The sequence below is a fragment of the Chrysemys picta genome, chromosome 5 (genome assembly GCF_011386835.1).
Source record: "Chrysemys picta bellii isolate R12L10 chromosome 5, ASM1138683v2, whole genome shotgun sequence".
Classification (NCBI taxonomy): Eukaryota; Metazoa; Chordata; order Testudines; family Emydidae; genus Chrysemys; species Chrysemys picta.
In genome coordinates, this window is record NC_088795.1 from 35,949,833 (window position 1) to 36,061,006 (window position 111,174).

The 111,174-nt window shown below is 42.8% G+C and overlaps 1 protein-coding gene and 1 long non-coding RNA gene across 7 annotated transcripts; one reads left to right on the forward strand and one right to left on the reverse strand.

The window, feature by feature from the left end:
* Positions 1 to 14,590: 14,590 nt before the first annotated feature.
* Positions 14,591 to 28,802, reverse strand: LOC122174661 (uncharacterized). The gene is made up of 3 exons (XR_006176761.2): positions 28,617 to 28,802; positions 22,272 to 22,364; positions 14,591 to 21,791 (listed from the first exon to the last, which is right to left on the reverse strand). It is a non-coding gene; the product is annotated as an uncharacterized LOC122174661 (long non-coding RNA).
* Positions 28,803 to 37,811: 9,009 nt separating this feature from the next.
* FAM241A (family with sequence similarity 241 member A) lies at positions 37,812 to 86,457 on the forward strand. 6 transcript variants are annotated; one of them, XM_065596224.1, is made up of 6 exons: positions 37,812 to 38,259; positions 51,512 to 51,693; positions 67,055 to 67,306; positions 71,351 to 71,408; positions 74,035 to 74,214; positions 76,041 to 81,915. In XM_065596224.1, exons 2-3 carry the CDS (start codon positions 51,628 to 51,630, stop codon positions 67,298 to 67,300), a joined length of 312 nt encoding a protein of 103 aa, XP_065452296.1. In that variant the 5' UTR covers positions 37,812 to 38,259; positions 51,512 to 51,627; the 3' UTR covers positions 67,301 to 67,306; positions 71,351 to 71,408; positions 74,035 to 74,214; positions 76,041 to 81,915. The 6 variants fall into 6 exon arrangements, 5 of the variants coding, with proteins under 5 accessions (XP_065452296.1, XP_065452293.1, XP_005287991.1 ...); XM_065596220.1 differs by lacking the exon at positions 51,512 to 51,693 and having other exon boundaries at positions 37,823 to 38,259; XM_065596221.1 differs by lacking the exons at positions 51,512 to 51,693; positions 71,351 to 71,408 and having other exon boundaries at positions 37,822 to 38,259.
* Positions 86,458 to 111,174: the final 24,717 nt, after the last annotated feature.

A 111,174-nucleotide genomic window follows, 5' to 3' on the forward strand; every position in this document is an offset into this window, starting at 1 on the left:
TGCTGAGATGCTCCAGGGTTCTTTCCTAGTCAACTGAGGGAGAACTTACCTCTGTCTTGGGGAGAATTGTAAGAGGGCTATCAGCACTCAAGTGATTTTTGCCTACATCCACCCTGCAAAGTGGGCAGGTTCCTGCCTGAATTAAACTGAAGCCTGGGTTCTAATCCACACACCCAACTGGATAAGCTAACCTAGGTTTAAAGTACCTCCAATGCCAAGGCAGAGGTTTTTTTCTGTATGACTAATACAGTGACTTGGCTAAAACATAGCTAAAAGCCTGGGTTGATTCTGCAGTGAAGCTTTGCCCTAAGTGTTTTAGAGAGAAAGGGAGTCTCCATTTTCTGCTGCTATGACCTCCTTGGTGTATAGGCATGCAGAAATCCCTTGCCCCCTAATAAACATTATCTATCTTCTATATATAGCTTTTATGCTTTCAAAGTACTGTGCAAGCATCAACTTTCAGAAAAGCACAAAGCATATAGGTCTGCTAGATTTACCCAATTGCTACAATTTAAGTTATCTTCTGAGGTAAAGAACAAATAGAACAATTTGTGGTGTTGCCACCTTGGGTTTTACAAGCCAGAGTCATGCTAAGGAAGGTCACTCTGAGTAAAAATTGACACTATGTATAAGGTGAAATAGTTCAATATGGTCTGTATCAAATGCATTTCTCCAAGCAGAACATTCTTCTATAATATACTGTATTCTTCCTTCTATTTTAAAATAGAGATCTCTATTAGAGTAGCTTTTCTTGCTAAGCTAAGGTTGCTTCTGATAAATTGAAAACAGTGGAAAAATGGTGGTAGGAAAAGTTGAGGTCCCCGCCCCCATGAAAAAAAGTTAGGATTTCATTTAAAACAATGGAAGAGCTTCTCTTGTATCGAATAAACATTCCCAATTATTTATGCTGAAGAATTCCAGAGATGATTCTTCTGCTTTTTAAGATGTTGCCCTTAAAACATGTGTTGTATATTCTGTCTGAATTTTTAAGTGCAGATCCTATTGATAGCCATCACTGCCATGGATTTTAAAAAGCTGTGTAGACATACCCTTAGAAAGTACCTGTCACTAGTGTGGCATATGCTCTAGCAATGTTAGTTTAGAGATAGAAGGGCTAACGCCCTTCATTTAGCACAGGCGTGTGAACTTTCTATGCATTCCCAAGCACTACCCTGTAACAGAGGTGATGCAGAGCTGCACCACTCCAGGGAATGTTCAGAGATTGATTCTGCCTCTAGCCTTGCAGTCTCTCCCCAAGTTCCCTGATTCCCCCAGTGTGGCTGACCTGCTGTATGGGCCCACGCAGGTGGTCTCTATAAAGAAGCAGGAACAGAAAGGTGCAGAGATGGAGCAGTCCCTATGCTCCCCTAAGTCCTGGGGCTCCAGAAGTGGTTAGTCCTTAAGCAGATAGTGGGCAGGGGGGGTCAGGGAAGACTCCCTGTGCATTCACATAAGGGCCAAATACAATCTGGTCCTATGTCACTTAATGTTCTCACAGGAGTAAGGATTAGGATTAAACCCAATAAATCCTGGTTTCCATCTTGAATGTAAATCTTCTAGGGCTGGTTTCTGCTGCCCTTATGTGTCCTGAGTAGTGCCTTCCTCCCTGGCTATGAAGACTTTTGGGGAGTAAAATTCCGCTTAACACAAGAAAGGGGCTTAGTCTAATTCTGCTGGAATTTGCCATTGTCATTTTTGTCATTGACATCAGTGGGAGCAGGATTGGATCCTTAGGATGAAGTTGGATTTCTACATCTCTGGCATAGAAGCCACTGAGCCCAAAGAGTTTTTCAGATTCCTGCCACTCCCACAAGCAGTACGGATGTGGAGTGTACCTCCTGCTTTCTGTCATGTCAAACCTCATCACGAGCAAAGCAGCATGTCAGATATACGCAGATGGAGCAACCAACAATTCCCATCATTGTGGCGGGATGATGATCAGGTAAGAGTCAACTGACTTTTTCCCCTTGCTGATTTAACCCTGAAATATCTGAAATTCAAAAAATATCAGTCTGCTATTTTCCATGGGGATCACCATCATCCTTCTCTTGCATTGGATTAAAATGTGCCTGAATCCAATTTTTTAAAAAAATCAATCCTACAAAATACCATCCTTAATAATATCTCAGATGGAATAGTGAGCCTGAAAGGTGACTGTAGCGGTGCAGTCAACAAGGCCACTCAAGCTGGATCCACTTCTTATAAGAGACAGGACAGCTGGCAGTAGTTTCTAGGACAGCTTCAGGACTCTGGAACTTACTTTCCCCTTGGTCAGACATAGTCCAGATTGGATGACCTTCCAGATGTGTTCCAAAAGACAGCTGTTTGAGAGTGCCTTTGGAGAGGATTGAAGGTATATTCCCACAATGATGAAGGGGTGGAAAAGAGTCTCTGTAGGTAGCTGGCTGTGTTACTGTTGAATTGATCATTTTAATGCTGCTGGAATTTTACTGTATTATCAATGATGTTTTAGGGCCTTGGATTGGCATTTATATTTTTGAATCTAAATAACTAACACGAGGGCTGCATCCTGTGAGGTTGTGAGAGCCCTCTGCAAACGGAGTACCCAAACTCCAAATCAAATCCATGGGCACTGATTGAGCTTGACACCTTGCAGGATCAGACCCTAATTCTTTAAAGATGTCCAGGGCTCTCTAAATGAAACTACATGTGCTGTAATGATAATACACATGCCTATTTGTTTCCTTAGCTGGTCACAGTGACAAGAGCTTGGTGCTTAGCACTTCTTTGGCGATAATGAGCAACTGGCAAGAGTTGGTGGTCAAAGCCACAGCTTTTGGGCCACTAACCTTCAACTCTCAATAAGTCCCAGGAAATGTGTTGCACTTATGTAATTCACAATGAGCCAACAGGAAGATGTGAACCTGCTTCCTCATAATTGTTACTTAATCAATACAATTTTCAAAAACTTCCATGTTTTCTTTAATCTTTCATCATCCCATTCATCTTCCTGCTGCCATGCAACAGATGGACTTGACTCTGGCATGAATGATGTCAAGTATCCATCTAGCAGTAGCTCCAGCCAATATCCCTCCTCTTGCCTCTGGTATGTGAATATTGGGTTTCATATAGAAATGAGAAAAATGCCTTTATCCTCATTAATGTGTGAAATACAATATATTTGCAAGATAAGCCAGACCTTGGTATTAATCATAAATCAGTTATGTTTATCCTTAACCTAGAAAGCACTAAAACTCTCTTTCCTCATTTTGAAATCCAATATGATATTCACAGTAATTATACTGCTTTGAATATGAATCACGAGCTCATATTGTAATCATTAGTACTATGGCTGATTTGTTTTCTGCCTTGCAGTATTTGAAATGTCCATTTCACTTGCAGTAGAGGGTTGGGGGGTTTTTTTAGTTACTGAAGTAAATCCTTTTATTAACCAGATTTCCTCTTTTTATCTCCACTATAGGCTTTTTAGTTTATTCAGAATTTGCTCCAGAGAATTCTCATGTTTGAGGCAAGTAGAAAGAGAGAACGAGGGGGATCAAGCCTGTAAAGTGCTCTCAGCAGCCTCTCCTCCTGGGGACTACACTGGCAGTTGAGCACCTTGCAGGATTGTGCCTTATGTAAATATGCTGCCCTAGCTCTTCCAGTTTGCTATTATTAACTATTGTATCACAGCAGCAGTTAAAATCCCCAAATGAGACATTGGATCCCACTGTGCTAACATGTACAGACTCATCAGAGACAGTCCCTGTCCCAAGGAACTGACAATCTAAATAGGCAGGACAAAAAAAAAAAAAGTGGGCTGAAGAAAACAGTATCTCTATATTGCAGATGGAGAACTGGGCTACAGAAAAATTAAGGGCTTGACTTTTTCCTTTGCATCCGAGCTCTCGTTTTTATGGTATTTTGGTTTTTCTGTTCATATTCATTTCTGAAAATAGACCCAGGTTTGGCAGGGCTCTTAATTTATTTCTAAACCAGTTCACCCCATCACAGTACTGGGGCTCCATTTCTGATTCCCAATATGACTAGCAGTGCTAGATAAATAAATGCACTGCACCTCACCTCAGTTTCTTGGTCAAAATAGGAACCAAGCACCGTGATTTCTCTGCGAAACCATATTTAACTGTCAATGTCTAGAACTCAGGCCCCTGAAATATCACATTGTTCCATGTGCATTATGAAATAGGTGTCATGGAATCATCTCCTCTGTTCGGCTCAGACTCTCAGGAATGTAGAGCATGATCTTACGATCATGCCCTGCTGCCCTTTTCACATTAAATCCGGAACTGTCAGAATGAGTGGAAACAGGTGTATGCCGCAAAAAGGATGGCTATATCTTAAATGATTTGATTCTGAGTGCTGAAACCTGGATGAAATTAAATCTGGCTGTGAAAGGCAACCAAACTTGTTCAGGCTTAATTGCAAGCCACAATGGATATAAAGAAGTTTTCCAGTTAAGTGTTACTAAAAGGCCACCCCAGTTTGAGATACCTATCTCATGCCAGTCCCATTTATAAGCAAATAATTTCATTTCAAAATATCACTTTGTGAAATCCTTCTGTATCATTCTCAGTTTAGGGTTTTATTCTCTCCAATTTGAGAGCTGCTTGTCCTTAATGTGTACTTCTCCCACCTATCAAAGCCCCCTTTTTAGCTGGAAAACACTTGGATTAGGCCTTGGGAATCTTATTTTTCACACTAGTGAAAGGATGAAGTAGGAATAACATCCTTTATTATGTTTTATGTTCATGTAACAAATATGAAACCATGTCTGTGCGAAGACAAATGACACAACTGGAAATAAAAACATTAGGTACAAATGCTTCAGAAATTCAGAGCATCTAATTCTGCTGCTGAGTTTTAATTATTCTTCATTTAACTTGACTTTTAACATTTACATTTTCATATTTAAATGGTTTTATTCAACTTCTCTTCTTGAGGGTCTGCAACATTATTCACTAAGACATAGCAAAAAAACACTGAAATTTTAAGATTAATAGAGTATCATGCTGGCCCAAAGAGTTGTATGAACTTTGATGGCTAGAATTTTCTTTTCTTATTCAGCTCTGTCAGTTAGACAGAATTAAATGTGTAACTAGCTAAAACCATTCTAGTTAATATGGGGTGCAGTTGTACTTCTTGGGGTGATGTGAACATTGCCACATAGCTTATAAAATCAATTGATGTGTATGTGAAAGAGTAAGTACAGTAGCTCACTTTACAAGATTTGCAGTGATATGAACCCATATGTAAAGGAGAGCTGAAGTACTGTATTGCTAAGGAGCTTGAACTGCCAGTCAAATGGTCCACCATCATCATTTTTGTGGAGTAAGGTTGACATCTGGTGGCCATTTATATCAATTTCAGGACATTATTTCTTGCATTTAACCAAAATAACGTGCCATTGTGGAATTAGAGTTCCAGCTGTCCATTAAGTTTCTTCTTTATTTTTCTGACCATTGTTCATAAATTTAACTGTACCAGAATCACAAGACTTATTTTGAAATATAGTGCTGCAGAATTTTAACGGTCTTGCTACTTTGGTTCCACTCCTATAACTTTCACAGCAAAATGCAGGCTATGAAACACAATCAGATGTACATGCAATTGTACATCTTAAACAATCCCAGATCAATGTCATTTACATAAATGATCTCCTGATAGAGAGATCTTTGAAAAGGGCTGGAAGATGGGGGGGTGAGGAGAGGGATTGAGCAAGAAACAGCAGTGTCTTTTAGTGCAGGATAGAGCAATGGTACAATTAAAGACCTTAAAAACAAATAAAAAACTAGGTGTTACATTATTTATTTAAACCTAAAGTGAGCATGTTCTCAAGAATCAAATCCCCTTCATCAGACCATAGAAATTCAATGAGGCAGGGCAAAAGGCAAAGTAACAATTTGGACACAACACTTAAAGGAGACTATCCAAAAATATCACATGGGGCATAAGCACCTTAGTGTTAGAAGGGTGTTTAGAAATAGAAAGCAATAATAAAATTAGTTGTGGGTTTCTTTCACTTCCTGTTTAATTCTTAAACTTTGCCAGCCTCCCTCTCCAAACTTTTTCAGCAACAGCAAAACTGGGACATGCCACTCTGGTCTTTTGCTGCCATTTATATATCCTTCCCTCCCTTTCTGATGCTGATGCACCCTAGAATATATTGCACCTATAAGGAACCCTCTGGACACAACAGTCCCAGAATGAGAAAATGGGTCTCTAAGTGGCAGCAGGCTTAAGAAGGAAATACTTCCACATCCAAGTGTTGCTGAATATGGGTTTTGGGGGGAGCAGACCACCTACTAGAGCTGTGGAGCGTCATGCTTCTTGTATGATACTCATATATTTGGCATCCCTCACCCTGTCATATATTCCTGCATCTCAATTGGATTTTCACACATCCAGCTGAGCTGCAAGTAAGACCTGGACTACACTTAAATTGAGAGAGCTACAACAGTCAGGTGTGAAAAATCCACACCTCTCATCCCCGTAACCATGCCAACTTAACCCCTGGTGTAGATGCAGCTAGGTCAACTGATGAATGCTTCCATCGACCTAGCTACCATCACTCAGGGAATTGGCATTCCTACAGCGATGGAAAAGCCCCTTCCATCACTGTAGTCTGTATCTCCGCTACAAAGCTACAGCAACATAGAGGTGGTGCTGTAGCTATGCTACTAAAGCTGTGTAGACGTTACCTAACTACAGGCAGTGGCAGCTTGGGCTACATGGGCCACTGTAGTGCATGCTGAGCATTCCCCACCCCCACACACAGCCTCCACAACGCTTGCAGGATCAAAGCCAGGGAGGTGGCAGCAATGGCACCAAATGAGGAGCCAGATATTGGTCCTATTCAGCTGCCTCAACGTCCCCCACCCGAGCCTCCCAGCAGCCCTAGAACATTAGTGGGAAGTAAGCAATGAAATTTTTTTTCCAAGTACTTGAAGAGATTAGTTAAGTAGACAGTAAAATTCTCAGGAGCTTTCCAAGAGATGGGGAAGCTCATTTAATGGACAAGCAGAGGGAAATCCTCCCCCCTCCCAATAAATAAATAAATAAATTTTGGCTTTGCTCTTTTGGACCAGACACGGGCCATAAGAATATTTATTTTCGGGTGGAAGAAATAAAAACTTGTAGAGAAAATCAGAATCGCACTAGAACAAGTGATAACAGTGGAATGTTTACAGCTTGACAAAGCTCCAAGGAGGATGGAATCCAGCTTGAGATTCTGCAGGAAGCATTTTTGTTTTTTGTTTTTTTTAAGGTATTAAAGAATTTTTTGGAAGGAACAGTGCCAAGCAACTGGAAAGAAACACTGAGGGTAACTATCTGAGAAGTAATTTCTGGAAACTATGTCCTGTAAGCTTTCACATATCGGGGGAGAGGGAGAAGACCTAAAAATAATTTAAAACTGATTTATCATTTAATGAAAATTGGTTTCCATTGATCCACAAAAATGGCACTCATTCCTCACATGTCGGACACCAAATTAGGGCCAGAGCTAGCAACATCACATGAGCAGTTGAGTAGGTCAATATTTACTTGGACTTTTGAAAGTAGATGTGGCTAAAATCTAATCTGCAAGGTCAGTAGACTAAAATGACTGAGTTTCCTCAATCAAAAAAAAAAAAAAAGAAGGACACTAAGGGTATTTTCATCTCACTGCAGAAGGAGTTACTTCTTTTTTTTTTAAATCTCCCATTATTCAGAATAGCAATATTGCCTTCCCATTAGAAGGAATCTTGCTGTATGATGGACTCTGAATGGAACAGTGTTGATAAATGCTCTTTGAGCTGGTGCACAGAGAGGGAGGGGTCCCATGTAAATGCCTATATATAAAGAGGTCACTCACCCTTAATTTAGATTAAACAAATGCTAATCCCAAAGGCTGGTAAAACAGTAATGTTTGTGCTTTCATGATGCCTTTCATATAATTCAATAATGTTGATGAGGCATTTTATGTCTCAACAGTCCTTTAAGAGAGGTTAGTAAAAGAGCTAGGGGAAAAAATTTGGATGAGTAGTGTCTTGACCAAAAAATGCAGTTTCAGGTCAACTACTGAAACTATCTGACATGAATTCACTGAATTCGCTGCCAGTCCTGGGTCTGGTACTACTCAGTATTTCATCATGATTGGATAATGGAGTGGAGAGGTTGCTTATATTCATAGATTCTAGGACTGGAAGGGACCTCAAGAGGTCATCAAGTCCAGTCCCCTGCACTCATGGCAGGACCAAATACTGTCTAGACCATCCCTGATAGACATTTATCTAACCTACTCTTGAATATCTCCAGAGATGGAGATTCCACAACCTCCCTAGGCAATTTATTCCAGTGGTTTAACCACCCTGACAGTTAGGAACTTTTTCCTAATGTCCAACCTAAACCTCCCTTGCTGTAGTTTAAGCCCATTGCTTCTTGTTCTATCTTAGAGGCTAAGGTGAACAAGTTTTCTCCCTCCTCCTTATGACACCCTTTTAGATACCTGAAAACTGCTATCATGTCCCCTCTGTCTTCTCTTTTCCAAACTAAAGAAGCCCAATTATTTCAGCCTTCCTTCATAGGTCGTGTTCTCTAGACCTTTAATCATTCTTGTTGCTCTTCTCTGGACCCTCTCCAATTTCTCCTCATCTTTCTTGAGATGCGGTGCCCAGAACTGGACACAATACTCCAGTTGAGGCCTAACCAGCGCAGAGTAGAGCGGAAGAATGACTTCTCGTGTCTTGCTCACAACACAGCTGTTAATGCATCCCAGACTCATGTTTGCTTTTTTTTGCAACAGCAACACACTGTTGACTCCTATAACTTGTGGATGACTCCAAACTGGGAGGGATTGCTAGTTCTTCGGAGGACAGAACTAGAATTCAAAATTGCCTTGCCAAACTGGACAACAGGTCTGAAATCAACAAGATGAAATTCAATAAAGACAAGTGCAAAGTACTACACTTACGGAAAAAATCAAAAATGCAACTAAAAGATAGAGAGTAGGTCATAGTACTGCTAAAAAAAAATCTGGGGATTATAGTGGATCACAGACTGACTGAGCCAATAATGTGATACAGTTGTAAGAAAGGCTAATCCCTTTCTGGGATGTATTAACAGGATTGTTTTATGTAAGACATGGGAGGTAATTGTCCCACTCTACTTGGCACTGGTGAGGCCTCATCTGGAGTACTGCATCCAATTCTGAGTGCCATGCTTTAAGAAAGATGTGGATAAATTGGAGAGGGTCCAGAGGAGATCAACAAAAATTATAAAAGATTTAGAAAACCTGACCAGTGAAGAAAGGTTCAAATAAAGGGCTTATTTAGTCTTGAAAAAAGAAGACTAAGGGAGACCCGATATGTCTTCTACTGTTATAAAGAGGACTGTGATCATTTGTTCTCCATGACCAGTGAATGTTAGACAAGAAGTAATGGGGTTAATGTGCAGCGAAAGAGATTTTGGTTAGATACTAGGAAAAGTTTTCTAACCACAAGGGTCGTTAAGCTCTGGAATAGGTTTCTAAGGGAGGTAATGGAATCCCCATCGCTGGAAGTTTTTAAGAACAGGTTGGGCAAACCCGTGTCAGGGATGGGCTAGGTTTACTTGGTCCTGCCTCAGCAGAGGGGACTGGACTAGATGACTTCTTGAAGTCCCTTCCAGCCCTAATTTTTAAGATTCTATTATGTATTTCTATCCCATCATGAGTACAACTGTAACATGATTTTTATAGAAATTCTCAGTCTTACTAAAACATTGTCTCTGAACACATTCCAGATTTATCTCTAATCTTTAACAGTAAAATAATATTGGAGGCAGATAATTTAAATGTAATTGCAAAGGTAAGCTATCATTAGCATGGATTCTTAAATCATTGGTTTGCTTTTGCAAACCTAAAGCAGAACTTCTTAAGATAAACCATAGCACTACAATTCAAGAAATTATTTCCATATAAAGTCTGTTTATTATATGTGCAGAACTGTTATATGGTTCCTTAAAATTTATTAAAGGCAAAGAAACTGCCTGGCAGGAATACCTGAAATACATAATAAAAGCCTTTCCTACTATATAAAGTAGAGCATGCACAAATAACTGGAAAAAATTCAACATATTCACTTAGGTAGTGAGTATAACATAAGCCAAGTTGACCTCATTTATGTGAGACCATCCTAAAGTCAAATATATTCCTAAGCTTAGTTTTATCTGTTATGCTATCACTTTTGGCCAAATCTAAAGTGAGACCATTCAGACTTCTGAGCTGTCTGATAGTGAGGAATTTAACGATGGAACAAGGTTCAGAACCCACTGTTTCGATGGCTACATAATTTAAAACTTATGCTTGTAAATTAGTGGATACAAGTAAGGTTTAATGTTCCTCTCCTATTTGGAATATAAACTTTAGTTGTCTGAACCTTTACTGCTAGCACAGTTGCAACTCACTCTTAAAAGGTGAATGATCTCAGAGTTGTTAATTTTGGCAATTGCTGTCTGGTTAGTTTAATTCTATAACATGTTACAACTAGTGTTAGGCCATTAAGAATGGTATAAGAGCCAAATGGCCTGTGACTGTCAAACAATGAAGAATAAAATTTCTTCCACTAAATTATCGACTCCCATTGGTTCCTTAAAATAGGTTGTATATTAATAGTCAAAGCCTTTCTCTAAAGCTAACTCTCATAGCCAGGGCCGGCTCCAGGCACCAGGCAACCAAGCACGTCCTTGGGGCGGCCACCTTTAACTTTATTACAGGCCAAACCAAAGACCTAGATCCAAATACCCTCATGCTTCGAACTGTCCAAAATCCAGTTCTGAATTTTGTTGCTTGAACCTACCCCTACTTTTATTATTGTTTGTGCAGAAGTGCAGTGCTGTGATAGTCGTTCTCTTCATTCTACTATCTCTTCCATAGGTGATAGAGCATCTGGTGTAATCAGTCCGTGAAATTCATTTCCACAAGAGATCATAGATTAAGTGGTGTGGTTAAATTTAAGACAGGAGTAACTGGTTTAGTGACCAGTAACACAGGCATACTGAGTTGGGTAATCAAGGCCTTGTCTACGCTGGCAAGTTTCTGTGCAGTAAAGCAGCTTTCTGCGGTGTAACGCCCAAGGTGTACAGACTGCCAAGCCACTTAGTGCACAGAAAATGCGCAGTTGCAGTGCTGGGGAAAAAAAAAAAAAAAAAACCACACACCCACACAACACACCCCGACAAGAGGTGGACAGCTTTCTGCACCAGGGCTACAGTGCTACGGTGCCAGTGTAGACACCCTGATCGATTACAGCACTGCGATGTGTCTCACAATGCCTGTTCTTGCTTCTCTGGTCATCAGTTTGAACTCTACTGCCCTGCCCTCAGGTGACCAACAGTCATCTCCACCCCATAAATTCCTTGGGAATTTTGAAAGACCCTTTCCTGTTTGATCGCATGCAGTGGTCTCAGCGCATCTGCCCTGGTGGTCATGCCTGCTCCACGATCCCCTGCTTGGAGTAAAGCTAAGCTGCTAGACCTCATCAGCATTTGGGGAGAGGAGACTGTCCAGTCCTAGCTGCTCCAGCCATAGGAATTAGGATATCTACAGACAGATTTCACGATGCATGACAGAAAGGGGCCATAACTGGGACACACTGCAGTACAGGGTCAAAGTGAAGGAGCTGTGGAATGCCTACCACAAGGCACAGGAGGCAAACCGCCGCTACAGCGCTGTGCCCACGAGCTGCCGGTTCTACAAACAGCTGGACATGATACTCGGTGGCGACCCCACCTCCACTGTGGATACTTCAGTGGCTCATGTGCCAGTCGAGAGTGGACCAAGCCAAGAGGAGGAAATCTTGAATGAGGATGTGTAGGGGGAGGGGGACCCAGAGGCAGAGGACAACTCAGAGGCCAGAGATGCATGCAGCCAGGAGCGCTTTTCTACCCTGGAGGAGGCTAGTCAGTCACAGCTGTCGGATCTTGGAGAAGCACAAACAGGAGAGGAGGCCCCTGGTAAATGGCTTTGATTTTGGGATTCACTAAAGCGAGTTGTTGGGGGCAGGAGGGTTGCAGAAAGCAGGCTTTTGTATGTATGATGCGCATACCACCACATGCCTAGTCTGAGCGGCGGAACAGGCTGTTGGTAGACTCCCTTGCTTCACGGGAATCTGCCTCAGAGATCTCCAGGAAACTCAAGCTCATCACACGGTCCCATGAAAGTGGCTTTCCTCATCCGAAAGTTCTGCAGCCACTGCTTGTTATCCCAGACACGCATGACTATGTGATCCCACCACTCAGTGCTTGTTTCCCGAGCCCAAAAGCGGCATTCCACTGTGGTCAGCTCCTCCGTGAATGCCACAAGCAATCTCATGTCATAGCTACTACGTGTGGCGAGATCAATGTCGCACTCCTCTTGCCTTTGTATTTTAAGGAATAACTCCACTGCCACTCGTGACATGTTAGTGAGAGGGAGCAGCATACTGGTCAACAGTGTTGGATCCATTCCTGCAGATTGAAGAGGCAGAGTGCGCAGTACACAAACCGTTGAAAGATGGTGCTAAATGTGGACAGAAGCACAGAGATTGCTGGGATGCGAAGCAATGCATCACAGGGCATTGGGACAGGCCCTGCGACCCCCTCTGCCTTCCCACAACTCTAAGCAGCAGAAGAGGAAGAGATGCTCTGTGGAATAGCTACCCAGAGTGCACTGCTCCGAATACTGATGAAAGTGCCACAAGTGTGAACACGCTATTGCGCAGGCAGCTGACAACATGAAGACACAACAGTGGTTTCCCTTCAGTGCTCTCTGAGCGGCGATGTAACTCTGCCAGTGTAGACATACCCCAAATCTCATGCTACAGCCTGATTTCACTCTCACACCCTTCAGTGTATAGCACTGCACAGTTGTCACATTATGGCTGCTTTTATAGTAGGGTCAGCTCTCTGACATCCCAGCCCCAGGCAACACAAGCACTTCCACCTTAGCCTGCACAGCTTCCAGTGTCCCTCATACAGGTTAGTGATCTGCAGACTTCAAGCCCTAAGTCCTCAGAGCATCCTCCTGCGCTGTCCAGCCCCTGTTCCACTGGACATGCAGAATTCACAAATCTGCTATTCCCAAAGAATAGTGCACACCAGCGTATCAGTTTCACCTATGTAATGCTACTCTGCTTAACACACAGCACTTAGATATGTTTATGCTGAAAACAAGGATTAGTTTATTTAACAAAGAGTAAGTCTTCGATAAGAAGTAAGTACAATTAGGATTACATATAAAATAAAATCATAACATATTCTAACGTTTTAACTTAACTAACAAGACCCCTCTTGTCTAACAAGAAATGCTTACCCAAAGTCCTTTTTACAGCATATTCATCCAGGATGGCTGAGCCCTTCCCTTCATGAGACCAAGCCCTCTGGCAGCATATCTCCCCAGATGGATGGTAGGGGGTCTTTCTGCACCCCTAGGTATATTAGATCACTCTCTTGTTCTTTACCTGTAAACAGGTTTCCCTCTTCTGCTGTTCAACTCTTCCTGTTAATTTCCTCACTTGAAGTTCCAGCAATCTCTTCATTAGCATTTGACTTGGTATGCAAATAGAATCCCATTGTAAAACACATAGTATACAATGGCCAACCAGAGAGATAAATGTCTCCCACCTTTTCTCTGGTGGAACCTCTCTTAAGGCATATTACTGCTGGGTGACCCACCTTTAACTTCAAGGCTTTAAAAACATAATTTCCAGTATATGTTGTGACAGACCCAGACCAGTGGGGTACAGGAGTCTGGTATAGGGCAAATATACTGGTCACTGGATGAGTAGTTTTCTGTTCCCTGAGTGACCAGAGCAGGGGCTGCACTAGAGTAATCAAGAACCTGCTAGAACCAGTTAAGGCAGGCAGGCTAATTAGGACACCGGGAGCCAATTAAGAAGAAGCTTCTAGAAGCAATTAAGGCAGGCTAATCAGGGCACCTGGGTTTTAAAAAGGAGCTCACTTCAGTTTGTGGTGCAAGTGTGAGGAGTTGGGAGCAAGAGTTACAGGGAGCTGAGAGGGTGTGCTGTTGGAGGACTGAGGAACACAAGTGTTATCAGACACCAGGAGGAAGGTCCTGTGGTGAGAATAAGGAAGGTGTTTGGAGGAGGCCATGGGGAAGTAGCCCAGGGAGTTGTAGCTGTCATGCAGCTGTTACAGGAGGCACTATAGACAACTGCAGTCCACAGGGCCCTGGGCTGGAACCTGGAGTAGAGAGTGGGTCTGGATTCCTCCCAATTGACCTGGACTGTGGGTTCTTCCAGAGGGGAAGGTCTCTGGGCTGTTCCCCAACTCACATGGTGAATCTCTGAGGCAAGAAAATCTGCCAATAAGCTCAGGACCTGTCAAGATAGAGGAGGAACTTTGTCACAATGTGCATAACTCCTTACATATTAACTGCACATACACTTTGCAAAGATTATGATGGCCTGTGTGACACAGGCAGCATTCAGCAGAAACCTTACATGACACTCTGTGGTGAATTAGAATGTAAATACCAGGCGCAGGGGACCCTTACGCACCCTTGTGCCCTCTGCCAGTTGGCAGTCAGAGGTCATTGGGTCACAGACACTTGTCTAGATCTCCAACACAAATTTAAAATAGTTAGATGCTTGTTTATAATAGAGATCATTGACATAAACTAAAAGATTTCTATGCAATCCCCTCACCACTGAAGGGGAGAGGGAGATAAAGAATGGGTATCTTTAAAAACGGTTTTAATTTGTGTCAGCAAATACAATATAGAATCAGATGAATTTTCCATGGCTTCAAGTTCCTTGTGAACATTTCACACAATTGATGATGTACAGTGGGCTAGATTAGCCAGGGAGGGGGCTGGTATAAATCACTATAGCTCCTTGTAAGACCGTTAACACCAGCTTGAGGATCTGGCACAATAGGTGTGTCTATAGGTATATAACATACATAGTCACAGATATACTGTTTACTGCGAACTCTGCAAGAAAATATTTTAAGGGTTCTATGTTCCTGGCAGATTAACACTTTTTTTTTTTCTGGCTCAGGAGAGGAAGAAAACCCTGTGGGAGAAGCTCTGAAAAGCCAGCATTCTCTTAAATTGAACAGACAGGAAAAGACATGACATTTATAGTGCAGCAGTTTATTTCGAAGGGATTAGTGGATGAGATTTTAGGAATAAATACAATGTACATTAGGTTTAGAAAAAGCTTTTCCCCAGAGTACTGGAAGCGCCATTGATTTCTGACACTAGGTCAGAAACTTAAAATGTAATGCTGAGTCAATAAGAATAGACTATGCCTCATGTGCACCAATTGCTTCAGCTACAAGTGTTTTTACTGCAGTAGCAAGAGGCCTAGCCATGAGTTCAGCTTTGATGTCTAATTATGCCCATAACATCAGTGGGCCAAATTAATCCCTGATGCAATTCCTTTGCAATTAATTAAGTGAATTAGTTCAATTATCGATTTAAAGTTTGGTGTTTCCTTTTATTATTTTCTGTGACCACTGAGTTTTAGCTAAATAGCTGCCAAATTCACAAGGCTAAAACAATGGGATTGTGCTCTATGGGCCTCTATCCAAAGCCCACTGAAGTCAATGAGAGTATTTCCAATTATTTCAGCGGGTTTTGGTCAGGCCTTAAATTGGCTGTTCAGTTTTAAGTGTGTGCTGTTTGTATCCAGAGCGCCTTATTATTGTCCCAATCCAGCTGAGCAATTAAGCATGTACTTAACTTTCAGCTTGCAAGTAATTTCACTGAAGTCAGTGGTAGTTCCTGTGATTGCTAACACTGTAAAACAAACCGTATTATAACTTCTTGGGTTTATATAATTGTAGAGGGAATTGGGCAAATTACTTGTAGCAAATGTATTTGAATTTTCTCTTTTCAAATTATCAAACAGACTTTAATTTTTATGAATTTGTTCAGTATTCAGAATTTTTCAAAAACCTTACACAACTGTGGTCCAAGGATTGTTTGCAAACTATTTGTTCTGTCTGTGGTTTTAACTCTTCATTGTTCAGTCTGTGCAATTCTCCTAAATAGAGCTGGGTGACTTTTTTTTTCTATAACTTTTTTGGATGAAAATTGCAGGTTTGGTGACACCAAAATATTTCTCAAATTTTTGACTGTATTATTTAATTTTTAAAAATAAACAAAACTAAAAATTCCAATGAACCAAAATGGCTTGTTTGGACACTTGAAATAAAATGTTTCCATTTTTATTTGACATGGCTTTTTGTTTCAAATTTTCCTTTCATTTTATTTTAAAAAATTAATTTATAAATGCTCAAAATTTAAATATTCCATTTTGGGTTGAACAAAATTATTTGTTTGACCCATTACTAAAGTGGTGATTACTATTCAGTTAACAGGAAACCTTAAAAATTGTTTCACTTTGACTCAAAATTGCCAGCAAACAAAAAAAATGTTCTTTCCACATCTGTGTCGCATGCTCTTGTTTCTCCTGAATAAGATGACAGCAACTTTTATAGACAAGAGGGGGGGAAATCAAAGACACTTCCAGAGATGCCTAAAGAGATGCCTAAAGAACATCTTCAGAGTGACCTATTGTATGGGGGGAGGGATAGCTCAGTGGTTTGAGCATTGGCTTACTAAATCTGGGGTTGTGAGCTTAATCCTTGAGGGAGCCATTTGGGGCAAAAATCTGTCTGGGGATTGGTCCGGTATTGAGCAGTGGGTTGGACTAGATGACCTCCTGATGTCCCTTCCAACCCTGATATTCTATGAACACATTTGCAGTTTGGCAAACGTCAGATGTTATCCATCACTAATATGGTCATTGTCATTCATACTATTGTTCATTATTAGCCTGTTTCAGAAGTCAGCCTTAGGGAAACTACATCCAAACTCATAAAACAAATGCCCCTCTAAATGACTTCTCACACTATAAGAGCAGTTGTAAAAAGGAAAAGGGAGAGAAAAGGGAAAACATTTGGAACCATTGTATTTTATGTCAAGTATCGGGGGTAGCCATGTTAGTCTGTATTCACAAAAACAACGAGGCACCTTAAAGACTAACAGATTTATTTGGTATTAATTGTAAGGTAGCTCCCTTCTCTTCATGTGTCAGTATAATAATGCCTGCATCTGTGATTTTCACTCCATGCAATTGAAGAAGTGGGTTTTTTACCCACGAAAGCTTATGCCCAAATAAATCTGTTAGTCTTTAAGGTGCCACCGGACTCCTCGTTGTTATTGTATTTTATGTAATTTATAAAATCCTGTAAATTACATATTAGTAGGATGGACTTTTTTTTTCTCATAAAGAAGATCCCTTCATGCCTTGTGATTTCCAGAGAGGGCAGGGGCTCTTGTTTCCATAACTGGCTCTACCATATGTTTTTTTTGTGAGACTTTGGGCAAGTCACTGGGGACTTGATTCTCCCTTTCATTACATCAGGACAAATGGGGGAATATGCTGAAATTAAGGAAGCTCTACTGGTGTAAAACTGCTGGAAGGAATAGGAAAATCAGGCTTTTACTCTCTATACATCAGTTCCCCACCCCAACTTTGAAATGGATATGGGAATTTTTCCCTTTCTCACTGGGGTGTTTAGAATTAATTCATTAGCATGTGAGATGTTCAGCGGTTACAAAGATGAGGGCCTTATAAATACCTAAAAAGGGGAAATACCTGGATTTTCAAAAGCACTCAACATTGGCCTAATCCTGCCTCCAGTGAAGTCAATGGGAGTTATGCTCTAGATTTCACAGAAGCATGGTTAAATCAATGCTATGAGCTTTTGCAAAATCCCACTCTACATCTCCAGGATGCTCAAAGTACAATGTGATTTGCCCGTTACTCTGAGTACCAGCAATAGTTTTTGTAAAACAGTGGAGAAAAGGTAAGGGCTAGCACTCAGCTCCTATCTTATGCTGCCTCAGAGCTCTAGCTAATACATAGCTGCTTTTTATTTTTATGGTATGTACATCTAGCCCATAAATAGCCAGACAGCATTTAATTTTTCCCATTTTGGATCATTTGAACTCCTCTTGGAATGGAGAGCTTCAGTAGTATGAAAATGAAAGATTGATGTAGCACAGGAACTACTAAATGATGTGGAAAGATTACATTCTGCACTTATTTCACATAATTTTTCAAAATTATTATGATGTAGTAGTTTTCTCATGTAGGGGACTTTTGACAAGTACTCGCCCACTGAGCACATCCTAACATTTAAGCTTACCCCCATATGCATTTCTTTCTGTTGTCAGAAAAAACGTTTACTGGGAGCAGGTATGCAGACGGAAGAAAGCATGTCTGATCGCTCCATCTGCTACTCTTTTGAGCTCAGCCCTGTGGTCTTTACTCAGCTAACACTCCCAGTTGCCACTGCTGTAGATCATTCAGCTAAGCCATTTGGTATCTTCTAAACACTGAGCTCTTGATTCCATTATCACTTACACTGGTATTAATTCCACCCAAGTCAATGAAGTTACACTGGAACACAACTGGTGAGAGTCCAGAATCAGGCCTCAAAGTTAGTGGAGTTTCAATATTTTTTAAGTCATGGCAACTAAATTAAAGAAATTGTAACAAACAACTATGGGCAGACATTACTATGTTAAGAGAATAACAGTAGAAAGTAAAGATGACTTTGTTCAGTTGTGTCTATGGCTCTGATCCTGCAAACACTTATACACATGCTTAACTTTAGTCACAAATAGTCCCATTGACTTCAGGAGAATGACTCACATGCTTAAAGATAAGAATGTGTATAAATATTTCCAGGACTGGGACCTATATTGTCTCTGCCTAAAGAAGCTTCAAAAATGAAATGTGATGAATATTGACTACAAAAGCACTGTACACTCACAGGCATGCACACAAGTCCACCCACTTGCAGAACTCCAGACAGAAGGTTTATGTTGAATTAGCAGTGGAAATATTTCAGGCCCTTCCAGAAGCACCATCTGTTTCTGTGGCTGGTCTCTGTTTTGGTTATTTATGAACTTGTAGATTTATCAGGTTCACCTTTGGATAGCCTCCTACAACAACTATTGACAATTTAGCTTTTAGAGATGCAAGGGATTCGTGTTACCATTGTACTGAAAGTACCTCAAGCCTTGTCACATTATATATAAATGCAGGCACAAATAGGAAAACAGCTATATTTTCACATGGCAAAGGGAATTCCAGCCTCTCACATCTGTAATCTATGTGATGACACTATGCTAATTAGTTTCTTTAAGAGACTAACAGAAAAGCAAATTTCAAAAAGACTATTATTGGAAAAGAATTTCCCCATTGCAGTTATCACACACAATCTGTCTTTTCTGTATGTCATAATGCAGCAGAGGGGGAGGAGAAAGAGGGGACAGATTTACAAAAAGGAAAAACAGGGGAGGAGGGGGAGAGAACAGTCAGCTGGCTCTTCATGTGGCTTCACTTTTGTGTCAGGCTGTCAAAGGCCCTTATTTTGCAAACTAAGCATATAGTGTCTCATTCTGTACCATTGAAGTGAATGGCAAAACTCCCATTCACTTCAATAGGCCAGGATCAGGTCTATAACTAGCAAGACTACAATAAAATCAAATTGTACTAAACTTTGGTTTTGTCAACTTTTGTCAGGTCCCAAATCAAGGCTAGCTCAGTTCTAGGTCACAAGTAAAATTCATTACAACATTGTGAATGAATAGGGGGCAAAGAGTGTGTCAGGCCTGATGTGAGTTAAAGCATGGGGGACCCTCTGCCAGTTGGCATTGAGGGGCTTCTGGGGTCATAAAAACAAAGCAAAATTCAGTGTTGGATACATAAATATTTTTACAAATATAGTACTGTAGGAAATAAGTCCTGAACCAATAAAATTGATATTCTATACAAACACAAGGTTACTATGTAACTCCATTGTTTTTGTCTTAGGGCTGATGAACAATATTGCCTATTTCATCTCCCATAGGCAGAGGGAGGCCCCCAAATGCCCTCTCCCATATAGATATTAATCCAGCCCCAGAAGAAGGGAGGAGCCAAAAAGGAATAGGGGGTCAATTAATCACTAGGCACAGGAAAATAATTCAAGAATGAAAGTGAGGTCAGAGTTTCAATATGAGTGTGTCCAAGGGAGACAGTCTTCTCTGCAGAGTGGGTACAAACTGGTGGAAACATGTGTAAGCTTCTGAATACTGAGACACACAAAGGAGTTTCAGTGGAAATCTCTGCCAGGATTCCTTCAGGGACATCCCCCTACAGTATCCCATTAGTAAAGGCTAAATCCAGGTGGGCTGCTCTGGCAGAGCACATTGCTACTTCAGAAGGACAGCCATGCATTTTTAAAGGACCCCTTGTACACCCCTAATGACTTGTGAGCAAAGTTATCTTTGCCCAGTGGTGTACAAACTATCAGAAGACTGTACAGTCAGCTCTCCCTAATGGTTGAATTTATTCCATAGCCCTCCAGGCTTTTTGGAATGCTTTCATTAGAAGGTGTACATATAAATCATTCCACTGTGCTATTAGAATGCTGTATAAGAGACAGCTTACATTAAGGTACACATTTATCTGCTTCAAAACATTTTTATGTAAATTAATTAAAATATTTTGAAATGTTTTCAAGTTGAACTAACAGTCTGATACTTATGGTGCCTGGCTCCCCTCTGAAAGATGCTAATAGTAAGTGGGACTATACATCACATGGAGAAAGATCTATAACTCTGTACAGAAATGAAAAAAGGAGCAAAACAAAATACTTTGGGATTTGCCTGTCATTCTTTTTATGCTACCTAGATTTCCATCGCTAGTAACCTTCCTTACAATTCAGCTGAGGGGCTTGTGGTGTAAAATATAATAGAAGTTTCAATTGCATCTAATAAAGTCTTATCAGTAAGCTCGTACATGTATTTTGGTGCAGTACTAGGAATACATTGCTGCAAAGTGATCTGATCTGCTCAATCTCAGGGGCCAAAAGAAAGATGTAAAATCATGTTGGCCTCATTCTTATCTTTTTTACTCTGAGACTTTCACTGGTATAACTGCTTTGACTTCAGTGGAGAAACTCATGGTTTTTGTTTTTTTAGCAGTGTAAATGAAAACTACCAACCCTGTATCCCTTCCCATTAGCATAACTTCAGCTAGAATGCAGAAGATGTGTGGGAAGTGGAACAAAGCTGACTTTACTTTCTTAGTTTCACTAAGATAGATAGGCAGGGAGCTATACAAAATTCACCCAGAACTATACATGATCTGATATTAAAACGTGTGCTTTAAACTTCTTCCTTTTTAGGCTTCTAACTCCGTAAAAATGATTAGGCATATTAGACCAAAATCTGAGATTCTTGCATTCAAGCTAAATTCCTGCTAGCAGGACTGAGAGTTTTCCTGAACAAGGGCCTCAGGATATAACCTTTTATTTAACAGTTGGAACTTTCCTCCATCCAAACCAAATATATATCACATAAGTCTGTTTCATTATGTATGTTAAATATCTTTTCTTCATTTTAAAGGACAAACTTAAATTATCCACAACACGCACACATCAATTTGGCTCTGGATGATGCAGGGAATTGATAATGGGATATAGAATCATCCACTTCCTCGGTTGCTAGTTCAAATCCAGCCCTGGTCTGCAACATGATTGAAAGTTGATGTTATCTGATGGTCTATGTTAAACTAGCTTGGTGATCTCAGTCCTACTGGAAAAATGTCCACACGGCTCCCATTTGCCACTTACTGGTATCCTTACTGGCAGTCTCTGAAAAAACTGAAAGACAGTGGAAATAGAACTGCTCATCCTAGAAATGTTTCCTCCAGGTCAGGCCTGAAATAAGGTTGGTTCAGCAGTGTGGAGAAGTTGATACTGCCGCAGCATATACTGTAGCTGCCCTGTGGATAAATTGAGCGGGGTTTTAAGATGGCACCCATTAAAAGCACATTAGTCACAAGAAAACCTTTCATTTGCATTTCTTAATGTTATAAAAATGCACAAAAGTTTTTCACAAGGCTGTTTAAAGCAAGGCTATTAATTTTATGATAGACATGAAACCTGCTACACCACTAGAGAATAACACACTACTGATTATTTTCAAATGACCCATTCCAACACCAGTCCTTAGTGGCAGAAAACTAAAATGCAGTTATGTAGCTGCACCTGCATTTTTCAGGAGTATATTTCCTATCCGAATTTGCATGTTATGAATTATTGTCATTACTTTTTAGAAATAGTGTGTAGGTTGCATGCAGAATACAATTCTGAAGGTAAGAGCATTCTCCTCCCAGGTGACTCCATGACTGTGACGGTTAGGAACTAATAGGCATGGGCTGGGATCCAGTCTAAAAATAATGTAAAAAAGTAAAATTAATTACTTGAGTCTCATCTCCTGAAAGAGGCCTCCTCAGCCGCAGCCCTGTTTCCAGCTGGAGTGGGAAGCCGCTCCAAATCCCCACTCAGAGAGGCCACTAAGAAAATGCAAGTTAAAAATATTATTAAGAAAATGCAAGTTAAAGTGCAAGTATTAAAATCCTGTTGGGAAACCTGATTAAAGAAGTAATAGATCAGAAACAAGTGTGGAAGGGGGTTACCAAACAAACAAAGCAATGATTTGACCACTAGAGGGCACTTTGGCATCGGGTTTGATTATCGAACTTGCTCAATTAGATGCTTTCCTTACGAAGTAATTATTAGGCAGTTATCTGTCTAATTCAGAAGACACTAGCTGTCACTGTCTGAAAAACTAAACTCCACTTTTGTTATACAGATTTTATAGTATTAATAGGATTGTGGGTATTACAGCATTATTAGGATGGGGTATAGAACATTAACTCTGTAGGTTGAGGATAAGCAGGATGCTTGTAAATCATGATCTAAAGCAGTGGTTCTCAACCAGAGGACCGGGGCCCCCTGGAGGGCTGCGAGCTGGTTTGAGGGGGACTGCCAAGCATAGCTGGCATTAGACTCACTAGGGCCCAGGGCAGAAAGCTGAAGCCCCACCATGGAGGACTGCAGTCCGGGGCCCTGAGCTCCAGCACCTGGGGCTGAAGCTGAAGCCTGAGCAACTTAATTTCCCAGTGCTCCTTCCTTCTGGCATGGGCCACCAGGCAATTGCCCTCCTTCCTGTCCCTTAATGCCAGCTGTAGATTTTATATGGAGAAAAGCTAGTGTCATTCATTGAGGTGAATGGGATTTTTGTCATAGACTTCAAAAGGACCAGGATTTGGCCCTAAATGAGTGAGTGATTTTTAATCCCTTTATTTGGAAGAGCTGAGTTCCTATTTCGCATTATTTTTATATGTAAATTGATAGATGCAACCTAACTGTGGTGGGTGAAATGGGACACTACTTTGTTGTATAATTTGTTAAAGGACTTCCCTGCTTTTTGTGGTGATACACTGTAACTACCTGTAAATATACCTATGAAACAAACAGTTAAAAGAAGTTTCACTGAATTTTCAGAGGCTAGAGAAAATGTGTGTGGTTTTCCCAGCCTGTGAGATCTTGAGATTTCAAATCCCCCTCCTCCCCTCCCTTCCGCCCCAACCCCACATCAGGATGAAAAGTAGAGATCTTGAACATTTGTGAAAGTAGAAAATTTTGAAAAAAACATCAGATTGGGTCGAGCAAAGTGTTTTTGTTTTGATAAAGCCTCATTTTGATTTTGAACTTATTTTACATCAAAAACAGCCCTATCCCAGGAACGCTTTCAGTTTGATGAATCTGCATTTTCTGATGAAAAAATATTTTAATTAAAAAATTCCTACCAGACCTCAGACAAATTTGAAAAGATTGGGTCCAATTTTCTAGACATCTTTGATTAATTCTTACTGGATGGAAACCAAGATGTCGCTCTCCTTTCTCCTCCCTTCCCCTCTTCTCTCCTTTCCTTTCCCTACCTTCCCATTCCTCTCCTTTTTTGTTCTTTTGTCCTTTATTTTTTCTCTCCCCTTATTTTTTGGGAGGAAATCTTCAGTAATTGTGTGTGTGTGTGTGTATGTGTATATATATATATATATATATATATATATATATATATATATATATATATATATATATATATATATATATTTATATCCTGATCTGCTCTATATAGAGGCACTACCCACTAAGGAGTCCTATTCCAGAGATGTGCTGCACGGGAGCCCCTGCATAAAGCCTGAAAAAAAGAGTTTATATCTTGGATATCAGAAGACTCTATAAACACACTACAGAATATTTCACTTATTGGCAAAGACATGTACACTTTTCTGGTAGTACCTTGCTCTTAGCAACTATATACCACTTTCATTACAGAGAGTCCAGAGCCACAAAATTCAGAGCTGGATCTGAATTTTTAACACTTCAAAGTTTGAAGCTGACAGGGTTTTGGTTTAACTCATGATACAGGCACAAAACTCAGATCCAGGTTCATATTTTGGGGATGTTTGGCTCTGAGGTTTTGATTTAGGCCCATTTATTAACAAGCTCTAAAAACTAAAAACCCATTAAAACCTACAAATTGTCTGTGTGGCTTTTGTATTAATCTAGGTAAATTGAAATGTGAAACAAACAATGGATCTTATCAATACGTTCATGTCCTATTCCAGTGTGAGAAAAAATATACTCTAACATTTTTATCTCATCATTGGCCCCTGATCATTTATTTTCCCTTCTTTTTGCTAATGAGGCTATTGGGGTGTATTGCAGAGAGTTGAATTTTGACCATATGAGCAAGAATCCCTGAAATTTAGCCAAGCATGTTTCCTTACAAGTTGAAAACTCAGACCAGGTTTAAACAAACTGTAATAGAGTTTTGAGTGTCTGAAAGCCATTTATAGTCTCCAGTGGGAAGAATGAGCCTGATCTTCCTAACCACTTATGTGTGGGAGTACCTTGGCTCACATGAGTTGTCCCACTAAAGTCAATAGGACTATTCATGTGCAAATGGCTGCAGGTCCTGGTGTCATGTGATAGTAGTTTTGCATGTCTTGAAACCTGAAGCCAGGAAAAAGTTGATATTTTGTTGAGTTTTGTTTTGAAACTGAGTGCTTTTGAACCCGGAACTTTAAGAGAAACGTAGATTGCCCAAACCCTGCAAGGTTTTAAGGAAAGATCTGAAGGAGGATAATATAGTGACTTTGCAGTTTTTTTACTTGGCGCTCTTCCCAGACATAAAGGGGTGAGATGGGAGAAAACACAAAGGATTTTGAGGGAACGTTGAACTAATGGACAATAAAGGCTGGCATCACTGTGAGAGTGGAGGCAGGTGTCAACAGCCGAGTAATGTTTAAGATAAGAGCAGTAAGGTGGGGTTAGGGAAAAAGAACATTAAAAGCTAAAGCAATTGAAATATTTGCATTGGAAGAAGGGGAAGTAAAACTTATTTACAAATTCTTAGATGATGCATGAGCCAGAAAGGAATACCACTCACTCTCCCAGAGCTTGTGGTTCTGTGGAGCTAAGCAGACCAGCATAAAAATAGTAAATATTTGTTTGTTCTCGAAGTGGCCTAGGTGACACTAGATATGCACATGGTTTACCTTCCTCTGCCTTAGAACAGTTTAAATTGGGAGATTGACATCAGCGGAGTGTAAAGCTGAAGTAAGTGAGCAGAGAAATAGGCCTGGTGGGAGCTGGTCTGTTTGAGTTAAGAAGCTGCCATTTTAACAGTCACTTTTCCTGTGTAGAACTGGGATTTTAAACTACTTTTAAAATGCTTAATTTTACATATTATGCAAAGTTTTTTCTCATGTTAAAGTGAATTTTAATGCTTGTTAGAGGCTGACATGTCTTGTGCTGCTGGAAACTAAAGGTCTGTTTCACCATTGAACAGGTCCAGCACAGGCAACAGCAGAAAGAACTACCCTGACCATATGCCTCAGACCTATTCAGAAGCATTCTCCAAAGTTGAGGAAGAAGTTTAACTCCATGTTCGGTGCCTTTTTTGCTGTTACCTCCAGCAGGGGTGTCAATGGTAGCGATTTGTAGATGGGAATGCCTGTCCATACAAAACTGCACTGAGATCACCCAGCACATTTCACACAGCCCATCACACAGCCGTCATGTAATTCTGTGCTGGATTGGTTCTTATACCGTACTTAACATCACAGCAGCTGAGCACCTTTTAGTAATTACCTCCTACCTGGGACTGATTTACATTGGTGAAAAAAAGGTTCTAGGTTTCATTTCAGAGCCATCCTGTCCACATTTTTGCCTTATTTCTGTTGACTTGCATCAGTGATATGGCACCAAACAGCAGTGAAAGGGTTGATATAGCACAGAACAGCCCATTTAAACTCCCAACACTTGACTTTCTGAAATTGCTGAAAAGGTCATGGTTTTCATTCTTCCTTTTTAAGAACACCAAAACTGTCATTTCCTAGATGCAATACATTTAGCAGTAGAGCACTTACTGAACCCAGGCAAACGTTTTTTGCTGAAAATTGCAGTGTTAACTGCCAATAACTTGTTAGTGGCATGAATCAAAAGGCCCACATTTGCACAAGGGAATATTGATTTTGAGTCTTGTAGGAGGACTCTGCATACAAGAAAAGAAAGTCTAAGAAACGTAATTCTCTTTCTATAGAATGGATGAATGTGCACTGTGAAGTTAAGTCTTTAAATGTGTATAACTGGCATAAAAAGCCCCATTACACCACTCAATTTTTTACTATTAAGAACTATTTCTGAGTCTCTTTTAATTCAAATTAGGTACCCTTTAGTTCGAGTCAGCAGTATCCCCATGGGCCAGTTAGAGCACAACATTTCGGTGCTCTCTGCCGTTCACACCCTGATAGTCCTCATTGTGGTGAAATGTAGACATAGCCTCAGTTTGTGGCAGAAAATGTAATCAAATCAGCCTTTCTACACAAGAGTACAACTGTGTGGTAATCTGCACTAAGCACTAGAATCTACCAGTCTACGTATTGGAAACAGAGACACTGGGTTGGAGATGATTAATCCGGCTGGTCAGACTGGGTAATTTCTAACAATATGACAGCATATTGTTAACCGAGCCATTCACCTTTCTGTTATGAAGGTTCTGTGATTGCCTTATGGATTTTTACTGGGTAGTAAAATTTTGTTTTGAGTACATAGGGCAAAGAGAGACAATTAGGAAGCACTGCTTCTAAAAGAGCTAATCCCAGCTGAATAACTAAGGACTGAATAACTTGGAAAAATATAAAAATGAAGGAAAAACAGGAAAGGAACTGAAGTGTGCATATAATACTACATTTAAGGGCCTGTCTACACTTAAAATGGTGCAACTGTGCCACTGCAGCACTTCAGTGAAGACGCTAGGTAATCCACCTTCCCGAGAGACAGTAGCTAGGTTGATGGGCTCATTCTCCTGTTGACCTAGTGCTGTCTACACCAGGGTTTAGGTTGGTTTAACTGCATCACTCAGAAGTGTAGACTTTTCACATCCCTGAGCAATGTAGTTATACTGACCTAATTTCCTAGTGTACACCAGCCCTTAAATGGGCTTCAGCTTCAGTATGTCTGCACTAGCTTTTCCAAATGTAAAGAACATCTGGACCCTACTCCAAAATATATTTAGAAACGATTCTGCATAGCAATGGCTTAGATATTATGAATTTTTCTTCCATTAAGAAAAAACTGATTTTTGTTTTACAGCTTGTCTGGTTTTGCTCCTGTTTGCCTAAGGTAGGTGCTAGTCCTCTATTTGTAACATCAGCCCCAATATAGCCAAGGGCCTGCTTCTGCACCACTAGAGTCATTCAGAGCAGCATCAGGACCCAAATGCAATGTCACACTTTGGAATAAATAGTAGAAGATGAATTTAAGACGCACTATTTTTTCATGCTAGGATCCTACTGGATATTGTCATCCCCAAGTTTCAGAAATCATTAGTTAGGCACCAAAAATCATGAGACTTTAAAAAATAAGTGTTCCTTTTATCTGCCTTCTGGTTTCTGAACCATTTGGGTGCAGTCCAGTCATGTTTTCAAGCTTTTCTCCATAGCCCAGATGACTAGAAACTTTTCTGTTTTTTTTGACAGGTTTCAGAGTAGCAGCCGTGTTAGTCTGTATCCGCAAAAAGAAGAACAGGAGTACTTGTGGCACCTTAGAGACTAACAAATTTATTAGAGCATAAGCTTTCGTGGACTACAGCCCACTTCTTCTTATGCATCTTGATATGCATCCGAAGAAGTGGGCTGTAGTCCACGAAAGCTTATGCTCTAATAAATTTGTTAGTCTCTAAGGTGCCACAAGTACTCTTGTTCTTCTTTTTTCTGTTTTTGTTTGTTTGTTTTACGCAAGATCTCAGCTTTCATTTAATGACTGGATTCTATGTACTGAGGATGTGAGAAATATATCAAATGTCACCAGACTCTCAATTAAAAAAAATCACAAGAATTGACAACACAGAGACCAGAAATGGCCCTGAGTCATAAAGTTTGGATACAGACCCAGATTTTCCCAAAGTTTGGAAGTATTCAGGGATGGTGCTTTGATTTGAACTTATCTGTAATGAAGAACAGGAAAAGTAAAAGAGAGAAAATTCAACACCAGACAATGTAAGGGCAGAACTGGTTCACTGTAGCAGTGGAGCTCAAATTTTCCAGGTTCTGTACCTAAATCAAATGGGAACATGTGCTGTATTCCAAAAAGAATAAGGCAAAACAGACTCAGTTATCCACCATTTATCCTTCTCCCCCCAGTCAGACTTCTACCCTTCAGCAGTACAATCATCCACCCAGTTCCCCTCTTACCTTCCTTCTCTGAAGTCCCAAAACATACTGCAATTTAGTTCCTCTTCTCCCAGTCATAGCTCTCTACATGGCAGATCTTGGCAGCAGCTCCAGCTCTAGGAGCAAACATAAAGCCAGATAAGCACTGTGACCTGAAGGGGAATGGAAAGGTTATTGTGCTACATGAGGACTTTTTGCCCCCACTGAATTCTTCAGGCTATTTGGTGAAGCATCTGGGGGTCTGGCAGAGAAATAGATTTGCAAGCCTGCCTCCTTCTGGTGCAGTTTTGCAAAGCTACTCTATGAGCTTGTGTACATGAAGAAATTGACAGGAGGAGGTATTGCAGATTAAGCTACCCAGCATAGCTATTCTGGAATAGCTCTCTCTGTGCACACTACTCCGGAATAAAAGTGATTTTATTTCAGAATAATTACTCTGCTTTGGAAGAGCACTAATTCTTCTTATTTTTATTCTAGAATAGGGTGTCCACGCAGGAAGCTATTCTGAAATAGTTTATTCCACAAAAGCTATTTTGATAATTTCCCCATGTAGACCAGCCCTAATCTAGTGCAACCAGGCCAGGTTTTGAGAAAGGAGGATGTGCCCCACATACCATACATTATTTATTTGAAGAGGAAGTATGGTCTATTGGTTAGAAAACATAACAGTCTCTCAAATATCCTGGCTTCTAGTCTTGGCTCTTGTATTTATTTGCTGTGTGTAGCCTAATCTCTGTTTGAAATAAATGTAATATTTACCTGACAGTGGTGTTTTGAGGCTTAATTACTGCTGATAAAATACTTTGCAATTCTCAGATAAAAGCACTAATATTTAAGGTTTGGAAAAGAGGGGTATGGAATAGGAATATAAAGCTTAGTTATTGGTGACTTCAATTTTCTCTTGCTTACATTTCCCTCTAGAGCTGTTAGACAAAGTGAAAAGGAAGAAGACTCTTGCTCTCCTTTTAATTTTAATAACGAAACAGGTTTGTGGACCTAGAGTCTTTATAAAATTCTTTCATGGTTGTAGATTTGAGACATTCTACCAGGATGTCTCTCCTGAACTTGAACTAAGATGCTAGGTAAACCAACAAATCCCAGAGCATTTTATTAGCTAAAAGAGCTCTACTTGTGTTATATGAACTACAAGGACTCTACGTAATCAGATTATAAATAATTTGGGGCAGGGGCAGTGTTTTCATTGTGTATCTATACAGCGCCTACCACAATGGGGTCATGATCTCTGATTGAAGCCTCTAGATACTACCGTAAATATAAATACTTAATCAAAGGAAAAAAAGGAACATCAAAGCAGACTTCACCCAGTTCCCTCAATACTGTGGCATTGTGTCACAGCATCTGTGATAGATGCATCTAAATCAGTTTGCTGAGGTGTGGAGTGGAAAGGTTGACAACTAGAAACAAATTATTTAAAGCTTTTTCTTTCATATTCCTGTGTTTTTATTTTCCTGTTTTCTTATGTTTTGTCTCTCTTTGCCCCAAGGATTATGGTGGTAGCAATGGTAACTTGTTTTAAACCATTTTAATTAAATTCTGAAAAGATTATATACTTGTCTTTTCAATCTCCCTTTCCCTATCCAAAAAACAGAGGAGCTAATCATACAGTGGGCTTTAGTTTACTCTGAACCCAAGCTGTTACAGTGGTCATTAAGTCTTGCTATTTAGTTAAAATACAGCCTGTCATCAAAACAGGTTTCTGTTTTGTATTTGCCTTTCAATCCAATAGAGAGCTCTGTGATTTTAGAATTCTCTTCTGTTTCTATTATTATAGATTCACTCTTTATTAAACTCTTCACATAGGTGAAGGAAAAGAATTTGGCAGCATTAGAATTTGGCCTCGAGGAAGCATCTGGTTCCGTCCTCAGGAAATACAAGTATCTAGATCTTGAGAGTGAGGGAACTTTGCATAATAACTTTTTATAAATATGAAATGCCACTCAGGTTCTGTTCGATGTTAACCTGCCTGACTGCCAGGAGTTAAATCAAAGGAGGCTGCTAAGGGAGAAACCAACAGGAAAGGAAAAAAATAACAAAGAGAATACTCCTTGGAGAAGCTAATTGGGGATATCCCATGTCTGGTTCCAGCTAGCCTGGCAGGGTGCATTCCTCCCAGACCAAAATCTAAGGATCTAAGGATCCTTAAAGATGATGGCCTCTGGAAGGAGGGTTGGGGGGGCTGACTGAGTTGCCAGCCAACTCTGTTGTATTAACCTATTTTCCTAAATGATATGTTCCTTCTGGCAATTCAATGCTACTTTAAGATGCCAAAAAGCCTGGAGGGCCGGACAGAAATGTGAGACGGGCTGGATTCTTCCTACCCCTGACCTCGAGTGATGTGCCAGAAGCCAGGCATGGCATCGGAGGCCGACATACTCAAGAGGGACTAAAAAGGGTCTAATGCATGGCTTACTCAGAATCCGTGACACTAGGGGTAGGTCTACACTACAAGCACTGCAGCTGCATCACTGTAGTTTAGGCACTTACTACAGCAATGGAAGGTTTTTTCCATTGCTGTAGTAACTCCACCTTCTCGAGAGGTGGTAGTGGAATTCTTCCATTGTCCTTGCTGCATCTACCACGGGGATTATATTGAGCATTACTATGTCGCACAGGGCATGAAATTTTTAACAGACCTCAGCAACATAGCTAGGTCAATCTAAGTTTAGTTGAAGCCCAGGCTTAGGAGGTGAACACAGCAATAAGATTTAACTATATATTTATTTATTTCCCATGAACTGTGTGCCTTTTGTATTTGCTTTCCACAGATATTCTAGCAGATGTTTACTGAAAGGAATGCCTGTGAAAATAGCACATTTTAAGTAGATACTGAATATTCACAGAAAATAAATATACACAAAGTAAATTTTGAATTTGCAACTGTGAGTATTCACATCAGAAACCTGATTCCTAGAGTAACTCAGGAAGTAAGGGATCAGAAACATACCATAAGACCAACCAACCTCTCAGCTAACCCTCTTTTCTCCTACACTGTCTGCTTATTCCCCTTTCCTTCAACGTCCCTTCCCTTTTCTTTCCATTTAGCTTATCCCTCTTAAGTAACTCTGACCCCACCTACTACCCCCCCCCCAAAATTGTGGAACTAACATGTTTGCCGCCATTACATTGTTCATTCTGCTTGTGTGATTTATCCTTCCCCCATCTTCTGTCTGTCTTTTCTCTAGATTGCAAGCTCTTACTTCTATATTTGGCACTGGTATGACTGTTGCCGGAATATTGTGAAGAAGAAGTGAGAGACAAAAAGGCATCCTTTAAAAAGTGGAAGTTAAATCCTAGTGAGAAATTAGAAAAAAGCATAAACTTTGGCAAATGAAGTGTAGAAATATAATAAAGAAGGCCAAAAAATAATTTGAAGAACAGCTAGCCAAAGACTCAAAAAGTAATAGCAATTTTTTTTAAGTTGAAAAAAGTCAGAAACAGGAAGCCTGCTAAATAACCAGTGAGCCCACTGGACGATCGAGATGCTAAAGGAGCACTCAAGGACGAGAAGGCCATCATGGAGAAACTAAACAAATTCTTTGCATCGGTCTTCATGGCTGAGGATGTGAAGGAAATTCCCAAACCTGAACCATTCTTTTTAGGTGACAAATCTGAGGAACTGTCCCAGATTGAGGTGTCATTAGTGGAGGTTTTGGAACAAATTAACAAACTAAACAGTAATAAGTCACCAGGACCAGATGGTATTCACCCAAGAGTTCTGAAGGAACTCAAATGTGAAATTGCAGAATTACCAGCTGTAATTTGTAACCTATCATTTAAATCATTTTCTGTACCAAATGACTGGAGGATAGCTAATGTGAGGCCAATTTTTAAAAAGGACTCTAGAAGTGATACCAGCAATTACAGACCGATAAGCCTGACTTCAGTACCAGGCAAATTGGTTGAAACTACAGTAAAGAACAAACTGTCAGACACAAAGATGAACATAATTTATTGGGAAAGAGTCAAAATGTTTTTTGCAAAGGGAAATCATGCTCACCAATCTACTAGAATTCTTTGAGGTGGGTCAACAAACATGTGGACAAGGGGGATAGGGTGAATAGTGTACTTAGATTTTCAGAAAGTCTTTGACAAAGTCCCTCACCACAGGCTCTTAAGCAAAATAAGCTGTCATGGGAGAAGAGGGAAGGTCCTCTCATAGATTGATAACTGGTTAAAAGTTAGGAAACAAAGGGTAGGAATAAATGGACAGTTTTCAGAATGGAGAGAGGTAAATAGTGGTGTCCCCCAAGGGTCTGTATTGAGACCAGTCCTATTCAGCATATCCATAAATGATCTGGGAAAAGGGGTAAACAGTGAGGTGGCAAAATTTGCAGATGATTCAAAACTATTCAAGATAGTTAAGTCCCAAGCAGACTGTGAAGAGCTACAAAAAGGATCTCACAAAACTGGGTGACTGGGCAACAAAATGGCAGATGAAATACAATGTTGATAAATGCAAAGTAATCATAGATTATTAGGATTGGAAGGGACCTCAGAAGGTCATCTAGTCCAACCCCCTGCTCAAAGCAGGGCCAATCCCCAAATTGCTCCCTCAAGGATTGAGCTCACAACCCTGGGTTTAGTAGGCCAAAGCTCAAACCACTGAGCTATCCCTCCCCCCACATTGGAAAACATAATCTCAACTATACATATAAAATGATGGGGTCTAAATTAGTGGTACCACTCAAGAAAGATCTTGAAGTCAATGTGAATAGTTCTCTGAAAATATCTACTGAATGTGCAGCAGCAGTCAAAAAAGCAAACAGAATGTTGGGAATCATTAAGAAAGGGATAGATAAGAAGACAGAAAATATCATTTTGCCTTTATATATATATATCCATGGTACGCCCTCATCTTGAATACTGCGTGCAGATGTGGTCATTCCATCTCAAAAAAGATATATTGGAACTGGAAAAAGTTCAAAAAAGGGAAACAAAAATTATTAGGGTACGGAGCGGCTGCCGTATGAGGAGAGATTAATAAGACTGGGACTTTTCAGCTTGGAAAAGAGACAACTAAGGGGGACATGATAGAGGCCTATAAAAGCATGACTGGTGTGGAGAAAATAAATAAGGAAGTGTTATTAACTCCTTCTCATAACACAAGAAAAAGGGGTCACCAAATGAAATTAATAGGCAGCAGGTTAAAAACAAACAAAAGGATATATTTTTTCATACAATGCACAGTCAATCTGTGGAACTCCTTGCCAGAGGATGTTGTGAAGGCCAAGACTATAACAGGCTTCAAAAAAGAACTAGATAAGTTTATGGGGGATAGGTCCATCAATGGCTATTAGCCAGGATGGGCAGAGATGGTGTCCCTAGCCTCTGTTTGCCTGAAGCTGGGAGTGGGCAACAGGGGGTGGAGCTCTTGATGATTACCCGTTCTGTTCATTCCCCTGGGGCACCTGGCATTGGCTACTATCAGAAGACATGATACTGGGCTTAGATGTATCTTTGGCCTGACCCAGTATGGACTGGATACTTTTCTAAAAGATTTGCTCTAGCAATTACTTTGGGGAAATTTTATGGCCTGTGTTATACAGGAGGTGAGACTAGATTTTAGTTGTTTAGTCTGACAAAGCGAAGGCTGAGAGGGGATATGATTGCTATCTTTAAATATATTAGAGGGATTAATACAAGGGAGGGAGAAGAATTATTCCAGCTTAGTACTAACGTGGATACCAGAACAAATGGATACAAACTGGCCGTGGGGAAGTTCAGACTTGAAATTAGACGAAGGTTTCTGACCGTCAGAGGGGTGAAATATTGGAACGGCCTACCGAGGGAAACGGTGGGGGCGACGGACCTGTCTGGTTTTAAGATAAAGTTAGATAAGTTTATGGAGGGAATGGTTTAATGGTAAAACATAGTAGTCAAGGAAAGCCAAGCAATGGTGGGTAAATAGTATAATGGCTAACGGGGTCGGGCTGGAGACTCTTGCCTATATGCTCGGGGTCTTACTGATCGCCACATTTGGGGTCGGGAAGGAATTTTCCTCCAGGGCAGATTGGCTGAGCCTCTGGAGGTTTTTCGCCTTCCTCCGCAGCATGGGGCAGGGATCTCTAGCAGGAGGGTCTCTGCCGATTGCAGTCACTAAAAACAGGATTGGGGACTTCAACAGCAGAGTCCAGGGAAGGGGTAGGGATGGTTTTATGGCCTGCAGCATGCAGGGGGTCAGACCAGATGATCATAATGGTCCCTTCTGACCTTAAAGTCTATGAGTCTATGAGTCTATTATCATAATGGTCCCCTCTGGCCTTGGAAACTATAAATCTATGAACAAAATTTATTTTTAAAATGATTATGATTTGACAAATACAACTCTTCCATGTAAACAAGACCTCAATTTAGGTCTAAGGTGTTAAAACCATATGCAGTAATACCTGCTATTTATAAATACAACACAATATGCTACACACAGTATGTACCTGTTCTATGTTATCTATAAATTTATGTGCAACAAAAGTCATGCACTAATAAATTTCTATTACCGTCACATACACGATCCATACTGTGTGAACTGTGGCCAACTATGGTTCCATTTGGAACTATGACCTCGTATTTCTCCCTGAGTTTTATAATCTATTGTGTTTGAAGTTAAACTTTCTTTGTATTGATTGTATTAAAACAAATAACATAATTCACTTTGTATCAATTACAAAAAAAGTTATGTTTATGGCACTCATGTAGTACAAAGTAAAATTGTGTGGGAAAATAAATCAACAATGAACAGTCGTGGCATATGACTAATAACTCTACTTGCTGCTCAGTTGAGTTCCTTGCAATAGAGCACAGACTACATTTTAACTCAGAAATTGTTTCATGAATCACCTATTCTCCTGTTCAAAACTGTACAGATCTATTGTGCAGAGGCCTGTAACCCTAAATGGGTCCCAGCTAACAGACGTCCAACTCAGCCTGTTATATAAAATTGTTCATAAAAGTCAGCAAAAGTCGGAACCAAATAGACTGGCACAAACTGGATTTATTACATGATTAAAAGAACTGGGAAAGTCATGGGTTGGCATGAAAATGAGCTGAAAGACTGTAGAAATTGGAGGAAGAGGACTGGTGGACTGGAGGAAGCTAGATTCACCATAATAGCTGGCAGCCACACTGTCTGCTGGGATCGTCAATTACACTGTTGGGCCTTCATCATACTGATCCTGAAAGATGTCCTGAACAGACAGGGACAGAAAGAAGGAACCAGATGACATCACCACTTTCATTTGTTTCTCCTTTTTCTTGTCACTCTCCTTTTACCTTCTGTCTAAGGGTATGTCCACATTTTGAGCTGGAGGTGTAATTCCCATCTTGAGGAGACATACTTGTGCTAGCTCTGGGAGGGGCTAGCCACCCCAAGTATAATCCCATCCAAAATGCTGAAAACATCCCTGGGTGCACCCTCTGCTGCTATGCTATATTTTTACAAAAAGAAGAACAGGAGGACTTGTGGCACCTTAGAGACTAACAAATTTATTAGAGCATAAGCTTTCGTGGACTACAGCCCACTTCTTCGGATGCATATAGCATATATGCATATAGCTATATGCATCCGAAGAAGTGGGCTGTAGTCCACGAAAGCTTATGCTCTAATAAATTTGTTAGTCTCTAAGGTGCCACAAGTCCTCCTGTTCTTCTTTTTGCGGATACAGACTAACACGGCTGCTACTCTGAAACCTTATATTTTTACAGTGCTAGTTCCATCAGAGCTAGTACAGATATGACTCCTCAGACAGGAAATTACATCCCCAACTCCACGTGTAGATGTACCTTAAGAGTCTGGCTTAGCCATCAAAACAACTCCACCTTTTCAAACAATGCTGTGAGCCACTGACCAGAAAGACAGCTAAAAGCAGAAGCTGCATTTTCTCTTGGGGGGAGAAGTGTGAGAGAAAAAGAGAGAGAAAACAGGACCGAACTCCAACAATAACAGTTTCAGACCATCTAAATTAACATTAAAAAAGCATCCAATAGGTAATACCATTCAAAAGACTGTCAGAGTTTTCTCTGTATAAAAGACTATATGCATCTAAAAGGAAAGGGAACAAGGGACATTGTTAAAAATAACAGGAGTACTTGTGGCACCTTAGAGACTAACAAATTTATTAGAGCATAAGCTTTCGTGGGCTACAACCCACTTCTTCGGATGCTTGGGTTGTAGCCCACGAAAGCTTATGCTCTAATAAATTTGTTAGTCTCTAAGGTGCCACAAGTACTCCTGTTCTTTTTGAGGATACAGACTAACACGGCTGCTACCCTGAAACCTGTCATTGTTAAAAATGAAAACTTTATTTAATACTTTACATTTCAAACGCTTTAACTGATTTTTCTTCTTTTTCTAGCTCTAATAAAAAGTTTAAAATATTAATGGTGCTTGTTACAATGGAAGTGGCCATCAGTACCTTGACACAAAAGCCTGGATCATACATAACTGCTTAATGTTGTAACAGTGAGGAAGGGTTTCATTAAAATGTTATACTTTGCTGGTCCCTAGACACCGACACCCCCTTGTCAAAACAACAGACCATCTCCCTTCTCATTCACGATCATGCAAGATCACTGTTGCAGCTCCCTACAGCCAAGGCCAGATTTCCAATTAGGCACATGCCTGGAGCACCGGCATCCTATGGGCACCTAAAAGTTAAAAGTGGGTTAGAAGTTTCATTTTTTACTGAATACAGGAAGGTCAATTGTGGACAGGGGGGTGCTGAAGATGCTGTGCCTAGGACGCGTAAACTGTAAATCCGGCCCTGCCTACAGCCATTGCTTATTTTATAGAAGGTGACAGGAACATTTTTAATATGGTTTTGGCTTTTATTGGAATTTAGAAGCTAGAAATAAGGAGTAGCAAGTTGCATCATAAAACCATTCAGCTCTCCAGCATATGATCTGGTGGCCGCCACCACCAGCAGTGTGTGGACTAAGTTTCGGAAATCTAGGGAAGAGTATTAAAACTGTGACAAGAAAAATAAAATAGTCCCAGGGTCCGGTGGGGCCTTTAGATTACAATATATTAAATACTGACTGTCAGGGCCACATTCTCCCCTACAGCAGGATGTGAATAGCTTCCCCTGAACTCAGTAGGAGTTAGCTCGATCCTGCAGGGAAGGGCTCTGGGGCTTTGTCTTTAATTCTGTGTTCCTACGGGCAGTGCTGGAATATAAAAATTCAGCCTCCCTCCACTCGCACTCACGCCGCCGCTCAGCCTCACGTACACAGCCCCAGCCACCTCCCTCTCCTCAGCCAGACGCACGCCCAGGCTGGGTCCTCCCGCCCGCAGACACGTGCTGCCTCCGCTCTGCCTCACGCAGCCAGCCAGCCCCACGGGTCCCAGCCCCACGCCCTTCCCCACCCCGTGCTAGCGCTCGCCGCCTCCCCCAGACCCCGTGACCGCACAGACCCGCCCTGCCAGGCGGCCGCGGCGGGCATTGTGCGGCAGAGCGGCGCGCTGGGGCTCGCCCCCCGCCCGGGCAGAAGCGGCGGCGCTGTGGGCCAGGCTGCCCCCGGGAGCAGGGGGCGCTGGTGTCGGAGGGGAATGGGCTCCATGGCGGGGCTGCTGCTGCCCGGAGACTGCGGGTGCGATGGGGACGCGGAAGCTGCGGGAGCCCGGCACAGACACCGGCAGCCAGAGGAGCGGGTCAGTTTCACCTTCCCCGCCTCGGGGACAGGGCAGCCGCGCCCAAAAGCAACAGGCACAAGCTGCTAACAAAGACAGCAGCCGCTGGTCTTTTCCCCCAGCCCCATGGCTGTGCCCGGGGCGGGGGGGCGGCAGCGTCATGGGGGCTGTCCCCGGGGGAGCTGCGTCATGGGGGAGCAGCGCCGTGGGGGGGGGGCTGTACCTGGGGGGAGCAGCGCCGTGGGGGGGGGGGCTGTACCTGGGGGGAGCAGCGCCGTGGGGGGGGGGCTGTACCTGGGGCCGGGGGAGCGGGCAGTGCCATGGGGGGGGCAACGCCATGGGGGGGGGTCCTGTACCCTGGGCTAACCCTGGTGCAGGTTGGTGTTTCTCTACTCTCCCCCCAGCAACAAGTGCAGCACCAGGCACAGGCAGACCCAGCAGGGTCACCCCGTGCATGGCTGTAGCAGGTAGGGGGCGCGGTCCCGCCCAGGAGCATGGGGCAATGCAGCTCAGGTGCCTGGCCACTGGGGTATATGGCCTCCGCCCCACAGTGAAGAGGGTGGGTACAGCAGGTAGCACCTAGAGGCAGAGCGGTGGGCTCTGGGGCGAAGCGGGGAGCAGCTGTGCCTCGAGACCTTTCGATAGGGGCAGCTGCGTGGTGCAGGGCCGGCAAACTGGTGGGTGTGTTGGGTGCTACGGTCTCCGGACTGCACGCCGGAGGAATGGCCTGCCACGAGAACCAGCTCAGGCCAGAGTCGCAGTACTGTCCGTGGCAGGAGCAGGCAGGTTGCGATGTCCAACCCCAAGAAGATATCCGCTGTCCGGGTTTTCAAGTGTCCAGGTTTCAGTGCAAAGGAGCCAGGCAGCCAGGGAAGCGTAATGCTTAGAGCAATGGTGGTTGAGGTACTGGTGTGTGTGCTGGACCTCAGTGTGCAAGTCACCTGGCAGCCTGGTGCTTTGGTCACCAGGTCTGGAAAAGGGAGAGGATGTGGGACCTTTCTGATGAGCTGGGATTAGCTATTTAAGGGGTGTCAAGATTTTGGTATCTCCCCTGCAGATTTATAAATTATATCACATTCATCACTTTTTATTTCCCTTTCTCAATAAGATCTTCAGTCACTCCATCTTAAGCAGGAAAACTGCAAACGAGATTTAATAGTATCCAGCTTTAGAGTATGGATCATTAAAAAATAGTACAGTTTTTGTATTGTGTAAGCCATCAAAATAAATTTTCTGCGGTTCCTGCAGCCTTGCACACAACTTCCTCAGTTAGCAATTTCAGTTCGGGATTGGTCTAAACTGCAAGAGAAAATTGAGGAGCAACCAAATACATTATAGACTCAAAGACATTACAATAATACAAAGTGTATGAGAGGCAATAAGTGTATATTGATTAAACTACTATTAAAAAAAATTAGGTGATCTACTTGAAATTCATTCTTGAGGTAAAAGATGATTATGCAACCACTTATTATAACAAACATATAACAAACAATTCAAATTGTATTTTATAGGACTGCAGATTTTTAACCTGCAGTTAATCGTGGTCAACAACATCCCTCCATAAAATGCAGTTAAATAGTACAGTAATATTTATTATGCCCTCTAATAGTCAGAATCACTTATGTGGTGAGGTGGCATTGTTTCCCCTACTCCTTTAATAAGAGAAATCCGATTTGCTGAGGAGGAATGTTTAGAATAATTATTGATATCTTCACAATGGTTTCAGTCCTGCATCAGGCTCTACTAGTGCATACCCACCTGAATGCAGAGTTCTGTGCTAATGGAATGGAGGCTTTAGACTTAGATCTGCTGCTGACTTTAAATGTAGGTCCTGACAACAAAAACCTTTAAAACAAAGTGTTGCACTTCAGAAAACAGTCTCACATCAATATTTGGTTGAGTTGCCCCAATTAATTAAAAGGACTTTTTAAAATGTCCTTTCATCTGTTAATAGCAATGTAGTATGCAGTATTGTAGCCATGTTGTCTCAGGATATTAGAGAGACAAGGTGGGTGAGGTAATATCTTTTATCAGACCTGTCATTTTATCAGACCGGCTTCTGTTGGTAAGAGAGAGACACTTTCAATCTTACACAGAACTCTGCAGGTCTGGGAAACCTATTTAGAGCGTCACTGCTAACACAAGGTGGAACAGATTGTTTATCGTAAATGGTAACTACTCACCCACCTTGTCTCTAATAACAATGGGGTTTATGAAAACTGAATAATTATAAGAATTTCACTAGTTAGTTTGTTTACGCAGGTTATGCATTTAGAATCACTTAGGAAAATTATGTATTTCGCTCAACTAGCCAATGAAAACAGACTGACTAATTTCATTTTTGTTTAAAGTTACTTTCACAGTGGGTAATCACTAGTGCCCTACCAAATTCAAGTTCCATTTTGTTCAGTTTCATGACCTGGAGGATTTAAAATCAGTTTCACGTTTTCAGATGTTTACATCTGACATTTCACAGTATTGGTAACTGGTGGTCCTGACCCAAAAGGTGGTCGGGGGAGGGTCACAAGGTTATTGTAAGGGGGTCATGGGATTGCCACCCTTACTTCTGCGCTGCTGGCAGAGGTGCTGCCTTCAGAGCTGGGCAGTCGGAGAGGAAGGCTGCTGGCCGGGTGCCCAGCTCTAAAGCCAGTGCCACCATTAGCAGCAGCGCAGAAGTGAGGGTCACAGAGGATGGGGGGTGGATTACCATATGTCTGGTTTTCCCAACAGTCTCCTGCCCAAAGGGGTCGGGGGGGGGGGAGGGGCGGCTGACAGCTGGAGTTGCCGAGCTTCCTGCAGCCAGAGGTGGGTCTGACTTGCCCTGGAAGCAGTCCCTACTGGAGACGAGGAAGTCTTGTCTCTCCCCATCCCCGCCAGGACTAGCAGCTGGAACTCTGCGCAGGGAAGGAGCCCCCGGCTGGGCACCAGATGTCACAGGAGAGATCAGATTTCACTGTCCGTGATGCGTTTTTCACGGCTTTGAATTTGGTAGTGCCCTAATAATCACATTTTACGTAGTGGCAAAACGTTTGGGTTGCAGGCTCTGTAGATGATTCAAGCAAAGAACAGTGTTCATTACACATTTACAATATTATGAATATATTTGTATTTACATAAGAACGGCCGTACTGGACGAAAGGTCCATCTAGCCCAGTATCCTGTCTTCCGACAGTGGCCAGTGCCAGATGCCCCAGAGGGAATGAACAGAACAAGTAATCATCAAGTGATTCATCCTGTCTCTCATTCCAAGCTTCTGGCAAACAGAGGTTACGGTCACCATTCCTGCCCATCCTGGCTAATAGCCATTGATGGATCTATCCTCCATGAATTTATCTAGTTCTTTTTTGAACCCTGTTATGGTCTTTGTCTTCACAGCATCCTCTGGCAAGGAGTTCCAGAGGTTGACTGTGCATCGTGTGAAGAAATACTTCCTTTTATTTGTTTTAAACCTGCTGCCTATTAATTTCATTTGGTGACCCCTAGTTCTTGAATTATGAGAAGTAGTAAACAACACTTCCTTATCTACTTTCTCTACACCAGTCATGATTTTATAGACCTCAATCTTAGCCGACTCTTTTCCAAGCTGAAAGTCCCAGTCTTATTAATCTCTCCTCATACGGAAGCCGTCCCTTACCCCTAATCATTTTTGTTGCCGTTTTCTGAAACTTTTCCAATTCCAATATATCTTTTTTGAGATGGGGTGACCACATCTGCACACAGTATTCAAGATGTGGGTGTACCATGGATTTATATAAAGGCAACATGATATTTTCTGTCCTATTATCTATCCCTTTCTTAATTATTCCCAGCATTCTGTTCGCTTTTTTGACTGCCGCTGCACATTGAGTGGATGTTTTGAGAGAGCTATCCACAATGACTTCAAGATCTCTTTCTTGAGTGGTAACAGCTAATTTAGACCCCATCATTTTATATGTGTAGTTGGGATTATGCTTTCCAATGTGCATTACTTTGCATTTATCAACATTAAATTTCATCTGCCATTTTGTTGCCCAGTCACCCAGTTTTTAGAGATCCTTTTGTAGCTCTTCACAGTCTGCCTGGGTCTTAACTATCTTGAGTTGTTTTGTATCATCTGCAAATTTTGCCACCTCACTGTTTACCCCTTTTTCCAAATCATTTATGAATATGTTGAAGAGGACTGGTCCCAGAACAGACCCTTGGGGGACACCACTATTTACCTCTCTCCATTCTGAAAACTGACCATTTATTTCTATCCTTTGTTTCCTAACTTTTAACCAGTTACCAATCCATGAGAGGACCTTCCCTCTTCTCCTATGACAGCTTATTTTGCTTAAGAGCCTTTGGTGAGGGACCTTGTCAAAGGCTTTCTGTACACTAAGTACAGAAATCTAAGTACACTATATCCAGTGAATCCCCTTGGTCCACATGCTTGTTGACCCCCTCAAAGAATTCTAGTAGATTGGCGAGGCATGATTTCCCTTTACTAAAACCATATTGACTCTTCCTCAACAAATTATGTTCCTCTACATGTCTGACAATATTGTTCTTTATTATTTCAACCGGCTTGCTGGGTACTGAAGTTGGGTTTACAGGCCTGTAATTGCCGGGATCACCTCTGGAACCCTTTTTAAAATTTGGTGTCACATTAGCTATCCTCCAGTCATCTGCTACAGAAGCTGATTTAAACGATAGGTCACAGACTACCATTAGTAGTTCTGCAATTTCACATTTGAGTTCCTTCAGAACTCTTGGGTGAATACTATCTAGTCCTGGTGACTTATTACTGTTTAATTTATCAATTTGTTCCAAGACCTCCTCTGATATCTCAATTTGGGACAGTTCCTCAGATCTGTCACCTAAGACGAATGGCTCAGGTTTGGGAATCTCCCTCACATCCTCAGCCATGAAGACCTATGCAAAGAATTCATTTAAGTTTCTCCGCAATGCCCTTTTCGTCCTTGAGTGCTCCTTTAGCATCTCGATCGTCCAGTGGCCCCACCGGTTGTTTAGCAGGCTTCCTGCTTCTGATGTCCTTAAAAAAAATTGCAATTACTTTTTGAGTCTTTGGCTAACTGTTCCTCAAATTATTTTTTGGCCTTCCTAATTGTATTTTTATACTTCATTTGCCAGTGTTTATGCTCCTTTCTATTTTCCTCACAAGGATTTAACTTCCACTTTTTAAAGGATGCCTTTTTGCCTCTCATTGCTTTTTATTTTGTTGTTTAGCCACGGCGGCTCTTTTTTTTTTGTTCTCTTACTATGTTTTTTAATTTGGGGTATACATTTGAGTGTCTATTATGGTGTCTTTAAAAAGTTTCACACAGCTTCCAGAGATTTCACTTTTGGTGCTGTACTCTTTAATTTCTGTTTAACTAACCACCTCATTTTTGTGTAGTTCCCCTTTCTGAAATTGGTGGTCCCTGGCCGCTGGGAGCTGTGGGGCGGTGTGCGGAGCGGAGCCTGGCTGCCCATACGCGTAGGAGCCGGAGGGGGGACATGCCGCCGCTTCTGGGAGCCACGTGGAGTGGACTCCGACCCTACTCCCCAGCTGGAGTGCCGGAGTGGGGCAAGCCCCAGACCCCGCTACCCAGCAAGAGTTCAAGGACTGGATTAAAACGGCCCGCGGGTCGTACTTTGCCCACCCCTGATCTAAAGAGATCAAGCTGAAGCATCGATAGCAGCCTAATTATGTTGTCCTGTTTATTCTCACAGCCTAGTTCATTAAATGACTATGAAGTCCTGTGTAGTTCAGGAACAAGCTGTTGACATAATGTGTTTTCCTATGTTCCATTTTCCTGTCTTAAAAGCAAATCTTGCTGTGCTATTTAAAGAAGAGGGGAGGCTCCATGGTGCAAAAGGAGAAATAAGGGGCCAGATTCTGCTCATTGATACTGGTGTAAATCCACTGACTTCAGTAGAGTTACACTGGACTAATACCAGTTGTATATGAGAGCAAATTTTGGCCCAAGGCCTTCATGAAAGCTATTAGTTGGCCCAGGCTCTGAATCTCATGACCTCACCATGTTTTTCCATATCCACTTGGAACAGACCCAACCTGTGTAGGATCAGACCTAATGGATTTGTGCTGAAAAAATACACTTTCTCCTTAGTAATTATTATTACTAAAACCTCTTCTAATTGTTTCAGTCATAAGCTCCTTTAATATTTATTTTCCTATTGAGTAATAGTACTCTTTTCATTGGGATAACAGTCTGTTTAAGAAATCCCAAACCCTTAGACTTTAAAATTCTATTTAAGCCTGTTAATAAGATGATACCAGTAAGAGCTCACTTAGTGAAATTAATGACAGGTAAACTTAAAAAGAATAAAACAAAATGCCATTCTCTGTAATTTATAGTCACTGCGAAATTCATTTTTCCAGGAGATCATAGATAATTACTGCTGTGACTGGATTTAAAAAAGGATGGGATAATTTTATTACTAATATCCTTTGTAATTATGTATGGTAAGATAAGGGTAATCTACTCTCATGCTCTAGGGAGTAAAATAAGCACTGCAGGGTTCCAGAAAGCACTCTTTCCCATCCACATATTGTATTTCATAATTGGCATATGCATTACGTGTATGGGGGTGATGGAGGATTTACATCCTTCAGAAATATTGGATATAGGTCATTTTCTATACTTGAGAACCAATGATCTTACACGTTAATTTCCTTGTGTACTAAATACTGTGTGATTAAACAGAAAAATGCATTGTCCATAGTATTAATGGACCCATAGCACCTAACAAAACTGAAACTGGTTTTAGTTCCCTATCCCATTCCATAAAATAGGTTAGCCTTTATCAGATTATTACTAGGGATGTCAAGCAATTAAAAAAATTGTGAATAATCGTGCGATTAAAAAAATTAATCTCGATTAATAGATCATTTATTTAAATGTTTTTGGATGTTCTCTACATTTTCAAATATATTGATATCTATTACAGCACAATACAAAGTGTACCGTACTCACTTTATAATTATTTTTTATTGCAAGTATTTGCACTGTAAAAAAAAAAACCCAAAAGAAATAGTATTTTTCAGTTCACCTAATACAAGTACACCTCTACCCCGATATAACGCTGTCCTTGGGAGCCAAAAAATCTTACCGTGTTATAGGTGAAACCACGTTATATTGAACTTGCTTTGATCTGCGCAATCTCGCCTCCCCCTCCCCCCCGAATGCTGCTTTACCACGTTATATCCAAATTCGTGTTATATCTGGGTAGAGGTGTACTATAGTACAATCTTTGTCATGAAAGTTGAACTGACAAATGTAGAATTATGTACAAAAAATGCATTCAAAAATAAAACAATGTAAAATTTTAGATCCTTCAAGTCCACTCAGTCCTACTTCTTGTTCAGCCAAACACTCAAAAAAGTTTGTTTACATTTGCAGGAGTTGATAATGCCTGCTTCTTGTTTACAATGTCACCTGAAAGTGAGAACAGGCGTCCTCATGGCACAGTTGTAGCCGGTGTCACAAGATATTTACGTGCCAGATGCGCTAAAGAGTCGTATGTCCCTTCATGCTTCAACCACCATTCCAGGGGACATGTGTCCAGCTGATGATGGGTTCTGCTCGATAACAATACAAAGCAGTGCAGACCAACACATGTTCATTTTCATTATCTGGGTCAGATGCCACCAGCAAAAGGTTGATTTTCTTTTTTGGTCGATCATGTTCTGTAGTTTCCGCATCGCAGTGTTGCTCTTTTAAGAATTCTGAAAGCATCCTCCACACCTCATCCCTCTCAGATTTTGGAAGGCACTTGAGATTCTTAAACCTTGGGTCGAGTGCTGTAGCTATCTTTAGAAATCTCACATTGGTACCTTCTTTGCGTTTTGTCAAATCTGCCTCAAAAGTGTTCCTAAAATGAATAACGTGCTGGGTCATCATCCGAGACTGCTAGAACATGAAATATATGGCAGAATGCGGGTAAAACAGAGCAGGGATCATACAATTCTCCCCCCGAGGAGTTCAGTCACAAGTTTAATTAAAGCATTATTTTTTTAATGAGCATCATCAGCATGGACGCGTGTCCTCTGAAATGGTGGCCAAAGCATGAAGGGACATACGAATGTTTAGCATATCTGGCAGCTACAAAAGTGCCATGCAAATGCCTGTTCTCACTTTCTGGGGACGTAAATAAGAAGAGGGCAGCGTTATCTCCTATAAATGTAAAAAAACTTGTTTCTCTTAGCGATTGGCTGAACAAGAAGTAGGACTTGTGGCACTTAGCAGTGTTCCTGTTGCTGCCTGATAGCAGTTCAAAAATGGTGCTGGGTCACAAAAAACAGATGAATTATGAGGTGCTGCAGGGAGGAATTATGTTGTTCTAGGAGAGGAATCGTGGTTTGAGAGCAAGTGCAAAATTCAAGTAGGTTTTGGTAGACACTCCACAATTTTAGAAAGACCAGAGTGTGTAGCTACTAGCGCCTAGTGGTGGAACGTTGCATCAGGGGATATCTGCCCAGTATGCTTCGTTATTCTGAAAAAGCACAGAGCTGTGTGGACACAATAACTCAAGGGAAGTAGCTTAACCTAGAATAAACAAGGCAAGGTGAACCCACTCTTTTACTATAGCTGTTCTGCTTGTTATTGTAGAGAAATGTATGAAAAATCTTTCCCATGTAGACAAGGGCTAAATGTCATATGTTCTGTGTGCATTGTATAAGAGAAAAGATGAGGATAGCAAACCAACTTAACATTTCTAACTAGCATAGAACTATAAATGCCTGTTACTGCTAAAAGTGTTACAGATTGGCCGGCATCATGTTGGCTTACCAAAACTAAAACTAAAACCTACATTAAGAACTGTAGATTCTACAAGTCTTTTATCATCAAACCAGAAAAATACTGCATTGTAAAAGGGGGGGGGGGGGAAGTATGTCATGCAGATTGTACCAAAAACTCTTTGTCTCTGCTCAGGGTAGTCCAGGTTTAAAGTCTTCCCTCACTAACATACCTGGAAGGAAATTCTGGTCCCATTGAAATCAATGGCAAAATTCCCATTGACCTCATTGAGACCAGGATTTTCACCCTTGGTTAGGTGTAATGAGGTATAGGTGGTTTCTCCTTTAGCTCAGCCACACGATCACAAGCCTGAGTTTCCTCAGCCATCCAGACAGTTAAGCCAAAAATCTGACTTCCTCCCAAACATGGTATGTGGTATAGATGCAAGAATTAATGTGTGGCATTTATGCACATAAAGTAGTTAACTGGTCCAGGCACACAGTTGTACCAAATTTAGCATGTCATTTTTTTAACAGTATTTTATTTCCGAAAGCATGTTTCTTCTTGATGTTTTCCTTGGAGAATTTTTTTTAGAGGCAGAGATATTTCAGGTTATAAACGCAGCTATTATTTGGTCAGCCTGTTTAGGTTTTGAAGCTCTGAAATTTGTAAAGAAGATTTCAACAAGCATTTTTCAAGTATGGAAAGAACAGAAGCTAAGTCAAAGAAGATAATTTCAGTGACTACAGATATGGCTTCTACATTTTGCTTTTGCATGATAGCAGCACTGGCAACTTCTGCCTTCCAGGCTATTTTATAGGTCTCTGATGTTTTAAGTTCACTCTTATCTTGCTGTCTCCAACTCATGTCAACTTGACAGAGGCCGGTGTTGTGTCAGCCCACTCTTAGACATTTCATCATTTACAAAACTGCAGGATCAATGGACACTGATCGTTTTCCTCTCTCTACCAGAGGCAATGACCACATCATTTAAATCATAAACTACCAGAGGATCAGCGTGTTTTCAAAAGCAAACTTCTACCCTTAACAATAGAAATTGTGGTGCCTCAAGTACTATTTCTGGTTTATTCCAGACCCAGTTAAATATAAAACCTAACAGTCTCTCTCTTTCTCGTCTGCAGTATATGGGTTTATCTCTCTGCCAATTAATACTATATCTAGACAGACATCTTTTAAAAGTTTTGACTGGAACATTTCCAATACACATTTTAAAGTTGTTTTTGGTTAAAGGGGTCTTTCAGTTAACAGAGGACCTTGATTTCTTGGCAGTTATGCACGTAGACAGAATTATGGCACTGGAAAATTGGTTAAAATATGTTCTCATTGCATATTTTCTGCTAATTGAATGCTACTTAATTTTACAGAATTCCTACCAAAATTCTAGTGTCCTGATTACTTATTCTTAAGATGGGATTCAGCAGTGGCAGGGAAAAGGGGGAATTCACCTCACCCATTCACTAGAACTTATACAGCATTACATATTGGAAACTACAGACAGTAGGTTATAGCCCAGTTTCGCTCTAAATTACATCAGTGTAACTGTAATAGTAGACAATTGTACTTCAAGTATATCTGAGGGCAGAACTGTGCCTTTATATATTAAACAGTTTTCCAGACAGTAGTCCAGTATAGTTTCTCCCTTCTCCGAAAATTTTTTTTTCTTTTTTTGTCTCAAGTGCTTAAAGGGTGTTTAAATCTGGAGTGTTGTTTTGGACATATTTCAATTTACTACAGAAAAAAATGGGTAGCAGTAATTTATTATACAAATATATTAACACCTACGTGTGGGATGATATGTACATTTCAGTAGATTCCTAAGCATACAGAGGGACAGCTGCAAACGGAGTGAAGGCTTCATCTGTGACTGTAATGGTCTCAAATAAGCTTGCTGTATCGCTATGAATGTCTTGGCTCCCTACTGAACAGGCTGCCATGTATATTGTAATGCCGTGCTCTGTACCTTCCTCAACAAGGTTCAGTGATTGTAGCCACACGTTGTTTACTGCAGTGAGATTTTTTCCCTCACAACATAGCGTGCTAAGTATTAACATGTTCTGTTCACTTTTGTAGTAAACTTCTGCAGATTATAGCTTTTTCCATATACTTAAGGAGAAGTTGTCCATTGTTCCTTTATAATTTGAATTTGAGAATAGATCAGTGCCAGGATACGTATGTGCTAAATTGTAATTCTTTCCTTTAGCTTAGAGTGCTGCTGTGTAAAGTTGACTTGATTTTTAGAAGGGGACATAGCTAATAGAAAAAGAAAATCCTGAGGTCATTAAATGCCTCAAGCATATTTGGAGATGTTTAAATACAAGAAAAGGTTTCATAAAGAAAGGACAGGCACAAAAGGGACTGAAGTCAAATATATACAAAATAATATGGATGGGATAAATTTCTAATAGCAATAGAGGCATCTTAGTATAGTTTGAAAGAGAAGGAAGATGCATCTAAAAGAGAAACATGGAGCGCAACTTCTAAAATGGTTTTCCTTCTTGCTGTCTTAAAATTTCCTGTGTTTTGTTTTTGCCTTATTTTAATGTTTTATGTGATGCAACATGATGATAAATCATAGGATAAGCTGGGTAGGTCTAGCTTTGTGTTTTCATAAAATATTATTTTGATCTAAGTTCATTATAGTATACTATTTCACAAAGATCTGGATGCGCAGGAAATAAAACTTGTGGATAGTGTTCATTTGGTTGCTGTGCTGAGATTTCAGTTGCCATAACAACTTGAGACAGTACTCTTAGATTTCTTTTTTCCTGTGGTTTGCATCATCGTATTTGAACTTTTAGTTGCCATAACAGCTGAATACAACTGTTTTTGTTGCTTTTTGTTTCATTGTTTGCTAGTTTATTCCTTATCTCTTTGGTCAGCCTTACAAGCTTATTCTTGTTTGCTCTTGTTTCTCCTTCTATAAAAACAAGTCACTTATTTCTACTCAGATTTTATTTCTGGTTGTTCAGGCCTTTGTATCTTATTTCTTTTGAATTATATGTAAATTAAAAGCCCAAATACTAAACTCCTAGTTCTTGTAACAAATTTTAAAGCAAAATCTATACAAAAATAATCAGCAAACTTTGCAGCTAATCCAGCATAGCAAAACAAGGCTAACAAAAAGGATATTTTAAAACATAAAATAGCTCACACCGAAATATTACCAGCCTAGATTCACCTCCCCTTGGCTAAAACGCAGAGGAAACTGATGAAATTTGCAGCATTCTCTAACATGAGCAAATTCTGGTTATTTCATACCAAGGGAAGTGAATTCCAAAGCTGAGAGTCAATAGAGTTAAGAGACCATGATCGCAGAGGCAAATTATTATATATTTGAGGACAAATTAGGTCTCTGTCCTGAAAGCAGATCCACACATAGAGAAGCCAAGAATTTGAATCAACATGGAAAATGAACTACATTCTTGCTCTTAAAGTGTTCTTTCCAGGTTAGGGCTGAAGCACATTTGTGGATGATGTATGGAAGGTTACACTACTCTCGTCAGGGTTGTACCTGTTATATGGATAGAGAACTTCAGTATCCAAGGCAGGAAACACATTAATACAAAATTTATTTAAAACTTCTGCTGCATTTTGAAGCTTATTGCTGCTGATGGTGATCTTGTTGGCATTTGTTATTAAATGTGGCATCAACAGGGAGGTAGTATGACTAAGATATGATGGTTTTCATAGTGAGCTCAAGTAAGTCTCTCATTTTTTTAAAAAACATATTCATTTTCAAAATATGAAAGACGTTTATATATTTTTGCTGTGATGATATCTGGGTCCAGTATTCATTCTGTGCTAATACCACATGTGCTTTGTTGAAATTCCCTGTTTAAATTTAGAAAAGAAATCTTTAATGGATACTATTTCCAGAAATACTGGTGGTCTTGGCAGTTTTCCTATACAGGAAAAAATTTTTCTCATATTTCTCATTGTTCTATCATCTGCAAGCACTGTTTAATTTCCTCATTTGCTTTCCATCTATTAGCCTTTTAATTTATATGCAGAAGAATAAACATTGTTCTAGGAAGTGAACCGGTCATTTTGCCCAAAGCAGTTTAGATGTTTACTGTTTTTCTGTCCAGTATTCTATTGTCTGAATATCAAAATCTATATTGTCACTTAGAACTGCAAGGTCAAAGGCACTAATCATCAGTTTTTGAGGCTGCGGGCTGCATTCTGCCATCAATCTGCATGTTAAATAAACTTCAGTGAAAGTCATTGGGAGTTGTGCATGTGAATTCATTATAGGGTATGTTCCTGTGGTTGGTGAACAGCAAGATTGGTTTTTAAAGTATTTTGGGTAAATATGATGCCACACTTTCATAAAACCCAACATTTGATGAAAGGTTACCACATTTCCTGTGTGATGCTCCGTTCTAACTTAATGATAGAAGAGGGAAGGAAATAAGAAAAGCAAAAATATCCTTGCTGGTTAACTCTGAGCCAAATCCTGTTGTGTTTAACCAAGTAAAATAATAATAATAAGTAATAATATTCTATTATTTTGTTATTATTCAAAGTTATGTTTGGAAACACGTTGAAATCCTGACCCTCCCCACAGCAGTGGAAAGCTTAAGAAACAGCAGAACTGCTCTGGTTTGAGAACATACAGCATTAGGAAGCAGAGTGCCCAAGCATGGCAACTTGGTATGCCGCAGAGCTCGGTGGAGGTAGTCTGCAGGAATGCAGACAGAGGCTATATGTAAGTAGCCCAAGCGATTGTCAGAGGGGTATCTGTGGCAAATGGGATCACAATCTAGCCAAACCACCATCTTGATCTATCTAGCAGATTACTCTTGAGTGCGTGGAGAGTTGAGTATTCTACTCCTCCATGTGTTGTATTAGCAGCTGTATATCCAGCAAACATCCGTTACATGTTTGTGCTCAGGATTCTGTTTCCCAGCCTTGATTGTTGTGTTACTCTGAATACGTAGCCTGGTTACATACTTCGGAGCCTTCCATGAGAGGTGAAGGTGCTCATGATTGATTCCTTCATGAATATCTCTGACATCTGCTTTCGTAATCAGTTTTTTGGTATTTTTGGTCAGATTTAGACTGAAGAACTTCATTTTACCTTATTTCTAGAGACCCTGCTTTGTCACATCTTTAGAGCTTCCTGTGTTTAATGTTGAGTATTTTTCAGCAAATAAATATAAAGCTAAAAGGTCAAGTTTCATAGGCATTTTTTGACATTTAAGTATGCGTGCCATCAGCCATACACACTGCTTCTTGATGTGAAAATAACCCTTAGTGAGATAAAATTAGTAGCTGGATTATGTGAATGCTAGAAACTGCAGGAAACAATTGTGGTCTTGCTTGGTGGTTTTCATTTTTATTTTGCCATTTAATGGTACCAACGTTTTTTTTCTTGTCTATTAGACATTTATTATTAAATATCAATTCAGATTTAAATCCAAAGCTTTCCCTCCTTCCCCCCACATTTAAGGTGAATGTGGTGATAATCTTAAGTATGCTGCTATTTCCATTTTTTCTTTCTTTTGGTAACTTTGTGCATGTGACTTGTCCTTATTTATGGCTTATGCCATGTCTTGATACTTGTATCAGTTATTCTGGAGATAGTGCTTCTTGTCTGTAACCTGGCAAGAGCTGTTGTTTCTGATGGAAATAATTTTTTCCCCATTACTCAGTGGCAGCCCCCCCCCACCCCTTCTTTTTTTAAACTCCCTCTCTCCCCTCCTCCACAACCTCTAGGTCTACGTTTTGCATTTCCTCCCTAACCTTAAAAATACAATCGTTTTAAATTGGCAAAAGTTTATGGGCATCTCACATTTTCTCACACCACTATATGTTTTTAGACATTCCTCCACTAAGGGAATTCACACTTCTACTGCTCCTTCAGACGGTGCTGATGTTGTACTAACAAGAAGAGAAGAGTCTAGTCAGTTCAACTCTTCTGCTCTTGTGGAACAATCACTCTGTGATGAGATTTTTTAAAAATAACCCATCTGTCTGAAATCTGAGCACACAAAAATGCAGTTAAAATCTCTTAAAGCATGAAAAATCTTGGGGTATTTTTGTTTTGAAATACTCTGATAACTTAAAAATGGCTGAATTGAGTTTTATTTCATAGACTTTAAGCCATAGACTTTAAGGCCATAAAGGGCTATTATTATCACCTAGTCTGACTTGCAAAACACAAGCCATTGAATTTCACCCAGTAATTCTTGCACCAAGCTCAATAACTTACCATTTTTCTACATACAAAAAGTCATTTTTAAACTAAGAACAGATGTGGTAGAGGTTGGACCAGATTGTGTTTCTTCAGAAACTTAAATGTCTGTAAACAGGGACTTATACTAAAACTGTAATACCAACCATAATCATTGCTGCAATGCTCTAATGACGTTAGTTATCTTAATTCATCTGCTTTCTCTTCTGTTCATTGTTGACGCCCTTTAGCCAACTTGTTTTGTAGATAACAGAAAGTGAAAAATGAAAGCCCCTCTATATTAACATACTCCACCCTGCAATGTGCAATAGAAAGAACTAACTTCCTGAGCTTGAAAAGTTATATATTTCCTATATGTCCAATTCTGCCATCCTTACTTATGAGTAGTGCGTTACTCTGCAAGTAGTATCACTGGAACTCCCTGTGACTTAACCTTGCACCCATAATAACTTCAGTAGGAACAGAGGTCATGCAGCACCTTACAGAATTGGGCCTTGGAAAAGAGATATTTGCAACTAACGTTGTTAGCCTTAGATTTATACAGTAATCTGTTTTAAATTATTTAGAAGTAAAAATTCAAAGCTAAGTTTCCTCGATCTTGTTTTAATGTTGCTTGAATAATACTATTTCACTGTGCGATTTTTATACATAAATTTTATTTGGGAGTTTATCATGTTTTAATGTACTATAATGGGATCTAATGTATAATATTGACTTTTTAAGTGACTAAAATGATTATCATCATTGGGTCCCTATTCAGGATGAGATGGTGGGGAGAGAGACCATTTTAGTTAGAAACAGTGTGTTGCCTACTAACTGTATGTAAACCACAACGTTGTCATGTGCTTTCTTGAAAATAGACCACAGGCAGTCTTGCAAGTCTGTGAATGGCATGTCAAACTTGCCACAAGTAAAATGTAGAGAGACTTCAAATTATATTTTGTACTGAGCAGATACAAAGATGTATGGACATTCTAGCTTGAAAAGCAAGCACATTTGTGACACCAAGGTTAAGTGTTCTGATTTAATCATTGCTTTACATAAAGACAAATACAGGTAGGTGAAGATTGTACAATTTCAGAATAGCTAATTAGATAAGGGGGAGATTTTCAAAAGTGCCATAGTGATTTAGCAGCATGCGACCTATTGTAAGTCAGTGGGATTTGTGCTAAACCCCTCCTCCTTCAAAGCAGGTTACATCAAAGCACACTAGGGAACTGTTAGTATTTGGTAGCAGGGTCTACATGGACACTTAGTGCATGGCAAGCTCATGTGGGGTAGATTTACACCTCAGCCTGCCATGAACTAATTGTTCATTTAGACAAGCCCATAGCCTCTTAAGTGCCTAAATCACTTTTGAAAGTGGGACTTAAGCTTCTAAACCATATAGGTGCTTTTGAACATTTTACACAGGCTGTTTTAATACAGTTGATCACTGCCACCAGGTTAGATTAGTAGCTGTAGAGAGCACAAAGCAAAAGGTTATACTAATTCTTCAAAAGTGTTTGACAGATCTTACCTGGATTACTGGGTGTGCCAATATAAGAAAATTTCCTAAAATATTTTAACAGCATGTTTTTATAGTGTTCTTCTGTTCCCTAGAGATAAGCAACTGCAAAAATAAATCATAGACTGAGCTGATAGTGATGTCTATGGTTAAGATCCTGTTTTAAAACTTGACACAGAAATATACAGGTTTTAGGAAAGATAGTGTTATTAGTGGTGAAAATGTAATTATGAAGCTCAGTTACTAGCAATAAACAGGTTTTTTAGGTGGTTAAATGCTGAAGCAAGATGAGATGTTGGATAACCACAGCAGCCTTTGTGAGTATATTCTACCACTGTGAATATTGTTTCTACAATAAAAGACAAAAGATGGTTCAATAAACTGCAATGTACAAATTGGTTTTTTTTAGGAGGTTTGGCCATTCTTTGTTGGTGCTTTCTCTGACTTTCCACTGACATTACTTTGGGGATTGGATTCAAGTCAGTAAAGCTCTAATCCTCAAAAGATTCACGCATATTCTTAACTTTATGTACTCTGAATAGTTCCACTGAAGTTAAGCACATGCTTAAATCTTTCAGGATTGGGGCCTATATGCTCAAAAGGATAGTGCTGTATAGTGAATAGTTATTCAGTGGAGTGGATTAATATTTAGGAATTTGGCAACAGTTCTTACATTTAAAATGGAGAATGATCGCTATAAAGTCATAAGGAAAACAGCAATGGAATTATTTGTCATGGCAGAGAATGGTGGAAGCGGTTAAAATAATAATGCCAGTTAATAGATTAATATTGCTGCCCTTTCCTATTCCTGGAAGATTTTCCTTTTTTAACGTTGAATAAAATTATTGGCATTCTTTGGGCAAATAAAAGTCTGTGTTTTAAAAATAAATAAATCCAGTGTCCTAAGGAATAAGGAAGCAAGAGTATTGAAGATCCTAGAATTTTATTTGTTTTTAAAATATCATGTCATCTCTGCACTGTGCTGAACATGGATGTATATTTACAAGTGACCTTCCTAGGTAGAAACCGAGAATTGTTTTTTGGGAAATGGTCAGTCAGATACTGGTAATTCCTTTACTTTTGCTCCATAGCCAGTAACGTTTAAATGTTTTGAGGATGAGCTCTTAAATTGCTTTAAGCTAGGTCTACACTACCCGCCTGAATCGGCGTGTAGAAATCGACCTCTCGGGGATCGATTTATCGCGTCCCGTTGGGACGCGACAATCGATCCCCGAATCGACGCTCTTACTCCACCAGCGGAGGTGGGAGTAAGCGCCGTCGACAGAAAGCCGCAGAAGTCGATTTTGCCGCCGTCCTCACAGCGGGGTAAGTCGGCTGCGATACGTCGAATTCAGCTACGCTATTCACGTAGCTGAATTTGCGTATCTTAAATCGACTCCCCCCTGTAGTGTAGATGTACCCTTAGTTTAGGATTTTGAAATATAAAATATACATACACACACACTTGCCACTGGTTAATAGAAATAACTACATTAGTTTTAATTTGTTGTTTTGGTGCAAAACTGTGTGTGTTGGCACTTGCATTTTGGAATCAAAGTGGGTTTTTTCAATTAAGCACATTTAAATAAGAGTGTCCATATACAGACTCACTTAAATGATAAAAGGTGTGAATTAAAACTGATTTAGTTATTTAGGTGCAAGTTTGTGTGTAATTCAGCCCTAAGAAACATGTAATAATAACTGGTTAAAAAAATCTGTTATTTGCATAAAGCTAATATAGTATTAGCCTGAGATTGTTATTTTGGTCACAATTTTAAAGATATTTGAACTCTTCTCAAATAACTGGCAGAATTGATCATTATATGCATTTATCCACAAGAGGCTTAATTATTGAGGAATTCCAGCTGAGAAAGGGGTAACCATGGTTAATTAATTTTTATCTGAACATCTGTCCGAAGGATTAATATTGAGGTAACGTTGGAGAGGACACTTAATATCTGAAGATGGAGGGGAGTGGAATAATTTCTTTGAAAGAATGAAATAAACAAACCTTGTAGGTCCACCCTTTAAACCTCTTATCAGTTCAGAAAAATGTATTCCTCAGTTGTGAGTGAGGCAATTGGCATGGGATTTTAGCTTATCGCTACTGAACATCATTGCCTTACTTGAGGTGGGGGAGTTTTAGCGGTGTGCAAATTTGTTTAATTCTCTCTTGTAATATTGGTAGTCGAGAGTTAAGAGTGGTGTCATTTAAAAATATGAAGGCAGAAGTGTTTCCATAGACAAAAAACTAAATAGGAACATGATGAGTATGCAAAGAGAGGTTAACAGGAGCCTCTCTGGTTGACACAATAAACATGTGAAGGCAATCTTACCTTTCAGTATATGTACACAAACCTGGCAATAAATGTTCAAATGACAGGCTAATTAGCTCATTATAAAGAATAAAAGGAAATTTGCATTGGCAAAGCCCAAGATTATTGAAGAGCTAAACAAAATTTGAAATATTAATAATTTGAGAAACAGAATGAAACTGAGTGATGAAGTTATCAACTGGTAGGTATTAAGGAACACAGGGCAAGGAGGCACAGAGGAAAATAAGGCAACAGATTGCTATAATAGACATGATACAATATTAACATGATAGACATGATAGAATATTTTGTTCCTTAGAGAGGAAATCCTGTACACCAAGGAATATGCCTGTGTAATATACAGTAAAATAAATGTTAATTATTACATTTAGTTATGTAGATTTACTACAAATCATTTTAAAAGGTTATTTGTAAATACAGTAAAGAGTATCATCAATCCATGTTGACAATTCGATGAAGAATACTACAGAAGCCAGCTTTCCCATTGGAAAATATGGGTGACCAAAAATCTAAGCTGTTGTATGTTTAGAAAAAATAGGAGGGTCCCATTCTCCCTTATGCAGGAACAGCACTGTATGTGCGTAAACTTGGCAAGTTTCAACTCACGAAGTTTCATTTTCATTTTTCTGTCAGTGAAAGGGGAGGAGAAGAAAGGGTTCCATCTCTCTCCCCACTTACCTGATTTTCCTAAGATCTACAGAAGGCACAGACTCCTTGTATTTGCATACTGCCCAGCCCTCTCAGTTTACTTGTAGCCTCTGAACTGCATGACTCCTGCAGAAACCATGCTGTTAGGAGCTCACCCAACTGTATTTGCCCCATGCTGTTCTTCAGTCCTCACAGGGTTGCATTTTAAACAGTTGGGGTAGCTGGAACAAGTTACTGCAACTTGTGCAGCTTTCCTTGTGGATTTTGACAAGTAACAATTAGCAATGCTCACTGGGGCATTCATGAGTTCAGGGGATGAGGAAAGCATGCCATGGAGACAGTAAGGCGTGAACACAGGCTCTGTCTTTAGATGCGCCAAATGGGGGCCAAATTTTTTTTACAGATATTATTGGTTGAGTTGTGTAACAACTGAACAGCTTGTTTAATTTCTTATTTAAAGAAAAGTTAATTTATCTAGCAGCGATTTTGAAACTATAATTTCCAATGTTTTCAAATGGGAAAGTTGATCCTTGCAGTCATAGTGGACATGATCCAATATTCTTCTTCGAGAGCTTGTTCATGTCAATTCCAATCAGGTGCGTGCGTGTGCACGGCAGCCGGAAGATTTTCCCCTAACAGTATCTATCAGGTTGGCCTGGGCGCCCCCTCGAGTGGCGCTATCATGGCACTCAATATAAGGCCCTATCGACCTGCCACCCCCTCAGTTCCTTCTTACCGCCAGTGAGGGTTAGCTGGAACTTCCCCTTGCTCTTGTCTTGCATTTGGCAGTCTGTATATAATTCTCATTAGTTCTGTAGCTAGTGTTAAGTAGTTAGTAGGTACTTTACTTAGTTCTTAAGTTTCCTTTGGGGGGGTTTCCCCTCCAGCGCTATCCCGGGGCTTCAAAGCCTGTGAGGTCTGCGGCAATTGTATGCCCAGAAGTGATCCTCACACTTCGCGTTTGAAGTGTTTAGGGGAGAGCCATCAAAAGGATTGCTGTAGATTTCGTCCCGGGACACCGAAAGATAGCAACTCCTGAACCTCCTACTAATGGAAGCGGCACTCCGGCCCCAGTCGACCCCGGGTCAGCAGACCCAGCGTCCAGTACCTCCTCCTCGGTATGCAGTACCCCAGCACCGTCGGCACGGGGATTGGTGCCGAGTAAAGACAAGGACTCTCGGCACCATCATGGCTCCACTTGAGGCACACATGCTGCAGGTAGACACCAGTCTCAATCACCGGTGCTGCAGAAGAGGAGGAGGCCAGAGAGGGGTCATTTCCCCCCGGCTAGACCCAGCGAGCTGGCCATTGTGAGACCCGAGCCAGGCCACACTACTTCAGCCTCACTGCCAGAGACAGTTGCATTGACTCCTGCCCCCATGGTCGAGTCCGGACCCTTCTCACTCTCCGAGGTGACAACTACACCTTCCGTTAACCCCGGAGGGGTTTGACACAGCAGGGACCTGCCCCAGCTCATGGCACCTTTCTCCCCGCCTAGATGGGAGAGGTCGCTGGCACTGGTTGCTTCCCTGGCACCGTCAAGGGGAAAGCCCACAATGATGGCCCGTCAGTCTCCATACCTGGTGCACCACTCCCTGGAGCCAGAACAGGGCCAGCAGCCTCGTCGGTCCCTGAGCCGTCAGCGCAGACCCTCAGCACCTCGCAGTACCGCTCCTCCGTGGTCCTCCTTTTCTGAGACCTTAGAGTTGGACTCCTATTGATCTCGTAGGACCAGAAATCATCATGAGACCAGAACCCTAACCCAGCACCAGGGCCCATGCAGTGGCAGCCCCTGGCACAGTGGCCCTTTTGGACTCCTCGGGCCTTTCACCAAGGCCAAGGGTGGAGACAAGGGTCGCATTCCAGGGTGGCAGCAGTGGCCTCAGCCACTATCATACCACCTCTGGCACTGTCGGCATCAGCAGGATCGGGGGATCCACATCAATTTCAGAGAGCTGAGAGTGGTGCGCCTAGTATGCCAGACTTTGCAAGCCCACTTGACAAGGAGATGTCAAGCATTACCAGCAGATCGAGGGAAGTGATTATTCCCCTCTATTCGGCACTGGTGAGGCCACACCTGGAGTATTGTATCTAGTTTTGGTCCCTCCACTACAGAAGGAATGTGGACAAATTGGAGAGAGTCCAGCGGAGGGCAATGAAAACAGTTAGGGAGCTGAGGCACATGACTTACGAGGAGAGGTTGAGGGAACTTGGGTTATGTAGTCTGCAGAAGAGAAGAGTGAGAGGGGATTTGATAGCAGCTTCAATTACCTGAAGGGGGGTTCCAAAGAGGATGGAGCCTAGGCTTTTCTCAGTGGTGGCAGATGACAGAACAAGAAGCAATGGTCTCAAGTTGCAGTGGGGGAGGTCTAGGTTGGATATTAGGAAACACTGTTTCACTAGGAGAGTGGTGAAGCACTGGAATGGCTTACCTAGGGAGGTAATGGAATCTCCATCCTTAGAGGTTTTTAAGGCCCATCTTGACAAAGCCCTGGCTGGGATGATTTAGTTGCTGGTTTGAGCAGGGGATTGGACTAGAAGACCTCCTGAGGTCTCTTCCAACCTTAACATTCTATGACTCTGTGTATCAGTCATGATAGACAACACCACGGTGATGTTCTATATCAACAAACGGGTGCACACTCCCCTCGCCTGTGCCGGGAAGCCCTCATGCTGTGGGACCTTTGTAGCTCATTCAATACTCCTGCAAGTGTCGTACCTCCCAGGAGTATAGAATGAGTTGGCAGACTGTCTCAGCAGGTCTTTTCACGGCCACGAGTGGTCCCTACGCCCAGACATCGCGAACTCCATCTTCCAACGGTGGGGCTTTCCCCAGATGGGCCTGTTCGCCCCATGACACAACAGGAAGTGCCAACAGTTTTGCTCCTTCCTGAATCACAGCCCGGGCTCTATCGCGGACACTTTCCTCCTTCCATAGGGAGGCCGTCTCCTATACGAATTCCCGCCCATACCTCTCATTCACAAGGTGCTCCTCAAGATACGGAGGGAAGAGGCTTCAATTATATTGATAGCTCCAGCCTGGCCCCGCCAACACTAGTACACATCTCTCCTGGAAATGTCCATGGAAGCCCCAGTTACCTTGCCGCTCCTCCTGGACTTAATAACTCAGGATCACAGCCGTCTCCAGCACCTGAACCTCGAGTTGTTGCTCCTCCCAGCGTGGAAACTCCATGGCTGAACCCCACCCAGCTCTCCTGCTCGGTCCCAGTTAGACAAGTCCTCCTTGACAATAGGAAACCTTCCACCAGGGCTACCTACCTTGCCAAATGGAAGAGATTCTCAGTCTGGTCGGCGCAGCATCACTCGTCCCCGATGCTCACCTCTACACCACTCTTGTACCTATGTGGTGCAATACGCCAGGCTCAGACGATGGACTACTTTCTCCATCTCAAACACATCTTTGTCCATATCATCAATAAGGGTTCACTTGGCCGCCATCTCTGCCTTCCATCCAGATTCAGAGGGCCGGTCGGTGTTTGCCAACTCCTATGGTCAGCCGTTTCCTGAAAGGTCTTGGCAGGCTATATCTGCACGTCTGGCAACCGACCCCAACCTGGGACCTCAGTCTGGTCCTTTCCAAATTGATGGGTCTGCCCTTTGAACCGCTGGCGACGTGTTCCCTGCTCTACCCGTCATACAAGGTGACATTTCTGGTAGCGATAACCTCAGCCAGGAGGGTATATGAGCTTACGGCCCTAACATCAGAGCCCCCTTACACCGTGTTCTATAAGGACAAGGTTCAACGCAAGCCACATCCAGCTTTTCTCCTGAAGGTTGTCTCCCAGTTTCACATCAACCAGGACATTTTCCTCCCTGTGTTCTATCCTAAGCCGCACTCGAGCGGCAGAGAGCAGAGGCTTCACTCATTGGATGTCCGCAGAGTGCTAACCTTTTATATTTAAAGAACTAAACTGTTTAGGAAGTCCATTCAACTGTTTGTGGCCAGGGCAGACAGGATGAAGGGTCTTCCAGTCTCCTCCCAACAAATTTCCTCGTTGATCACGTCCTGCATCTGTGAATGCTATAAACTGGCAGAGGTGCCTGCCCCTCCGCTCACAGTGCACTCCACTAGGGTGCAAGCTTCTTTAGCCGCATTTCTGGCGTAAGTCCCAACCCAGGAAATATGCGGAGCAGCGACATGTTCCTCCATACATACTTTCACCGTGCATTATGTGATTACCCAGCAGGCCAGAGACGATGTGGCCTTCGGTAGAGCAGTGCTCCAGTTAGTGGACAGCTCTGACTTTCTCGTAACTGTTGTTCTTCCAGATGTGGTGTTCATGTCATTCCAATACCCATCCACCTAGCCCTCTGTCGGAGTAGCCCGCAAGAAGGAACTGAGGGAGTGGGGGGTTGGTAGGGCCCAGACCGATCTGATAGGATACTGCTAGGGGGAAAATCTTCCGGCTGCCACTCATGCACACCTGATTGGAATGGACATGAACAGCACCTCTCGAAGAATGACAGTTACGAGAAGATGAGTAACTGTTTTTTTCTATTTAGAAAACATTGTTATAGTATGGCAGCACTCACAAAGGCCTGGCCTGATTCAGCAAGATACTTAGACACGCCTAACTTTAGCTGTGTGAATAGTCTCATGGAAATCAATCGTGAATAAGGATCTAAAACAGTGACAGATAATGCTAAGTGTTTGAAAGTCCATTTTTGAACAAAGATAATATACACTCAACTCTGCAGTCCTACAGACACTGACCATTTACGTAACTTTATGCTGCTTAGTATTCTAGTTAAATTCAATGGGACTACTTGTGAATAAATTTAAGCTTTATTTAGTCATGTTTCTTTAGCAGTCTGAAGTATCGTAACCAATTGTTGGAGATTTATATTAACAGTAGTCCAACTGTAGCTCCACTGGTAAAGAAAGTATTTGGCAAGAACATGGAATGATTATGCAGCATTAGTGAAGAAAAATGTGCCATCTATATTTTATGGCTGATAATCTGTTTTCAGTTTTACTTGTTTTTTAATACCCTGCTGAAGCAAAATTGCTCATCTCAGAAGTCTTTGAAGCACATTTTCAAATTTTAATTTTAACTCAGATCAGTAGAGAGACTAGTTTAGAAATATGTTGAATTATTGAGGAGAGCCCTACATTATTTCTCTTTATTAGATTTTTTTTTCAGTCCAACGAAAAGATTACTAACATACTAACTGCTTTAGCAGCTTTCCTCTAGATTAAGAATCTCATTTTGAAAGTTGCTGTAATATCTGTGGCAGATTATAAAGTATCAGAAAACTGGGTGAAATTTATTCTGCCATATTAAACATACCATACAATGAAGACTTTTGTTCTAGTTTTAATGTGCTTCAATATCTATTTTACGTTAGAGATTCAGGAATACAAAATTGTTTGTATCAGTTCTTAAGAAGTGGGGAATGAAGTAAATGCCTTTCATTTTTAAAAATTTTCTAGAAGACTTCTTAAATTTTGTAATATAGGCTATTACAGAATAATAGACTATTACATTTTATTACATCAGAACAATGAATAAATACATGTGCTTTTGCTGCTTTCAACTTTTCAGAGTAAAATAATGAGAAGGGCAAGGACTCCAGGCTTTCCCAGCAATGGCCTGGGACTAATTCATGTGATGATAAAAATGTACAAGACATGTAAGACAAAGGTTAAACTCCAGGCAGTCCTGAACTAAGTTTGATATGTGCCTCTCCACCAAAAATCTTACAGTACTCTATAGTGTTAATCTATGTTATGGGGAAGAATTCAAGTCAGTAAATTCAGGGGTGAACTATTTAGTGTTTTCAGTTGTTTCCTCTGGGCTATCGAAATTTGTTCTGTCCTCCTCATGGTGACTGAAGATAGTTCAGAACTGTTGGCCTGATCAGGTGATGACTCACTTAAGGATCTTGCTAAAGATTTTTGCCTTTGTCCAAGAGGCCAACTGAGCGTGGTGTAGCCTGGATCTTGGCTGCTACCCTCCCGTATCAGAGAGTGCAAGTATCAGGGAAGTCATTGCATTGCTTGTGGTATTGGACAAACCCCATGGGATGTGGCCCTACCCCATTCTGCGCTGGCCAGCTGTCCAAGACCAGTGTTGGGATAGAAGATGCTGTTTCTCCAGGAAGGTGTAGGAGTTGCTCGTACAGGCACTCCCAGAAGTATTCTGTCTGCATCAGCATTGCACATGGAAAGTATCTCCAGCCACGTATGTGGTGTCATTCCATTCATGCTAACTGTGGTCCCTGGAGCTGCAGTATAGACCTTAAGTGCAAGCCTCTGAGTGTGAATGACAGAGCGAGATCAGTTTTTTGCACTTTTCCCCCCTACGTATCCTTCCCTCAATAAATACACTAGCTGGCACATTAGTGTGACATCTGTCTTTTAGGCAACTCCCTCTGTTCCTCAAGAGGACAGAAGGGGACAAGAACAGACTCTCAAAGTGGCAAGCATCCTTCCTATGGAATCTTAAGGGTTGTACACAAAAGAGATTCAGGCTTAAACATTCCACAATCTGATCCTGCACTCCTGAAGTTACTGGGAGATTTAATACTGATTTCATTGGGAGCAGGATTGGACCCAAAGTGCCAACAGGTGTGGTTTTTGTGCCCCTTGAAAATCATGTATGAGAAATTTGGCGAGGAGAAAAAAGGAGGGTGGTGTGACGGGTTAGATCACAGAACTCCCCTGGGAGCTGCCACCTGATGTACCAAGACTACTTCTACCCCTGCCTTCCCTGCCAGCTCGGGGCCCCAGCACCCTGTCTTGCTGAGCCATACACTCCCGTCTGCTCCAACAAAGACCCAGAGTCTGAATTACTTGCCCCAAAGCTGCAGGTTTACCTGAAAGCAGCTAACAGAAGTGTTCCTGTCTTCAACACTCAGATGCCCAACTCCCAATGGGGTCTAAACCCAAATAAATCCATTTTACCCTGTATAAAGCTTATACAGGGTAAACTCATAAATTGTTCGCCCTCTATAACACTGATAGAGAGAGATGCACAGTTGTTTGCTCCCCCAGGTATTAATACATACTCTGAGTTAATTAATAAGTAAAAAGTGATTTTTATTAAATATAGAAAGTAGGATTTAAGTTGTTCCAAGTAGTAAACAGACAGAATGAAGTAAGGTACCAAGCAAAATAAAATAAAACGTGCAAATCTATGTCTAATCAAACTGAATACAGATAATTTCATCCTCAGAGATGCTTCATTAAGTTTTTTCCTCAGACTGGACACCTTCCAGGCCTGGGCATAATTCTTTCCCTGGTACAGCTCTTGTTCCAACTCAGGTGGTAGCTAGGGGATTCTTCATGATGGCTCCTCTCTTTGTTCTGTTCCACCCCTTTATATGTCTTTTGCATAAGGTGGGAATCCTTTGGCCCTCTCTGGGTTGCCACCCCCTCCTTCTCAATGGGAAGACACCAGATTAAAGATGGATTCCAGTTCAGGTGACATGATCACATGTCACTGCAAGACTTCATTGCCCACTTGCCAGCACACAGGTATACAGGAAGACTTAGAGGTAAAACACAGCCATCTGCAGACAGTGGTCCTAGTTAATGGGAGTCATCAAGATTCCAAACCACCATTAATGGCCCACACTTCGCATAATTACAATAGGCCCTCAGAGTTGTATTTCATATTTCTAGTTTCAGATACAAGAGTGGTACATTTATACAAATAGGATGATCACACTCAGTAAATTATAAGCTTTGTAATGATACCTTACAAGAGACCTTTTGCATGAGGCATATTCCAGTTACATTATATTCACTTATTAGCATATTTTTATTAAACTATATAGACTGCAATGTCACAGGTGGCTTTTAATAAGTTTGTCCAGTTAGCGGAGATCCAATCTTAGGCAACAATCTGCCTACTGTGTGAGCCTGCGTAGTAACTACACAAAATATTTAACCACTGGGTATGTTTTCCCCGCCTGTCTCTTTCTGAGATAAAGTCTGGAAGCTCAAAACAAATAATTTTGTGAACTGGCAGGTAGGAAAAATTAATTTTACACACATGAACCTGTAGAACCGCAATGGACTGTTACAAATGTTCGGTCTCTCTTCATTGCTGTTCCTAATTTTGCTATAGCACTCTTACAACCAAGCTTTCATTCCGTATGAAGGTTCTACATGTGACCTAATATCTACTTTGGGAAAAGGTGCTTAGACTGTTGGATTGTCTTTGTTGTTGTTGTTATCGTGAGTACAGTGCTTTATACTAATGGGAATTCAGCATTTTTAAATGATAGGTTATCAGATTCTGTAATGGGGACCAGATTCCACTATCAGTTATCCAGGTAGTCTCCATCAGGAAGCCAATTACTATCTGCTGTAACCACAGGAAATAGAAGGACTTCTACCCTTAGATATAATTGAAGCTGCAGTTAGAAATTAGCTTTTGAATATAAATCCAGACTTGACACAGTACTCCCTCTTCCAGAAACTTTGCTTTATGATGAACACTTAATAACTATAATTAGGGTTTACAACCAGCCTGTTGTTGGAAATATTGATTTGTTGACTAAAATATTGATGAGTAGCTTGTGATTGCTACTAATGGAAGCATCAGAAAAAGCATGTCCCTGAGCTACTTTATCATCTTGAAAGTGTGCTTATTAAACATGAAATTCACCCCTCTTCACTCAAATCCCAAGTATTTAGGTTTTGCGCAATTAATTTCATGGAGCTGTCCCAGCTCTGCAGCCGCTGTTCTAACCCATGTGATAGAATGGTGACTTCTACCCCTCTGTGGCTCTTGTACAGTGGTGTTTGTACCGCTGGATTTGCATAAGTGATGATCCAGTTGCCCCCCTCCAATCTGTCCCATTTGGAGTTAGTGTGGAACACCCTTTAATGGTGCAAAAGTTCCTTGGTACCACTGCTCCACCTGTGATTTTTCCTAAATCCCTTCTGCTGCCTACCCCTACCTCCAGAAATACTGGGAGGTTTCCACAACTTCTTGCACCATGTCTTCACACTAGGATGAATTTCAGCTTTCCCTGTTGCTAGCCTCACCCATTGTCTTCCCTGGCCATCTTTCAATAATAAAAATCCCTTCAGTTTCTTTGTCTTGTGCAAAATACGTAATGGTTTGTAGTCTGCTAGTAGAGATTATTCATGCAGGTTCAGTGGTTCTAAAGTCTTACTGGCAATGACTTTTCAATGAATCCACTGTATTCACTATTGACCATGTTAAAATATGCGACTCATATCAGGTATTTAATTTGAGTTCCTTTTTACATATACTTTTTGGTATATTTTGATTTTTTTTCTAATTCTTGAAATGTTTGTAAATTGTAAGAGACAGTAATAATAGTATCATATATACACACACACACGTCCAAACTATTTCCTGCTTTTGTTTTCTGTCTGCAGGTCCAGCAAGAACAAAGAAACCACACTGTGGAGCCTGTTATAGATGACTATAAAAAGATGGGGACTCTCTTTGGTGAACTAAACAAAAGCCTTATCAGCATAGGCTTCACGAGGATGTATTTTGGAGAACGGATTGTGGAACCTGTAATAATCATATTCTTCTGGGTTATGCTTTGGTTCCTTGGCTTGCAAGCTCTTGGACTAGTTGCTGTTCTGTGCCTTGTCATTATTTACGTGCAACAGTAGAATATGGTGAGTGGCCTGTTGGATAACATATTACAACCATGTCACCTTTCAATGGATTTATATATTTAAACAAACAACACTGGCATATTAAAAGCTGCGATTTTCCAAATCATGCTACACATTACATTTGTGAGGTCTCTACATTCAGACTAAAATTAAATATGGATTTTAAAGGAAGTCAACAGTCCTAGCACATCTCCAAAGGGAATGAAAAGGATATGCTCCTACTAATGGTACTGTCCAAAGTAACTTACTCTTTTGAAGTTCTTGTCGACACAGTAAGTTAGTACACAGCAAGCCAGGGTGTGATCTACTGCACACTAGCGTTTCAAATACTAACTCGGTGTGGACAAGCCGTGAGTGAGGGAACATGAGCCATTGCAACCCTGAGGGCTCAGTCCTAGGTTGTCTTTTTACTAAATGTAGTATAAAAACACCTCTATCTGAATGGAGTCAGCCTCTCTTCTGTGATGTGGCTGATATTTTGAAATGACACTTTCTTGTGTAATGGAAATTCCTCTTTGTTTTGAAGAGTACACATAACCGTGAGATTTATGTTCTGTTATTTTTACATTGTTCTCCTGTAAGCTTTTTGAAAGCTGGACCCATAAATCTGAAGTAACTAACTAAAAATGTGTTCCTCCACTGGCTTGCACGTGTGCGCGCACACATTAGTTTGTGACTGTAATGCCAGGCCTACGTTAGAAAAGGGTTGTCAGTCTAGCTATACCGACATAACTATACCAGCAAATCCTCCTCCGGTAGGCTTAGCTTATACTGGCAAAAAAGTACTGTTGCCAATATAATTGTATCTACCCTAAAGCTTTTGCCAATATATAATTGTCAGGAAAAAAATCACACCTGTAACTGACTTTGCTGTGCTGGCAAAGTTTCTAGTGTAGACCAGGCCTAGATCTACTTATGTGTGCTTGGCTCTGGCCATTAATGCCTTTTTTAAATATCAAAACAGTTATCTTAGAGAAAATAATTTGGGGACTTCGCAAATAAATATAAATCCCCACCTCTGCAACTACTATTCCAGCTAATGTGCTTGAATACTGACCACAGCCCCTCTACACCTCATATGCAGGAGGGTTGTATTACTAGTGTTAAATGTGGATCTATCAACTTTGCTGATTCTGGTTTACTGCCCAATCCTAACTTAGATGCAAGCTTTGCTTGTACAAGCACAGCACACGCAGGCCTAATGTAAGATATGAGCAATTACGCAAGTAAGATATGTATAGATAGATTTCAACTGCAGTCTTACTCAGGAATTTTTGGTGTTTGATTTGGAAATATATCATCTAGAGAAGCATGTTGTAAGCTGAAATATCAGAGAATAAGATATAATATTGTATAGAGTTTTAAAATAAATCTGTAAAATCCACTTTGGTAATGTAGGATCCAATCCTGAGAAGTGCTGAGCAGAGGAAAGGCCAGAGAAAATCTTCACTAAATAGGCTAACAATTTAGCACCTCTCAAAACACGGTCTTTATTTTAAATACAGAATTGACTCTATCCCTCTGCATTTTTTCATTTACATTTGTTTAAATAAAACAGTTTACAATTTAAGATGTAAGCTTTTGAAATACTACTTTACTTTTGTTTTTGCAAACATTTTTGGATTGACAAACCTTAACCATGTGTAGTTTTTAGTTATTTACAAACTATGGGCTTCATCCAAAGACCATTGACCTCAATGAAAACAATCCCTATTGCTCCAATCCTATAGTTAATTGGTCCTTAGGAAGATTATGTCCACATGGAGTCCCGTTGGATTCCATGCCCTGCACACACTGATCCAGTTGCAGGACCTATGGAGCCATTCCTTGTAAACTTTTACAACCATTGAAATCAATTACTATTTGTGGTTTTAAGCACTAAGGCCCCAATCCTGCAACACTTTATGCATATGTTTACCTCTATAAGTAGCCCCACTGCATTAATAAGACTGTTTGCATGTGGGAAGTTAAGCTCAGCTGTAAGTGTGTGTCGACAGGGCCCAGGTTAAAGAATGTATCAGTCTGTACATGAGTAAAAGAAGTATATTGATGACATGGGAATACTGTACATCATAAAATATTCATAGATCTGCTTTACTCAAACATTGCTGGAAATCTGGATTTCCAAAAGCTAAGTATGAATATAATTTGAATTTAATGGTGGGAACTCTCAACCCACAAGTGCCTAAGGATAAACATTTAAAAATCCTTTTAAAAATAATATAATATACATAGTATGTTTGTGTATTGTTTATATGTAGTTGTGGTTTTGTGTGTGTATCTATATATGTATATATGGCCTATATTACAAAATTTGCTTATTTTTTACATCATGCCTTTTTCCTCCCATACAAGTTATTGTTCAGAGCATTTCATCCGAACTCTTTTGCCTTGTAGGGAAAAGGTCAGTGTCTTGTAGGATATTCCCTGTTGCTGAGATTCTGTGCCCACAGACTATGTGTTGTGATGCAGAATACACTGATTTCCTGAAGTGAAAGGAAACCTTCCATTGTTTTGGAGCTTAAGGAATAGCTGGCCAAAAGTGGGGCTGGTTGGTCACAGGTACAGAAATGAAGTAGGGAAGACAATGTAGTTACCAGCATATAATTTTTTGTCTGTGCATGTTAATGATCACAAACAATATGCATATAATCATCCCAGCAGCTCTCCTTCCCACACATGTCATGCAACACACGTTCATAAAAGGTGGTTCTTTACACTTGATTTTAGTTCAAAAGGAGTGTCAGCTATGTCTGTCCTCTTTTGAAGGAGACTATATCCTGCCCTACAAGTCTTTCATATCTGCATTTTTATGACCCTAAAAAAAAAAAGCCCCCTCTATTATTATTGAAACTTAACATGGAATAGATGGAGATTTACAAATCTTTTCTTTTTCTAAAAAAGATCTATCATTTGGACACCTCTCCTTCCCCCCCCCCCCCCGCCCCCACCTTTCAGTAATGTCCCCTACTTCATTACTTATAGTCCGCCACATAAAAGTATTTATACAGGATTGTCTGCCTTTAATATCTATGTGTTACAGCATTTCCCTGCCCCATTTTTGTTTGCTTTTTTGTTTTTTGGTTGTTTTTTTGAGAGTGAACTGGGGAAGACGTTCCATTATATTGAAAATGGTTTTAAATGAGCAACATAACTGAACAAAGATGTGTATCGAAAGAAAATGCATTGTAAAATTGTGTCAAATATTGTGAGAATATGTATGAGCAGCCTTTGCATTGCTTCTTCCCCACACCCCCAACTACAGTTTGAAGTCACTGGGAGTTTTGGATTTGCAAAGAATGCAGAATAGAGTCTCTATTCCAGAAATAAAGGGTGAATGTAAATTTTATTTGGATACAAGGGGTATAATCTCATGCTGAAAATCATTAATATTAATACAGGCGACTGTCAGTCTCTCTCTAGTTCTAATTACATGTGTCTTATGTATGTATACAATGATTGTATAAAAGAATTACATCATCCAAATTCACATTAAACAACGAACTATGTAATCCTTATTGGTCTTTGGGGTGGATAATAAGATTTCTGTAGAACTATTACTGTGTCTCCAAAAGAGCCATCAGATGCATAAATGTTTGAATTACTATGTACAGTAAGGAAAGTGCACATACAGCAAAGCTGATGGAACCTCATTTGTACTGAAAATTGACACATTGAAATTGTCCATAAGGGGGAAAATGTTGTTTCCTGGAGATATTTGTGTGAAATAAGTCTTATTGAAAGCACTTTGTTACTCTTTCTAATAAAATGTATTCTGTCCTCACATGAATTTGTTTTTACCCTCTGTGTTGTTCTGTCTTACATTTGGAAGCAGCTAACTAATTAATAAAACATATCTGATATGTCTTGATAATCCACTGATTTCAACTGAACTTGAAATTATTGTAAATCAGCTATGGAAGAGTACACAGATGCTCATCAGTGGACCATAGCAGCTGTTGGTAACTGCATACAGCATCACATAACTATATGTCAAAGAATATAAACTGTCTCATTCCAAAAATCTGTGTAATCTCGTTACAGCTTCGGTGGCGGGAGGATTTTCTGGTTAAGAGTGCAACCTGTGGAGGAACTAGATTTGGTCAGTAGCATGAGAGATACTTTATAAGCCCATAATTTGTAGACCTCTAAATAGACATTTTTGTTTAACACTCATTGTGAATGATACACAGTCCAAGACATACCAAAGTGGATCCACTTCGAACAGTTCGTTTTCTCTCATTTCTCATTCCTCAACCCAGAAGTTGTTTCATTTCAGGCCATTCCAGAAAATGCACGTCTCAATCAGTGATTCTCAACCAGGGGGTATGCATACCCAATGGGTACTCAGAGATCTTACAGGGGGTACAGCAACTCACCCTAGATATTTACCTAGTTTAAAACAGGCTACATAAAAAGCACTAATGAAGTCAGTACAAACTAAAATGTCATACAATGACTTGTTTTATACTGCTGTATATACTATACACTGAAATGTAAGTGCAATATTTACATTCCAATTGATTTATTTTATAATTATATGGTTAAAATGAGAAAGTCAGCAATTTTTCAGTAATAGTGGGCTGTGACACTTTTGTATTTTTATGTCTGATTTTGTATGCAAATAGTTTTTAAGCGAGGTGAAACACAAGACAAATCAGACTTCTAAAAGGTGTATAGTAGTCTGGAAAGGTTAACAACACTGGTCTACACCACACACAAAGCCAGAACTGGTAAGGCAACATAGGGATCAATCTGCTTTAGAACAATTGTGTAGGAGGCCTTGGGGCCCAGTTCTGCAAACTTATGTGAATAGTCTTACTTGAAGTGTATGGGATCACTCACATGAGTAATAGGTTGCAGGATCAGGCCCACACAGTTGTCATTTTCCAGTAAAATTCCTTGTAATGTGGGGATGCTACCAATTTCCCAAGCATCTTGGTTAACTTCTCTGTATAAGTATTTTTAGTCCTGTGTACTATGTGCCTTTAAGAGTAATTTAGATTTTGTTTTATATTCTATAGCTTATCTATCCAATGTGTACCTAAATTCTATTCTTAAGAAAGCTCTAACTTTCTTATAATGGGGACAGAATAGTTTCAAAAGGGTGGGGCTTACAAATACTCTAATCCAGTGGTCCCCAACCTTTTCATGTGGCGGGTGCCGGACGACTCGCCGCCAAAGACCGTGGCTGCCGGACAAGCAGCCGCCGAGAAGTAGCGTCATCAAGAGACAATGCCGCCGAAAATCAGCAGCATTTCGACAGCGACGCTTCTTGACGTTGCGGCTTCTCGGCGGCATTTCGGCAATTGCTTGTCCGGCAGCCAGTAGGCGGGCACCGCGTTGGCGACCCCTGCAGGTCTGGTTATTTCTAATGCACTTATATACTTGGTGTCTATTGTAAGGTAATAAAGGTGGAAGAGGTTCATGTTTCACCACAACACACTGAAAATCTCACCCTTCCTTTCCGTCCCAATGATGAACACTTGTTCGCACCCTGCTAATTTCCCATCTTGATTATTGTAACTTCTCTCTTATCTGGCCTCCTTGACTCCTTTGGACAGTCTCTCCAGAGCTTATGTTCCTCACTCTCTATCAGGCCATATCACTAGCGCCCTCTTGCCTACCACACCAGTTTTAAACTTCCTATTTCCTTGCACAGCTCTGCCTCAGCCTACCTCTTGGATCTCATTTGTTAGCTCCTTTGCTCCATCAGCAATGACAGCCTCATCATCACCACCTTTCCTTCACATGTTCCCAGCTTTGTCTCTTCTCCATGCTACTTCATATGCATAGAACAACGTGATGCAAATCCCACAGACACTAATTTTACTGTTTCAGTTGTCTTCTCTGCTCTAGCTTTATACCGGAGAGGCATATGGAAGAGAGGACTTCTTACAAAAAGAACTGAAGTCCTCATTTCTTAGTGTGTTTATCTTGTCTGTGTCTGCCTTCTAGGGTGCAAACTCCATGGGGCAGGAACTGTATTCATTTGTGTCTTGGACAACCCTGATTACATTTTTGGTGCTTAGCAAATTAATGCTGTCAGCTGCAGTGTTTAAAAATGTTTTATTATCAAGTGCTTGCAAAATATTTTCTCAGAGTGAATAAAGTGAAGAAACTGAAAGAATAGAGTTATCTGTCCAAGGGAAAGTTGTTTTAGAAGGTTAAAATATTTTGGGTCAATGGGAGAGAATACCTTTCTGGTGCGGCAGTTGCTGACCTATGTCCAGCTGCAGATGAATTAGCTGCTTTCCAATCCACCACCAGTTACCAAAGCTAATGGGGAGAAAGGACAATCTCACTCTACAAGGCCCAAGGAATCAGTCAGGTCTGTTTTAGCAAGATGCTGATAGCGGCTTGGAGTGGAGGGGCATGGAAGAGGGAGGATTGCCTCTCCGCTGTCCAGGAATTGGTCCAATGACATTAAAGGGAGATAGTGGGAGAATTAATACAGGACTGAATGCAGGATCTAGGATCTGTTATATCCGTTAATCTTGTGTATTGCTTTCTATCCTGGGTGTGAGAACAACCCGGTGGTTTTATTGCTGGTCTTTGCTTCCCAGTTTGTGCCCACAACAATCACTATTTGCAAGAAATTTGTGTGTCTGCCTTTCTAACCTATCTTGCTGTGTCCTCTGTCAAGGTACTTTAAATATACCCATTACTGTGTATCTATTTTAAAGCACTAACAGTGATTGATCTAATCTCCCAAACCTCATTTTTAGGAGCTGGCGGTATCATTTGTGCAGTAGGAGCCAAGTTCATCACTGGGAAACTGCTGTTGGCTTCCCAGCAAGAGAAGTCATATTTCAGTATGACTGTAGCAGTTTGGGCTTCATAGAGGACTTCTGAGAGTACTATGGCGAAGAACCTGTTGGATACATACTAGTATACCAGGACAAGAGGTGGACATCAGCCTTCTTCCTCAGTTCATTTACAAAGACTACCTGCTTGGAATAATTATTTCTGCTTTTTAGTAAATCTGTATTTTTTCTCACAAAAAAAAACCCAGCTTGCCTCAAAACAACACAGCCATGCCTCCCTCATGTGCTTGCAACAAAGGAAAATATTATGGGTAACAGTTTCAAAAATATGTTAGGAACCAAAGTCCCATTTTCAAAAGAGACGAGCACTCAGGAACCTTGGGGCTCAGCTGCACTAACATTTAGTCTGTGGCAAGCGGAGGTGTGGATCTAACCTACACTAGCCTGCCATGCTCTAACTATTCATCCTGCTGGCTCACACTGACAGCTCTTTAATGCATGAACTGTTAATATGTGCCAGCAGGGTCCACACAGACAGACTGGGGGAAGCTAATGTGAGGTAGATTCATGCCTCAGTTTACCACAAACTAAACGTTTATGTAGATAAGCCCTTTGTCTCGCTGACTTTCTGTGAGACTCGAGCTCCCAAGTGCCCAAGTTACTTTTGAAAATGGAACTTTTAAGCTCCTAAATCCCGTTTTTGAAAATTTTATCCGAATGAAGCTAAATCAATAGATTCATATCTCTTTAAAAATCTGTATAATCTTGATCCTAAAAGAACACTACTTCCCCCTGGGAAAATATAGGCAGTGTTTAAGGAACACTGGTGCAGGTTACAGTAAAGCATTCTGGCATATCTATCTTAATGCTATCTTGCTTATGTCACACACTAAAACGAGTTCTCCAACATTTCCTTTACAGTCACTTTGTGTATTCATGCATCTTGTAAAAGACCTCTCTAGAGCTGACAACAGCCAAGTACTTGCTTTCCTCAGGCAGTTCAGCCCTTTAAGCTCAGAACTCTCTCCCTCTTCCCCAGATCATCTTATTTTGTCTGTAGGCAGCCGAACTCCACAAAATGGCCCTGCTTTTCCCTAAAGAGAGTGAAAATATAGTCTAGCAAAAAGCATCCTTTTCCTGGTCTTAATAGGATTAGTAAAAGCATATGATGATAAATTTTTCAGTAAGAATAAACCTTTCTCTGCCCTAAAGCTTGAGCTTATTTCAATAAATATCTTCTACAATTACACTGTTGCTGGAAAAAGGATTTAACAGCTTTGATTCTATTACCGATCTCTGATTTCTAGCCCTCTAATTACTTATGCTAAGTGGTGCTGTTTAGTGTCACCCAACATAATTAAATATTATTCTAAGTTGTTTGTACTCTGTTAATCATGATTCAGAAATTTCAGGAATCATAAAGGTAAAAAGGAAACTATTTGGCTCTGTTGCATTTTCAGTGAAGCGTTGCCTAATGCCTCATGCTTGATTGATTCTTATTCCAGCTATTCAAAAAGCAAACACAAGTTACTGCTAACTGACCCCTTTGTTAACTTAACCTTTAAATTGCTCCCTTATTTTTCCTATCTTGTGCAGTAGCCATCACCATTCGGTCCACTCTACACTTGTAACATCTACTGCCTTGGGGCATTCAATTCCCATATAGGGGCTGGATTTGTCATGGTTATAGCACAGTTGAATAAGGCAGCGGAGGCAGGATTGTATCATAATTTAAGTGTTCCTAAACTGCTTCAGCATTGGACTTTATCATTTTTCTGTCCTGTCTACAATGCAAGCCTTAGGCAGGTTTTACCAGTCTTGCATGAATTCTGTGTTATAAGCATGTGCTGGTTAGTGTAAACAGGACCTTAAAACAGTAAGAACTTATTTGTGTATTGATTGCCATCTGCAGTTTCCCATAAGCCTGAGCAATGTATCATAATGGCTTTTTTTTTTTTTTTTGGCAGGAATCAGCAGCAAATAAGCTACAAAATACTTTCAGGTGAAAGTAATCCTTCACTAATCATTACACTCTGCTACTCTATTCTTAAATTACTTTCAGGAAACTTAATTCTCTGTTATTAGAACCTTCATTTAGATGTCAAAGTTGGTAATATATCTTTAGTGTTAAATAAGGTTGTCCTTGTCTCACACACAGGCAGGATGATACTTTCTCTGAAAGCTTCTTTAATGCCTCCTTATCCCCTTTCCCACTATTCTCTGGGAATACAGACTGTGGAGGAAAATCACTTCAGCTCTCCTTCAATAGAAGTCAATCACTTTCACTGCCGGCTTCTGGTAGTGCTCATTACGTTCTCCTCTGTAAAAGCCCCAGATGTCTCATGGGGAAACTCAGAAAGCATTCCACTTAGAATCAGATCTGTGTATGTATAGTTATATACTCTATATATTTTATGTGCTTTATTACTATGATTTAAAAACTAATTTTTGAAAACATTAGTATTTGTTTGAGTTCATCCCCTGCTGCTTATTTCCCATATAAAGTCATAGGACCACATTCATCCCTGGCGGAACTCCCCAGTGGCCTGTAGAGTTTTCTGTTGAGAATGAATTTGGCTCATAGTGCCTGATCCTGTAGCTGCTACTCAGGCAAAACTCCCAGGGTCAAATTCAATCCTTAGATAGAATTATGCTGTTTCCACTATTGCCTTTATTGGAGCTGCTGATAGTTAAACCCTAACTGAATCTGGCCTTGTCCTTGAGTAAGCATTTAGCCTGATTAAGGACTGCAGAGTTAGGTCCAGGACTCTGTTTGTTACATTTATAACTCTCTCTGCGGCAACCAGTTGTGCAGTCACAAACACAGCGGTATGACTTTAGACTGCCACAGGAGCTGATAAGAAACCAGGGTCCTAATGACTAATGCTTTACAAATTTTTCCATTAAGTATTGGCATTCAGTGTCGGAAATTTCCACTCTCTCCTCACTTGACACAGCTTGTGCTTTCATTATCATATTCCTGGTATTTTGTGTTCACAGGAGACAAGTTTGAGAAGTTCTGACGTTTGCTCTCTGAGTAATGTGCACCTGGCTCCAAAGCAGCCTTGGATGCATGGGCATTCTAGGGTGGGCAGAGTAGAAGCCAGGCATGGGTGGACCAGAGGAAGGAAGGGGTGTGGCTGGGACAGGCTTACGTCCTGGCTATTCTGTACCCCTGCAAAGACCTGCGGGGCGGGGCGTGATTGGGTCTGGGGAGCGAGTTAGAGCTGCTCTCAGGGTTGCCCTAGTCTGTGCCAAAGGCCACACCAGCCTGCAGCCTCCATGACCTTGAATAGGAGACACAAACTGCACTCCTGTCCCTTTGCTGGTGCCTACACGGGAATGATTGTGGTTTTATATTGGATGTTACTGGGACTATAAAACTTCTGGCTGGTGGTTTAGGATAAATCCTTTGCCAAGTGCATATTTTCATGGATTAAAATAGAATGACCTTTAACTCGAAGCAAGGGGAGGTTATGTAAAAACTTTTTCCTTTAAGGCTTTTTAAAGGACTTTTAAATCATTTTAGTTTCTCAGATAAGGGAGTTACATTTAAAGTTTAAATCATTCATTTAAAACAAAACACAGAGAATCCTAAAATAATTCGACACCCCCAATAAAATCCTGACGTTTCCATACATCTGAAATTTGTCTGCAGAGCCTCTAAAGCTACACAGCTACAGGCTTCTACCTCTTACAAAAGGACAGACGATAAGAGCAAATAATTGCATTTATGGGGTTCCCAAGTCTGTATCCATCCCAGGTGTAGACGCATAGACTCTGTACCCAGTTGATGGCAAACAGGCTCATGGGATTGATGCTGCACCTGCCTTGACAATTTTTAAATGGGTCTTGTGGCACAAAGTTAATATTTCATTGCTGGACTCTGAAAAGCATCTCACCTTAGTCAGAGAGAAAAGATGGGGTGCATTGGACTGAAGAGGTACATGAATACACACAAAGGGTATGGAAGGAAGATGGTGTCTCCCTATTCTGGGAGCCCCACCTCACCTTCGCTCAACAATTTTACACCCCACTTGGAGCTCTGCAAATTCCTGCAGAGGTCTGTTATTAGTATTAGTCATGTACAGCATGGGATAATTCAGCTCACTGCACAGTAGGCATGTCCAGCCTTCTGAGGCCTGAATGCGCCAGAGGGTCACACAGAATTTATTCTGGACAGATTTCAGTATTGAAATCCCCCCCAAAAATTGTTTTTTTAATTGCTGAGCTGTTCTAAGGTAATTTGAAATGTCATATTTCATCTCTTCTGTCATTAGATTTGTTTTAATGCATCTATTCATATATACTTTTGAGTGTCTTATATTAATTTTTAGTACTTATACAGTGTCTTCTATTTTAAATATATGATCTTGGAATATGTGTGAATTAATTACTTGAATACCAAATTGTCCCCCAAAACATTTGAAATATCAGATGGAATGGAAATTCTGATTTTCACTTATCATTATTTAGCAATTACTCTCCTAGCTTGACTCAACATCCATGTCACCTCAGTTGGAGACTGTTTGAGGTGCAGCTCAGGTTTCATTGTCCTGTGATGTCATGTTTTTTGTCCTTTAAAGACTGCCAAAGTCAACCTGCAAGAAGAGGAAAGCCAAGACCTGATATTCCTAATGTAAAAAAACAAAAAAATCTTGAATAGTAAAAAATTAAACTTTAAGGTTCTCTGTTGTCATAAAGAACCAGTAAGTAGCACAACTCTGTTCTTTCATTTTGACTTTGCAGTTCATCTTGAAGATACTGTGTAAAGATCTGGATGAAGTTTTAATAATAACTTCACTGACTTAGATGTAGAAGGTCAGATAGCTAAGTGGAGGATTCATGGCTTACTATTTTAAAGAGTGCAAAAACCACTTCACTGTTGTGGTTGTAATCTCAACCTGAGGAAGGACATGAGCAGTGGAAATGTCTTTGATTTTTTGCCCTCTCTGACTTCTGTAAAAAGCCTTCATCTATGTTTTTTGTTTTTTTCCATTCTGATATTGTTGTGTATATGCTTAAGTGCTCCGGGGCTTATTGCAGCCTCATAAAACAAAAATCAAGTTGCCATATGTTCCGTTTCTTCAGGAAGAAAAATATAAATCAAAAACTTTATAACTCATGTGGCTGCTAAAAATGACTGCAATGGTACCTTGGTTGCACTGGGCTCACTGATAGCATGGAACAGTCGTGAGGCATGGCATGGAAACTATATAACAGTCAAAGATTGTTTCATAAACCCCACGACTTTCTGGCCAAACATAGGTACTCACACAGGTTGTGTTCAGCTCCCAGCTTTTCATTGACATCATTGCTGCCTCCAGTCCCATGATGCCACTGGCTCCATTAATGATAAAGGTACCTACATAACTCCTCCAGTAGGGTTCACAAGCACATAGGTCTGATCCGAGAAGAATTAACTCATGTTTTTAATCCTGTAACATACGCTGGAATTTGAAGGCAACATGTCCCACAAAGCTGCTGTTCCCCCACTGCTCTCACCATCCACAACCTCTTGTAGTTCACATACTACCCAAGATAATGTACAGTTGCCGTAGCAGGCCTGTTGGTGCTTCCCGGTGGGGATATAATCACATTTGCCCTCTGTGTGCTCTGCTTCCTTTCCCCAGGTGATTTCAGCCCAATTTTCCTATGTTCATTGCATAAGCATAAGGGTTGACAGTGTAAGTACAAATAACTAGGCTTAAATAGCAAAATAAAACTGACATAGCAGGAAATTGAAATGTTCTGGCGAATACTCTGGTGTCTGGTTTCCATTGTGCACATTAGGGACTGGAATCGGAGCCATAGTTCAGTTTCCTGACAATGTCACATTGTGGTTTTTGAACATAGCTGTATGTATTTAGTCCCTTGAAACCATCAGGTCAAGAGTTCCTGCCATTAGCACAACTGTAAACTGCATTAGAGCATCCCACTGGAAAAATCAAAACTCCTGCTGGCTAACGGTTAATAATGTTTCAAGGGTAGTCTGCTCTCTGCCATGCATCCTGATCATTATCTTTGTATACTTATTCCTGTTTCAATAACTTTTATCAGCCGAGGTGTGCAAAATTGTAGCTCTACAATTTACAGATTTATAATATAGCTATTACTGCTGTGACTAGCTATTACTGCTGTGACTAGAAAATGAATTATAATACTTCTATCATGGACACAAACTATGGTTAAAGCTTAGCAGTGCCCCCCCTAAGAAGGCTCACTTGCTGATTTTTGTTTCCATGGACTCCCAAACTGACTTAAAGAAATCAAGGCCACTGTGTTATTGGAAATGTTAACTTAGCTCTGAATTCTGAATGTCTCCTATTTGTCCATCAAGGCTTAAAATGTAATACCATTTGTGTGAAATATCTTGTAAAGTTCATGTAGGAACTTACTTCTTGCCTCATATGTGTTCCATTTCACAGAACTGAAAATAATATGTCTGCTTTTGTATCTGTGCACCACATTTCCTAGTTTTTCATTCAAAATTCTTAACCCCAGTTGTAAATTTGGGCCTGCACACACCTTCTTTAATACATCTTCTCATTCCAAAGCATCTTTACAGACACAGGGAAAAGTACAGCACCACCATTCATTCCTGTCCATGGCTTATTCCTCCATTAAGTCCAGCCTGATCATGTCCCTACATATGATGTCCTGATACCTAGTCAGTAGTCAGCCTCTAGGTCTGACTGACCTTGGTTGCATTTGCATTACTTTCTTTAGCATCCTATCATCTATTTGTCTTCTACAGTGTCCCCACCATCATAATATTTTCCATTGCAGTCAATTCCATATCCTGACTTCACATCATACTCTTTCTAACTTTTTTTTAAAAAATCATTCCACTTTACACCTGCTATCATCCAAAGAACTCTCCTCTCTACTGCTGCCAGCCTTCTGATGTTTCATTTAATATATCTGCTTCCAAACCATAGAGCAGGGATTGGCAACCTTTGGCACGGGGCCTGTCAGGGAAATCTGCTGGTGGACCGGGATGGTTTGTTTACCTGCAGCGTCCGCAGGTTCAGCCGATCGCAGCTCTCTCTGGCCGCGGTTCGCCGTTCCAGGCCAATGGGGGCTGTGGGAAGCAGCAGCCAGCACATCCCTTGGTCAACCAAAAACCAGACTGACCATATTATTAGTTTTAAGAGGCATAGAAGGTCACTGTTGGATGTTAGAGTCTATAGGAGTGCCGAGTGTGGCAGTGATCATGAGCTACTAATGGGAAAGTTAATAGTTAAAGGCTAGCTCTCTGAGGGAGGTATACAAGAATGATGCTTCGAGGGTGATTCAGTCCATTAATTTGCAATGATAAAGAAATCTCACCACAGACTGGATTGGTACTGTTTAAGGAAGCAATACAAAATATGGTGGAGGAAGTTATTAGAAGGCATAACCAGATAAGGAAAAGCTAGACAAGTAATTAAACAAGAACATTACAGGAAAAGTGTAAACAATCTGGGGCTGCTGGAAAGATTGAAGAAATGAAAGTGTTGCAGAAAGCAGTGAAGAAATCACAAAGATTGCACAAGCAAAAGGTCTGGAAAGAAGTTGTTCAAGAGCTAGAGGAAGGGTCAAGAAAAAAAAATTAAAACAATGTACCAAAAGGTTAAGTTATATGGAAACACAGTCAGACCAGCAATACATGCAGTAAGAGAGACTACCAGAGAACTGACAACAAATACCAAAGAGGTGCTGGAAGTATGGCAGCAGCATTTTGACCAAGTGTTGAACCCTGCCATTCAGCCAGCTGCAAGCAGTCTAGACATGCTAGATGAACAGTGCAAGGCAAAATGGTTATCAGCACTGAACCACCATCAGAAAAAGAAAAAGAAATAGAAAGAGCAGTGAAGCACTTAAAAATGGGAAAGCTACAGGAATAGACAATGTAATAGTTGAGCTGCTAAAATGTGGTGGGACAAGTGCTGTCAAGCATTAAAGAAAAATATATAAGGCAGGGGTCGGCAACGTTCGGCACGCGGCTCACCAGGGTAAGCACCCTGGCGGGCCGGGCCAGTTTTATTTATCTGCTGACGCGGCAGGTTTGGCCGATCGTGGCCCCCACTGGCCGCAGTTCGCCGTCCCGGGCCAATGGGGGCGGCGAGAAGCGGCGTGGGCGAGGGATGTGCTGGCTTAAGTCTTAAGTTTGCTTAAGTCTTTCTTCTTGAAATCCATTATCTTTATTGTGCTGTTTCCCTCCTATCATTCCTTAGAATCATGAACTCTACCATTTCATGATCATTTTCATCCAAGCTGCTTGTAGGGACACACAGCTCCCGAATTGCTAGTTCACAGCTGCGGCACACTGCGCCCGTGGCTGCAAGGCCGGAGCAGCCTACACCCCCACGCCTGTGATTAAGAAACTTATTGACTGACCTAATCATCACCCTCGCTGCTCGCTTTCACGTGCACAAGATATGACCTTGTTAAGTCATGTTGATGAGTATTGTATGCTCCTCCTATGCGCAGAAATTCAACCACTTATAAGTGTTGTAAATAGAAAAGTAAGGTAATAAAAACCCCAGTGAAAAGTCCCTGAGAGGCTTTTCGGCTACCACGACCTGGTGCTCTGTCTCCTTCCTTTCTCGTCGCCACATCTGGTGACCCCAATGTGATCCCCCCTGCTCACCGGCTGGATACGCCGAGTGCACCTCCGCGGCCGTTTGCCGCCCCTGATTCGTGAGTATGGGGGGGGGGGGACTTTCCAGTGCCCAGAAGGAGCACGCAAGGGAGTTACAAAAGATTATACGGCAACGATCATGTGTCGTTGTCTCGGTCGCTCATATCGAGGACCTTCTAAGGGAAATAGATCGCAAGTGCCCCTGGTATCCAGACTGCGGGTCGTTGCGGCTTCTTGATTGGATACGGATTGGGACCACTCTCTATAGTGAACCCCGTGCCCCGGTTCAGCACCTGCTGCTCTGGCAGCGTTGTAAGGAGGCGCTGGAGGGGGTCGGCCCCGATGGTCCCAAGCCGGTCTCCCTTTTGCCCCCAGGTGATGGACCGCCCCCCTCTTACCCGCAGCTGACCCTCCCTGCACCGCCACCTGCGGCGGCGCCCCCCCACCCACCTGTCGGTCGGGGGGGCATTGTCGCTGCGGCGGTGCGGTCTCTTGCGGTGCGGTCTCTTGCGGTGCGGTCTCTTGACCGACGAGGAATCCAGCTGTGGGTTTGAGGCATTTCCCATCTCTTGGCGGGATGATGGTAACGGGGGGCAGATCGTGGACTGGCAGGCACTCCCCTATTCGGTTCTGCGTGAGCTCCGCAAGGCTGTTCGCGAGACTGGGGTGCGGTCTACTTTCACCCTGGGGATCTTGGAAGGTGTGTCGAACGGCTATTGGTTAGTCCCCCAAGACTGGAAAGATGTGTGCCGCATGGTGCTGTCTCCCGCGCAATACGTTGTGTGGGATAGCGAGTACCAGCGAGAGGCGCTTGCGGCGGCCGCACAGGGTGGGGGGGCCTATTTTGCTGAGCAGTTATATGGCACGGGACAGTTTTCGAGCATCCCCCAGCAGGCGGTGGGCACGCCCCAAGCGGCTTATCCCATTATTGGTCAGTGCGTCCGTCGGGCGTTTCGTAGGGTCCCCGCTACGGGCGAGTCCTCTAAGTCTCGGTTACTCAGCAGGGTGCCGCCGAACCGTTCCATCAGTTTATTGACCGCCTCCAAGAGGCAGTCCAAAGGCAGATCGACAACCCGGAGGCCCAAACTGAGCTTATGAGAAAGCTGGCTTATGAAAACGCCAATGCAGATTGCCGCCGTGCAATGCAGGCAGTGGTTGGGCGCCCGGAGTACACCCTGGCACAGTTGCTACAGGCGTGTGCTGACGTAGGCACTCGGACCCATCAGATGGCCTTATTGGCTGCTGCCCTGCACAAGGGGCAGAAGCCTCAGGGGAACTGCTTTAATTGCCAAAAGCCCGGGCATTTTCGGCGGGAGTGCCGTGCCCCCGCGGGGGGGCATGCCGAAACAAACCCCAAGCAGGCCAGAGGCCCCACACGTTGTGTCCCAAATGCAAAAAGGGCTACCATTGGGCGGCGCAGTGTCGCTCAGCCGGGGGTGACAATCGGGCCCTAACAACCAGCCAGGACAACCCCCCGGGAAATTCGTAGTCGGGCCTGCGACCAGCCCGAGGCCAAAGGCCGCGCCCCTCTCCATGCACGATGTTCCTGCCGCCACAAGGGGCAGTGCGGGGATTGACCTTGTCAATCAGAAAAATATGGATATAACTCTCCCTGGGGAGGTCCTCCTTATGCCGTCTCAAATTCAGGGCCCGTTGCCGGAGGGCATGGTGGGCCTTGTTCTGCCCCGCTCGTCCGCCAGCAAGCAGGGCTTGTTTGTGGTGCCTGGGGTGGTGGACTCGGACTATGGTGGAATTATCCACGTTCAGCTGTGGAGTCATCTGCCAAAACAACTGTTTCAGGGAGATGCCTGGGCACAACTTATACTTGTGCCCTACTCCCTTCCGGCAGGGGGAAGAAACGTCCCCCGAACCAGCGGTTTCGGGTCCACCAGCCAGCGCACTATTCACCCGCAAGTAGCAGCGGTCGTTAAAGACATTGGATCACCCCAACCTAAACGCGTTTATTGCCTCGACGATCAGCCGTTCGAGGGTGTCATCGACTCTGGGGCAGACGTCACCGTCATCGCCGCCGCGCAGTGGCCCGCCCATTGGCCCACGGAGCAGGCTCCGGCTGTCTGGGGTGTGGGCGGGGCGCAGGACTCGCAACGGAGCGCCCGATGGTTGGAGGTTAGGGCGCCCCAGGGCACCCGCCGCGCCCGTATCCGGCCCATCATTCTCCCCGTCCACCTCAACCTGTGGGGCCGTGATTTATTAACACAGTTTGCTGCCACCATCCATATTGATGATTAGGCGTACGGCCCTCCCCCTCCGTTGGCTCACTGACGAGCCCGTCTGGGTTGCGCAGTGGCCGCTTCCTTTAGAAAAGCTGGAGGCCCTCCAGCACTTGGTCAATGACCAGCTACAAGCAGGGCAGTTGGCAGGTCCGTTTTACCCTGCCTCGGTGTTCCCCCCAGCGCGCGGAACTAGCAGCTGTTATATTGGCCTGTCGATGTTTCCGGGATGACCCTTTTAATCTTATTACTGATAGTCTTTATGTTACTAATGTTCTTAAGTCTCTTCCAGGCTCCTATGTGTCGCCCTCCTGTGATGACAACCTGTTGGCCCTTTTTCTCACTCTACAGCAGCAGCTGGAACCTACCGCAGAAAATTATCTTGTGACATTGCTAGCTTGCTTTAATGCTAACTCGCTCCTTATTTTGTGTATACTGGGGGGGTTTTTGCTGGCTCCTGGTTGTCAAGGCGAGCCCCAGATGGAACAGCAGCTGCAGTTTAACATCTGGGCTGTGAGACAATAAAGGAGATGTGCTGTTTCAATCTCACTGATAATGGCAATCGTATACAGCAGCAGCTTAATATGTTAAAACAATATGCCCAAGCCATACGCCAAGATATCTCCCCTCCTTGGTGGGATTACCTCTGGTCATGGCTACTTTTTGGGTGGATAAAAATCCTCTTGCAATATGGGGTCCTAATTTTGGTCCTTGGCATTTCACTGTGCTGCTTCGTTCAATGTATACCTAACCTGGTAGCACTGTGTATGCGACCCAGCGAAGGTGCCCCGTCTAAACACCGCTTTTAAAACAAAAAAGGAGGGAATGTAGGGACACACAGCTCCCGAATTGCTAGTTCACGGCTGTGGCACACTGCGCCCGTGGCTGCAAGGCCGGAGCAGCCTACACCCCCATGCCTGTGATTAAGAAACTTATTGACTGACCTAATCATCACCCTCACTGCTCGCTTTCACGTGCACAAGATATGACCTTGTTAAGTCATGTTGATGAGTATTGTATGCTCCTCCTATGCGCAGAAATTCAACCACTTATAAGTGTTGTAAATAGAAAAGTAAGATAATAAAAACCCCAGTGAAAAGTCCCTGAGAGGCTTTTCGGCTACCACGACCTGGCGCTCTGTCTCCTTCCTTTCTCGTCGCCACAGCTGCTTGCCTCTTTCAAATTCTCAACCAGTTCCTCCCTATTTGTCAAAATCAAATCTAGAACAGCCTCTTCCCTAGTAGCTTTCTCTACCTTCTGAAATAAAAAAAAAATGGTCTCCAATACAATCCAAGAACTTGTTGAATAATCTGTACCCTGCTGTATTATTTTCCCAACAGATGTCCAGGTAGTTGAAGTCCCCCATAAGCCCCAAGTTCTGTGCTTTGGATGATTTTGTTAGTTGTTTAAAAGAAGCTTCAGTCACCTCTTCTTCCTGGTTAAGTGTTCTGTAGTAGAACCCTACCATGATATCACCCTTGTTTTTTACCCCTTTATCCTTACCCAGAGACTTTCAACAAGTCTGTCTTCCATTTCAACCTTAGTCTAAGTGTAGAGATTTTTATATATATAGAATCATAGAATATTAGGGTTGGAAGGAACCTTAGGGGGGTTATCTAGTCCAACCTGCTGCTCAAAGCAGGACCAATCCCCAACTTTTTTTTTTTTTTTTTTTGCTCCAGACCTCTAAATGGCCCCCTCAAGGATTGAGCTCACAACCCTGGGTTTAGGAGGCCAATGCTCAAACCACTGAGCTACCCCTCCCTGGCAATATCATGTCCCCTTTTCCCCTGCCTGTCCTTCCAGAGCAAGCTGCACCCCTTTATATCAATATTCCAGGCGTATATTATCCCCCCATGTTCTTTCTTATCTCTCCCTTATCCCTACTATAATGGCCCATGTTCCCTCCAGATTCTGATGGGAATTAAATGATGGGGATTAAAGATATTTGCTGTTTTCACTGACTTCACAAGGGCATCTGATTCTGCCCGAAAGGAAGCATTATGGAAAGTAGTAAAATTATATGGCATCTGTAGTGGGGTGGTCACCCGCTCCTGCCTTAAAAGGCTTAAATCAGCCCTGGGAGAGGGCTGCTGCTAGGAAAAGCAGCAAGCCTCAGCTGAGTGGGGAACCAGCCACAGATGTGGCCACGCTCCAATCAGGACCCAACTGGCTCTTATCTCTCTCTCTCTTGATGTGGAGAGGGATAGGCCTGGCTGCTAGGAACTAAGCAGGGTACCGAGACTGGAGCAGGGCTGGAGGAGCTCTGGTCTAGGAACCCCCAAGGCTGCAGGACTTGTTAAAGGCCAAAGAAAGGTACTGGGGTTGCAGAGATAGCAGGTCCAAACCCTCCTTGCTGATGGTGAATGGCATTTACACTGCAGTCTGCCTCAGTGAGTAGGGGCTAGATTGAGACTGGCAGTAGCCATAGGATTGACAAGGTCTGCTAGGTCTATCCTACCTGCCTGAAGAGCCTTCACTGCCATTCAGCATGTAATTAAACTTAATATTTATTTTGTGTTTGTTTAAATCCTGCTATGTCCAGTCTTAAAACATAGCACCAGCTCTTTATTTTGAGCTGTGCCTCAATATATGCTATGTTGGGGATATATTGGCCAACCACATCATTCTTATGGAGTCTCTGTACATTAGGTAAATCCATGCTTTTGCAAAATGTTTTTAATACTGTGTGCACTGTACCATACAAAAATATGCCTATACCTGACCTATAGAAGTCAGCTGTATACCTTAGAGAGAGGTTCCAGGGTTGGTTGGTTTAAAGTCACCAGTATAGTTAATACTGGGACACTCCTTAGAATGAGAAGGAATAAAATGCAACAGGACTGAGCATTGCAGGATGTTGAGACCTCCAAAAACTCTAGGTACAGTTTAAATTAATTATGTGATGAAACCCACTTTTGAATATAGAGGGCCAGATCTGCAGCTGGTGTACATCCACTGAATTCCAAGCCTACTGCTAATAGGCTTTTGATATTCCTATTGAGAAGTCTCCTTTGTTTTGTTTTTTTAATTCTGTTTCCCACAATTTTCACTCCAAGCTCCTCCCTTCAGCACTTCCTGGAAGTTTGTTATTTTTATTTCTCCCTTAAGGCTCATATTTTATCTCTTGAGCTTAGTTAGTTAAGTGACGTAAGTCCAGACTTATCTTGGGATTTAATAGGTTTTTGCACTAATGTCACTTTTATGACAATCACATGTTTGAGACTTCCCAGGTGTGCTTCATAAGTACTTATTCTAGTTTCATATTGCAAAATATATCCACCTAGGGCCAAATTCTGTGCTGATTTCCAGCCTGTACATCATACATTGAGCTCATTGGAATTTGCAATGTAAATTAGTGCAGAATTTGGTCCTCAGTGTCTGCTAGTCTACTGTCCTAACTTTATTTGGTGTCCTGTTCTAATTGTTAAATCATTGCTACACTCTCTGTTCTGCTAAGAGGTTGGCCAACCTCATTCTGCACTCTCATTTTGGTTGGTTTAACTAGCAGATTCATTGCCTATCTAATATGTTTATAATTCTCTTAATACTGTTCTCGATCTATTTCCCAAGATCTGACTTCTCCAGCTTGGAGACATGTAAAGAAAGAGCTATAATGCTTTCTACTGAGCAATCTAATTGATTTGATCTGTAAGTATGATTCAAATATAAGGAGGATTAGAGTCATAAGCATTAGGTACTTCAATCAAGTTCTTGCTAAATTCTGTTTGCCTGCTTCAGTTTCCTCAGTCAATTGTATATTACAATTAGGTATTTCAAGTATCCTGGATTTCAGACGTTCAAATATTTGTGAACATAAAAACTAATAAACATCTGGACAATAATGCAAATAAGTTACCCTTTTAGTTTAACAAAGCAATTGCTTAATATCTACTGATTCTTTTTGGGGGGGGGGGAGGGAGTGGTATAAACTTCAGCAATTGATAAGTGTTAGAGTAACCTTAATACAATTCAGTGCCTTTCACTTCTAGTTTACCAGTTCAAATCTGGTCCAAGTCATTTGGGAACCAGGAATGTTACCATCTGATGTCTTATTGCAGGACTATAGTCTATATGAATGAACTGGATGGCCCAAGTCCAGCTCTTAATGAGCAGATGTGTATCTAACAAAATAACCATCACAATTGGTGCTATTTGACATGCTTGTCAGCAGTGTGAGCAAAGAAGAGCAGGCTTAGAAGGACATGGAGCCTGAACTATATATCCTTCCTCTTAAGCCAGGTCCACACTAACCCCCTACTTCGAACTAAGATACGCAACTTCAGCTACGTGAATAACGTAGCTGAAGTCAAAGTACCTTAGTTCGAACTTACCGCGGGTCCAGATGCGGCAGGAGGCTCCCCCATCGACTTTGCGTACTCCTCTCGCGGAGCAGGAGTACCGGCGTCGACGGTGAGCACTTCCGGGATCGATTTATCGCGTCTAGACAAGACGCGATAAATCGAACCCAGAAGATTGATCGCTTACCGCCGGACCTGGAAGTAAGTATAGACGTACCCTTAGTAATAATTACTTGTATTGCAGTAGTGCTTAGCAGCCCCAGGGTTGGGACCCCATCATGCTAGATAGACACTGTAAAAAACACAGAGTAAGAAACAGTCCCTGCCACGAAGAGCTCACAATCTAAGAAGGTGAGACACAAAAGATAGAAGAAAAGGAGTGTGGAAGCAGAGAAAGAACTGACAGGAAGGGGATTGCAATGCATGACAGTTTGTTAGCAAGAGTCAGGCTAACTGTAACCCTAATAACGCGAGATTTGTAGAAGCAAGGAATGTGTGAGGCGAGTGAGAAAGAACTGTGTGAGAAGTTGTTGAGACCTTGTGTAGATAATATGTAGATAATATGAAATGTAGACTAAGAGTGAGCAAAACAAGATATCAGAATGACCTATGTATAAACAAAATACAGCTGTTGCTCATTATCGTCTGTAACAAAAGGTATAAATGCTTGCTGTAATTGTTTACCTGTTGAGAGACGTGTTTAGCTCTCTCCCTCTAGCTAAATTGATAGAGAGAAAATAAAGTATCTGATTTGCTGTACCCAAACAAAAAGTGAGAACTCTGTTATTCTCCAACAGGAGTATTATTCTTTTGTTCCAGCAGCAGCTAAGCCACTGAGCGATTAAGTAACTTGCCCATTATCACACAGGGAGTCTGTGGGAATTGAACCCCAGTTGCCTGCATCCCAATCCAGGGCCTTTAACTAAATGATCATTTTCCTGTCGAATAACAGTGCCCCATACTTATGCTTTTCTGGAGGTTCACACTTTAGGAGTAGGTTTTAGGTATTGGAAAAATCTATATAAAAAGAGTGAATTCTGAACAGTATTAATGGAGATGTCCTATCTCCTAGAACTGGAAGGGACCTTGAAAGGTTATAGAGTCCAGCCCCCTGCCTTCCCTAGCAGGACCAAGTACTGATTTTGCCCCTTATTAGGCTCAGTCCTAATCCTAATTAATGTTACCACTGAATGTGATGGGGCATAAATGTTCTAGGGAATATTCAGCTAGAAAGCACCTGTGGAGCAGCTGCTGAATGTGCTGGAGATATCCTAAATATTCCACTGTTTTCAACAGAATATTGATGAGGTGGTAGGAGCACAGCAGGGAGGAGGATGCTAGTAAGTTACATATTATTAGCTCAGTGTAATTATGTACCAAGGAGTGGGGCTTGCATTCCATCAGTTTCAGTTTTAAAGCGGCAGTTCAGTTCTTTAAGTGGAATCTCAGTGCACTTTAGCATATTCCTGTTTCTGCTGAAGTGGTACATCAAAAAGAGTAGGGATATTTTGAAATGACATTTGAAGAGCTTCACCGTGTGTATGGTGATATTCCCTTGCTCTGTCTTTATATGAATAGGCAGAGATTTGAAATGTATATCCACCCTGCTCTGATTTTTAGGTCAAATCCACTATATTTTACAATGGTCATACTTTAGCAAGAGAGTTTAAAATGAATATAATGAGAATCAGCTCTTCATCTCATCTTAAATTCAGCTGAAAATGTATCTTTGCCTGTACCTTTTTAATTCCTCTCTCCCTCAACTGGCATACATCTCTGTAATGATATTTTATGCCATAAAACATTCATTTGTATTGAATTGGCTCTATTTATATCACTGCCCTACTGGATGGAATTGGATCTGTTTGGTTGTATGTGTCAGGCCCCATACTGCTAATGCATTATTATTTGGCTCAAATGGCAGGAGGTTCTAATCCCCCTTTTTTGACTTCTAATCCTGATGTTACTGTCAAGTTCTGCATTGCCAAGATGTCTGGACAATGGTAGCATTGGAGTCATCACAGACTGTAATGCCTGATTATATCACTTCCTGTAAACCATACAGGAATGGCAAAGTGGCTCAGGGTAATGATATTGGGAGGTAGGCTGGGCATTGTGTGCACTTTGCATGCTAATATGGGGCTGTGTTACTGAGTGATTAGCGGGCAATGGAGCAGTGAGGCCCTGAGACCTCCAAAATGTGGGTCATGATGAGATGTTGACTTTTGGAAACAGATATTATATTCTCCACTTTCTCTGTTTCAGTATCCCATCAACACTATATCCCTATAAGCAGGGCCAGATTAATGCAGGGGCTTTAGGGGCTGCAGTCCAGGGCCTCAGGCTATGGGGGCCCCACAGGCTCGATTCGGCCTGCTGCTTCTTTTCATCTGGCCAGCGGCAAGTCTCTGGGCCACAGGCAAATCCCTGAGCCTCAGCACCCCGCCCCCCCCAGGGCTGAAGCTGCAAGCCCCGGCTCGCTGATGTGCCCCTGCGGCTTCTAGGCGAGGGGTGTTTAGGGAATCTCTGCATGCTGCCCCCAGTGCCGGCTCTGCAGCTCCCATTGGCCAGGTACCATGGCCAATGGGAACTGCGGGGGCGGCGCCTGTGGGCATGGGCAGCGTGCACCATACAATGCGGCCTGGCCCCTCTGCCTAGGAGATGGACATGCTGGCCACCTTGAGATCCTGCCTTAGCCCTCCTGCGCCGCTGACCAGGAGCCGCCTGAGGTAAGCACCTCCCCGTCGGAACCTGCACCTATCACCCTCTCCTGTACCCCAACTGCCTACCCCAGCCCTGAGCCCCCTCCTGCACTCAAACTCCCACCCAGATCCCACACCTCAAACCGCCTCCTGCACCCCAACCCTCTCTCCCATCCCTGGCCATTCCAGAGCCCACCCCCTGCAGCTGGAGCAGCACCCCCTCCCACACCCCAATCCCTGAGCCCACTCCAAACCCCCAGGGGGCCCACAAAATCTAATAGCCCTGGCCCCCCGGGAGAGTTAATACAGCCCTGCCTAGAAGTATAAAGTTACTAGGATGATTGACTATGCAAATAAGATTAGTATGGGAGTGACTATGCGGATTCTTCTGCAGACCCTAGCAGAAGTGAATAGGGCTTCAACAGCTTTGTTCTATTCTCTCTGAGATGTGGGCAACTGTTCCTCTTCCTGAAGAGTTCTCAAGTGTCGGGTGCCACAAGATGCCATTCTGTCACTCCTCCTGTTTGGCATGTGTATGGGACCCTTAGGAGAGTTAGTGAATAGTCATGTCATTCAGTGTTGCCAATAAGATGGGGACCCATACTGGTATATCTCCATTTTGACTAACTTCGATGATGTGATTCAGCATCTCAGCTGCTGTCTAGTTGAGATTGGGGCATGGACAGAGAGCAGGCTGGCTGAAGCTAAACCCTGACAAGACTGAGATGAAGATGGGTTGGTGAAAGCAACCAGAGGAGATGGTGGAGGTGGTAATGCCCTTTCATTTAGGGAGTGTGTTTGCCACTAATTAGAAGTGTTCACAAGATAGGAGGTGATCTACAGTTGCCATCTGATGATGATACAGGAGTAACCCAGTTACCTCTCTTCTATCTATGCTGGTTAGGAGATTGCAATCTTTCCTTTTGGATGCAGACATTGCCACTGTTCATAAATTTGTTAACACAAGATTAGACTATGGCAAAGTGGTCTGTGTGGGCCTACATCATAAAATAATTTAGAGACTGAAGCTGGTGCAGAATGCAGCAGTTTGCTTATTCAGTGGGGCTTTTTGGTGGAGTTTGAGACACCAGTGCTCTGGGACATGCACTGGCTGCTTATTGGCTTCCAGGCACAATTTAACATGTTGGTTATGACCTAGAAAGCCCTAAATGGCTTGGGACAGCCTACCTGAGGGACCACTTCTCTCCCCATGCCATAATGCCAAAGCTGTGGCCAGCAGTACCATTCAAGCTGGATCCCCTTCATTATAAAAAGGGGTGGCTGGGAGGGCTCTGCGACTCTAGAACTGAACTCAGTCTGATCTGAAATTGGTGACCACCTAGGCATGGGGGGGGGGCAGGGGGGAAAGAATACTACACCCTATTTGATAAGGCCTTTGGAGAACGCTGAGAGGGATGATAAAGGGCCTAAAGGAATTTTTAAGTGGTTAGCTGGTTGAGCTTTTGCTGATCGTTTCAATGCTGTAGAGATTTAAATTGTGGTGTTAGTGACTTGGAGAGACAGCTTTTTAATTAGTTTTAAAATCTAAATAAATATGCTAATAGCTTTAAGCCTCAAAGCATTCAGTGTGTGAGCTAGATGTTTCCAGACTGAGCAGAGAGATACTGGTCTGACTGCCACTGCAGTTGTGCCTCCTTTCCGGCCATGCATGATTCTTGAATTACTAAACATCACACCATCCACTTCTGTCCTATCCTCCTTTGTATCCTCACATGCCCTCTCATGCTTTTTTGTTTTGTCACTTCTTTCTCTCCCCTCAGGCACAGTAGGAGAGGATGATTGTAGAACTCTCCTACAGCCAGGTTCACGCCACTCTCTCAGAGTAGTGTTCTATTCCTACACCTACAATAGGTGGGCAGAGCAGGAAGCGGAATGGACCCAAATGCCAATGTTTCCAACCCTTGCCACTTTCAGTGAGTCTCATGTTACTTAGAGTTTTTCTTAAAACCCTGGTTGCTAGAATCTTGGGTTTCATTTTAAAAATAAGTTTCCAGTCTCTAGTTGCAGAGAAAAGCTTAAAAATATGAAGCAAGTGCACCCTAAACATTCAGAAACCAGAAGGCAAATAAAAAGAATGCCACCCACATTTTTTATTTATTTAAAAAACACACTCATGGTTTTTAAGCCAGTCTTCTGATTTATTGTACTGTATTTTGGGTTGGGGGCCCTTATTCATGATTTTTAATGCATTTGGTTGGCAATGCACAATATATTGATGTAATGCATCACATTCAGAAAATCTGGATATGCTGCCAAATGCAGAACTCTCAACAGATCTGCAACTGACACTGTCAATCCAGTGAAGAATATTACAGATTCTGAGGGTCTGAAGATAATGCTGTTTTTCTCCCAAAGACTGAAAATCACTCCTCTAACCTGTGCAAGCTGGAAACCGCATCACTGGGTGCAGGAAAAGCCACCTCTTCCAACACCACTTTTGAAGATTAGTGTTTTAGAGAAAAGTAATTGAAGCTACATCTGGTCCACATCTCCACCTGATGGAACCCTGCAGGGAGGAGATTACTCCAGCAAGTGCTATGGATTTGGGATCCTTTCAACACAAGGCAATAACCTTGTTTAAACATTTTATGATTCTATCCTAGTTGATATGCTAAATAGCTTGTACCTGAGCTAAGTGCCCTTCTCGACTTGTTGCTCAATTATGATTCCTGTTTGTTTGCAGGAGACTTTATTTAAACACCCTGTCATCTATGAACATTATCTTTAAAAGCATTGCTGTGCTCAGTGCTGAACAAGACGAAGATAGTCCCCACCTCAAAGATCTTAATTTTTAAAAATGAATCACAGAACTAATTATTCACTTAGTATTTTTTGTAAGTAAATATGCAATCAGGTGCAGAAGTTAGGGATGAAGTGGGTTGTTGCCTGGATAACCTTTTATAATCACCAAGATGGCTAATTTGTGAAATATAGCCATTTTCTAAGAATCAGTGGTTTTATTACAATATATACTATGTACAACCTGTACTGTATGTGTACCAAAATACATATTACACAATATAACCATTATCTTTGTCACGGACAGAGATGAAACATTCAGACCAACTGACAGCTGTTTATGTAAGCAAGTAGCAGAGACCACCAATTTAGTCAACTTAATGTGCCCACTCTACACAAACACAATCATACATAATTTGAAAATGTATGCCTACTTTACAATGAGGCATAAGAATGGCCATACTGGGTCAGATGAAAGGTCCATCCAGCCCAGCATCCTGTCTTCCAATAGTGGCCAATGCCAACCACCCCAGAGAGAATTAACAGAACAGGTAATCATCAAGTGATCCATCCCCTGTTGCCCATTCCCAGTTTCTGGCAAACAGACGCTAGGGACACCGTCCCTTCCCATCCTTGCTAATCGCCATTTATCCCCCCCTTAGTCGTCTCTTTTCCAAGCTGAAAAGTCCCAGTCTTATTAATTTCTCCTCATATGGCAGCCATTCCATACCCCTATCATTTTTGTTGCCCTTTTCTGAACCTTTTCCAAGTCTAATATCTTTCTGATATGGGGCAACCACATCTGCATGCAGTATTCAAGATGTGGGCATACCATGGATTTATATAGAGGCAATATAATATTTTCTGTCTTATCTATCCCTTTAATGATTCCCAACATTGTTTGCTTTTTTGACTGCTGCTGCACATTGAGTGGAGGTTTTCAGATAACTATCCACAATGACTCAAGATCTTTTTTGAGTGGTAACAGCTAATTTAGACCCCATCATTTTATATGTATAGTTGGGATTGTTTTCCAATGTGCATTACAGTAACTCCCCACTTAGTCATCCCGATTAATGTTGTTTCGTTACGTTGCTGATCAATTGGGGAACATGCTCATTTAAAGTTGTGCAATGCTCCCTTATAACATTGTTTGGCAGCCGCCTGCTTTGTCCACTGCTTGCAGGAAGAGCAGCCCGTTGCAGCTAGCTGGTGGGGGCTAGGAACCAGGGTGGACCAGCAGCCCTCATCAGCTTCCCGCTCCCCTAAGTTCCCTGTGCAGCAGCTGCCCAGCAGGCTACCAATTGCCGGTGTAGTGTATTAAATTGCTTCCCATTGGAATGTGCTACTTACGGTTGCCAGTCCTGGTACTCTGAGCAGCATGGTAAGGGTGTGGGAAGTTCAAAAAGGGGCAGGGTGTCCCAGGGGGCAGTCAGGACTGGGAGCAGGGGATGATTGGATAGGACCGGGCAGGGGTGTGGATAGGGGTCAGGGCAGTCAGGGGAGCTTAGATAGGGGGTGGGGGTCCCAGGGGGATGGTTAGGGGCAGGGATGTATTAAATTGCTCCCCATAGGAATGTGCTACTTACAGGGTACTACTTACAGATGCCAGTCCTGGAGCTCCTTAAGTGGCACATTCCTACAGGGAGCAATTTTTAATTTTTTAATAAAATGTACCTTTTTTAAGAACAGGATTGTATTTTTGTGTCTTAAGAGGTTTGTGCACATGTTTTTTAGTTAGCTGGTGACAACAGCTGATTGCATTTTTTTTTCTCCATTTCTCAGCTCTTCCCTGGAGGGGAAGTGAAAGGGCTTGAGAGTATCCCACAGGAAGGAATTCCCAAGTGTGCCTTCCTGGGCTCTCAAAGGGGTTCTGCACTTGGGTGGTGGCAGCATCTACCCATCCAAGGTCAGAGAAGCTATGACTTTGGGAGTTTAATACAAGCCTGGTGTGGCTAGTATTAATTTTTAGAGTCTTTGCAGGGGGCCCCCACCTTCTGCACTCAAACTGCAAGAGTGGGGAATCAGTCTTCATGTGGTGGCAGAGCAATGGGATCATTTTGAACAAGAGGCACAAACCTCAGGATTTTAAAAGGACACATTTTTCCTTTTGGCAGTCTGCAAAGCCAGGGAGGTTCTCTTCTCTCTCTTCCTAAGGGGGAACAGGCACCCAAAGGGTTCGCCTGCAAAGCTAGGGAGTCCAACAAGCAGTTTATTTTGTTTTTCTTGCTTCATGGCAACAAAATAGCTAGGTTAGAGTAGGGCAGCCCTGTGCAAGAGGTTATGGTCTGGCACCAAAACTCTAGAGCAACCGGTCTTCCCAAAGCGACATGCCACGGAGAAGACAGACCCAGCAATGCAGCTCCATGACAGAAATGCAGGAAGGGGATGGGGGACCAGAGGTTTCCCCAGAGGGAATGGTCAGCCCTCCCCAACCAGAGATCCAGGTGCCAAGATGGACCCATACTGAGGTCTAACTGCAGAAGACAGGAATTTCTTCTTACAGATGGAGCACTTGGAGCTGGAAAGGGCTAAACTGGGTCAACCATGTAGCCCTAACAACCCTCCAAGTACCATTCCAAGAAATTCCCCACCTACAAGGTAGGCAATGATAGAGGCCTTCTTAGAAGATTTTGAAAGGGCCTGCCTTGGGTACGACATCCCTACAAACCAGTATATGGTGGAGCTGAGGCCACAACTCAGCAGACCCCTAGCAGAGATGGCAGCTGAAATGCCTAAAGAAACAAACTTTTTAAACAAAAGGCCAGAATTAAGATGGGGCCAATACCCAAGCATGCCCGTCGGCGGTTCAGAGCCCTAAGGTGGAAACCGTTGTGACAAAGTTCCTCTTATACCTTAGTGGGTCCTGTGCTTATTGACAGATTTCCTCACTTCACAGATTCACCCTGTGGGTCAGGAAACAGTCCAGAGACCTTCCCCTCTGGTAGAAGGTATAGTCCAGGTCAATTCCCCATGTGTTTAATCAGGAGTTGGGAGGTATGGCAGGAACCCAGGCCTGCCCTCTACTCCAGGTTCCAGCCCAGGGCCCTGTGGACTGCAGATGTTTAGAGGGTCTGCTGGTACAGTTGCACAATACCTACAACTCCCTGGGCTATTTCCCCATGACCTCCTCCCACCTTCTTTGTCCTCACCACCAGATTTTCCTCCTGATGTCTGATAATGCTTGTACTTCTCAGTCTTCCAGCAGTAGGCCTACTCACTCTCAGCTTCTTGCATACCTCTTGCTCCCAGTTTTTTACACTCACACTCTTCCTTTCCCCTGGCTTAACTGGAGTGAGCCCTTTTATAGCATCAGAGGGGCCTTAATTAGAGTCAGGTGCTTAACTGCCTCACCTGACTCTTAGCAGGTTAATTGGAGTCAGGTGGTCTATTAGCCTGGAGCAGCCCCTGCTCTGGTCACTCAGGAAATAAAAAACTACTTATCCAGTGACCAGTATATCTCCCTTCTGCTACTCTGCTGTTCCCAACTGGTCTGGGTCTATCACACCAGATATGGCATTTTCCCAACATGCCTACCACATTGTAAAAAAATTGGGATACCTGGATGTCAGGAGCAAATGTTAAATCTCTGGAAGATCTGTCTCTCCTAATCCAAATGGAGCAGGTCTTAGAGGGTGTTTCTGAGGAAATAGAAAGGTACTGTGACATTGTACTCTATGATTTTATGAAAATATGCTAATGAGTGTGACTATAATGTAACTGGAATATGCTTCATGCAAAAGGTCTCTTGTAAGGTATCATTACAAAGCTTATAATCTACTGAGTGATCATCTTATTTGTATGTATGTATCATTCTTGTGTCTGAAACTAGAAATATGAAATATAGCTCTGAGGGCCTATTGTAGTTCTGCAAAGTGTGGGCCATTAATGGAATATTGATGGCTCCCACGGAAACAATGGGCCAGATCCTCAGCTCATGGAATGCAGCATGGCACCATTGGCTGGCCCAATAGCATGAAAAGAAAACAGATAACCCAGAGTAGAAGTCAGTTACAGTGATTGGTGTAAGAGGATCAGAGCCAAAGCCTGACAATAATTTTTTTATATATATATATATATATATATATGGAAAAAGAGAGAGAGAGATCAACTCTCAGAGATCATCCAGAGCTCTGAGATAATAATAGAGAGCCTCTGACTAAGCCAGCCCTGATTACAGAATGGGCCCCACCTGAGAGAAATTAGGTGATTTCAGGTTTAACTACTGAGTGGGCCCAGCTGAGGAAGGGCTGGAGGAAAGAGAATGCAGGGTGTCAAAAGATGCTTGCAGGGTCTGGAGTGGGTACCCAGGGAACAGATTGGGAGACCTAGAAGGGAAGGAAAGAGGTGAGGAAGGAAATGGCACAGGAAAAACTGCACTATGGGTAGAGGATTTGACTTAGCGGTGCAGTATAGGGCCCTGGGCTATAACCCAGAACTGAGATTGGGACTGGATTCCCCTACCAGCCCCAAGGAAGTGGTGTACACGGGTAGCTGAGCCCAGTAAGGGGGCTGCAGTCTGAATGTGACCTCGTTGAAGAGGAGCTGTGGAGAAGGTGGAAGCTTTTTTTAATTTTGGTTAAGATAGTTTTGAACTTTAATTTGGATGGCTGACCCTGGAAGGAATGGGCTAAAGACTGTGCCCTGGCTGGAGGGGTGAGTTATCTGAAAGAAACCACCACAGCCTCAGAGTGACTGACAAAGGCTGCTACCCCCACAAGGACACTGTGATGCCATGCCTGGCCATGAGGCAGGCAGAGTGGTGAGTAAACCTCTTGCAATGCTTTTTTTTTTTTTTTTTTTAATTACTTTAACTGCAGCATGTCTGAAACAACTGCTGCAGAGTATCTATCCTAGCCATGAGTAAAACAACCATCACCATAATACTTTATACAGGTGGCTAACACCATTATTAAGGGGGAAAAGTGTTCATTGCTGTATAGAAAATGAGCCCTATGGGCTGTATTGTGCATTTATGGAATGGGACACATTTTGAAGTTTGCCTCATTGTCTTCTATTGGGAGCAGTTCTTCAAGGATTTTCCAGCATTTTATTTTGTAAAATATATGGGCTCTTACACTTCCCTCTGGAGCTGAGAGCCCTCACCTGTGGATCCTGAGCAGTGAGTGTTTTTCCCCTCCAAACTCTGTCATATCTCTTGTGTGGATTGGTGTATTCTTGAAGGGTTGCTCAGAGCCCCTGATCTAGCTCACATTACTGGCCTAATAAGCTGATGCCAAGGTGATGCTGTCAGGAGTTTGGCCAGCATGCTGGACTAGTTGAAGCTTCATCTCGATTGGGCTGATGGAGGCAGTAGAGTGGAAGGTAAAGGCATGTATTGCTGCAGCCAGGGCTTCATCTGGGATGGGCAGGGGTGTGGTTTCCTGCTTCTGTTGTGCATACCTGGAAGTATAAAACACAAATCTGTTTCTTTACTGATTTATTTCCCCCTCAATTTAACATGGGCATGATAACTTGTTGTAGGGAGTTAGGACAACTCACCTTAATGGTGTCCCTTCTTGGCATGTGTCACAGTGTAGGGGAGGGTGTATGAGGTTTATTAGATGACAGGAACACAGTCCAAAACAGAGCTTTTAGTTACAGCCAACAGGACCCCCTCAGTCAGGTCCATCTGGGGGGAGGGATGGAGAGCTCGAACCCCGGCTCCAGGTCTCCCTCCATTTCCCCAGCCAACTCCAAACTGAAACCCCCTCCAGCAGTCTCCTCCAGCCACACCCCTGGCTCCTCCTACAGCCTTTGTCCAGTTTCCCAGGCAGAAGGTGTCACCTGGCCCCAGCCCCCTCCTGGGCTCTGGTTACATGCTCAGATATCTTCTCTCAAGTGAAGTCACACCCTGACATCCCATCACCAATGCAGACAGTATCAGTAAAACTCCCCCACAACATCCCCAGGTCAATCCTCCCCACTCCATCACACCTCTCCCCCCTTTGAGACTGAACTGAGGGGGGGGTCACTCTGACCTTCCCCAGGTCATTGGTTAGGTCCCCCTCACTGGGACAATGCATCAGCTATCATGTTGGCACTCCCCTTCACATGGACCACCTCCATATCATAATCCTGCAGGAGCAGGCTCCACCTCAGGAGCTTGGCAGTGGCTCCTTTCATCTGGGGTAGCCAGGTCAGGGGGAGTGGTTGGTGTACACAGTGAAGTGTCATCCAAAGAGATTTGGCTTGAGTTTCTTAAGGGCTCACACTATAGCCAGGCATTCCTTCTCTATGGCTGTGTAGTTTTGCTCCCAGGGTAACAACTTTTTGCTCAAGTATGCAATGGGATATCTCTCCCCCTTTTCACCAACCTGCATTAACACTGCACCCATCCCCATGTCTTAGGCGTCGGTGAACACCAGAAAGGGCTTGTCAAAGTCTTGGTTTACCAGAACTGGGCCACTGACCACAGCCACCTTCAACGTATAGAGCCCTCTGGCACCAACCTGCATTAACACTGCACCCATCCCCATGTCTTAGGCGTCGGTGAACACCAGAAAGGGCTTGTCAAAGTCTTGGTTTACCAGAACTGGGCCACTGACCAGAGCCACCTTCAACGTATAGAGCCCTCTGGCACTGCTTGGTCCTGACCACCTTGTCTGGCTTCCCCTTCTTGCATAACTCAGTGATGGGGGGGACAGCTATGGAGCTAAAGTGGGGCACAAATCTTCGATAATACCCTGCCATCCCAATAAAGGCTGCTTTTTTTGGTTTGGGGAGCAGGCCAGTCTCTGATCGCCTCCACCTTGGCTGGTTCTGGTTTTAGGCAGCTGCTCCATACCCGATAGCCCAGGTAAGATACTTCAGCCATCCCCACCTTGCACTTCTCAGCTTTTATGGTCAGCCCAGCCTCCTGGAGTTGGTCCAGCACTTATTTAATCTGGGACACATGGTCTTCCCAGGTCTGGCAAACGACACAGATGTCATCAATATACACCACAGCAAAACTCTCCATCCCCCTCAGTAGCTGCTCCACCAGATGCTGGAAGGTAGCCGGCGCTCCCTTGAGGCCGAAAGGCGGGGTCAGGAACTCCTAGAGCCCCAGAGGGGTGATAAAGGCAGATTTCAACCTGGCATCTGCATCCAGTGGCACTTGCCAGTATACCTTTGTAAGATCCATGGTGGTAAGGTAGCGAGCTCCTCTCAACTTGTCTAGGAGCTCGTCAGGCCTGGGCATGGGGTAGGCATCAGATACAATAATGGCACTAAGCTTCTGATAGTCCACCCAGAACCGGATCGACCCATCCTTTTTTGGGTACCAGCACCACAGGTGAGGCCCAAGGTGGCCAGATCACCCCCAAAGCCAGCATGTCACTGACCTCTCTTTCCAGGTCCTGAGCAGTTTTCCCTGTGACATGGAAGGGAGAGCATCTTATAGGCACGTGTGATCCTGTTTCCACCCGGTGGACAGTCAGATTAGTGAGTCCAGGCTGGTTGGAAAACAGCTGTTGGTACAAATACGGCATCCCTCTGATCTCCGCTTGCTGGGCAGAAGTTAGCCAATCAGAGAGGGGAATTGTTTCCAGGGAGGAGCCAGCTCCTGTCTCAGGGAATAGCTCTACTAATGGGTCATGTCCCTGCTCTTCCCAATGTCCACACACAGGTAACACCACATTCCCCCTAGCATAATATGGCTTCATCATATTCACATGGTACACCTGGTGGCAGTGTGCCTGGTTAGATAGTTACACCACATAATTTACCTCATTTAGTTGCTTGAAAACCTTGAAAGGGCCTTCCCAGGTGTCCTGTAGTTTGTTTTTTCTCATGGGGATGAGAACCATCACCTGGTCTCTGGTGGTGTAGGCGTGGGCCCGCCCCATACGGTCATACCAGACCTTCCGTTTCCTCTGGACTCTGGCCAGATTCTCCTTGGCCAAGCCCATGAGCTCAGCAAGTCTTTCTCGGAAGGTCAAGACATATTCCACCACTGATTCTTCATCAGGAGTGGCCTTCCCTTCCCATTTGTCTCTCATTTGCCTTTCAAACTGTTATATGGAAGAAGGGTAAGGGGGCCCCTTACTTCCATATAACAGTTTGGAAAGGCAAAAACCTAGTAGAGTCTTGGGGCACTTCCCAGTACATGAACAGCAGGTGATGGAAGTACTTGTCCCAATCCTGCAGGTGCTGGTTCATAAAGGTTTTCATCATCATCTTTAGAGTTCCATTGAACCACTCCACCAGCCCATTGGACTGGGGATGATATGCTGAGGCCCAGATGTGCCAGCCCCAGATTTCTCCCACAAGCACCAGAGCAGGGCTGACATGAAGTTGGATCCTTTGGTCTGTCAAGACTTCCTTGGGGAACCCCACTTGGCTGAAAATGGTCAGTAGTGCATCTGCCACGGTGTCTGCTTCAATGGAAGACTAGGCCACTGCCTCGGGGTAGCAGGTAGCGAAATCTACCAACACCAGAATATATTTCTTCCCTGTCCGGGTCGTCTTGCTGAGAGGCCCCACTATGTCTACAGCTACCTTCTGAAAAGGCTCCTCTATAATGGGCAAAGGTCTCAAAGCCGCTTTCCCCTTGTCCCAGGCCTTCCCCACACTCTGATAGGGGTCACAGGATCAGCAATACTGTTGGACAGTAGTAAAGACTCCGGGCCAGTAAAAGTTCTGTAGCAGCCTCTGCCTGGTGCACCAGATTCCCTGGTGCCCTGAGAGAGGGACATCATGGGCCAGTTACAGTAGCTTGTGGTACTTCTGGGGGACCACCAGCTGCCTCTGGATCCCCCACAACTCCACTTCCCCTGGGGGGGCCCATTCTCGGTATAAGAATCCCTTCTCCCAGAGGAACCTCTCCTGGCAACCTCTCCCCATGGTCTATGCCGCACTGAGGCCAGCCAGGTCCCTTAGTTTCTGCAAGGATGGATCTTTCTGCAACTCAGCCTGGAACTCAGCGGTTGGGGAAAGGTTGAGGACCTGCTCCCTCTCGCAGGGCCAGTGCAAGGATATTTTGCGCCCTAGACAAAACTTCCACCTTGTGCTCCCCCTCCCCCTGGAGCATCACTTATTATAAACTTTCAAAAATGAATACTGCATAATGTGGCATTGTTCATTAGAATTAATACACGTTCGGCTTGAAAATGTATTAATTTCATTATTTAGTCTACATATTTAATGAAAATAAATTAGCCTTGGGTCTCCTGCATGTGGCTAGAGTCCCTCCTGCCCTCCCCCTCTTCCTCCCCCCTGCCCCCTTGGATCTGGAAAGGGCTGTTTTGGGGATCAGAGCTGGGAGAACAGATCTGGCTTCTATTCTCCACCCTGGCACCAACTCACTGGATGACTTCAGCCAAGTTACTTCCCTGTTCTGGGCTTCAGCTCCCCCCAAAGTGCTAAGGTGTGAAATGATTCCTTGCTCCTGAGCTAGAAAGTGCAATGCAGATGGGAGGGGGTGTTTGAAGGCCTGTCTTCTCTACAGGTGTGAGGTGAGGACAGAGTTCCAGCTTCCATCATGACTGTTCTGGTTGCTTTACTCTGCCCCCTGCCAATCGCTGCTGAAGCCCCTTATTTAGAGAGCTCTGGCCCAGGGCAGAGGCATCAGTGTCATTCTGGGCCTGATTGTCAGAGATGCTGAACACCTGCGGTTCCCCCGATGTCTGTGGGAACTCTAGGATTCTCAGTACTTCTGAAACTCGGGGCAATTTATTTCGAATGCTGGGCCAGGACTGAGCCTGCAAAGGCAGGTCCATATACACCTCTCAATCCACAGCAGATATCCCATCAATAACAATACAAGCAATCAGGAGATTGAGGGGCAGTTGGTCTAATGCTGGGAATGGAGAGGATATGGCCCTAATGTGGTCACTAAACTTCTAACTAGTAAAGTTACTGTGCATCTGGTGTCATTCAATGGGAGAACAAAAATCTCTTGGGTGCTGCAGCTTGCCCAGGGTTCAGGTGCACATAACCTGAGTTGCTTGCACACTTGCCATGGTTGTGCACCACGCAACTGGTCACCCATGTTACATGAAAATCTAGCTCTGACGGTGTCATAATTAGACTTAACCGTTACTGCCGCATTTCCTAGAGCTGTTGTCCCAGGCTGGCTGCAGACTCAGGCAGACAGAATTGTGTCTGCTAGACGCCCATCACCTTTGGAAGATTTTCCTTGTAGCCATAAGGGCTTGAGACAGCTGTGTTTCTTCACTGAAAACTTGCAGTGTCCTGCCCCTGAATCCCAAATTAATACCTTGTGTGGGTAGGTGCAGAGCTCAGAGCTTGAAGACCTCTGGTCTAATGGTCTGAGCCAGCGCAGAACTGGGAGCCTCGATCTCCTGTGTTCAAAGCAGGACTCTGACAATGATTCCCCAGGTGACCTTGAGCAAGTCACATTTCTGTTCTCTGCCTCAGTTTTCCCCCAAATGGGGCTCTCTTTACCTGCTCCACAGGGCTGCAGGGATGGATGGGGATGACGCCTTGGAAGGTGGCACATACTGAGAACGGTTACTTTTGCAGCTCTTTAACCCTGTATCCTCTGGCAGGGTCATGATCCACCCCAGCAGGTGGAGTGGTGGCCATGGTCTCCTCTTCTTTTCCCACACCTCCTCCTGCCACTGCATTGCTGTCAATAGGGCCAGCTGCAGGCAGGCTGATGTCACCCGCTCCAATCTGCAGCCAGCAGCCCTTGGGCAGCAGCGGGTCCGGGACTGCCATAGCCGGAGGGAGCAGGCTAGGTAGCAATGCGTCGGCTTGGGGAGGAGGCGGCTCTGGGCTGGCACGGGGGTGCAGGCGGGCAGTGATGTGGTGCGTGGTGGAGGGAGGCGGTGTCCTTGGGCCCTCGGCCTCCCATTTCAGATGTACCCTCACCATGGGCACCTTGAATGGGGTCCCACCCACACCTGTCAGGGTCAAGTAGGTGTTGGGTAGCACCCAATCTGGGGCCACCACCTCGGCCCGGGCCAGCGTCACCTCAGCGCCTGTGTCCCAGTATCGGTTGACCTTCCTCCCATCCACCTCTAGGGGAACCACGCACTCGCTCCGCAGGGACAGCCCTGCGCCCACCCTGTAAACTGAGAACCTTGAGTCTGGAGCATCCAGCCTCCCAGTGGAGCTGGTCTGGGAAACTCCTCCCTCCTGAGCAGGTGGTAAGCTGCTAGCCCCCCTGCCTGGGAAGCTTGCCCCTCCTCTGGCTGTGTCTCTACTCGGTTAACCCTTTGTGGGTTTGGTCCACTCAGTCTGTCCTTGAGCTTGGGGCACTGGGTCCGTATGTGGCCTCTCTGGCCACAGTAATAGCAGCTCATGTTCCTTTGGTCCCCTCAAGCCGACCGGTTAGTCCTGACGCCAGTTGTTCCCCTTGGGAAGGGATTCTCCACATTTCCCCCTTTGGGGGGTCCCAGGGTGACTCTCTCTCTCTCTCTCTCTCTGCATCATGGTGGGCCTATTCCTTTGGGACTTCTCCTGTCCACCCCCTGACAGGCAGGCCACAAACTCATTGGCCAGCTGCCCTGCGCACTGCAGGTTCTCTGGCTTTTTGGCCCACAACCACATCCTCGGGTCAGATGGGCAATCTTCATACAGTTGCTCCAGTACAAGCAGTTTAACCATGTCCTCCTTAGTCTGGGCCCAATCTGCCCACTTGTAGACATATCCCTGCATTAGGAGGATCAGTTCTAGATATGTGAACTCGGGATTTATGCTGACTCTGGAATTTTTTCCGGTACCCCTTGGGAGTCATCCTAAACTTATGTAAACTTTTCATAGTCCCCTGCCTCCAACCCTTCCTTTTGTCTGTACATCCCCCATGACTTTGGGGTCCAGTAAGGCGGTGAGAAACGGGAGCCTGTCTGCAGGGTCAACCCTGTGCAGCTTGCAGGCCTTCTCAAAGGCAATCAGGAATTCATCTATGTCCTCCCCTTCTTTATGCTGGGACAGTATGCACTTATCAAAGCTCCATGCAGTCCTGGGTCCCCCCTCATTCACCTTAGCAGGGGGGTCTCTGTTCCTCAGCCTCACCAACTCCAGTTCATGCTGACGCTGTTTCTCCTTCTCCTCCAGTTCGTGCTGACGCTGCTTTTCCTGTTCTTCCCACTCCTCCTTCAGTTCCTGCTGCCTCAGCTCCAGCTCTTTCAGTTTTATCTCCCTCTCCCATTCCAGCTGCCTCAGCTCCAGCGATGGGGAGCTCTGCCGTGAGGATCTGCTGCTGACTGGAGGGGTCACCATGCCCTCGGTATTCGCCGGGCTCCTTCCACCCCTTCCCTAGCCATAGGTAGGAGCAGTCTTGGGATGCCCTCAGCAGCAGTTTGACCCCTCTGAGCTGGGAAAGACATCCGTGCCTGCCCTGCATCTGCCAGGCTGCTTCCCTCAGAGACAGGGATCGGTTCATCCAAGCAATCCTCCTCCTTCAGCTGGGCAATCAGCTGTTCTTTGGTGAGCTTCCCAATGCGCAGCCCCCTCTACTTCCACAGCTTGACCAGGTCCCTCTTAAGGCGATGGTTATACATCTTCCTGCTGGCCCCAAGTTACGGTAGTTACTGTGGACTCGCAGGCCTGTGCTCTTAGCTCCTCATGTTTTCCAGGAGGAACCCCTAGTGTGCCAGCCCTTCTCCAGGTCACTACCTCTCTCCCAGGGTCAAGCCACAGACTCCTCTGCCCCTGGAACTGCTCGCCGCCATCCTCAGGGGGACTCCGTTACTGCAACAGTCCTTCTCGCTGGTCACACACTCCCAGGGGTTAAGCGTATCTTCTCCGCCCCTCGAAACTGCTCCTCCCTGAGCCTTCAGCCCACCTGGTCCTCGTCAATCTCCCTTCGTTTTACTGCTTCCCCAGTCACTTACTGGAGGAAGCGCCAGCACATCCCACCACTGCCGCCAATTGTCACGGAGTGTGCGGGAGGGTGCATGAGGTTTAGTAGACAACAGGAACATAGTCCAAAACAGAACTTGTAGGTACAGCCAACAGGACCCCCTCAGTCAGGTCCATCTTGGGCGGGGAGCTTGAACCCCAGCCCCAGGTCTTCCTCCGTTTCCTGAGCCAGTTCCAAACTGAAACCCCCTCCAGCAGTCTCCTCCAGCCATTGTCCAGTTTCCCAACCAGAAGGTGTCACCTGGCCCCAGCCCTCCCCGGGGCTCGGGTATCCTCTCTCAAGTGAAGTCACACCCTGATATCCCATCACCAATGCAGACAGTACCAATAAAACTCCCCCACAACATCCCAAGGTCAATCCTCTCCACTCCTGACTCCGTCACAGCATGCAAATATTTACTTATAAAAGTGGATATTATTGTTACTGACCTTCTGGGAAGGACTAATGGACAGGCAGTGGACACTGAAGAGGTGGAGCCAATATTTCAAAGTCAATAAATAAATTACCTGTCTGCTTGAGAAGTAAGTTTTAGTTTCCTGTCTGAGTGCTAGCTAACAGATCTTTTAGGGCCAAACCTCAACATTTGCACAAAGTCTTATGCAAATCCAGAAACTACATTTAACTGACCAATTTGCCATGCAAATAAATCTGCCTACAAATGTTGACAAATCATTTAAGGAGGTCTGTTAAACATTTGGCCTAGAGAGTCTACAAGAAAGGTAGAAATGTAACAGTTGTTCCACTTTGCAGCAGACTGTAGCTTCTCTAATGTCCATGTTTAGCATATGTACGTGTGTCTTTATGATGACAGTTAAGGGACTGGATGAATCTGCTTTAAATTGCAAAATCTGTTAGAGGAATGGAAAGAAGGTGGTCGTGGACATAGTGGGACCCCTCAGAACGGCAGCTCGGACAAGGACAAACTACATTCTGGGGGTGGTAGATTTCACTACTCCCTACCCAGAGGAGGTGGCCTTGTCCTCTACCTGAAGCTGTGGCAGACGCACTGCTGACAGTTTTCAGCAGAGTGGGGTTCCCCAAGGAGGTCGTTACAGACGAGGTCTCCAATTTCATGTGAACTATGCTCCGATGCTAGTGGGAGAAGTGTGGGGTCCAGTGCACCTAGGCCTCAGCGTATCCCCTTCAGTCCAACAGGTTGGTGAAGAAGTTGAAGGGGACCCTAAAAATGATGCTAAAAACATTTATGAACCAGCACAGGACTGGGACAAGTCTTTACCCCACCTGCTGTTTGCTTACCGGGAAGTGCTCCAGGAATCACTTCTGTTCTCTCCTTTCGAGTTTCTGGATGGGAGAAGAGTGAGGGGAGCTCTGGACGTGTTGAGGGAGAAATGGGAGGGGAAAGCTTCCCGGCGTGGAAAATCAGAGGTGGAGTATGTATTGACTTTCTATGAAAACCTCGCTGAGCTCATGGACTGGGCTGGGGAGAATTTAGCCAGAGCCCCAGAGAAGCAAACTCTGGCACAACTGCTCAGCGACTGCACGCAACTATACTACCGGGGACCAGATGACAGTCCTCATTCCTGAAAGAAAGAATAAACTACAGGCTGCCTCCAAATGGCCCTTTAAGGTCATAAAGCAGCTGAATCAGATAAACTATGTCGTGAAACTGTCTGTCTGCCTAAGCGGGTTCACAGCCACTGGGTGAACCATGCCACTATGATGAAGCCATACTTTGGGAGAATCTGGCACAGAAAGGAGCAGGAAGATGACCAATTCATGGATCTATTTCCTGAGATGTTCCGCAAGGCCAGAGGGGGGCCGGCCCGCCGCTGGCCGCAAGGCCAGATTCACATGTGGGTTGTGATAAATGAAGCACAGGGGCGGGAGGTAGCTCCCTTTTATGGATGGACATCCAGCCTTCCAGTTAACTATAAAATCCTTCTTAGTAGCTGTTTGTTCTCCAAACTGGAGATGCGGACAGGGTAGCAGCTATACCGGACATGGGCAAACTACGGACTGCAGGCCACATCCACTCAAGGGCTGGGCAGGACTGTCCCACTGAGGTCCCCGCCAGGGAGGCTAGCCCCTGTCCCCTCTCCCGCAGTCTCAGCTCGCTGTGCCGCCTCCTGGGCTGCGAGAGCCACCGGGCGTAATATATTAAATTTCTCCCCATAGGAACGTGCTACTTACCGAGCACCAGGACTGGCATCTGTAAGTAGTACCCCATAAGTGGCACATTCCTATGGGGAGAAAATTAATACACTACACTGACAGTTCAGCTGTCCCTCCCCCCACTGCCATGCGCTGCTCCTGCCTCTGCCTTGGAGTTCCTCCAGGGAGCTTCCTGCTTGCTGTGCAGGGGAAGGGGGAAGAGGAGGACTAATATCAGGGTATCCCACTCCCCTTTACTTCTGCCCCCCACTTACTCCTTCTCCATATAGAGCAGGGAGGATACACAATAGGGCTCAGGATGGAGAGCTTGCTGCAGCTGCTGTCTCAACTTTCTGATCTTTTTAAAGGCAATGTACTTAGAATGTGGTGTCAGCGTACTTAAAGGGGCAATGCACATCTCTCTCCTCTCTCTCCCACACACAGGGTGTGTGTCTCTGTCTGCCATACTCTCTCCCCTCCCTCCGTTCACATCCTTTGATTGTCGCATTTATGGCTGTATTATATGCCTCTTTATCACCAAAGGACAAACTCCTGCACCAATAGAGCACAATAGTAGCTGATCTCTGTAAACTATAACCATGAGCCTTTAGATACTAGTCTGAGGCTTTCTTTTTTGACTATTTCAGACTGAAGGATTGAAGAAGCATTATACAAAAAACACTTGTTCATTTGAAAGCTGTTCATCAGGCTCACTTGCCAGAAGAACGTCCACAAACCATTTGAATGACCAAGTTCCTGCTTCAGATCACTCGCTGATACTATCCACGCTGCTAATGTTATTGTGCTGTCTAGAATAATGGTAGACTTGTCTTGTCCACACTGTGCATGGAATGAAATTGGAGGATTTTTTCTAATCTTACCTGTAACTTGCTACTGGAATAGCTTGCAGTTTCTACATCTGAAGAAAGTAGGACTTCATATTTATGTAGTAACTTGGACAGGAGAAGAGTTTGTATATAAGATCTCTGTCTATCTCTTCTATCAGCTGATAAAATGCAGTGTCCTAAGATGACTGTAGTGGTGCAGTGTAACTAGATGGTTTCCTTTTAAGAGTTGTTATACTCAAGTAGGAAGAGGTATGTTCAGTTATAATCTGCATCCTAAGCAATCAAATCTTCCACAGATGTTCAGCATGTTATCTCCTCTTTGAGTGCTGCCTCCCTTAGATTGATCTCCAAATGTTTCTATTTTATGATGTTTCTTGTCTTGTGTGTGAGCTATTTCCCTCCCTCCCTCCCTCCTCCCCTCCCCCCCCCCCCACATGAAAACAATGCAAAAGGACCAAGCGCTGGACAATGTACTTGCTCTAGTAGCTATAGAAGCAGGTGCATATGATGCTCTCTGATCAGATTTGAGTCTGTTTTCTTTCCTGGACTCACTACAAGTCTGAGATTTGCCAAATTCAACTTCCTTTTGTATTTTGTATAGTATTGGTAGCACATCGTCTAAACCACAAAACTCATTCCATAGCCCCCAGTACAATGAATTGCTCCTGGCTTCTGCTGCCAGCATCACAAAATTCTGTCCAGCAGTG

Bases quoted from the DNA above. Each gene is read 5' to 3' on its own strand.
- FAM241A (XM_065596221.1), top strand. From the start codon at position 38,158: ATGGGCTCCATGGCGGGGCTGCTGCTGCCCGGAGACTGCGGGTGCGAT. The intron at 38,260-67,054 runs GTCAGTTTCACC...TTCTGTCTGCAG, and splicing joins ACCGGCAGCCAGAGGAGCGG to GTCCAGCAAGAACAAAGAAA.